The sequence below is a fragment of the Caretta caretta genome, chromosome 1 (assembly GCF_965140235.1).
Source record: "Caretta caretta isolate rCarCar2 chromosome 1, rCarCar1.hap1, whole genome shotgun sequence".
Lineage (NCBI taxonomy): Eukaryota > Metazoa > Chordata > Testudines > Cheloniidae > Caretta > Caretta caretta.
Genome location: NC_134206.1, coordinates 319,825,960 through 319,970,138, shown reverse-complemented (window position 1 = coordinate 319,970,138; position 144,179 = coordinate 319,825,960). Strand labels below are relative to the sequence as shown.

At 41.7% G+C, this 144,179-nt stretch overlaps 1 long non-coding RNA gene across 2 annotated transcripts; it reads left to right on the top strand.

Moving 5' to 3' along the window:
- The first annotated feature begins 82,877 nt into the window (after positions 1-82,877).
- LOC142070635 (uncharacterized) lies at positions 82,878-141,877 on the top strand. 2 transcript variants are annotated; one of them, XR_012666567.1, is made up of 7 exons: positions 82,878-83,608; positions 98,195-98,265; positions 104,672-104,837; positions 136,360-136,424; positions 137,588-137,744; positions 139,012-139,073; positions 141,070-141,877. It is a non-coding gene; the product is annotated as an uncharacterized LOC142070635 (long non-coding RNA). The 2 variants fall into 2 exon arrangements; XR_012666568.1 differs by lacking the exon at positions 98,195-98,265.
- Positions 141,878-144,179: the final 2,302 nt, after the last annotated feature.

Sequence of the window (144,179 nt, the reverse complement as noted above, 5' to 3'; positions counted from 1 at the left end):
AGATTTATTCACACATACATTTTCAAATGTGTCTTCTTTCTGTTGGGACAATTTAGGTCTTGGATTTTTGCTCCAATATTGAATTATGGGCAAAATGTTATCAAGTACTCAGATGTCAGCATAGTAATATTTGTCCTCACAATTTGTGATGGGAATGAATAAGACAGAGGAAATATTGTGCCCAAAAAAGATAAGCCAGGCTGAGGCTTGGCTGAAAATCTGGCCCCTGGAGTTCACAGTCAGCAACAATTTAACAAAAGCATCCACAGTTAAGCATCACCACATGACTCTCTGCTCTTGCTTTTTTTATAGTTTGAAAAATGGCTGACTGCTGGCTGTTAGTATAAATCCACAGTATTCTTGGTGGCTTGCAAGAGCATCTGTCTTCTATAGGGTGACAACTGGCAGTAGAGTCTCCTTTTTTCCTTTTCCTTTCCTTTATTCCCATTGCTCTGTTTTTCTCTTCTTTTATCCAGTACCTAAAGGACAAGGCCTCATTGAGATATCACTGTTGATACCACCACTTCTCTTTTTCATTATAGAGCATGTTCTTCAAAGTAATTTCCTTGCCAAAACACTGCCCCTAGAGTCCATCTAGAAAACTGCCCCAACATTGATCTACAGTAGAACCTCAGAGATATGAACACCAGAGTTATGAACTGACCAGTCAACCTCACACCTCATTTGAAACTGGAAGTACATAATCTGGCAGCAGCAGAGACCAAAAAATAAAAATAAAATAAAAGGCAAATAAAGTACACTACTGTGTTAAACATAAACTACTACAATAGAGGGACAGTTTAAAAGAACAGATTTGACAAGGTAAGGAAATGGTTTCTCTGTTTGTTTAATTGAAATTAAGATGCTTAAAAGTAGTATTTTTTCTTCTGCACAGTAGAGTTTCAAAGGTATATTAAGTCAATGTTCAGCTGTAAACTTTTGAAAGAACAACCATTACATTTTGTTCAGTTACGAACATTTCAAAGTTACGAACAACCTCCATTCCCGAGGTGTTCATAACTCTGAGGTTCGACTCTATTTGCTTTCCTTTCTCAGGGCTAGTCTACTCTACTGTGCTAGATTGGCACAGCTGCACCTCCACCAACTGCAGCTCTCTCCCGTCGGCATAATTACTCCACCACAATGAAAGGCGGAAACTATGTCAGCAGGAGACTGTCTCCTGCCAGCATAGCGCGGCGTGGACACTGCTTTCAGTCAATGTAACTTATGTCACTCGGGGGGGGTGGCTTTTTCACACCCCTGAGTGACATAACTTACATCAACTTAAGCGGTACTGTAGACAAGCCCTCAGTCCCTGCATGCTCATCCTATGAATTTCCCCTTCTTACGCCTACCCACAGATTATCTCTGAAGTCTACCTACTCACCCCGTGTCCCAGCACCCCAAGACCATTTCCATCATATTCACCTACAGATAATCTTTCCCCAGTCCTACCCAACCAAAAGCCGAAAGATGAAGACCTTTCTGGCCAAGCCATGATCATCTCAGGGCCCATGAGGGAAAAGAGGACATGAGTGACTTGATGCACCCATTTATGTTCCCTTGCAGTCCTTCGATTAGACCAGGTGTCGTTCAGCCTCCAGTACAAGTTAAATCAGCCTCAGGATGCCCGTAACTTGTTCGAGGTAATAATGGCTCCCATGGGGCCACTGCAACAGCTAGGGATCACCGGAGCTCAACAGCACTCTGGCCATTCTCTTTTCCCCAGTACCCCTGGACCAGCAGTGAGGTAGGGACTGAGGATGGTGTTCAACTGGCTAATCAGCTTACCATGCAGTACCATGCAGTAATTCATGCACAAGGGGATCTTCCACTGATAGTTTGGGAGAACTTTACAACCCCTTTGTGCTTGTGTCAGGACCAAGGATATGGCCCCTAGTTTCCAGACTTGCCTGACATCCAGGGAATAATTCTGACCTCAGTTAGATCAATGATCAATAACTTCTGTACCCGGAAAGATAATGGAGCAAATATTCAAGCAAAGATAATAATGTCATAAGTAACAATCAGCATGGATTTGTCAACAACAAATCATGTCAAACCAACCTAAGAGCTTTCTTTGACAGGATAACAAGTCTTGTGGATACAGGGGAAGTGTTAAACATGGTACATCTTGACTTTAGTAAAGCTTGTGATATTGGCTCACATGACCTTTTCATAAACAGGGAAATGCAACCTAGATGGAGCTACGATAAGGTGGGTGCAAAACTGGTTGGAAAATCATTCCCAGAGAGTAGGTATCAGTGGTTCATACTCATGCTGGAAGGGCATAACGAGTGGCATCCTGCAGGGATCAGTTCTGGGTCCAGTTCTGTTCAGTATCTTCATCAATGATTTAGATAATGGCATAAAGAGTATACTTATAAAGTTTGTGGACAATACCAAGCTAGGAGGGGTTGCAAGTGATTTGGAGGATAGGATTAAAATTCAAAATGATCTGGACAAAGTGGAGAAATGGTCAGAAGTAAATAGGATGAATTTCAATAAGGACAAATGCAAAGTACTCCACTGAGGAAGGAACAATCAGTTGCACACATACAAAATGGGCAATGACTGTCTAGGAAAGAGAACTGCGGAAAGGGATCTGGGGGTCATAGTGGACCACAAGCTATATATGAGTCAATAGTGTAACACTGTTGCAAAGAAAGCGAACATCATTCTGGGATATATTAGCAGGAGTGTTGTAAACAAGACACAAGAACTAATTCTTCCGCTCTACTCTGTGCTGATTAGGCCTCAACTGGAGTATTATGTCCAGTTCTGGGTGCCACATTTCAGGAAAGATATGAGCAAATTGGAGAAAGTCCAGAGAAGAGCAACAAAAAAATGATTAAAGGTCCAGAAAACATGACCTCTGAGGGAAGATTGAAAAAATTGGGTTTGTTTAGTCTGGAGAAGACAAGACTGAGAGGGGACATGATAACAGTTTTCAAGTACATAAAAGGTTGTTACAAGGAGGAGGGAGAAAAATTGTTCTTCTTAACCTCTAAGGAGAGGACAAGAAGCAATGGATTTAAATTGCAGCAAGGGAGATTTAGGTTGGACATTAAGAAAAAATTCCTGTCAGGGTGGTTAAACACTGGAATAAATTGCCTAGGGAGACTGTGGAATCTCCACCATTGGTGATTTTTAAGAGCAGGTTAGACAAACACCTGTCAGGGATGCTCTAGATAATATTTAGTCCCACCATGAGTGCAGGGGACTGGACTAGATGACCTCTCGAGATCCCTTCCAGTCCTGTGATTCTGTGTTTCTATGATTCTATAATGTAAATTCAGAGTAACTCTACAAAAGCCAACAGAAACTATTTCATGTTTGCAACTGTGGAATTAAGATAAAAATTTTGTCCCAGATGTCTTCCACTTCTACTTAGTTACTGCTTCTCACCCAGATCCTGAGTCTGGGCCTACTCCATCCTGGTACTAAATCCGTCCCGCACCTAGACAGTGGTTTATTCCCCACTCACATACAGATATCGAAGGCCAACTTCAGAGCTGGAATAAATGATAGTATAAGTTATGTCAGTAAATTTGCATGAGTATAAATCATTGTAACTTAAGTGCTAAGTGAGACTAGAGTAGAATTGCAGCAGAAGACACTAGGAGGTGCTGTTTCACAGTTACTACTCAAGTTCATCTTGTGAGTAGCAAAAGCTAACACACAAGGAGCCCAGTTCTGTCAGGTGCTAAGTGATGAAGTTAATGGGAATCGAGGACATTCAGTGATTTCCAAAGGACTGGGCTCTTGGTGAATATATGTAGCAGCCCTCCAGGAGGTCTCAGGAAACATCCCACCTTGTAACTACTGAGCAACGTAGGCCATCCCTGCCAACACTACACATTTGTAATAAATTCTTTTGAAAATCGTGATTAATAGAAATTATTGCATCTGAAGAATAACATAATATATAGATTTATCTTGTATAATTTTATTAAACTGAATCATCTGTCAAATTGTGTCAAATGTGGGCGTCTAGGGGCAATGTTAATTGCATCAGACATTCAGGTGACTTGTTATGATCACCAAAAACTAATGAGAATGTTTTAAAAAATACATATACTTTTTGATACAACCAGGCAAAATTAACTACTGCACAGTTTGGATGCAGTCCTGCAGCCACTCTATGCACAGAATTCCAAGTTATTTTATACTGAAGTTGATGGGATTTCTGCACTCAGAATGGCAACAGAATCAGGCCCTGTAACGGGCCCGGAAAGCTTCATTTTACAAATTAAAAACCAAACAAACAAAAATTGGCTTGATTATATTTCCATCAGCAAGTTAGTTAAGACTTTTATTATAAGTTATTGTTAATCGGTTTGTCCAATATAATTTGCTATTATGTTAAATCAGCAAAATGTGCTTTCATACAGTTCTTGTCTTTATCACGTCTTCTCATGGCTGCCCAGCCATCACCTTAACCCACCATGGTCAAAACTGAGCTATTCTTCTTTTCCTATTATATTATCCTCTACTAATCACCACTGTCCTGGCAACTGGCTAGCATGGTGGCCAACTGTAACTACTTAGACCACTGAGACTACTTAGTTAAGCAAACATGCCAGTCTTCATTATGACTTTGTCTCCCACTCAACTTCCATTTGTCAGTTTATCCACCATTTGGGCACATCTATATTTTAGGCTTACCCTGTGCTCAGTCCCATTTTTTAGCCCAATTCCCCAACTACCTGGCTTTCCTCACATAGAACCCTTATGCCCTTGCTTTTATGTGCTTTGAACACATACTGACTTTCTCACTGAGGGTATAGATTAGAGCACAGGTTTCTCTTTAAGGGAAGATCTAGCCCATCCACTTTGCAGCAAGGATTTAGCGTAAGCCCAGATACCAGAGCTTGTGTTTTGAGAGTCCTCCTGCATTTTCCAGTCCTTCTGCCTATTCCCCTTGCTGCCTAGACACTGGAGGCTACTTTCCTATTTATAAACACACAGTCAGCATTTAACACTTCATTCCACGTGGCTTGCTCCACTTCTGCAGTACGCAGCTCATCTCAGCTCAGCAGTCCTAGAAGATGCATTGATACAATCTGAGGGCTTGTCTACATTACAAAATTCGGTCAACTTATGTTAGGTTGACCTATTGCCACTGCAGTAATTAAATCGGCCATTGGTGTCAACACAACCCTCCTTCTGCTGGTGGTGTGCATCCTCACCAGGAGCACTTGCACTCGACTGAAGTGGGGCATTGTGGGGCATTTACAGCTGAGCTTGGCTCACAGCTGGAGACCCCCACCCTGGCCCGGGCTGACAGCCCCAACTGTGAGCCAGATGCCAGGCTCAATTTCATAGGAGGGAACCTACCAGCCGTGAAATTGACTTTCTTGTCAGTTTCACAGCTGTTATTATTTCATATTTCTTCTCCAGTTCAGCTATCAGCCCCATGCAGGGCTCAAAGATGGAGCCCCCCAGTTCTGAGGCTGACAGCTTGAGACAGAGACCAAATGTGAAATAATAACTGCTGTGAAACTGACAAGAAGGTCAATTTCACTGCTGGTAGGCTCCCTGCTGTGAAATTGAGCCCAGTGCAGGGCTCACAGCTCAGGCTGTCATCCCCAGGAGGAAGGGGGGCAGGCTCCTGCCAGTGGCATTGGAACAATTTGCATAGTGGGGGTGCTGAAATCCATTGAACAAAACTGTGAACCCTGTATCTAATGGAAACTGCTTCAAGCCTCAGCACCCTTAGTTCCAGCACCCCTGGCTTCAGCTGTGAGCCCCACTGCCCAGTCTGATGGACGGAAATCCCACTGCCAGGACTGACAGCCCAGAGTGCCTGGGCACTGGCCAGGCTCAGGCTCTCCTCCTGCCCCTCCTGAAATCCCTCACTGAGAGACGGCAGCAGTCCCAGTGGTGAGGCTCCAGGCTGTCAACCCTGGCAGTGGGATTTCCATCCATCAATCCCGGTGGCAGAGCTCCGGGCTGTCATACCTGAAGGCAGGGCTCCAGCTGTCAACCCTGATGTCGCTCTGGGCTGTCAGCTCCAGCAGCAGAGCTCCAGGCCGTCAGCCTAGCTGGGCTCTGGGATGTAAGTCCCGGTGGCGGGGCTCCAGCTGTGAGCCCCTGCAGGGCTGACAGCCAACAGGCAATGTAAGTTATGCAGTGTCTACACAGACACTGTGCTACCCTAATTATACTGACCTAAGCACTATGTCTCTTCAGAGATGGAGATCTTAGGTTGATGTAGTGCGTGACTTACATCACCATTCTAGCATAGACACTTACATAGTTAGGGTGACGTAAGCTACCTTGTATCAACCTAACTCTATAGTGTAGACCAGGCCTCAGACTGAGAACTCTGAGACTGAGGCTGTTCTTTTGTTTACTAGTGCCTAGCACAGTGGAAATTTGGGCTTTGATTGGTTCCTCTAGGAAAACCACCACAATATGAAGAACAGTTACAAAGAGGAAGTTCCATTTTTAACCACAAACACACACTCCCTGTTTTTCCCTTTATTCTAACTCAAACTTTTGTAATATATTAGAGGAGAGAAAGGTCAGTGTGTGAATTCTGACTGATGCATGATGTGAATTTCATCCTCAGGCTTTATATTGCATGCTGTATTTCTTATGCAAGCTATATTTCTCAGCTTTCCATACTCTACCATTTTTCCCCAAATGTAAACTAATACATTAATTAAATTTAACAAAAAATCAAAACTCTTGAAATTGCAATGAACTGGCTAGCGTGAATGTATTCAACTGCTCTCTGTTATATAGAATCAGAATTACTAATGGATATGCACATTTACTTCTAAATGCAGGGAGGAGCCTGTATTTTTTGGATAAGGAAGTTCTAAATTATAATACTGCTATGCCAAGGAAATTCCATCTGCCCATGGTTTGCAGAACAATTCATGGGGGAACATCCTGACTTTACTGAAATGACAATGACAAATCTTCCATTGACTTCAATGGGTTCTGAATTTCATCCTTGAAGGACATATGCTAAATTTATTAAAATAATTTCTAATAATTTTTGAATATTTGTATCATTTAACAAAATGATAATCTTTGGCAAAGCGCTGGTATTGTTTTCCAAACATTTCTCACTTTTCAGAACTTCCCCATTTTGAAAGAAATATTTCTTAAAAGAAAATTGGAAGTCATTCTATGAGTCTTCTTCTGTACCCATCACTGTGGTCTCTAGGCACCTCACAAATTTATTTAACTGAAGTTAAGTTCTTTGTATCTCTCTTTCCAGCTTTCAATTTGTAGAAAGGTGTTTGTGTTAAGTGGGTTTTTTTTAGATTTTGGTAGGTTACTAAAGACACAGAGTCCTACTTTGACAACTGTTAAAGTCAGGGGCGGTGTGTAATGGAATCTGGGGAAGACTAAGCCTCCCCAAACTTTGTGCTGCCAGTGGAGGGGCAGTGGCAGATTTGGGGGCCCCCCACCATGGCACCAGGGCTGGAGGAGCTCTTGCTGCCCACTACAGCCCCGGGGTCAGGGCGGGAGGGCCAGATCTTTTCCGGTCTCAGAGCCACAGTGGAAGAAGGGGGTAGGAAGGAGTAAGCAGGGGGCAGGGCCTCAGTGGAAGAGGCAGAGTGGGGGCAGAATGGGGACAGGGCTGTGGGCAGAAGGAGCACAATGGAGTGGGGCCATGGGTGGGGCCACACATGGAAAGGGGCAGAATGGGGGAGGGACTCTGGGCTCAGAGCTCCAGCCGGGGCTGAAAGCTCTGTTTCAGTCATGGCCAAGGCCGAGAGCTTGAATCCCTTGGCCCGAACCGAGCTCTCAGCTCCCACCCCCCACCCCAACCGGGGCTACAGGAGCGGTGGGGGGAGGTCTGAGAGCAGTGAGCAGTAGCATGTCCTGGGCCAGAAGAGGCGGGGCCTCAGCCAGAAAGTTCAGGGCAGGTGGCTAGCCTCCCTAAAGGGAAGCTTCACCCTCTGACAATGGTTACAGTTTTATTATGAACTCTGTTATGGAAATGCAGGTGATGAAGGTGAACACAGCTATCACCAAATTAGTTTCATAAAATCCAAATTCCCTCTTTGAGCAAGTGAATTAAGATTTTATTGATATCTGTTCTGACGTTATTTCTTTATATCTCTTTACAAAAGAAAATCAGAGCATTTGCAGAATTTTATTCTTCTTGTTTCTATCACTCTGCCTTATTACTGATTCAATGAACTGGAAAATGAGAAAACAGAATCCAAGAAAGGCACTACAGGGAAAATTCAGATATGCACTGTATTGTGTGTTGTTCATCTAATACACATACCTGGGAGGTTCTAAATAAGAAATTTCTGCCAGGAGTATGCATAAATGTAGTTTACATGTTTATAGCACCTTCATTCCCTATTACCACCATATCAGAGCAATGTAATCCACCAAACCCTGCCAGATTAAATCAATTATCTAATTGCTACAGTCAGTTAAAAGTGAAATTAAATGGATTCTGAACATTAATAACAGGCTTTAATAAGACAAACTATCTCTTAATGATGCACAGAACCCTGATGAAAATAAATTTCCTTTTTTTCAGTGGTGATCACATAAGGGAATTTTTGTCTAGTGATTTTAAAATTATTAATTGCTTGAACAGCTGATAACTAATTATAACAATTTTAATTAAATGAGTTAAATTAGTGAACAATTTAAGTGTAAAATATAATGTTAAAATAGGTTTCAGAGTAGCAGCCATGTTAGTCTGTATTCGCAAAAAGAAAAGGAGTACTTGTGGCACCTTAGAGACTAACCAATTTATTTGAGCATAAGCTTTCGTGAGCTACAGCTCACTTCATCGGATGCCTTCAGTGGAAAATACAGTGAGGAGATTTATATACACACAGAACATGAAAAAATGGGTGTTATCATACACACGGTAAGGAGAGTGATCAGTTAAGATGAGCTATTACCAGCAGGAGAGCTGGGGTGGCGGGGGGAGAGGGGGGAGAACCTTTTGTAGTGATAATCAAGGTGGGCCATTTCCAGCAGTTAACAAGAACTTCTGAGGAACAGTGAGGGGTGGTGGGGGGGAATAAACATGGGGAAAAAGTTTTACTTTGTGTAAATTCCAATGTGATATACGCCATCATGTGCCAGCAATGCCCCTCTGCCATGTACATTGGTCAAACTGGACAGTCTCTACGTAAAAGAATAAATGGACACAAATCAGATGTCAAGAATTATAACATTCATTAACCAGTCGGAGAACACTTCAATCTCTCTGGTCACTCGATTACAGACCTAAAAGTCGCAATATTACAACAAAAAGACTTCAAAAACAGACTCCAACGAGAGACTGCTGAATTGGAATTAATTTGCAAACTGTATACAGTTAACTTAAGCTTGAATAGAGACTGGGAGTGGATGGGTCATTACACAAAGTAAAACTATTTCCCCATGTTTATTCCCCCCCCCCCCACCCCTCACTGTTCCTCAGACGTTCTTGTTAACTGCTGGAAATGGCCCACCTTGATTATCACTACAAAAGGTTCCCCCCCCCTGCCACCCCAGCTCTCCTGCTGGTAATAGCTCACCTTATCTGATCACTCTCCTTACAATGTGGATGGTAACACCCATTGTTTCATGTTCTCTGTGTATATAAATCTCTCCACTGTATTTTCCACTGAATACATCCGATGAAGTGAGCTGTAGTTCACGAAAGCTTATGCTCAAATAAATTGGTTAGTCTTTAAGGTGCCACAAATAATGTTAAAATAGACTACCAATGTTAAAATAGACTACCAAATAAAATATTGTTTACATTATTATAAACATTTGTAATGAATATTTGTAGAAGTCATGAATGCAGTCATCTTCAGACCAAAAATGAGCATTTTAATGTTCTTAATAGAATGAAAGAATTTTGGTGAAAGAGCTGAAATTCAGTCTACAATCTTTCTTTCTTTCTTTCTTTCTTTCTTTCTTTCTTTCTTTCTTTCTTTCTTTCTTTCTTTCTAATATAAACACTAACTAATGAATTTACAAACATTTCCAACATGATAAAGCCAGAAAATAACTTGTTCATATAAACAGTATATACACAACAAAATCTTGGGACACACTTCCTTTGGGCCTATTATCATAACTGCACACCTTCCTTGTAAATGTATCAATAATTAGCAAAAAGAAGCCTACTCTAGTAGCATTACCTGGTGCAAAATAGCCTGTGAGTTATCCTAGTCCAGTACTGGACAAGGAACCCAGCACACATGCTTCTGTGTAAAAAACTGCTCTCCGGTTGTTGGGGTTCCAGAGCAAGAGAAAACAGTGATGGATGAAAATCTCTTGCTTCTGCTGATGAATGGGAGGGGAAATTCCATCTACCTCATTCTCTCCCATTAGTGGAACTTTTGCTGCTTTTCTGTTTCTTTCTAAACACTTTACTTTAAAGTTAAACTATAAAACCAATAGCCCTTTCAAGCCTAACTGAACTTTTCTACTACAGGCCCAGTAATGATGTTATAATGAACTGAAAGGGACATACTGTACCTATTTGAAAAATGTCATTCCCTTTGTGTATATCATTAGGCATGTAAGTCATTCAAATAGAAAAAGCTTACTTACTGACAGACTGCTTAACACCACATTTGCACTGTGTCTGACACCCAAATACTAATCCACTCAACAACCTTGAGGTTGCCAAGCATCCATATGTATAAAATTCTTCTAACATGAGAGTTCTTGAACTCTTTACACTGACAGATGGCAATGTCCTCAGGTAGCCTTATGCTATCTAGATTTATTGGCAAGGCTCAATATATTCTCCTTCAGCAGGAGCAGTACTCACCCAGCAAGATCTAAATTATTACATTCACTCACGGACCATCAGCCAGCCCTAGGTCTTTTCTTTTCATTGGGGCAAGTGCCACATTTTAAAACTGAAGGGCAACTTTCTGGAAAGGATGTATGGAATGAGAAAGAAGTGACTGCAAATGGGTTGTGGTGGTGGTATTAGTACTCGCTGTAAAAGAAGTTAGATGGCAAAACATAACTCCCTGGGAAGAATAGGCAGTGAGAGTAAGGAAATATATAACTAACATGAAACTCTAAGTACAAATGTAATATCAGCTAAATGTCTGATACAGGTAAAGATTACATCCGACACTTACAGGAAACAAACTGATGGTCTAGTCACTCACTTTCATCTCTGGCTTCTATGATCAAGAGGTATCAAACATCAGCGGAAACCCCAAATTAAAAGAAAAAAATCAGTTTGGAAGAACTGTAAACTAGAGAATTTTGTGCTTTAATTAAAGCCTGTAAACCTATCAACAGTGCCTGAGTGTCACAGAGGTGTACTCCCTTCGGCACGGCCCAGACTCCATTTGTGCGGGAATGTAATCCTGCTGGCTCTGCTGACACTTAACTCCATTGATACTTCTTCAGTCACTGCAAATGATTTCATAATCTAAAGGGTTCCCCATGGACACCAGCTTTTCAATGAAAGTAACAGAACCCCCCCTGATATTAAAGCAGGCTAACATTACTTCCTGCAGAGTTTTTTTTTAAAAAAAAAGCACCGCTGGAGTGTGACTGTGGACCTTCTGGGTGTAATTGTGTCTGAGACAAATAATGGAAAAAATGACAGTATTGCCAACCCCAACTGTTCAAAAATCATGAATCAGGCTCACCCAAAATCATGAGATTGGTTTTGCAATCATGAGATTATGTACAAATAATAAATTTGGTGTTCTTTTTATTTTCCTTCTGCTTTTTGAGCCTTTAGGGTGCACTTGGGTCACATTTTGAAGCTTTCTTCACAGCCCAGAAGGCTAGAAACTTAGTTTTTCTTTAAGAATGAAGGCTGAAATCATCACATATCCACTTGACTCCAGGAGTAGGGACTTTAAGGAAAACAATAATTATCATGAAAGTCAAGACAAAATCATAAGAGTTGACAACACTGGCTGGGGAATGTCTATACTGAAACTAAAAACCTGTGCTTGTCCCATGTCAGCTGGCTCAGGCATGCAGGGCTCAGGCTAATGGTCCATTTAATTGTGGTGTAGACATTTGGGCTCTGGCTTCAGCCCAATCTCTGGGACCATCCCACCTTGCAGGGTCTTAGCACCACAGCTTTAGTCCAAGCCAGAATGTCTAGACCGCAATTAAACACCCCCTTAGACATAGCTCCATGAGCTCGAGTCAGCTGGCCCAGGCCAGATGTGGGTTTTTAATTGCAGCATAGACAAACCCTATAATATCTTGGTGGAGATAGAAGATACTAAAACAGACTTCAGTAAGAGAAGAGCTGAAAAAGAAAGGTACCTTTCATTGTTTGTTTAGATATCTTTTTTTTTTTTCAGGAAGAATAAATCGTTTGAGGCAGATTTTGATCTCAGATACACTGGTGTAAATACAGGGCAGCTAATCTGGATCTACAATGATATAATTGAATAATAATAGAATAGCTGAATCTGGTGTCATATCACTTTATTGCTGCCATGGAGTGAGCTAGTACTTTGATAGCATTAGCATGTTATTTTAAAAGCTCTGAAACTTGCTAAAGAAACCAAAGTCAAGTTGGTTTCTGTGTTAAAGTTCCAAGAGTTGGAGAAAGTAGGTTTGTTTTGGTGAATTATTTTTCTCTTGTGAACTGTTAGAAACTGTTGAGTTAAACTGGGCTGCGGTTGGTGCTGCCTGCGTTTGTTGCTTTCTCGCTCAAGAGATAGAAGTGAGTGGGAGTTTATTCACTGGTCACCTGTCACTACCGTACACGGTGCTCCATTTTCCTTTGTGAAATCTCAAAATCATGAGAGATCTTGATGGGTATGAAATTAATTAGTGTCAGTGCTTTACAAAATGACAGAAAACATTTGTAGCCCATCCTGGGTAATAGTAAAATGGATAGCATAAGGCTCACCATTTTTCTGGACTAGGGCCCCCATCCTTCAATGGTACCCATTGTGGCAAATTGCTGGCACAATTCTGATAGGTCCCACACTTCCTCTTCTTGCGGGGGGGAGGGGTTTCAGGGCCCTGAACTAGGGTATCTACTGCCCCACTAGTAACCCAGAGAAGGGTAGTGGAGAGGGAGGGACCCGGGCCCACCCCGTACTCTGGGTCCCAGCCCAGGGGCCCTAGGGATAGTGGCAAACCACTTGAACTAGTGCTGGCTACTTCCCTCTCCTGCTCTTCAGCTTGTGGGGCTTCCTGTCCTCTCTCTGCACAAGCCAGGTGTCTCTTTACTCAGTGTCTTAGTCTTCTAGCCAGCCACGGCACATCTCCAAACTTTTCTCTACTTCAACTCCTTCAAACTGCACTCTGCTCCAACTCCTTCCCTGGCTGATTTAAGCAGGGGGTTTTTATTAGGTGACTGGCTTCAGGTGCTTTTAATTAATATATAGAAACCTTTCTTCCCCCTCCAGGAAATAAGGCTTCTCCTCATCCTGGAACTTACATATCTCTCCTAGATCACTCTCCTGCTGCCTTCTGACCATGCTGTATCACACCATGCAGAGTTCATTTATTTAGGTTAATCTCTGAATAAGTGTATGGTTCTGCCTATGTGGATTTGATTGCAGAAATGGGGCCTTGACCAATAAATCTCAAATCAAGATTTAAGAAACTCCAGTAAGCTTGTTGTGTAGGTATAAAAAATTTCCCTCTTCTCCATTGAAAAAATCCTTAGAATTTTGGCTTCTCAATAAATATATATACATATGTGGTCTGGGAGTTATTTTGCTTTTAGTTTCAACTGTTTAGAGGCAGAGGCCCCTCTCCAGCAAAGTACTTGAGCATGAGTATAACTTTAAGCAAGTTGTTCACATGCTTTCATGGGTACATTGGTATTTCTGCTATTGTACACAGTAAACCAATGGCTATTATATAGTGTAAATATATTTTTATTTGTAGGTGGGTTTGGTCTCCACTGGAAGCCTGACCCAGCACAGTACTAAAAACATGCTTAACTTTAAACGTGATTCCAATGGGACTACTCATTGCTTAATGTTAGGCACACACTTAACTATGGAGCTAGTCAGAATATTTTCAGTGGAATATGTCATTTCCTCTAAATGGAAATGTTTCGTAGAGACATCTTAGTTTCCTTTAAACTTTCATCTGAAAGGGGTTTTCTGGCTCTGGGGCAGAGACAGAATCCATAGCAGTAAGTAGGAAACTGGGATGGGATGTGGGCGACCTAATCCCTGCTCTACCTTGGGGCATGGGAGATCCATTCAAGTCCTTGCTCTGCCTGATTCAAAACAAGAACTTGGATCTGGGTCCTCTACCTTCCAAGCCAGTCCCCTAACCACCCAGCTATAAAGCATGTGACACACTCACACATTTTCTTTTTGTTCCACTGCAGAACAAACACCCATTTTGAACCTCAAAAGTTGCCACAAAATGGAATTGTCATCTTCTGGTCAGGTCTACTTAAGTGCTTACCTACACTGGGGCCAGAGGGAGGATCTGGACAGTACAAGTAAATTACAGGTTCTTTAGACACCTTGCTTTTCTGCTCTGCTTCTAGAATCTCTATGCTGCCAAAACGTCTGGTTTAATTCAGGGTAAAAATTATAGGAAAAGTTAAAATGTTATGAGATATTTATGCCATTATATCAAAAATTGATTTTGTATATTTAACCAATTACATAAATGATAGATGGGATATTAAAACAGTGTCCATCTTCTTACTAACCTGATGTTCATAAGTTCAAAGGGGAACTCAAGTCTTGTGTTATAGCACTCAATCTCTAATTATTGGCCAGTAATGGAGTAGGATTCCTTAAGTATATTTCCAGCAGAGACATAGGAATTCAAATTGTTTTTTACAACCAAGGAAGATGTCTCTGCTGGTTTTGGCAGCCCTAGAGGCTGATCAAGGCTGCTCTACTTGATTCTCTCTGGTATTTTTCTTTAAATGTGTCTTACCTATTAATTAAAACTAATTGCTTGCTCTAATATGAAGAATAATATTAATGTACACTCATTTGATATTAGGAAATCTGGAATGTTAAAAGGCATATTTTGACCTGATCTAATCATTCAGGATACCATTGAAATTATCAAAGTCTGTTTTTGAAATGATCATCCAATGTAATCAGACTGTGACACTAACAGAGTTAAACAGTTAGTACAACTGAAAGTTTTATAGCTGAGCTATTCAGGATGCAGCTGTAAGGAGCATTAATGTAGCCCTCTAGGAATATAACATCAATATCTTTTCAGGCATATTGAAACTTTACAGGTTTAATTTTTGTTCATTTTTGCATTGGAGTATGCCCGTACACCTGTTCAGGATGCTACCACCATCACTGCTGCTATAATATACTTTGTCCAAACTGACCTTCACACTGTCAAAAACTGAGCCATTCCATTTACTGTAGGTATCTTATCAGCAAATTCATCATATGAGGTGAGTTTATCTGCTGACTATACATGAGGAGTTCAGAAGAAAAAATAAAGCATTTGTCTCAGAGTTTTCGTCAGTGAAAATATGTCAGGCTTTTAAAAAAAGAAGGAAAAACCAGCAAACTGACCTGTCTTTTCTATGATTGTGTGTTGATGGTTAGCTACCTGAAAAATATGTGGGATATTGGGTGGAGTGGTACATGTTTTGGATATTTGAAAGCAGATCATTCTAATTACTTTATATACCTGCAAGACTTCACATTTTCAGATAAATTTAGGTCAGAACTTTCAAACATCAGTGTCTAAAGTTAGGTACCTAAACAAGTGGTTTCAGAAAACTTGCTATTGTGCATTATCCATTCCGCCTTTGTTGCGTCTCTTCCGGCAAATGCTTGCAAGGGGAAAAAAGAAAAACAGGAATGATGAGATTATAATGAAAGATGGTGCATCTATAAAGAGTATGTTTTGATCATGATAATGATTTAATAATAATACTTAGCACTTATTCATCTCCAAAGCACTTTACAAGCATGAACTTATTAATTTGGCTTCTTCACTAAGCATGATTTCTAAAATTACAAAAGACTGAAGGATTCCTGGATTCTGATCAGGGTCTCATTAAGTTCAGTGGGAACATGACTGGGCCTTTGCATTATAAAACATCCTATTCATTTTGCAATGCATTAGTAACAGTGAACAGGTGGGCCATTTGGACAAGGTTAAACATTTGGGTTATGTTTGTGGGCTCAGGAGAGAGTGCAGACCTGCCTACTGTGTGGGTTTTCAAATCCCACTGTGGTTTGTGAGAAAGTACTTTCTAATTGGTTGCCCTTTACTGTTCCTCCAACTCCTGAGAAAGGGCAGCCAATCAGAGTTACTGGACATGGCAGGCAATGTTTTCCCCTTCTCCTCAGGAATCAATAGAAGTGTTTGGGTAGGAGAGGTAGGAGCAGATATCCTGTTCACAACAGGGAAGTAGGGGACCATTAGAAATGGTCCCACCACTCAAAGTGTCTCTAATTCCTCCTCCCTGTCCCTTTCTAGGCCTGGGAATGTGCAGGAGGCATGAAGAAGTCCCTTCTTGAGCTGCCATCTCCCATCCCAGGCTTGGTAGGAGTACCCCTAGCACTTAACGGGAAGGAGGTGAAGAACCACAAGAACAGCCCCCTTCTTCCCCCAGGACTAAGAAGGTGGGTGAAGTACTCACCCCATGGCTAACCCCTCCCATCAGTGGGGTATGCATGTGTGTGTGTAAAAACTCTCCAGAAGTGCAAGAGGATCAGAGGTAAGTTTGAGGAGTAAAACACAGCTGTGGGTCTGGAGGACTATGGGCAGATGTAGGGCTGTGATATACAAAATTAACAGGGATGTGGAGATGACAGATGCATAATTAGGGCCCTATCAAATTCACGACCATGAAATATGTGTCCTGGACCATGAAATCTGGTCTTCCCCCTCCCCACGAAATTCAGTGTTTTGTGTGCTTTTACCCTAAACTATACAGATTTCATAGGGGAGACCAGTGTTTCTCAGATTGGAAGTTCTGACCTAAAAGGGAGTTGCAGGGGGATCAAAAGGTTATTTTAGGGAGGTCATGGTATTATCACCCTTACTTCTGTGCTGCCTTCAGAGCTGGGCTCCTGGCCAACAGCTGCCGCTCTCCAGCTGTCCAGCTCTGAAGGTGAGTGCTGCCGCCAGCAGGAGTGCAGAAGTAAGGGTAGTAGTACCGCAGTCCCCCCTAGAATAACCTTGAGCCTCCCTCCCCCCCCCCCCCCCCACACACAACCCCTTTTTGGGTCTAGACCCCTACAATTACAACACCGTGAAATTTCAGATTTAAACAGCTGAAATCATGAAATTTATGATTTTTAAAATCCTATCTCCATGAAATTGACCAAAATGGATCATGAATTTGGTAGGGCCCCGTGCATAATTAATTGATGTGAGGCTGGGATGCACATAATTAATTATTTGCAGGGTGGGGAGGGTTGTGTCTTTTGGAAGGCGCTAGCAGCTCCTGTGAAGTCAGGGGTCACTTTGTGCAAATGTGTGTGCTTGTATGCAAATTTAAAATCTACTCTTCTTTTGTCATGCAATATTGGTAAATTTGTACTAGCAGGCCCTTGGTGAAGCGGCTGACAGGAGCTTCACAAGAACGGCAGCAGCTGAATCAGAAATCCCAATGTTCAGGGAGTTTGCCAAAAAAAACCCAAAAAACGGTTAAGGTTCTTCTCCCCTTAAACATGCTATGAAAATAAAAAGGCAATTTCTGCATGCATAACTTCACCATTATTTCGGTAAACATCTATGCTGGCAGAAATGTTAAACATCCAAACCACTTCACATTCAACTGTCTTCCAGTATAGTGTATGTGTTTCACTGGATTCTCAGAATTAGCCTGGATCAGGGTTTCTCAAACTGGGGGCCAGGACCCTCAGGGGGTCGCGAGGTTATTACATGGGGGGTCGCGAGTTGTCGACCTCCACCCCAAACCCCGCTTTGCCTCCAGCATTTATAATGGTGTTAAATATATTAAAAAGCATTTTTAATTTATAAGGGGGGGGTCACACTCAGAGACTTGCTATGTGAAAGGGGTCACCAGTAAAAAAGTTTGAGAGCCACTGGCCTAGATTCTGCATCCCTCCTCTGCATTGTGTAGTCATTTACATATACGCAAAGTGAATGCTTTTCTGACCTAGAAAGCATTTGCACTCACCTTGTGCTCCCTTTGCATAAATGTAAACGACTACACAAGGTGAAGGGCAGTGAAGAATCAGACCTATCCTGGTTACTCACATTTCTCATGAATTAGTCTTGGTTATTTCTGAGATGTCTGGGTATAAAATTATTCCAGCCTATCAAGTGTATTATTCCATCACCATTAAAATTATTCCCCTAAGTAATTCCTCTAGAGAATGATACCACAGGGAATGCTGTTTTACAAAGAGTGAATCAGTGTTTCTGGCACTCAGATGGCATTGAATCTTCTGCCAGTTTTACTGACTATTGAAGGAGTGTGGTGACAGTCAATGCAGTAGGCAGCAGAGACGAGCCCAGTAACGTAAATGCATATCCAGCTGCTAATTTCTTCCCATTTTTCTAATTGTTTTTTCACCAGACCAGAGGAGAGACAATATTTTTAATTACTTTGACCTTGATGATTGGGTCCATTTGAGCTGCACTCATTGCTTTTCACCCATCGGAGCAGCTGAAAGCCAGTGCATCCTGCAGTGTCAATGACTGCTCTAAATTATGCTAGCTGGGAATAATGCCTAGGGGGCTGCTACGCCAGCCAAAGATGTGTGAAGAGCACCAGCTATCCTCACCAGCAAGACTCCTGACATGTGTCCTGTAGTGAAAGGGTTGGGAGCGAGTTTCCCTTATGCTGGAGGGTTAGGGTGGCTTTTCAGCCCCTTTGTGTCTGGTCAATGGGATATGATGGTTAATGTTTATAAAGCACGTGGAAAAAGAAACACATTATATAAAGGAAGTATGACATGTAACAATGACAGTAGTTATTGTACTGAAGTAGGGGGAATGTTACAGAATCACACTACCATGGATAGTTATGGTAGCACAGGTAGCAGGATAATTATTCAGGTTGGCTTACCACCGTCAGAAATACTTGAAACTTCAAAAGGATTAGATTGAAGGGGTCATCCTAAACACATCAAGTATTCCTCCTATTATAGTTCTTCCTTTCCCCGGTATCACTCTTGCAGCACTTTTAAAAATAATTAACTGTCATATTGCATAGGTTTTGGATTTGAAGGCCAGTATAATCATCTAGTCCAGTGGTTCTCAAACTGTGGGTTGGAACCCCAAAGTGGGTTGCAACACCCTTTGAATGGGGTCACCATGTACGGGGAGATGTCAGCAAACCAGTAAAGTGCCTGAAACCACTGTGGCGTATTGCTAAAAGCAGCCAAGTCAGCAGGCCATAAAGTGTCAATGTAGCAAACTCAGCTTGACCAAGGAAGTAGGAGAGGGGGTTTTGGGTACCACAGAAAGGGCAGCTTGACATCGCGTCCTTCCTGATAAGAATTGCATTGAAGTTGCTGATACATGCATTTAAGAAGAGCACGATGTGCCCCAGGAATATCTATTGGGGCCTCAACTCAATTGAAAACTCGTGGCGAACCGGGGAAGTCCCGGATGACTGGAGAAGGGCTAGTGTAGTGCCAATCTTTAAAAAAGGGAAGAAGGAGGATCCTGGGAACTACAGGCAAGTCAGCCTCACCTCAGTCCCTGGAAAAATCATGGAGCAGGTCCTCAAAGAATCAATCCTGATGCACTTGCATGAGAGGAAAGTGATCAGGAACAGCCAGCATGGATTCACCAGGGGAAGGTCATGCCTGACTAATCTAATCGCCTTTTATGATGAGATTACTGGTTCTGTAGATGAAGGGAAAGCAGTGGATGTATTGTTTCTTGACTTTAGCAAAGCTTTTGACACGGTCTCCCACAGTATTCTTGTCAGCAAGTTAAGGAAGTATGGGCTGGATGAATGAACTATAAGGTGGGTAGAAAGCTGGCTAGATTGTCGGGCTCAACGGGTAGTGATCAATGGCTCCATGTCTAGTTGGCAGCCGGTATCAAGTGGAGTGCCCCAAGGGTCGGTCCTGGGGCCGGTTTTGTTCAATATCTTCATAAATGATCTGGAGGATGGTGTGGATTGCACTCTCAGCAAATTTGCGGATGATACTAAACTGGGAGGAGTGGTAGATACGCTGGAGGGGAGGGATAGGATACAGAAGGACCTAGACAAATTGGAGGATTGGGCCAAAAGAAATCTGATGACGTTCAATAAGGATAAGTGCAGGGTCCTGCACTTAGGATGGAAGAATCCAATGCACCGCTACAGACTAGGGACCGAATGGCTAGGCAGCAGTTCTGCGGAAAAGGACCTAGGGGTGACAGTGGACGAGAAGCTGGATGTGAGTCAGCAGTGTGCCCTTGTTGCCAAGAAGGCCAATGGCATTTTGGGATGTATAAGTAGGGGCATAGCGAGCAGATCGAGGGACGTGATCGTTCCCCTCTAATCGACATTGGTGAGGCCTCATCTGGAGTACTGTGTCCAGTTTTGGTCCCCACACTACAAGAAGGATGTGGATAAACTGGAGAGAGTCCAGCGAAGGGCAACAAAAATGATTAGGGGTCTAGAACACATGACTTATGAGGAGAGGCTGAGGGAACTGGGATTGTTTAGCCTGCAGAAGAGAAAATGAGGGGGGATTTGATAGCTGCTTTCAACTACCTGAAAGGGGGTTCCAAAGAGGATGGCTCTAGTCTGTTCTCAATGGTAGCAGATGACAGAACGAGGAGTAATGGTCTCAAGTTGCAGTGGGGGAGGTTTAGATTGGATATTAGGAAAAACTTTTTCACTAAGAGGGTGGTGAAACACTGGACTGCGTTACCTAGGGAGGTGGTAGAATCTCCTTCCTTAGAGGTTTTTAAGGTCAGGCTTGACAAAGCCCTGGCTGGGATGATTTAACTGGGAATTGGTCCTGCTTCGAGCAGGGGGTTGGACTAGATGACCTTCAGGGGTCCCTTCCAACCCTGATATTCTATGATTCTATGATTCTATGATTCAAGGCTGCAAACTCTGGAAAAACCCACACTTGGTTAATCAAATAATAAGAAGGAGCCTCTTGCTTGACCATTGGAACTGCTTGCTTAACAAGTTTTCTTTAAGGGACATGTCATTCTATTACTAATTAGGGGGAAAAGTTTGAGGTAGTGGGACTCTTCAGGACTGGACTCTCCCTCTGGATGCATCTTGTGTTCCCCACCGGCAGATGGGCTGCTGCTGTGCCACTCGAGAGCCACACTCAGCTTTGGTAATTATCAAGGGTTGGGAGTGTTTTACTAACCTGTTGTAGATATGTGTAAGTGCTTGAGACTAAGTAAAGTTTAGCTTTAAGTGAAAGCATTCTTTTGTTGTCCTGTTTGTGCAGCCATCTATCGGTCGGACAGCCGTGTCTCCCCTGATTTATTTCCTGATACCACCTCGCACAGAGTAAAAGTTACCAAGAGCTTTGGGTTGAAAGAACCCCGGGTAACAACCAGGGGTGGCTTAGACTTGCTGGGGCCCCAGGGCTGAAGCTTGAACCCCGCTACTCAGGGCTGAAGCCAAAGCCCGAGAGCTTCAGGACTGGGTGGCAGGCCCCAGGTTGCAGGCCCCCGGCCTGGGGCTGAAGCCCTTGAGCTTCAGCTTTGGCCCCCCTGCCCGGAGCGGTGGGGATCAGGCTTTGCCCCCTCTCCCCAGGGCAGTGGGGCTTGGGTGGGTTCAGGCTTCATCCCCACCTCCTGGAGTCATGAAGTATTTTTTGTTGTCAGAAGAGGGTCACTGTGTAATGAAGTTTGAGAACCCCTGATCTAGTCTGACCTCCTGCATATAACATAGGCCACAGAATTTAACCAAGCTATTTCTGTATCAAACCCATACACTTTGGTTCTGCTAGCGCGTATCTGTTAGAAAGACATACAGTTCTGGTTTAAGGATTTCAAACAGAGAATCTACCACATACCTAGTTAAGCTGTTCCAGCGGTTAATTGCCCAGATGTAAAAAAAATACATTTTATTTCCTAATCTGAAGAAAACTCGGAAGAAAATCCAGCCATTGGATTTTCTTAATTTTTTGTGAAATGTACTAAATCTTCACTCTATTTAGGTGCTTATAAATTATGATCAAGTCACCTCTTAACCTTGGATAAACTAAATAAATTGAGTTTCTGTAGTCTCTCCTTTTAAGGTAGATTTGACACTCTTTAGACCTGAACTGAAATATGCTAATATATTACAATCAGTCTGTTTTTGGTATAGCTACCATAACCAATGTATGCACATACTGTACACGTCAATGTATAATTATGTTCTGTAGGGCACAATCCTGATGTTTTCATTTAGGCAAAGTTTCTGTTGAAGTCAATGGAAATTTTAGATGAGTAAATGGGAGATTTAACTGTAGGATTGGCCCCTAAACTTGTATCCCTTTGATTCAGAAACATTTCTGGAAACTTAAGTTCAGAATGAAATCATGCTATAAAATATAAAATGGGTATTGGTATTACCTAATATTAGCTTGAAAAGTGAATGCAAATAATGGAATAAAAGAAAGTCATTTGTGGCTCCTATACCTCCCTCCATCAAGTCTCATAATTTTATCCTTTTAAAAACAGAATCTACTATGACAACTGAAAACCTTCCACTTGAATCCAGATAAACTCAAATAGACCCTCCTTACTCTTAGAAACTGAGTGATGGGTAAATTCTTGTTAAAATTATAAGCCTCGAAGCTAGAAGTAAAGTGTTTCTGTCAGCAGGTTTCCAATATAAATTGGTTGCAATCTACTCTCCATCCAAGTACAGAAAAACAACATTCAAGAATTTCACTAGAGGGAACAGATCAATAAATAGAGAATTTTAATTCTGGATTAAATGCATTAGCCCCTTGAGTAACATCTTAACTCTCTGTCTTTTAAGGTGGTTCCTTTCAAAATGTGCCTGGGATGGCTATAGCTACATTATGTTGGACTTGCTTCACTATTATCTTGCAGCACATGTCATTTACACATGGATGTAGAGTGAGTGTAAATTGCTCCAAAAAAATCAGAATGGCAGGGGTTTTTTTACAGATGTAAATTACTACACAATGTAGAGATTCCAGGTAATAGATTCTGGACCAAAAAGAAAAGGAGTACTTGTGGCACTTTAGAGACTAACCAATTTATTTGAGCATAAGCTTTCGTGAACTACAGCTCACTTCATCAGATGCATGAATATCTGGACCAGATCCTCAGTCAGTGTTAATTGGCACAGCTCTATTGAAGTCACTGGCTGATGTACACCCGGTGAGGATCTGGTACTCTGTTTTATATGTACACTGCTATATATATGTAAAGATTCATGCTTTTGTTAGATGTGGCAAAAGGCACACTGGCATTGGAAGCAACTGCAAACTTTGATATGGGAAGTAACTCAAACATCCCTGCTTCTCCACAATGGTCCCACAAGGTATAGCCAGGAGAGATTTTCATACAAAGTCTAAATCCAAATGTAAAAAATTACGTGCAACCAGACTACTGGTCTCAAAGAAACTAAGTCTAATATTCAGTATCTGCAACCATGATTAAACTTCTGTGGATGACAACAGAATTTCACATCTATCCTAAAATTTCCTTTCAAATGATCCCATTTGAAACGTGTGCATGTCACCCCTTTTGACCCAAGTGGCTCACCAAAATTCAGAGTCTCATAGGTTTTCCAAGCCGGGAGGAGAAATTGCTAATAGAGTCAGATACCTTTGATGCAGTCTATTTATAAAGGATGTAGAGCCCTGCTTCCCTGAATATAGCAAAGTCCAGAATAACAGGGGATAGAATTTTGTGCTGTGAGCAAGGAAACTTTTAGCCAGGACCTTCCTTCCCCCAAAATTAACTGTCTCAATTTTTTTCAGGATTGCTTGTTCAGGCTGTTTCTCACTTTCTGCTACTTCTGTGTCTCTCTCCCCAAAACTCTCTCTCTCTCTCTCACTCACACACACACACATACACACACACTTGCCCAGACAAAACCCTTTGCTCAAACCATATGAATTCGAGAGTGGCTTTGGGCGTCTTTGTCTTGGAGACCTCTGTTGTTTCTTACATTTAACCTGTATGAAGGGCAGTTGGTGTCAGTTTAAGGGGGTTTAATTTAATGTGTAACAGTGCACATGCTTGGGCAACTATAGAAATGCACAATTAAAAATTCCAGTTCTAGTCCAAAATGTTAGTACCTGAAAGAAGTTTTATGTATGGCAAATGAACAACCATTGACTGATTTCAATCCAGTTAGCTGTTGATAGGTGTCCACAAATCAACTGGCACACTAGGAGTCTCAGCAGTTGATCTAACCTCTCATTCCTAAGAGCTGTGTCTTCAGGTCACAGGCAAGTCTTGTTCAATCTTGCATCATACTGCAGAGTTCATGTGAAAGGCTCAGGCTCCCTCAGCCTTCAGTAAATTCAACAAAAGTCGAGGCTGTTTAGCACCTGGGCCCATAGAAGTTGGAGTTGCAAAAGACCTTCTAGGCCACCTAATCTACCCCCCTGCCAGTAGAGAATTGATCCACAAAGCACATATTCTACTGATTTCCACTTTAATTTTAGGTTTCAGAGTAGCAGCCGTGTTAGTCTGTATTCGCAAAAAGAAAAGGAGTACTTGTGGCACCTTAGAGACTAACCAATTTATTTGAGCATAAGCTTTCGTGAGCTACAGCTCACTTCATCAGATGCATAAAGTGGAAAATGCAATGAGGATGTTTTATACACAGACAGCCCCCCAACCTGAAGCAAATACTCACCAGCAACCACATACCACACAACAGAACCACTAACCCAGGAACCCATCCTTGCAACAAAGCCCGTTGCCAACTGTGCCCACATATCTATTCAGGGGACACCATCAGAGGGCCTAATAACATCAGCCACACTATCAGAAGCTCGTTCACCTGCACATCTGCCAAAGTGATATATGCCATCATGTGCAAGCAATGCCCCTCTGCCATGTACATTGGTTAAACTGGACAGTCTCTACGTAAAAGAATAAATGGACACAAATCAGACGTCAAGAATTATAAAATTCATAAACCAGTCGGAGAACACTTCAATCTCTCTGGTCACGCGATTACAGACATGAAAGTTGCGATATTACAACAGAAAAACTTCAAAACCAGAGTCCAGCGAGAGACTGCTGAATTGGAATTCATTTGCAAATTGGATACAATTAACTTAGGCTTGAATAGAGACTGGGAATGGTTAAGTCATTATGCACGGTAACCTATTTCCTCTTGTTTTTTCCTACCCCCCCCCCCACCCCCACTGTTCCTCAGACATTCTTGTTAAACCCTGGATTTGTGCTGGAAATGGCCCACCTTGATTATCATACACATTGTAAGGAGAGTGATCACTTTAGATAAGCTATTACCAGCAGGAGAGTGGGGTGGGGGGAGAGAAAACCTTTTGAAGTGATAACCACCCATTTTTTCATGGTCTGTGTGTATAAAACATCCTCACTGCATTTTCCACTTTATGCATCCGATGAAGTGAGCTGTAGCTCATGAAAGCTTATGCTCAAATAAACTGGTTAGTCTCTAAGGTGCCACAAGTACTCCTTTTCACTTTAATTTTAAATGTATCAAAATGATGTGGCATCCTCTGTTTCCTTTGGATGAGCCTCTTTTCCAGTGTTGACTCTTTAAAACCTCAAAACAAACCAAGATAATAGGACAAAATGGTTTCCCTGGGTCCAAACTGCAACATGCAGACCTGAATCAAACCAACCATATCCCAGACTCCTTAGTGCCCACCTGAAATGTGGCATCTTAGCCCTTTGACCATGGTGAACTGTGGGAAAACCTGATTGTCCATCCTGCACATTACAGGAAGTTTGAACAGTCTGCCAGTACAATCTGCAAAGAAGTCATTTTAGTCAGTGTGCTCCCAGCTACCAGAGGGAGTAGGCACTTTTGAAGAACTTCTCTTGCTTGTGCTTTCAGTCCTTTGTTAGGAAATGGGCAGAACTTCATAAGGTACTGATGGGCATTTTAGTGACATTTTCTGACCCTCCCCCGCAACCTCCTAAAAGGTACCTGGCACAGCTTATGATGGAGCAGGAGGAGGAGGCAGTAGTGGAGAAATATCCAGCCATGGCAGACTCAAACAGACTGATGCTTCTCAGTTCATTCAGTACAGCCTCTGATGCCCCTGATGTAGGCTAGTGCTTCTGGAACAGGACCACAAGCACAGACTGGTGGGATCACATTGTTATACATACCTGGGATGACCAGAAGTGGGTCCTAACTTTAGCATGAAGAAATCTACCTTTCTGGAGCTATGTGAGCATCATAAAGACACACACATGAGGCCACCCCTCCCAGTCTAGAAACAGGTTGCTATAGCCATCATGAAGTTGGCTACTCCAGACTACTACAGATCCACTGCAGACCAGTCTGGTGTAGAGAAGTTGATGGTGGGTGAATTGGTGGTGGAGATTTGCTGAGACTATCAGGCATGTGGTTTACCCCAGTATGGCAGACATACAATATATTCCTGAAGTAATTGCTGTCTGCATTATTGTGGCTTGCTCTGCTCTTCACAATCTTTGTGAAGCCAGAGGGGAGCCATTTCCCCCTGAACGGACCCATGACAGCAAAGGGACACTGAATCGGTACCCTCAGCCAGAAAGTGCAGCTACCACAGCTGGAGGTGGATACACCCAGGCAACAGAGGTTAGGGATGCTTTGTGCACCTACATTATGGATTTGCCTGGCTCAATGGAAAAGACAGAATGGGACCTTTACGAATGTGCTTGTGGGAGGGGTAGTGATATGGGAGCCCATTGATTACGGGGAGTGATGGGGTGTTCGCATGGCATTAAAATTCCACACCCCTCCCCAATGTCCTTATGAATGACATGACCCCATGAAATGGGGGGAAGGAGGTTTATTCACAGCATGGATTGGTGTAAGAAAGTGACTGAAATATGAATTGCTATAGATAACTATATTGAGGGACAGTTTTTACATACTAATTCCTAATTGTCCCAGATCATATGTTTACCTTTGTTATTTTGAATACACAGAGATAATAGAAATACACTTTCTTGATGAAATAAGAAACTTTAGTTATAAACATGTATTAGAAAAGTACATTCACCCATTACCATGCAGGCCAGCTGCCATTACCACACAAAAACACCAGTAATAACAGAAACTTTGAGGAAAAAATAATAAAAACCAAAGTGCATTAAGAAGGGCAAACAGTGAAAATCCTGTGGGAGGAAAATGAAGGCACCCACAAGGGATGGGGTCAATATGGAGGACTGCACAGGGCAAGGTTGTCCTGCCCAGCCACTCCTGGGGCCTGGTTACATGGGCCACCGAGCCATGGAGTCTTCCAAGCTGCTTCTGGACTACAGCACAGGGTAATGTGCAGGGGACTCAGGCCACAGTGTGGGTGATTGAGCAGGAGCTGCTACCCTTGCAGTCATTAGTGATATGAGCCACTCAAAGAGCTCTTTATGCTGAGCTCTGTCCTCCTCCCTTAGCCGCCATTCCTGTTCCATGAACTGCAAAGCAAGAGCCTGCCTCCCATACTCAAATCCTGCCCCGATGCTGTGCAGCCAGCCTGAGCCTTTCCTCTTCCCTCTCGCCATGCCTTTCCTCTAGCTGCAAGTCCCTCAGTCTTTAGCACTGGGCCTGCTTGTTGGCCCTGTCCAGAACTTCAACCACAAGTTCATCACAGAAATGCTTCCTCTTGGAACAGTCTGTGAAGGTCAGTGACACAGATATTGCAGCCACTAGAGGTCAAGGGGCCTGGGACATGACAAAACACAGAGGGTTACTGTCTCAAATAGCTCAGTGCAGGAACATAGAAAAAAAATCCTCATGGAATTTCAAAGACATAAAATGATACTTTCAGAAACTGAAAGTGAGAAGGATGCTTCAGACCACAGAAGCCACCTGAACACAGCCTGGTTAATCACAGCGGAAAGAATTGCAGGCGTGATAGAAAGTTAAAAATGCAAAGCTGCTTTTTTGTTTTTAGAAAATTGCAAAACTACTTATTTTTTTGCAGGGGGTAGGAGGCTGTCATCAATAGCTGTGCTACGAAAGCTTCTTCTATCATTTGAGGCCTTCCATCTTTTGGAGGACATAACTGTTCTTGCAGTGCTCAACTGGCAAAGGGAGATGTTATTCCAAGCGGCTGATGGGAAACCTGCAGTTTATGCAACCAAAGTATTCACACATATCATGACTGAACAGCATTTCTGTGAGTGGTGTGTGCTGGGTCAGCTCTCGAGATGACCTTGGTAAATGTGCCCTTCCCTGAAATGTGGGAAGTTTATTTGGAGTTCCTGCTTCAGGAAAAGTTTGCAGCTATCAGCACGCAGGATTAGGTCAGACTTTATGAGGACTCAAACAGCTTTCACACGGTTTAGGCTGTTATGACAGTATGCAAACACACAGAAATCCAGAGCTTTCCTCCTCCCCATCCTCCCTCCCTGGCACATTTCTGGACAAAATTTCAAACCACAATCATATTTGGGACAAATGATTTTGTCACCTATGGACTGTATGCATTACCTCAAACTGAAATGGATTAGATTTGTGAATGGAACACATTTCCCAAAAATACACACAGAGTTTACTGTTTCCAGGCTACTTGTGGGACTGTAGAATGGTTACATAGAGACATACTTACAGACATGGCAATGAAAGGTTATTATTTTGAAGAAACAGGAATGGCCCTAGCAAAAATCTGTGTGTTTCCAGTAAAAATACACTTTAAAGGTATCCTTTACTGTTTGCAACTCTGAATCACTTTTTTGAATTTCATGTAGTGGGAAGGTGGGGAGATGTGCCACTGGCCACATGCTGCTTGCTGGGACTTCTCATAACTTTTGCATAGGTTCATAAAGTAGAAATCTCTCCCACTGCTGTATTAATAAACATGAAAATGGAGCCAGAAATGTACTTGGTTTAGGGGCAGTTTCTGTCCCATGTGTGTCTACTGCAGGATCTCCAGGGGGCTGTTCCGCAAGGAGCGCATCAGCTCCTCCAGGTATGGACCCAGAATGTTCAGCTGCTGCCCCTGCTCCAAAACCTGCTTTGGAACCAGTTTGAGTAAGAGGATAACTTAACTGTCCACACTCAGTGCCTGCTGCTGTCTTTCATCAGTCCCCATGCTAGATTCTAGGGATAGCAGGGCACCATCCCGGCTAACAGGTCATCACGCACCATGTTTAGCTCCATGCTGGGTGCAGAGACCTGCACCCAGTCAATGTCCTCATAAAACAGGCCTGATTTTGGTGAAGTGCCTGAGGTATTTTTCTGGTCCCTGGTTTTCTGGTACTCACTCTTTATCCACTTAATCCGCTCCCTGCAGTCCAGTAAATGTGCAAAACTTCCAGCTTCATCGCTATTTGCTAGTATGCATGTGGTCATTCCTGGTATTCTTACTAAAGTCTACAGATTTTCCAAAATCAGGCAGTGCTCCTGTGACCATGAAGCAGCACACTTTGCAAGTCTTGTTCTGTTCAGTCTCCATTGTAAATACGGAAGGTTCACTGGTGGTGTGTTTGCAGCTCAGTAGTCAGCAGGGTTAATGCTGATTCACTGAGCTGCTGCAATAAACAGGGGTGGTTGCTTCTGTTTTCAACAGAGCAGATTCAAGATTCTTGGGCTAGAGAGGAAAAAGGAAGTTGGCCCATGTGATAGTGGGATACTTTTTGAAGGACTCACAGGACCTGAGTTAAATGAGGCTGGGTCTATGCTGCAAAGCAATAGGTTCGAACCGTGGGTCAAGTCTTGGCCCTGATTCAGACACTGGAGCCGTGGAGGGTCATGGGACCTTGGGTTTGAGCCCTGGGTCAGCACTGTTTGTCTGTGGACAGAATGGGGATTAGGCCTATTGTGTATTTGGTTGTCGTGGTAATAGTACCTTGTTGCTATGGCAACTGAGTTAGATTATTAGGGGATAGCCCAACCAGTTTTGGCTGGTTTGGTTAGTTCACTGTGTGGAAAATAAATGCCTGGTTTCATGGCTCACAGCTCTCTGTGTCTCAAGTGATTTCTTCCTAAAACTGCTGCCCAAGAAGGCCTGAGACTGAGTTTGAGCCCAGGTTTACACTGCACGGCTCCAGCAGGAGTGACAATTGTTTTGCAAAATATCCCTCCTCTTATCAGCAGGGTAGTTGATTTGAGTGGACCAGCAGTGAGATGGGCAGCTTCTGAGAGGGAGATCGCAGAGCTCATGCACAGACATGATGGAGCCTAGCCCTGCCATGTGTCTCAGTGCGTATGGGAAGGTGCACGGAAGAAAAGCTTCTCTGGCTCTTATTCGCTAGCCAAGGAGATTAAGGCAGCCAGCTGATTCCCACAGCACCCCTTCTCAATTTAAAGTCTCTCTGGGCATCTGAGGACCATCTTCCTGTGATTGCTGCCCCATCTTCCCTCTCAATAGCTGAAATATATTGAGCTGTTTTTCTGGGATGCTATAGGTTGCCAGCTTTGGAGAACAGGAAATATTTTTTTTTCCATTGGGCCAAATTGGTAGGGGTCATAGAATCATCGAGAGGTCATCTTGTTCAGTCCCCTGCACTCAAGGCAGGACTAACTATTATATATTTAGTTGGGGATTGGTCCTGGTTTGACCAGGAAGTTGGACTAGATGACCTCCTGAGGTCCCTTCCAACCCTGATAGTCTATGATTCTATGATTAAACCATCTCTGACAGGTGTTTGTCCAACCTGCTCTTAAAAATCACCAAAGATGGAGATTCCACCACCTCCCCAGGCAATTTATTCCGGTGCTTAACCACTCTGACAGTTACGAAGTTTTTCCTAATATCCAACCTAAACCTCCCTTTCTGCAAATTAAGCCCATTGCTTCTTGTCCTATTATCAGAGGTTAAGAAGAACAATTTTTCTCCCTCCTCCTTCCAACAAACTTTTTATGTATGTGAAAACTGTTATCATGTCCCCTCTCACTCTTCTCTTCTTCAGACTAAACAAACCCATTTTTTTCAATCTTCCCTCATAGGTCATGTTTTCTAGACCTTTAATCATTTTTGTTGCTCTTCTCTGGACTTTCTCCAATTTGTCCACATCTTTCCTGAAATGTGGTGCCCAGAACTGGACACAATACTCCAGTTGAGGCCTAATCAGCACAGAGCAGAGCAGAAGAATTACTTATTGTGTCTTGCTTACAATACTCCTGCTAATACATCCCAGAATGATGTTTGCTTTTTTTGCAACAGCATTAAACCATTGAGTCATATTTAGCTTATGATCCACTATGACCCCCAGATCCCTTTCTACAGTACTTCCTAGGCAGTCATTTCCCATTTTGTGTGTGTGCAAGACAGTCAGGAGGGTTTTTCACCTTCTTTGCTGAATCATGAAGAGCCAGTTTAGATTAAAAAGAGTAAGGATAGGAATTTTGATTTTAGGAGGTAATAAAAATGTTTAGTTCATCACAACTTGTGGCTGATGTCTATTGCAGATAAAGGCTAAAAAGGCCAACTCCCCAAGGCAAATGGGATCCAGGATTTGTGATGGGGGACATTTTGCTTATAAGAAGGTGAGACCTGATGGCTTCACAGACTGAGGTCCCTATTAGTACCCTCTGTGCCTTTGCAGTGGGAATGGTGAGAGGATTCAGATGTGAGCTGGGTCCTAGAAATACACTGAATAGGGTATCCCAAGTTATTGGTGATATTGTGGAAGCCCTGTGTCCCCCTGCTGGACCCAAATAAATGCCTGATATGTGGCAGAGTGTAGGGAGATAGCACTTATCTCCATTGTTAATAAAGTTGTGGTCTGACACTTATATCCATTCCCGTGTCTTTCATTCATCTGCGTATGTTGATCAGAGTCAGTTTCTGGTAGCTTTCAATTACTATCATAGAATCATAGAATATCAGAGTTGGAAGGTATCTCAGGAGGTCATTTAGTCCAATCCCCTGCTCAAAGCAGGACCAATCCACAACTAAATCATCTCAGCCAGGGCTTTGTCAATCCTGACCTTAAAAACATCTAAGGAAGGAGATTCAACCACCTTCCTAGGTAACCCATTCCAGTGCTTCACCACCCTCCTAGTGAAAAAGTTTTTCCTATGCTATGATATATACAATTTCTGCTCACTCAATGCATGCCACACTTCCTACCAAACTGAGAATCTGCTCCTCCTTTGGTCAGGTTTTGCTCAGTTGTGGTCAATGGGATCTTTGCTATTGACTTCAATGAGAGCAGACTTAGGTCCTTTTTTATCTGACAGCTATTTGTATGTTGCAAACTATTCCATTTAATAGCCCCTCAGCCATCTTCTCTCCTGCCACCAGTCTTAAAGCTACTTTCATAAAGCTACTTGGTTATTCTCCAGTACAAGCAAAAGCAAATCGAAAATCTACAGCTGCAAACTAGTAAATAGGAGAAAGACACAGTTTTATTTCCCCGACTCTAGTCAAAGTTGATTGTGATTATTTTCCCCAAAGACATTTTCAACAGAGCTGCTCTCCTATGGACCATGTTTTGACTGTGATCAATGGCTGATTTTGAAGGTAATACTTTGATCCAAACCCAGCAATGCAACCAACTAAGCTTGATATTTTACCACCTAACCCTCCTCCATACTATGGTTTATTGTTATTATTTTTAATAATTGAAACCTTTTGCTTGTTTTTTAAATCCTCAGCTACAATAAAAGTTACTTGTACAAGGGTGCAAGAGAAAGGCTGATTAATTTCTATGCCTACCAACCTTGACAGTGCCCTCTAAGTAGCAAATAGAGTAGTAAACTAACTGAAAACCATCCAGCCAAGTTGGGTGAACACTGATTATCTTTTATTCATTGGCAGCAGGAATACAAAGTGAAACTGTTTGGGTATTTTGTGGACATGGGGCCTCAAATCTCCAAGTTATTGTGCTGGGAGTGAAGACAAGGGACAATTCTGAAGAGGGACACCACACCCCAGAGAGCTGACATGTTTCCTAAAGCTGTGTCTCAAAGCATTTCTCCTGAAATTCATGGATATTTCAGCAACATCATGGCAAAGTCTGGAGTCCCATTCTAATATAACTTTACCACTGAAATTCAGGTGCCATATGCCACACAACACACAACCCTGGTAAGAGGGGACATTTTACGTAAAGATATTGGGTGAAATGTATGATCTCTGGAAAAGAGCATTTATGCATAGTAGAGGGGAGTATGGTATTTATGTTGTTATCTTGATGATTAATGGATAGTCAGCTGCATGAACCTCAGTTTATCTATTTCAGAAATATGAAAGTGAGGGTGACATAACCGTAATCAGAACAAACTGTCAAGGGAAGGTCTGGTTTCTCCATCTCTTGATATTTTCATGTCAAGACTGGAAGATATGCTGTAGTCAAACACAAGTTATTTGGCTCAGTATGGCAGTAGCTGGGTGAAATTCTCTGGCCCGCGTTACACAGGAGGTCAGACTACAATATCTAATGGTCCCTGCTGGCCTTAGAAACTACGGTAAGGAGCTTACTGAAACTTAGTGGTGTTTTTTGGTTGGCTCTCCCCACACCAGGAGAAAGGGCTGAAGAGGAGTCAGGATCCTGAGCTCAGCACTATAAGTCAACCAGATCAACAGGGTTCTCAAGCCAAGAGGGACTCAAATGCCCAAGTCTGTGAGAGCTGGGGCTGCCAGGCAGAGCCAGGGAGAAAGCAGCAGGCCAGAGCAGAGCCAGGGAGGATGCAACAGCCTGAGCAGCCAAAGCAGCAGCCCAGAGCCAGAGAAGCATCAGCGCCATAGTGATGGGGTGAATCTCCCACTCTCACAGCAGGATTGTGTGTGCTGGCTGAGGGAGCAACAGGCCCCTTCCCACAGTCTATCAAGAGGGCATTAAGTGCCAGCCAACAAGGAGGACATGGCCTGGAAAGAGGCCAGAACTGCAGGTGGAGAAGGGGCTCTGTCACATAGAATCCAAACCCATTCTGGGGCCATGCCACACCAACAGCATCACAGCAAGCCCAGGAAGACAACACTGGACTTGTAAATTTGTTGTTCCTGTAATGTTTACTGCACTTTAGAGACTGCGGCATTGAACCGTACCAAAGCATTTCCTCACTGTTCTTCTGCTAAAAGAAACAGGCTTGGTGTAAATAACTTCTATATGTTTAAGAGAAATTAATGTGTAATCACTGCAAAGGGTAACAAGTGAGTTAGGAATATTCTGCAATAGAGGCACCTTCATCCCTGCCCAGAGAAAGATAGAGGTAAATACCCAGGAACCCTTGGGCTCAGGTCTCCCTGTGTTGTGCAAGTGATTTTATAGGTATTATGATTTTTCCAGAAGTGGCATGTAGGGGTATTCTTTATTGTATGTTGTGTGCATGTGTAACACTGACAGACCCCAGTCGTCAGGGAGAGGGATCGAACCAGGAATCTTTGGAGCGTCATGCATGAGCCTCTATAGCATGAGCTAAAAGCCAACTGCCTATTAGCTAAGGCTGTAGAGCAGACTCTTTTAACTCTCTCTCTCTCTCTCTAAGTGGTCTCAGTGCCACTAGAGGGGACAGAACACCACACCCAGGTGTGTGGGTTACATATGCTTTTGTAAGAAATCTAGGATGCTGCTGTTAAGTTGAAAATTAGTGTTTGTGTGCATCACAAATGCACATGTTCTATGAGACTTTTAAAATGTTTTTTGTTGCAAAAATTGTCAGCAACAACAAAATTAAACCTTTTAGAATATTTCAAACTTAGCTCAAAGTGATTAAAAATACATTAAACTGGTTTAAAGTTACATGGTGCAACACTTATATGCAGTGCAGTATAAGAGACAGTAGACTCATGGACTTTAAGGTCAGAAAGGACCATCACAATCATCTAGCCTGACCTCCTGCAAATTGTAGGCCATCTCACTTCACCCACCCACTCCTGTAATAGATCCCTAACCTCTGACTGAGATACTGAAGTCCTAAAATCATGGTTTAAAGAAGTTAAGTTACAGAGAATCCACCATTTACACAGCACACACTCTGCTTCATAGGGTGTTTAGGTCCTTGCTTCTGCTGCTACTGATTCTGCTTTCTGATGTTGAGTATAAGGGCTGAAAATTGCCAGGTTCATTGGAGGACTCAAATGTGCTTGGCTTCTGCGTATTGCTGTGCTCACTGACCTGTGCTGGGGTCAGGGAGGGGGAATAGCCTTGAGAGTCCAGTTGTGGGGCTACAGCAGGGAGCATCTGACTGACTACAAGGCCACCCATTAGCAACAAAACCATCCCTACCAGGATTTTAGAACTCTTAATCGAGGCATTTGAAATTTGAGTTTAAGTCACTAAACCATCACCTCCTCTTCCACATCACTAACCTAGCTCTCAGAAGGATTCTTTCCTCTAACACAGTAGGCCTGAGTCTCCCCTTAAATACTCCAGTGAAAATCTGGAGACAAAGAACTAGAAACAGTGAAGTTAAAGCCAGTTTAAAATTGGTGTAAGTGAAAGAAGCATCAAGCCCACTATTCTCACTACCCTAATAGAAAACCCAGCAGACTTAATTAGAATCCTTCTCCGGGTCTTTATTAGTTTCTGCTGCTCTCTGTTCATTTCAATGAGTAGTATCCTCAGGAACCAGTAGCTAGAGGTCTAACGGTAAAATGTAGGTGCTGGCTTGAGTAGGTGTTTGGACCAGGGCACAGGTGGCCTGTCCTAGCAGTCACATCTGGGCTGAGGTCTGCCCACTAAGGACTGGTAATTAGCAGGCCGGAGCTGGAGGAATCACAAGAGCCATAAGCATAAGTCAGGGTCAGAGTCAGTCAAGGATCCAAGACTGGCAACCGGAGGCAGGAATCAGGATCAGAGTCAAGCTAGGGTCAGAGGCCAGTGATCAGGTGATCATCCAGAGTCTAACATTGCAACAGGCCAAAATCTGTGTGGTTGCCCAGACAACTTCCTGGGGCAACCCCTGGGGTTAAATAGGGGACTTGGCCTATCAGAGGGCAGCAGGGTACTGTCACTCTGGGTCTCTCAGGTGTCACATCCTATGGCACCTTCTCTCCATAATGCTCCCTGGCTGGGCTTCTACATGGCCTCCTGGTGGCACTGTGGGAATATTAGGTGTTCCAGGCTCTGCAGACCTGTGTCCTGGGCCCTGACAATAGGGGACAGTACTAAACCACCGCACGATATGGGGAGCTCAACAAAGACTTGAGCCTCAAGGAAAAAGCAGCCTGCTTCCCCCCTTGTATATGGGGCATTGCCTAAAAGTAAAGCCTCCAACTTCCCTGCCCTGGGGCACCATACATTCTTTGTGCTCATATGAGCACAAAGAATTCAGTTGCAACAGACCTTTGTGTGGGCTGTGCAAGTTGCTGGCACACTCCTTTATTTACTTTTACTCCATGCACCCACATAAAGGCCGGTCACAATTTGGAGCTTAGTGTGTTGCCAGTCACTAGTTAATTTAGCGATGTATTATGAGAAGAATCCAAATCTTCCAGGGATCTATAAACCACAGAGTGTGGGGTCAAAATTAATCTTGACATTATATGAGCAAAATCCTTTGAGTCTTTTTGTCTCCAAGTGAAGAGGAACTTCTGTGCTTTATTTGCCAGTTGATACCACTTAACCTTGATCAGCATGAAGAAGAACTTTGTAGTAAAATGTATTTATATGGCAGATTACTGCTTTATTTCTCCTTTTGTTTTTTTTTAAAAACATTCAGCAATTCAATCAGCCTTCACCAAGAATAAAACAGAAAAGAAAAAGAAAGGCAGATAATTAGTAACATATAAAAGAAATGATAATGAGTGTGCATAAGGTGAAAATGCAAATCTTCCACGTGTCTTTGTAGATGAAGGTGTTGGGAATCAGAAGCTAATCCATGGAGATTTCATTAATGAGCCAACAGGACTATAACAATTCAGCAGATATTTAATAAATACCTAAAATATGTTTATACATCTGCTGCTTTCTCTTTTGTGATTTCTAATTAAAACAGCTATTGTATCTCTCTTGGGTAGAATTGTTTTGAAGGCAGCACATGCATTTGGAAAGATAGCACAGACTGAACTGATTGATTTAGAAGCTTTGCTTTCAGGATGGGTCTCATGCAGGGATGGTGAGCTCTGCTGTGTTTGGGGGGTTTCCAGTCTTCACCAATTGCTTTTGCATCATGATGTTAAGCAACCTGGTGTCACTAATTATTTTTCACAAACGTAGGTTTTTCAAACAATGTTCACATAAACTTTCCTGAAGAAAAAAATTCCACTGTGATTTTAATAATCATGAAAGGGTTGAATCCATTAATGTTATGTAATTCAAGTAAGGAAGGATTACATGTAGGGTAGTGGAAATCCCACAAGGTTCAACTCATGGAATGTCCCTGGGATTCTTTGGGACCGGGCCGTGGTTTACTCCTAAATTTGTGGCTTCTCAGAGGCTAGGTACTTCCACAGAAAGGCACTGTTGGTACCCTATACAAGCCTTCCTACCAGAGGACTTCTTCAGATACAGTTCTCTCTTCACCAGGAGAAGGTTTCCGTGATTCAGGGTTCTGTGCTGTATTAATTCTCCATTGTTTTATTTTGTTTTGCAGGACTTTTCAGGGTGGGATGATGCCCATCCGTTTGATCCCAACAACAGCCACCTGGCTTCTTCCTCCTGCCATCCCCATCCCATCTTAGAACCATCAGTACAATAGAGAGGTGCTTGGGGCAGAAGTGGAAGGTTCTGTGGAGTTGGCTGAATCCCCCCACCCCTCCCCCTTGCACAGTTAGTATTCAGCTTCAGTTTGTAACAAAGCGGGTGAAACTCCAGGCCAAATTTGTGCAAAAGTTATAAACAACTGAAAATTGAATATTGCACAACTGATCTCAAATCCATAATGATGGGAAACCTCAATCTCGGCACAGTACTCCTCTCTGCGTGTAGTCTGGAACCTAAGGAAATTTTTATTGAGAATATTAAGGTTTAGGTTTTCAAGCGTTCATAACTTTGGGGAGGATCAACCCTCTCCCAGAAAAAACTCTTCTTTAATGACACAGTGCTCTGGCTCCAGAACCCATTGATGTTGGGAATCTGCTGGAGGCATGGGCTGTTTTTACAGAAGTCCTGTGCTTCCATATTGGCCACTTCTTTTCTCTTTATCTTGCTAGCAGCCTGGCTAGCATTAATGCAGTCAATGAATGCCTCCAGACACCACGGACTTCCTGTGGAATCTACAGTCCATTGGTGGTCTTCCAGAAAACACCATCCTGGCCACTATGGATGTAGAAGCCCACTACACCAACATTACACACAAAGATGGACTACAAGCCGTCAGGAACTGTATCCTCGATAATGTTACGGCAAACCTGGTGGCTGAACTTTGTGACTTTGTCCTCACCCACAACTATTTCACATTTGGGGACAATGTATACCTTAAGTCAGCGGTACTGCTATGGGTACCCGCATGGCCCCACACTATGCCAACATTTTTATGACTGACTTAGAACAACGCTTCCTCAGCTCTCATCCCCAAACACACCTACTCTACTTTCGCTACATTGATGACATCTTCATCATCTGGACCCATGGAAAAGAAGCCCTTGAGGAATTCCACCATGATTTCAACAATTTCCATCCCACCTCAGCCTGGACCAGTCCACACAAGAGATCCACTTCCTGGACACTACAGTGCTAATAAACGATGGCCATGTAAACACCACCAATCTATTGACTGCTATACTTACCTACATGCCTCCAGCTTTCATCCAGACCACATCACACGATCCATTGACTACAGCTAAGCTCTAAGATACAATTGCATTTGTTCCAATCCCTCAGACAGAGACAAACACCTACAGGATCTCTATCAAGCATTCTTAAAACTAAAATACCCACCTGCTGAAGTGAAGAAACAGATTGATAGAGCCAGAAGAATACCCAGAATTCACGTACTCCAGGACAGACCCAAGAAAGAAAGTAACAGAATGCCACTAGCCGTCACCTTCAGCCCCCAACTAAAACCTCTCCAGTGGATCATCAAGAGATCAACAACCTATCCTGAAGGATGATCCCTCATTCTCACAGATCTTTGGAGACAGGCAAGTCCTTGCTTACAGACAGTTCCACAACCTGAAGCAAATACTCACCAGCAACCACACACCACACAACAGAAACATTAACCCAGGAACCTACCCTTGCAACAAAGCTCATTGCCAACTCTGTCCACATATCTATTCAAGGAACACCATCATAGGACCTAATCATATCAGCCACACCATAAGAGGCTCGTTCACCTGCACAGCTACCAATGTGATATATGCCATCATGTGCCAGCAATGCCCCTCTGCCATATACATTGGCCAAACCAGACAGTCTCTATGCAAAAGAATAAATGTTTTTTTTACCTCCTGCTGATAATAGCTCACCTTAATTGATTGGTCTTGTTACAGTTGGTATGGCAACATCCATTTTTTCATGTTCTGTGTGTATATATATATCTTCCTACTGTATTTTCCACTGCATTCATCTGATGAAGTGGGTTTTAGCCCACAAAAGCTTATGTCCAGATAAATTTGTTAGTCTCTAAGGTGCCACAAGTACTCCTTGTGTTTTTTTTTTTTGCTGATACAGACTAACTTGGTATCACTCTGAATCCAGAATCTTCCTACATCAAAAGTTCTCTCAGCATGAAAACATACCATGCAGCTTTCCCTGTTCCTGATACAATTCTCACTTCACTCTTTTCCTTACACATAGATTACCCCAGCATAGAGTTTTCTCCTCAGAGTGTGATTTGGAGATAGGAATAATGTTTCAGAACACAGAGATCCTAAGGGAATGATCCCTGCTTTACTATGCTCTAAGCAGGGTTTTTTGTTTTTGTTTTTTTTAAGACGTAGCAAACTATGTAAACCTAGTGATAGACTATGCACATGCTAAGTTTGAAGTTTCAAAGTTCAGTTGTTTTGTACTGATCCATGCCCAAAAGAAACATAGTGGTCAGAAGATAGATAGATAGATAGATAGATAGATAGATAGATAGATAGATAGATAGATAATATTTTTTCATGGTCTCATCACTTCAAAAATGGCTGAAGGGATTTCCCTCAACTGTTCCAAAAAATATTCACTTTAGGAAAGAGACTAAGCATGAAAAGTTTCAAACCAATATGTTTTACAATGTGCCAAGCAGGTAAAATAAAAAAGGTTCTATAATATGGCAAGGTTAAATTTAGCTCTTGCTGACAGTGAAAGCTATCATTTTACAAAGAAATTTAAATTTCTCTTTGAGAAAAGAACTTTCTTATTTATTTTTTACTTTTAATGAATACCACTCCCCCTAAATAGAAACAATTATATCTTTCAAAACAAAACAAAAACAAAAAACAAAATAAAACCCACCCCTTCCTTCTTGATTCTAAATGCATCAGCAAGTTTAGTGCAGATGTCATATGTGTGAATTTTATTTTTCCCCTTCTTCACACTAAATTTTCTCACTTGCAATAAAACTGAAGTTGAAGTTAAAATACAACGCTAGCCTAAAATACTGCTCATCAGATTGATAGATATATTGAGAAATGATAGGATGCGCTGAGAGGGAAACTAACAAATCTACATGAGAGGGGCAAAATCAGGATTGTGCAATGAAGGAAGGGGACAGAAAATAAAGAATGAGAGAGAGAGAGAGCAAGCATATAATTTACTTTTCTGTGCATTTCTTTGACATCTGTGGATTTAGAGCTTAATCCTAAAGTGAAATCTGGACTCCATTGAAATCAGTGAGGTCAGGACTTCATTCCCAATGTTTAATTTAATTGTTTTGGATTGAATTATTCCAGTTTCAAAATCTTTTTAACATAGGGGGGAAAACCCTCCTGTAGGTTGAGTAAAAGGGCACCTCTATTGTGATTTATTACCAGGGCCTATCTACCCCTGAAACTTCCCTCATTTTAGGGTTCTTCCCACACATTCTTAAAAATAGATCATGAATCAGTTGTCCCTAAAACTGCTGCTTTCTTTGATTTGGAAAGTCCGCTGATGTGATTACATTCACTTTTATGAATTACCTCTGCTTATTTTTTTCTGAATTCTGTGTGAAGATATTTGGATCTATGAATCCCAGGCGAGGAAGGCAGAGATCACACTACATGGGAAGAAGTCCAACGGGAGATGTCCTGTATGCTCTGATGTGCATTTTAGGCATCTGAATCATTCTTGTGGTATATAAGGGTTTGGGGTTTGTTTGTTTTTAATCTGTTCATGCCTGTGCAGTTTGCCTGGGGGGAAAAAATCCAGTGAATTGGATATTAATGTGTACCTGTCTTTCTGGTGCTCAAGCAAAGTGTTAACATATTTTCTTCTATAATGAAAACTCTTCAATAGGGAGAGAGAAGGAGCTTTGAGAGCTTTCATGTGATTCCCACTGGAACCACCTGTTCTCTCTCCACATGTTCAAAACAGCTGCCTAATTTGAAATCTGTCTTTCAAACAGTTCAAACCAGGTACACTAATAAAGTGAGGAAAGAAAGGGGGAAAATACCAACTTCTGTTATGCCATGTGAACTTTTTAATGAATAATTTCTGATGCTTCTTGACTTTTTGGGCAATTTTTTTTTCCTCCAGTTGTTCCTGCTCTTTCACATTGTACCTGGTTCTGATCTCACTTACAATGGTTTATATTGATTTCAACAGAGTTAATCCTTATTTACACCAGCATATGTGAGAGCAAAATCAAGCCCACTATTCTTCATTCTCTTTTCAGTCTCTCAAGCCAACTTTGCCGTGATCGATGATCGTACAGCAAAAGTTTTTGTCCTCTTCACACACTTCCCTGTAGGATCACTTCACATGACTCTGCTCTTGGTCCCTCCCTCTTTTCTACATCCTTCTGTAGATTGAGGAAATCCCCCACTTCACCATGCTCTTATCATCTGTGACAAAGCTCCAAGCCTGTATTGGTGGGTCCCGTGCTTCCAGGCAGATTCCGTAGTCTCAGAAGATCACTAAGGCCCTCAATATGCCCTCCCTATCTCAGTATAGCAGCAAAGGTCACAGCTTATTGAGCTACTTTCATCACAGGCCAGTATGGGAGGTGGGAAGGTGGAATACCCACAGTCGCTGTTTCTCCTTAGAGCTCAGTAGATGCAGTTTGACCTCCTGTTTGGACCAAAGTCTGCTTCTCCTCATAAGAGGATCTCTGTAAAGCATGGGGAGAAGGGGGGAACCCAGGCCTACCCTCTACTCCGGGTTTCAGCCCAGGAACCCTAATGGTAGCAGCTGTTGGCAGTTTTCCCTTCACCACTGACGCTGCTTTGATTTTTTGGGCCACTTCCCTGTGGTCCCCTTTTCCTAGTGTCACCCTTACCTCAGGATTCAGCAATGCTTCCTCTCCTCCAACTCATTTCACCCAAGGGAACTGGAAAGGAGAGCTTTTAAGCAGTATGAGCGAGACCTTGATTGGTTCCAGCTGTCTCTATTAGCCTAATGGCCTTAACTGACCCTTTGCCAGTTAATTGGAATCAGGTGCCGGCATTAGCCTAATGACCGTAACTGGTTAATTGGCATCAGGTGTCTTGATTAGCCTGGAGTAGCCTTTGTTTGGCTATCCAGGAAACAGGGACCTGCTCATTCTGAAGCTGTTATACCTGCCTTCTACTACTCTCTTATATCCTTCTGGTCTGAATCTGTCACACAGCACACTTTGTTTTCTACAAAAACAGACTCAGTAATGGTGTGTGGGGTTTTGTTTGTTTGTTTTCCTTTTCCTTAAACTACCTAATCAGAAATCATCTCCATTCATTTTCACCAGTCTCAGCGTGGACATTTTTTTAGGACTCAGACATTGTTTATTGAATTATCCTGTTTCATAAGACTGAGTTGGCTTTGTTAATGCATTCAGTGCCTGCCATTCACAGCAGTAGAAGACTCAAATTTCAATGTGAGTTGGATTGAGCCCAGCGGAGGCAAATTTTATACAGTTGGCTTTAGGGGTAAGAAAATGAATTTGAATAAACAAGAACTGATCTGAACTTTTCACCCAAATAGGAGTTGTTTCTGTTTGGCTTCTGGGGTTTTACTGAGGTGTAAAATTGCTGACTCGGGAAAACTGCCTGTAGACTAGGATCACAGTCATAAGTGCAGTGAAGGATAAAGGGGCACAAAGTCAGGAGTCTATTAAAATATAGAAAGAAGACTTTTTAGTTTGTGATCCCCTAGGAAGTGTTAATTTAACTCACAAAATTTTCACTAGCAGCATCATAATGAATAGACACACCTAAAGAAATCCCCTTTAAGGACAGGGAGACTTCTAACTAAAACCCTTTACTGCAGGGGTTGGCAACCTTCAGCACGCAGCCCATCAGGGTAATCCATTGGCAGGCCACGAGGCATTTTGTTTACATTGACCGTCCACAGGCATCCCCCCCCCCCACAGCTCCCAGTGTCTCGTGGCCCGCCAGCGGATTACCCTGATGGGCCGTGTGTGGAAGGTTGCTGACTCCTGCTTTACTGAAATGATCTTCAGGTGGGAGAACTCCTAATCCCCACTAAGCTTCTAGAACTGGAACTGGACCTCAGGACTGAAGTGAGTTCTTAAAGCTAATACACATTTTTGAGCTCAACTAAACTCCTGGCCTGGAATAAACTTCTAAGCTATGTCAGTCCCCACAAACTGAAATGAGTATCTCAGGGCTACAGCAAGCTTCTGACCAGAGCACTTCAGGATTAGAGACCAGCTTAGAAAACTGTTATCCCGACCTCTAGGTTGTGGCCAATCAGCTCCCTCCAGCTGACCCAAAATGGAGTCACACAGTCAGCTGCAAACTCTGCAGCTTCTCACACCTCCAAAGAACTATCCATCAAACATTAATACAAAGTAAAAACTGCTTACATCTTTTAGTCCTTCAAGATAGTTAAAAGGAGAAAGCAAACCTATAGCATATACCATGCAGTTGGATTCTGTCTTCTTACCTCTGCTTAGAGCTTAATAAAGAACTTCTGTACAAATAATATATGTTACCCTTTCATACACTTAGCCCATGACTACCATGCTGTCTGGGCTGGTTTGCTCTTCCAAAGGTTAGCAGGTACCCAATACCTCTCAGGATATGTATGTACACGTTTTTATTTTCTTCACATTAATGTCCTGGAGTGGTTGTCCGACATTTTGTACATGCATTTAAAAAAACACCAACACTGCTGATGAAATTAGCATGTCCTTCCAACTTTCATATAATACAACATATTTCTGTGCCACATATCCAACTCCTTTTTATCCTTACAATTGCAATGAATATTTGGCCTAACATATCTGTTTGTGACAGCACATACAGTACCAGCCTTTCAAAATATGTTCAGCCCCACAAATAACTGAGCTCTTGAAACAAAAATAGTATTTTACCCAACTAAATACAGTCATATGACAACAAATTCAGAGGACCTTTGCGCTTCTAGGTCCAGCTCGAGTGCCAGATAGGAAGATCAGCCCAATTGTTAGGATAATGGAATCAATCAAGAATCAATTCTCTGCTCCACTAACAGGCTACCAGTGTGACCCTGAGCAAGTTGTTCAGTCGGTCTGTGCCACAGTTCCCTGCCCATAAAATGGGGGGTGATCACACGTCCCTACCTCACAGGGATGTTGTGAGAATATATATAAAGACTGAGGCCAGGTCTACACTACAGACCTATATTGATATAACTATGTTGCTCAGGGATGTGAAAAATCCACATCCCTGAGTGACATAGTTATACTGACCTAACTCCCGCATGTAGATAGCAGGAGAAGCTCCCCTGTCAATATAGCTATTGCCTCTCGGGGAGGTGGATTAACTACACCAATAGGAGAAACTCTCCCCTCTACCTAGTAGTGTCCTCACTAAAGCACTACAGAAGCATACCTCCCCTGGTGCAGCTATGCCACTATAGCACTGGATGTGAAGACAAGCCCTGGAAGGTGCTCAGATGCTGTAGTAGTGGGGGCCATATAAGGATGTAAGCTAGGGAGATGCTGCATGCTCTCCGCTACTATTTAAGTGAACAGGAACTGAGGGTGCAGAGCATCTCACAGGGTCAGGGTGTCAGTTAGTGCTGGATCAGCATGAACTTATTGGAAAACCCAGCGGCTAGAAGTCAGTCTGTTCCTGGGTCTGGGGTGCTAGCCTAGGAGTCAGGAGACCTGAGTTCATGTTCCTGACTTTGCTGCTCACCCAAGTTACTTCACCTGTATCATCTCTCACACTTTGTTTGTCTTGTCTTTAAGGGCAGGGAAAATCTCTTATTGTACATATTTATAGTACCTAATACAATGGAATCGCAACATCAATATGGGATCTGTAATACAAATTCTTGCAGTTAACAGTAATAATATTGCATAAAGGAACACCACCATGAACAGCAGCCATCTCACAGGCTCCACTCTTTCCTGAAAAGCTCAGTCTCACACAGGACTTTTAATATGACCGTAGAGGAAGGGCAGCATATGCCACAAACATAGCATTCCTTCCATGTCTTCTCCACCGCACCCCAATACAATGTTTACAGATCCTTCCACTTCCAGAAGAGAGCATTTGGCCCTCCCTTTGGCTTCCAGATCTCTCGTATACCATATCCATTAGTTGTGCACTCTGCACTTTGACCATGCTGCCCTGCCATCTGTCTCTGTTCTCCCATCCATTTATCTCCTTATTCTGCTACATGGAGATAAACTCTTTTTTCACTGTATTTAATGATTCTGAGTCCCAGCCCCCTCAAGGAAGCTAATTTCATGCAAGGAGATGAGCCTCTTTTGTTCTGGGCATTTGCCAAAGACTTTATGTGAGGAGCTGTTATATCAGACTTCTCAGTGAGAAAGAAACAAGGGAATTAGTGTGTGGCTGAATCTGAGACTAAAATTAGCTATTTTGAAAGGCAAATCTCTGATAAATACAACTAAGATTTATGGCTAAACTTACAGGCAGCACAGATGGTATTTGATGACATTTTATTTCAAGGAGAAAAATATTCTTTTTACATTAAAACATCAACTTTATAGGTTCAGGATTATCTGGCAGAATATAACACTTTTCTGTGTATGCAATCAGTGCACTTCCAAACTCACTGCTAACTCCTGTCATCAATCTGGAAGATATTTCAAGCATGTATTGCATTTTCAGATTAATTTCATTTGCTTTCCTTAAGAACCAAGGCTAAAGGAATATTAAAGCCATGTTTAAACATTGAAGAACTACAGTTTCTGATCTCAAGTTGAAAAGTCATTAAGTCCCCGCAACGTCAAAGCTTTGTGAAGCTGGGGTTTAGATGGGAGATAAGTTTCTGGGCACCCAGTGGGAGGCAGCAGTGCACATGCCTACCGGCAGGACGCCTAGGATACTTTTACCCTGAAAACTGAGGTACCGAGTGAGTTTAGGTACCACAGGGTTTGGCAGGAATTTTGGCAGTAAAGCCAAAACTGGGACTTAGCCCTAAAGTGCCTACTGGATTTAAGTGCCTAAGTACCTTTGTGGAACTGAGGCCCACTTCTTCCATGGAGGGGGAACCTCTTGAGAATGAAACATATACATCCCTGAAAAGAAAAAAGGAACCATTCACAGTTTCCCATCCCCTTGATGGGTTTTCCTCAATCAGGGAACAATTATGGCTTTATAATTTAGCTAGCACTGTGTCCTATGAAACACCATTCCTCTTTTAGTACAATCCCTTTGAACTCAATGGCAAAGCATACAGAGGGCTCAGAATAAAAATGGCAGAACAGGGCCCATAATAGCAGCTGTTTTGCTAATAAAATACTTCCATCCCTTGTTACAAAGGCAGAGTTCTCAAAGTTTGAAAGAGTTTGAATTTTCAAATCGAATTGTAAACCAACATTCCAGTTTGTGTGAGTGAGAGAGATGCTTTAAAACTCCATATTCATGACTCCTTCATATCTGATACCTACAGATATACAGCCCCACACAGGAATAACAGATATTATTTCCAATTGAAGTTCAGAAAATGTTGTGAGTAAAACACATTATCCATGTAGTACGATGTACAGAGCTGTTTCAAACTTCCCTTAATTCCTATATGCATACTCTTGTTAAACTCACAATTTATAAACTACAGATTATTTTCACATACTACCGAAATATTGAACATCAGGCATGGCCTATGTTTTCTTTGTCATCAGTGTGAGCGGAGGGGATGTTGATAAGAAGATGATATAATGTAGCTGGCAGGTAGCAAGATAAGACAATACAGCTAACCTGCTAATTTGTCTGCATTAGCAAAGCAATGCTCAATACTAAAATACTGTGTTCACGAGTGGTCAAGCTTTAAGTATTGTTACCCCATTCTCTCCCCTCTCTTATTTGTTTGTTTCATACTGCTGTTCGAATAATATGATATAATTCCATTAGTATTGTAATATTAAGCTCATTTGAACTGGGGACTATCTTACCATCTGTCTGTGCAGCACCTAACAATCAACTTGGGGCCTATAGGTACTATTATAGTACAAATAAATAAATGAATACATGATTAATAATATTTCTACTATCTGACATATGTCATTGTTGTTTGCCTTCCTCATGAGACTGGTTCTTTTCATATGGGTGGAAACGCTACTTTTAAAAATCTACATTTTGGGGGAAATCAACATTTGAAGGCTAAGACTATAACAGGGCCTTCAATTCTATACCAAAAAAGAATTGGATAAATTCATGGAGGATAGGTCCATAAACGGCAAGGAGGGATGGTGTCCCTAGCCTCTGTTTTCCAGAAGCTGGGAAGAGGTGACAGAGGATGGATCATTTGATGATTAACCTGTTCTGTTCATTCTCTCTGAAGATCTAGCATTGGCCACTCTTGGAAAACAGTATACTGGGCTAGATGGACATTTGGTCTGAACCAGTATGGCCGTTCGTATGAACTTGAAGAGATTAAAAAAATTACAAAGGGATTCTTTCTCTAAATATTAAAAAAAAAAACTGTTTACAGACTATTTAAAGTTTAAACTTGAATGTTTAAATCTATTTAAATAGATTGGGCAGAGGCAGTGTTTGAAAGGAGTTAAAGGGGGAAAAGGTCACTTGCAAAGAATGTAATTAATTGGCTGCTCTGGGATTACAACTAATTGGGAAAGAATGGGAAGTGGAGGAAGAATTTAAAAAAAAAGCTTCATTTAATCTTTGGTCTGATAGTGATAGACTTTGTATATTTTTGGGGGTGTGAACTATGCAGCAAATAGCACATCACTTGGTTTGTTTTCTCTGTGCTTCGGAAGCTCCATTTCAAACCAGTCTTTTTTCATTGAGCCTATCAGGCAAAGCATCACAAGGTGCTTTATATAATAAAACTAATCAAAGCAATGAAATACAACTGAAGCTAACATCTGACATAAAATTCAATAAGCAGTAAAAGCTACTGCTTATCAAAAGGCTGTGCTTTCAACCTGGATTTGAAAGCTAAATTAGACTGAAGTGTCTGCACAACAGACATTAAGGAGTTCCAAGGAGGTAAAACACAACCCGGTATATCTCTCATTCCTACAGATTGCAAACAATCTTTGGAATAGAGAAGAATGCATCATTCATATTTTGATCCTGGAATCAATACATATATTTAACCCAAAATGAAGAAGAAAAATATTTCACTGACAAAGTCATAGAGTAAACAGCCTTATAATTGGAAGTGCAGGGTTTTGGTCTGAATCTTAACCTCTCTAATATACAGGGGATTTGACTCCAGGGTTTTGCTTTATTTTCATCTCTGCTTATAATTTCCTATCATTTTAGCTGGTGGCTTGTTCCCATTGTTATTTTGCTTTCTTTTTTTATACAAGCATAATTATAGATTTGTTATCACTTTTATAAAGCAGAAAATAGAACTAATTTCATTTGTGTCTTTTGTAGCTATTCTTTCTTTAATAAATAAATAGTTATGAGTTTGCTTTTTGGAACTATTGGATCCCAATCTGATTGTGCCTTTTTGAACACTAAACAAAAGTCATCAAACTTAAAAATAATGAACAGTTAGCACAAATTTGGCCTCCTTTCTAATTCCACAGATTTATTTTATAGCATTAATCAACCCTAATATGTGTTGTTCAAATTGATATTTAAAAGGATATTTTAAACTGTGGCTGTTTTTATAGATGTAACATTTATATATGGCTGAATTGATCTCTTCCTAACTTGGAATTTTGGGGGGGAATTTGCAATGTTTTGATCAGATCTATATTACATGAGTTTCCTGGTTATGGTACTTTTAACACTGTGGCCTGTATTTTTATGATAAGAAAGAATCCCTTAACCATTTTTCTTCTTCTTTAATACATCTTTGGATTTAAAATACTAAAGTATTCATACGGAATTTGTCTCTAAACTGTAGATGCTAAAATACACCATTATATAAAATATGCTGAAAGTGTAAGAGCCCTATTCATAAAAATAGATTTAGCCCATTTCCGTCCCTGTTTCCTGAATGTCTTAGGAACAAATACATTGTTTCGGGTGTATTTTTCATATAAAGTACATTTTCATGTGACATTATGGACTCAGTCCTATAAAGTGCTGAGAACTCTGGCCCTGATCCAGCAAAGAGATTTACTTTAATGGGACTACTCATGTAAGAAGTTCAGTACATGCTTAAGTGGTTTGTTGGATAAGGATCAGAAGGCTCAGCATCTTGCAGGATCTAGCCCTAAAACCCATTTTTATCCTTAATATATTCTAGAGGGATCCTTCTCACTCACTTTCTTTTAGCCATAACATGAATAAAAAACTCAGATAGGAACAAGAACAGAGGTAAAATGTGTATTTATTTGAAATAATGATAACAAAAGGTCCTATAAGGCTGGTCGCCATGTGAGTAATATGGTTGTATACAAACAAACTTTACTGTAAATATTAAAATTTAATATTTTAATATCCAAACTGATCAAAGTAGCCACCGAGTGCACGCAAAATTGTTAGTGATGGGTGCAGGGTTGATATGGATAAACACTCAGACCATCTGGATATTGACGTGAATTATTTGAATTTCTTAAACCTCTAGCAAAACTGGGCTAGAAATCTCATGAGATGGGGGTTTATAAGGATATATCTGGTACTTCTTGCCTTTTGTTAGGTGAGAGATTCTGCAAGAACAGGCCCCCAGAATTTGGGCACTTCCATTTGGTTTCCTGAGGGAAGCAGGAAATCAAAGAAAGAAAAATGAGTATGATCTTTTTTAAAAGTTAGCCAAACCCTTTTTAACGTCCACAAAAATTATGAAAAAGCTCAATAATCTGTGGTATCTTATTTTAACCCCTTTGTTCTGCCTCCCTTCTCCAAAGCTGTTGGAAGCCTATCAACTATCCCTTCTCACAACCCCCCGGTGATTTTTTATGACTCTTCTATCTGCACATTGGAACTGCCACGCAAATTGCATCTGGTCTTTACAACATCTCAAAATTCCAAACCTTACACATCCGTACATCCAAAAATGCTTGTTCATGACTTGGTTTATCTTTCACAACAACTACAACCACTCCTCTCTGGCCTTCCTCCTTCCTGTCTTGCTTCTTTCGAAACCTTTCAGAACACAGCAACAGAAACTCTCTCATCCTCTCCTTCAATATCCTACACAATTCTTTCCCTAGCCATATTTTCTTCCCATTCCCACTACATTACATGAATGAAGCTCAGCTCCGTACTCCCCTCCTATTTTCCTCACACTCCTTTTGCCCTTTTATACTTTCATGCTGACCCACTGTTGGAACACATGCTTGGTGCACAGCATACTCCTTCCTTTTTTTCAAATCATTCTTCAAAACACCAACCTTCAGACTGTGTCTTTTACTCTTTACACATCAAATTCAATAAGTAGGAACCATGTGGACACAAAGAAGGTCCAATAATTGTATTTACTAACTATACCCAACATGTAGTGCTACCTATGTATACACACTGCTGCTCTGGCAGGGTTCTGTGGCTTCTGCAACATGAAAAACAGTGAAGGCCATAAGAGGGCTCACAAACAAGTTAAAAGGACACTACCCAATTTCTATACACTACCTTCCACAAAACCCATACATGCTAAAGCAATGCACATCAATGGAAATGCCACTCCTGAACTTACCACCCTCTGAGAGTTGAAACATTCAATCCCTCATCGGACTCACTAAGCCTTTGAACTGCCTTTAGGGCAGGCTCATAAGTTGCCACACTAATTTGCAGAGTCCACATAGAGAGCACTAAAATATACCTATATGAAGGATGTTCAGATACTGTAGCGATGGGTGTTGTAGAAAACCCTAACATAAATAGACAAAACAATCCACAATCCTTTTTGACATGAAAAACATGTCCTAAAGTTATGGAACAGAATTCTGAGCTGGCAACAGTGCCTTGATGTGCCTCCAAAAGTGCCTCCAAAATGAATATTGAAGGACACTGTAATACTGAGATGGGCAGATTCCTACAACCTTATTCACATTAAATACTACCATACTATACAAATGGTGATTGAAATCAGTGGAACCACTTGTTGCACAAGGTGCTTCTCTTAGTTAGAAGAGACAAGGGGGTCTCAAAATCTGAAGGTAGAAGGTGTGTCCCCTTGCCAAGTGGTAGTAGATTTGAGGGCCTTGAAGCAGATCAGTTTCCTGTCAGCTAATCAGTGATACAGAGTCAGGGTACTTGTTTAGTGTAATGTATTTATTCACAAGATACATGTAAGACCAGTTTACCTGGAACAGAGTTAGTCACAAACAATTCTCCATTGCATAAAACTCAGCTAAGGCACTTTTCCAGCTTGGCATAGAGGTCATGTTGGCATAGCCTTCAAGGATGGTACAAACATGCATGGTGTGCTGCTCTGCATTAGAGAAAATTAGTATGTCATCCAGATAAACCACTAAGTACTGGTTCAGCACATCCCAAAACCACATCACTGATGAAGTGGAATGTGGCAGGAGTTTGTGTCAACCAGATAGCATTCTGAGATATTCAAAGTGGTCATACCTGGTTTGAAAAGCAGTTTTCCACTCATCTGCTTCTGTAGTGTGTACCAGGTTTTAAACCCCTCAGACATCCAGTTTGGTGTGTACCCGGGCAGCACCCACATGGCTGAACATCTTGGGGATGAGTAGAAGTGGATAGCGATCCCTCATTGTGATTTGGTTCAAAGCCCTGTAATGCACACACTCAGAGGCTTTCATCCTTCTTTTAATAATAGTAAGTAATAAGTACTAGAGTCCTGGTGGATGAGGTGGATTGTGAATAAATCCCTTGGTCAGGTTTCTTGATGGTAAGCCCTGAGGGAGGCTAGTGTGGATTCTGACATGGCATAAATGTACCCAAATGGAATCTTTTCCCCTGTTGAAATTCTATGGGGCAGTAGTACTTCAGGTATGGTGGCAGGGAGTCTGCATTATTTTTTTCAAATAGATCAGCATAATCATTGTATTGGGAGGGGGGTTGGGGTTTGGTATCCGCTGGCGATCTGGCCAGGCCAAGTATCATAGCGCTCGGTTCCTAGGAAACGGTTCATACTCTCCACCCACTGTGGTCCAGCAGTGCTGTTGGCAGAACTCTCAGGGGAAGCTGACCTTCAGTATCTCCCCACTGGATGTGTGGATTATGGCAGACCAGACCAACCAGGAGACAGCCAGACTCAGAAGAAAGCCTGGGGAGAAGACGGCATTGAATTGCAGCCTCTCCCTATGCCTTTGGCTGTAGCTTCCAAAGACACAGCTTCCATGATCACAGGTTCAAAGGACAAGAGGGATCAGTCAATTGACTACCATATCTGGGCATATTTTGCCTCTAATGGAATCTGAAGGTTTAGGGTTACTTCAGTGTTAAGGAAGTTATCTGCGGTATCTGAGTCAATAAATGGTCACTGCAGAAGAATCTGTTGGAGGTGCCCAGGTACACAAAACTTGACTAGAACTTTGTGGTGCAGTATCGCTTGCTAGGAGTTGCATTCCTGTCAGGGCAATGGTTTAGGACTCAGAGGTACACTTTGTGGGGACACCCAGGCTGGTCCCCCTTAACCTGCCTGGGTTGGCTCATTTCACAGTTCCCTTTGGGCTGCACTTTGCTTGGGACAACCAGAGATGGCATGGCCTGGCTCCCCAAAGTAAAAACACGGGTTGAGATGTTGATGTTGCTCTTTTTCCTCATGAGTGAATTGCCAGCAAGCCAGGTCTACCTGCATAGGCTTAACCTGTGCAGCTGGTCTTGATAACTGAGGGCATGGTTGTATCATTTTGCTTCTCTCCTCTCTCCATTCCTGCAATCAATTATTGATCTGGATGGTGAGATCAGTAAAACTGTCCAGGTATAATGGGCTCTCTATCCAGGCCAACTCATCCTCGAGTTCCTCTCACAGGTCCCCCCAGAACTGCTATTCTTGGGCTACCTCATTCCAGGCTATATCTGATGTGAGCCAATGAATATATGCTGCACAGAGGTGGCTTTACCTTGCCCCTGCTGGAGCTTCTGCAGGGCTGTTTCCACGGAATGAGCACAGTCGGGGTCATTGAAGATGGTTGATGTCCCTCGCTGGAAGGCACCCCAGTTAGACAAAACTGGACTGTCAGTATCAATAATGCTTCTCAAGTCAGGAGGCTGACTACCAGGCCTACCGTGGCCACTTCAGAGGACTACATCTGCAGGTGAAGCAGGAACTGAAGGCTAAACTGATTCATGACATGTTTAGATCTTGGGGGATCACCGTTAAAGCACTCCAGCAGGGTCACGAGGAGTGCAGGCTTGGGGGTGTGTACAAGAGGTCAAGTCTGAAGCGCAGCATTCCTGGTGCAAAGTTGGAGCATTTGCTTCTGCAATGTCTGGTTTCCAGCAGCCAACTGCACAGCTGCCTGTATCGCTTGGTTGTCTGCCTGAAGGTGTGATGCCGGCACCCCTTGAGATAGTAGGAGCTCCGCTGGATCTGTGCTTGGCAGAACCGATCCCTGCAAGGGGTTAAGGATGTGAGCAAGCTGTCAGGACTGGGACCTGGGTGGAACAAGGTTTGCAGGCTTAGTGGTCTGAGAGAGTCCAAGCCAGGGGTCTGAGCCAGCATCAGGAACTAGGGTTCAAGCAAGAGTGAAGGGATCAACCAGGGATCAAGCAGGGTCCTATGCAGCAGCCAGTCAGGAAGTCTTTTAGTTGCTAAGACAACTTTCTACGCCTCCTTCTGGCTTAAGTAGTCCAGTCGGGCTAAATGGTGGGGCTGATCATTATCCCCAGTCAGGATCTTTGTGGGTGATGCCCCTTGGAGGAGTCAGATTTCTGCTACCCCCTTACCTCCGGTAGTTCTGAGTAGGTGGCCAGGATGTGAGGGCTATCTGGGAACCGATGGGCCCAGCTTTGAGACTCATAGACCCTTACATTTAGGGTCCTAAATGCCTAAGTCACTTAGGTGCTTTTAAAAAAAATCAACCCAGTGTTTGAAAGAATTTCTCAGTCACATGTGGTCAAGGAGCACAATATTTTCAGAGATATTGCTTGTAGACCACCATCTGGCAAAGCATTTAAGCATGTGCTTAAGTACACTGCTGGGCGAGGGCTTTGGAAATTACCTTGGGTGAAATGCAGAAATAGGAATTGGACTGGTTAAGAAAACCTGCTCTTTTGTGCTTTAGATGTTCACCTTCCGGAGCATTTTATTAAATGCAGTAAGGGTTATTTCCAAGTAAACTGATTAGATAATTGCCTAACAAATGTCAAGGCAAGTACTTGGTACCTGCCACACAGTGCACAGACCAAAAATGCTGGTAAGAAAAGGCTTTGTGAAAGCAGATACAAATATTTAAATAGCTTTAAGGGTGTCTGACCAAACAGTGAAATGTGTCTGTTGCCTCAAGATGAAGGAGGAAACAGAAGTATCTAATCCCTGCTTGGGAGAGCAGGCTGACCTCATGCATGCCATGGCAATTCTCTACAGTCCTTTCATTTTGTTTCGTCTTAGTGAGTATATTACAATGGTGGCCCTTTATGTCTCCTTACATAAAGCACTTTATAAATTCAAGCTGTTGCTAATGTGATTACTGCATATATGGGCACACAAGGAGTGGTTTCTTATCCCCACATTTAAATTCTGTGTACCATTTCCTCCATTTCATTTACATGCTGGTAAGTGTCTTTGTAATTCTTCAGTTCTTTTATCAGGCACATGAAAGACATATAGCAAAAATCATATGCAACTTATATAAAACCTGTTTAGTGAGTTAAATCTGAAGGCAGAAGCATCAATGATGACTAAGGAACAGAAAGGAAAGAGCACATTTCCTTTTTTTCTACTAGAATAATACAAGTATCGTACCAATTGAAAAGAAAATTTGGAGAGTTGTAGTGTGTTGCATGATCTTTTTCTGCACTTCAACAAACAAAGAGGAAAGGTATTTTCCTAATCACTGGAAAGTAAAACTGGTTGTCTATTGGTTGATCTGTGATGCCAGTGTATTTCTGTGATACAATATAATGTTTTTTCATATTATGTGAAGCCCATCTTGATGTCTGGTTCCTCAAAAGAATTTCTATGCTATGATATTGCTCAGCTTCCAGCTGAATTACTGATCAGGATCCCAAATCTCTTTATAACTTCATTTTATGTGATGGCTTTGATTAGCCACTGCAAAACTGATCACTTTTTTTGAAATGTATAAAGCAGAGAATTTATTTTGGGGCATTATATACTGGCAGCAGTGCTATCAGCTAGAGTTGGTGTCTCTCAGCAATGTTATTTTCAAACAGTCTAAAAGCTGCTAAGCATTTGCTCCACACAATTCAAAGTGCAACTTCATAAATAATAATAATCAGATCTTTCAGTACTGGAAACTTTTCTGGCTTGTGACAGAAATCTTCTGCTTTCATACTGAAATTGGTAAAATGGATCAAGCACATGAATGCCGAGCATAGATCAAAGTAAAAAGTAAGAGATTATCTTTTTTTAACCAGTTAAATGGACACTCATCATTTTTGCTCTGTAGGTTTTGACAGCTATGCACCTGCTTCTCCATCTTTTCACATTTTTTGAAAAATTAACCAAGATGTCCAGAAAGTACCTTAGTCAAATAATAACGAAGTCATATGAAAGATTCCCACGTGCTAGCATGTGATCCCAGACAAGTTATCCTAGATTTTCCTTACTCAAAGTAAGGAAAAAAGGGAGAAGTGGGGGTCAAAGGGATGTTGTTATTGGTTAAAGTATATACAGTACTTTCAAACATAAAGCACTCCACACTGTAAGTTATTTGATTGTTTTACATTAAGAAGTCTTTCATTGTCAAAAGAGCCAACATGTAGTATCCCCTCAAATACTTCAGGCCTGATCCACATCTGATGTAGATTAGTGTAGCTCAATTGACTCTAATGGAGTGCTGATTTACACCAACTGAGGATCTTGCCCTTTGTCTGTAGCCACCACAATATAAACACATTTCTTATAGGACAGAGGAGGCTTAGGCTGTTATAAGTAACATTGCATTGTTATGTTGCTGTAAGTTAAGTAAGTTAATTGTGTTATAATTTTATGTTTTTTATATTTTCTTTAAAGACCACAGCAAAGAAAGACAATATTTTAATGGTACTGTATGAGAACATTATAGGCCTGTTATTCAATGAGCGGGGAAAGACAATAATAGAAAATGTGGAAATGGGAGAGGTGCTTAATGACTTCTTTGTTTCGGTTTTCACCAAGAAGGTTGGTGGTGATTGGACATCTAAAATAGTGAATGCCAGTGAAAATGAGGTAGGATGATAGTCTAAAATAGGGAAAGAACAAGTCAAAAATTACTTAGATAAGTTAGATGTCTTCAAATCACCAGGGCCTGATAAAATGCATCCTAGAATACTCAAGGAGCTGACTGAGGAGATATCTGAGCCATTAGCAATTATCTTTGAAAAGTCATGGAAGACATTCCAGAAGACTGGAAAAAAGGGCAAATATAGTGACCATCTATAAAAAGGGAATTAAGGACAACCCGGGGAATTACAGACCAGTCAGCTTAACTTCTGTACCCAGAAAGATAATGGAGCAAATAATTAAGCAATCAGTTTGCAAACACCTAGAAGATAATAAGGTGATAAGTAACAGTCAACATGGATTTGTCAAGAACAAATTGTGTCAAACCAACCTCTTAGCTTTCTTTGACAGGGTAACAAGCCTTGTGGATGGGGGGAAGCGGTAGATATGGTATATCTTGACTTTAAGTAAAGCTTTTGATATTGTCTTGCATAACCTTCTCATAAACAATCTAGGGAAATACAACCTAGATGGAGCTACTACAAGGTGGGTGCATAACTGGTTGGATAATCATTCCTGGAGAGGAGTTATCAGTGGTTCACAGTCATGCTGGAAAGGCATAATGAATGGGGTCCTGCAGGGATCGATTCTGGGTCCAGTTCTGTTCAATATCTTCATGAATGATTTAGATAATGACATAGAGAGTACACTTATAAAGTTTGCGGATGATATCAAGCTGAGAGGGGTTGCAAGTGCTTTGGAGGATAGGATTAAAATTCAAAATGATCTGGACAAAGTGGAGAAATGGTCAGAAGTAAATTGGATGAAATTCAAAAAGGAAAAATGCAAAGTACTCCCCTGAAGAAGGAACAATCAGTTGCACGTATACAAAATTGCAAATGACTGCCTAAGAAGGAGTACTGTGGAAAGGGATCTGGGGGTCATAGTGGATCACAAGCTAAATATGAGTCAACAGTGTAACACTGTTGCAAAAAAAGCAAAGATCATTCTGGGATGTATTAGCAGGAGTATTGTAAGCAAGACACAAGAAGTAATTCTTCTGCTCTACTCCGCGCTAATTGGGCCTCAACTGGAGTATTGTGTCCAATTCTTGGTGCCGCATTTCAGGAACGATGTGGATAAATTGGAGAAAGTCCAGAGAAGAGCAACAAAAATTATTAAAGGTCTAGAAAACATGACCTATGAAGGAAGATTTAAAAAAAATGGATTTGTTTAGTCTGGAGAAGAGAAGACTTGAGAGGGGACATGATAACAGTTTTCAAGTACATAAAAGGTTGTTAGAAGGAGGAGGGAGAAAAATTGTTCTTCTTAATCTCTAAGGTTAGGACAAGAAGCAATGGGCTTAAATTGCAGCAAGGGAGGTTTAGGCTGGACATTAGGAAAAACTTCCTAACTGTCAGAGTGGTTAAGCACTGGAATAAATTGCTTTGGGAGGTGGTGGAATCTCCATCATTGGGGATTTTTAAGAGCAGGTTGGACAAACACCTGTCAGGGGTGGTCTAGATAATACTTAGTCCTGCCTTGAGTGCAGGGGACTGGACTAGATGACCTCTCTTGGTCACTTCCAGTTCTATGGTTCTATGATTTCTATAGTGGTATGCCAGCTCTGCGTTAGTTAAGGTTGAGAACCCCTTTATGTTTAAAGGATGACATTTCTAAGTATACTAAAATCTGCATGCTTAGTTGGATTGTCTTGACATTTGCTATACTTCATAGAGGTGTGTGGGTTAGGGTTTGTGATCCAAATTTGGGGTCATTTGACCAAATTGTTCCTGAAATACAGCCCCCTGGAAAAAAAAAATTCATAAAGTCCACAGATTCTACCAATTTTTAGTGTGCACCTAGGGCTCAAACCAACCTTAAATCTGCCCTCTTTGATCAATACCCCAATATTCCCATAATGTGCATACTCACACTTGCCTTTGCAGATGTTGTAGAGTGCTCTGGGAACAGAGCATATGGCTACAGTAGATCAGAATCTAATACCTTTGCTTTGCTAAGGCAAAACTTTTCTTTAGGTGGAGTATACTGAACAGGAGCTACCTACAACTGCCCTACACTCACACATTTAGCCTACTTCACAGAAACACCATAAAACATGTTAGATTTTACCATCTCTTCACCTCCTTTTGCAACCTTTTCAGTGTAAGGCACAGGATGCCAATTAACAGATACTTTCACTTATCCATCATTAAATTCCCAGACCTCATCTGGAATACTGTGTGCAGTTCTGGTCTCCCATGTTTTTAATAAAGATCAATTCAAACTGGAATAGGTGCAGAGAAGGGCTACTAGGATGATCTGAGGAATGAAAAACCTACCTTATCACAGGAGACTCAAAGAGCTTGGCTTGTTTAGCCTAACCAAAAGAAATCTGAAGGGAGATATGAATACTCTCTGTAAATACAGCAGAGAGATAAATACCAGGGAGGGAGAGGAGTTTATGTAAAGAACCACTGTGGACACAAGAACAAATGGCTATAAAATGGCCATCAACAAGTTTAGGCTTGAAATTAGACAAAGGTTTCTAACCATAAGAGGAGAGAAGTTCTGGAACAGGCTTCTAAGACTGAACTTGATGAGTTTATGGAGGGGATGGTATGATGAGACTGCCTACATTGGCATGTAGCTGATCTGTGACTGCTATCAGCAAATAAACCCAACTGCCTGTGATGGGACTCTAGACATGGTGGGCTCTGAGCTACCACAGAGAATTCCTTCCCATGTATCTGGCTGGTGGGTCTTGCCCACATGTTCAGGGTCTAACTGATTACCATATTTGGGGTCAGAAAGCATTTCCCCCTGGGTCATATTGACAGAGACCCTGGGGGGGTTCACCTTCCTCGGCAGCATGGGGCATGGGTCACTTGCAGGTTTAAACTAGTGTAAGTGGTGGATTCTTTGTAACTTGAAGTCTTTAAATCATAATTCGAGGACTTCAGTAACTCAGCCGAAGGCCTATTACAGAAGTGGGTGGGAGATCTGTGGCCTGCGATGTGCAGGAGGTCAGACTAGATGATCATGACAGTCCCTTCTGTTCTTAACGTCTAGACCATTCTCACATTCCACCTCGCTGCTGAAAAGCTCTGTGGCAAGAAGACTCCTGTGCACTACTACTGACCCAGCCCACACAACTCAGTGCTGAAATGAGGCATACTGGATCTCTCAAGGTACACGTGCTCCTCTTTCCTCTGGTCACATATCAGGGAAGGGGCAGGGAGAGGGGCTCAGCTCCTCTCCACTCTGCAGAGAACCAGGACATTTCAGATCACTTCACATCACAATCTGCTCCAACTAATCTCTTCACCATTCAATACCTTTCCACCTAACACAGTAAACACAGCTAGAGTGCATACAAATGGTTTCCAGTGGCTATTTTCAGTGCTAGGCAGCAGAGTTCAGAGTTAAGGTGTTTGAAATACCTTAACTCTTCATTTCCTGGTTTTCAGAGGTTTGATTTTGTGAACTCAATGTTCTGGAAGAGCAGAAGATACCACTGGCAGGGCTGGCCCTAGATCAAATGGCACCCCAGGCAAGGAGCATCTTCACTGCCCCCATCCATTTGTTAAACTTTTGAATACCTTACTGCACCCTTAGCCCAGTGTCCCCTCAAGCCAAGCACCCTAGACAGTTGCTTGGGTCACCACCCCCAACATTGAGCCCTGACCACTAGGCAATGTTAACTGTCCATTAACAAAGTTTTTTGCATGTGAATTACAAGCTATGTTTATTCAGTACTTTATGATTATCTTTCTATACCTGTTCATTGTATGAAGGTTTTCTTCTAATGAACATACTATGTACATATCTGCTTTTTAGTAGTAGTATAAACACTGTCCCTGTAGCTTTACAACCTATCTCATTTCACTGAAAATAAGGCACTATGTCAATTTATCCGGAATGTCATTCTTACTTGAGGTGTTGAAGTAGGGTGACCAGACGTCCCATTTTTAAAGGTGACAGTCCCATATTTAAGCCCTCCTGCAGGTGTCCTGACCTTTTCTTTAAAAATGGGCAAATTGACTCATATTTTCTGTCTCCCGGCTATCAGTACTGGCAGGTCCTGCTGCTGGCCAGATCCCTGCTCGCCAGCTGCCCGCCTACCAGCGGTAAGTGTGTGTGGGGGGAGTCCAGTGGCCGACAACTGGGTGTCCAAGGCTGGTGGTAGGGCAAAGCTGCAGCTCACGGGGTCGGCTGATGCTCCTGCTGGTCCATCAGCGCAGCCCACATTGCGTACCAGCTGTCAGCCAGCAGCCCCCCCCCCCCGCCAACATCCTGGTTCTGTCTGGCACTGGCTGTGCACTACGAGCTGTGGTGACTGGTGAGTGTGGGTAGGTGCCAGGCGGTGGCCAGTTACGTGTCACCTCTGCTGCCCACCCATCAGCCTTTTATGTGCTCCTCCTCTCCCTGCTTTGCCCCTTCACCCCCCAACCCCGCTGCTCCTCCATATCCACCTCCTGGCGGGCCATGTCCCACTCCCAGCGCTGTGCGGAGAACCAGCCCCTGGTTGGAGCGCTGACCTCACAAACAGCCTGGCCGGCAGCCTCCTTCCTTCTCCCCCTGCCTCTCGCTGGGCCGGCGCCCTGGGAAAGCCAAAGATCCTCTGGCCTGGTGTGTTGGACAGGAGGAGCTGAGCCCTGTGCGTGCCAGAGCCCCACACAGCGCTGGCACAGGGAAGACTCTCCGCCCCTCAGCTAAGTTCTGGAGTGGTGGTGGGGAAGTGATTTCCAGCCCCTTTGCGCCCTAACACTGTAGGCTCCAAAGCAGGCCCCCGGGCAAGGGATTAGCACCCTCTTCACCCTTCCCCCATCGCCCTGGGTCCTGCTCCCAAGGAGTGCAGGGCTGCTCCATCCCCTAGGCACCCTCCCCTGCTGAGCCACCTCTCTGGCCAGGTTTGCTGAAGCCCCTGCAGTCAGGTTCCCTGGGCCCTGGTGCACAATGCATCCTTAGGGCTTAACCCCTTCCTGCCCGTGCTGTAGCCAGGGGTGGACAGGAGAGGAGGGAAGGGGGAACAGGAGTCATCTGGGTTACGTAAATTGCCAGCACTAGCCTGGAGGTGTTAGCTGCCTTTCTACACTGTGCGGGCAGGAAAGGACAAGCTGCTTCCAGCCACACAGGGTGGAGGAGTGGGGGAGAGAAGAGTTCTGCAAAGACATGGGCCAGGTCATCCCTCCTCCACCTCCCCTGTGGCTGGAAGCAGCTCCTGTTCCTTCCCTCCCATAGTGCTGAAAGGCTACTGCTGGCTACATTCTGGTGTGAACCCTGGCAGAAATCTGGGGAGGGGAGCATGTGACCCTGTGTGCCCTGCCCACCCAGGTTGCTTCCAGGTACCAGGCAGGAGAGGTGGGTCCATCCTGGGGGCCCAGACAGTCATGGAGGGTGGAGAGTGCCGGGCAGGGAGGGGAGAGTTGGTCACTCCCCGTGTGAGAGAGATGTACAGGAGTGTGTCACCTCTTCCCGTGTGGGTGTTGGGGTGTGTATGTCACCCCTCCCCATGTGAACCCTAAAGCCTTAAAGATAAGGTAAATAAAAAGAAACCAACTATGCAGGATTTCTTCTTAACAGGGGCTCAGACAACTTGATGTTAATTTGAACATTTGTACTGCATAGTTCTGATTGATTGTCATTGAACTTGCTTGAATATGAGTAATTTTACCAGGTGTCCTGTATTCAGCATAGGGAAATATAGTCATCCTCTGTTGAAGTCACACTCCTTATTTTCTCTGTATTGGTGGTTTTCAACCTTTTGTCATTTAATCGAGGTGTGGACCCTTTTGGAAATCTTACACATAGTGTGCGGACCCCCACGGGTCCATGGACCACAGGTTGAAAACCACTGTTCTACATTGAACATAATATAATTGACTCATTTCATATTGCAAACATTGTAAATTTAGGACTAAATCAACCTACAACTGTTTGTTTTTCCTTTCAGTATTTCATTTAGGCCCTAATCCAAAGCCCACTGAAGTCACTGGAGGCCAGATTTTTTATGCTATTTCAGGGGTCAGCAACCTTTGGCAGGTGGCCCATCATGGTAATCTGCTGGCGGGCCATGAAGCATTTTGTTTACATCGATCTTCTGCAGGCACTGCCCCACACAGCTCCAAGTGGCTGCAGTTCGCCGATCCCAGCCAATGGGAGCTGCAGGAAGCGGTGCGGGCCGCAGGGGACATGCTGGCCGCTGCTTCCAGCAACTCCCATTGGCTGGGAACAGCGAACTGCAGCCACTGGGCGCTGTGGGGGGCAGTGCCTGTAGACAGTCAGCATAAACAAAATGTCTCACCAGCGGATTACCCTGATGGGCAGTGTGCCGAAGGTTGCCGACCCCTGAGCTATTTTGTTGTCTAAATAAGCAGTTAGGAATGTAGTGGGATTTTAAAAGCACCCAGGTGCTTAGATCCCATTAAAATCAATGAGACTTAGGAGCCTAGGCACTCAGGAAATTTTGAAAATCCCTCTAGGTGCCTATCTGCACCTTTAGGTGCCAAAATACCTTTAAAAATTGGGCTCTGGGAGACTTCCATTGGATGGGCCCTTTGGAAAAAAAGTATCAAATGAGGGCCTCATCTTACAAGAGGCTGATTACTTTATTCAAGGGACCGGTGACAGATTTTTAAAGGTCCCTAGCCACATGTAAATACCTTTGAAAATTTGGGCCAGGGTGTCCACGAATCCCTTGAATCAAAGACTCAGTACTTCATGGAATTGTACTGTTATATATCAGATAAATTGCTGAGTCCAAGAACAAGGAACTAATTTTACCACTGATTTTAATATTTAAGGGCCAGATGCTAGGATGGGGACCCGGTTCTATATCTTCATTTTAAAACTTTTGAAAGCAGCTTTCAATGGCTGATGTCCAAGAATAGGTTGGTGCTCTGCATAAAAATCAAACTGATACATAAACAGTTACACAGCATCATCTGGTTAGATGCTGTATTGAACATGTTGCATGTAATTTTAATCTCACATTTTGCTTTATATTTGATGAGAGTTTCATGGCTAAAACCTGACTGAAACATTTTGAAAATGTCCCTATAAGTCTCTAAACAGAAACAAGCAGCATTCACAAGAGACTCCACCAATGTAAAGGCTGGCCCATTTCCAGTTGGATACTGAAACTATTCACAATATAATTCTTATTTATTATAATAAATGTTTTGTAGGGGGAATGTCAATAGTTAATAAGTCCTGACTATTACCATAAAAGGATTGGCTTAGTGATCTCATAAGTGATTTGGGTTGGAGCTTAATCGCATAAAAATTGGAGACATTATTCAGAAACAAATTGAATCACTATAAAATGATGTAGCAAGGACAAGGGTAGCTATATGACAGACCCAGAGGCTACTCTAAAGCTGCCAACATAATTGTCTGAGGAATCTGCCAAGGAGACAGATGCTGCTGATGGAAAATAATGTTCCATTCTTTGGCATCTGGGTCTAGTGATGGCCTACCAAAGACAAGCACAACTGAGACTGTATTCCTTTGCCTTGCAGAATGCTATTTCATAAATACCACATGATTGGTACTGCAGTCCCTTCTCAGTCCTCACTCAGGTGAACTCCCAACAGATTTCTGCAGTCGGCAGAAATGGCTGCAGAGTTTGACCCTATATTTGCATTATAAATCAATCAATCTCTTATATGAATCCAGAAAATATAGAATACACATTGGAATGCCTACAGATCATGGAACCTACAGCTTTGAGTCTGAGAGGTAATGGTTTTAATGGAAAGCATGGCTACATAGCATGTCCCCCCAGTACAGAAGGGATGTGGACAAATTGGAGAAAGTCCAGCGGAGGGCAACAAAAATGATTAGGGGGCTGGGGCACATGACTTATGAGGAGAGGCTGAGGGAACTGGGGTTATTTAGTCTGCAAAAGAGAAGAGTGAGGGGGGATTTGATAGCAGCTTTCAACTACCTGAAGGGGGGTTCCAAAGAGGATGGAGCTAGACTGTTCTCAGTGGTGGCAGATGACAGAACAAGAAGCAATGATCTCAAGTTGCAGTGGGGGAGGTTTAGGTTGGATATTAGGAAACACTATTTCACTAGGAGGGTGGTGAAGCACTGGAATGGGTTACCTAGGGAGGTGGTGGAATCTCCATCCTTAGAGGTTTTTAAGGCCTGGCTTGACAAAGCCCTGGCTGGGATGATTTAGTTGGTGTTGGTCCTGCTTTGAGCAGGGAATTGGACTAGATAACCTCCTGAGGTCTCTTCCAACCTTAATATTCTATGATTCTACAACATCAGTGAGGTTCTCAACTCTGAAATGGAGGAGGTTTGGACTGGGGTACACTCACATCTTTGTGCTTGAGTTCGTATCTGAGCCTCTCCTTTTGGAAAACAAGGAAGAAATCTTCTTGAGAACCTGTTATAGAGCAGTGGTTCTCAAACTAGGGCCGCCGCTTGTTCAGGGATAGCCCCTGGCGGGCAGGGCCAGTTTGTTTACCTGCCATTTCTGCAGGTTCGGCCGATCGTGGCTCTCACTGGCTGCGGTTGGCCGCTCCAGGCCAATGGGGGCTGCAGGAAGCGGTGCAGGCTGAGGGATGTGCTGGCCGAGGGATGTGCTGGCCGCCCTGACTCCTTATTCACATACCTACTAGTCTTGTGAACCTGGGGGGCTTCACAGCTCCCCGCCACACCCTGCGGCATGTCCAACCACACACATTTTACTACTGAAAAAAGTTCCGGGATCTACCCCAAGTACCTTGTAGCTCTAAGGATTAAAGCAATCCCTTTACATGTTCCCAAATAATTTTCCCCAAGGTGCACCAAAGTTATATCTGGTGCCTGCTGACGGGTCCCCACAAGGTACATAAGTGGAATCCACTGGTCCCATAACATGCCCCTCCTTCCATGCCAGCTCAGGACTGCTTCATCATTAAGCCCAAGCTGTGAATCCTTAAGCAACCTGGACACCCTCCTATGTCCAAAGTGAGCAATACTGTGCCTGCAGATCCACACTGCCATCTTCCTGGCCCATTTGCCAGTGTCTGGAATGAAAACATAACAAAATTAACACTGACTCTCCACCTGGGGTCTCACGTACATACTGTGTGCTTCCAAATACCAATGCCCAATTGCCTAAATGCCCCAGACCCCATACCTACTTTTGCGGATGCTTTTGCCACCTCAATCCTGAATGAGTGAAAACCAAATTCCTGAACTGGGAACCCCAATCTTGTTAGTCCCCATCTCAACATCGTGACAAACTGGTATGTTGTGAGGGGACTCCCATCACTGTGCATAAAGAGGGGTGCATCCTTCCCCTGTCAAAGCATCCACAGTGCAGACTCAGGGCTCACCAGCCTCCCATAAGATAATGGGTTCACTACGATCTCCTTGATCCATCTTTGACTCTCACACATTTAATAAAGCTGCTTGTCCCCCGTCGTGTGTATCCTGCAGTTCCAAAGCCCTTCCAGACAAATTGATATGGGATCCAGGCACTAGCACGCTGATCATAAAAGCTCCAAGAAATGCTACCAGAAACGCTGCCCTGAACAAAGCCATCTCTTGTCCACTACAACATATGTTCCCAAGGATCCACACCAGATCTGCACCAGATCCACAAGCTTATTAGCTGTGATGGGACGTGTAGCCTACCTGGGGCCAGCGCTTCGCAACCACCCTACTAGAAACCTTCGACCTAAGAAACCACTCCAAGGATGTGGCTTCAACTTGCTGACAAACATAAGGGCTGATATGTGATTGGAGATAGTTGAGGACTCCAGTCAGAGTGCAAACAGCATCATGTACTGCAGTACCCGTTCCTCTGTAATGGGCCATATTGATGACTGGCCTTCCAAATCCTGAAATAGCACAAAAATCATTACAACTTCTCATAGTTCTGCCATTTTCATGGAGCCACCAACCTCTGCACTACACTGACAACCATCATACACCAAGAGTTCCATAAACCTAAGAGCACCCGCTCAGGTTCCTTGCTGGCTTCTGGTGCCAGCTCCCAAAATCTGTCCATCTCAAAAAAGAGGCAATGCATCTGCTATGCCATTAGCAATCCTGGGCACATGCTTGGGAGAGAAACAGATGTTAAGGCTTAAGAATTGTAGCACACATGCTCTTACCAACCTCATGGCCCTGTTTGATCAGGAAGTCTGGTGACTGATAACATGCACCACTGCCATGTTGTCACACCGGAAACACACCCTTTTATTAGCAAGCTCCATTCCCCAAATGGCCACTGCAACCAAAATGGGGAAAAGATTCCAGAAATGTCATGTTGTGCACTATCCCTTTTTGCGTGCAGGTGGAGGGCCATTGCTGTGTTCACTGCCTGCCTTGGTAAAACCCAGAGCTCCCAGAGCAGCTGAGTGGATTTTTAAATCAGCCTCCAGTAATCTTTCCTCTCGTCATAATACCACACCATTGAAGTGACTCAGAAACTGCTCCCACACCTCTAAATCCTCCTTCATCTCTCCAGTAACTCATATAAAATGGTGAAAACTTGCTATGTCTGCGGTGGCCACTGCCACCCGGGCACAGAATGCTTGTCCCTCAGCCAACACCCAACAGGCAATGTTAAGGTGCCCCATAATAGACTGCAGCTGTCAGAGTGTAACTTTCTTGGCCCATATACCTCTCCTAAGCAAGCCCAGTAGCATCTGAAGTTTATCCTGCAGTGTCGCGATATGCCAGTCCTTGTGTCTAGTTCTATTCCCGAGTAGGTCAATGTAGTGGAAGGTCCCTCTGCTTTTTACCCCAGCTTTTTAACAAGGGTCTGAAAGGTGTCCAACAGGTAAACACACTTATCCTACTTTACCCTGCCTGCAAACAATCATCTAAATAATGCACTATTTGCTGTAATCCAGCTTCCCACATCATTGCCCAGCGTAGCATTGTATGAAATGTTTCAAATTCTGAACAGTATACTGCACATCCTCTGGGCATAGCTTTACGAAACAAAATTGTCCCTCAAAAGAGTGAAGTCCAAAGAGGCACTGTCAGCAGTCCAAAAGCAGACTGGATATCACACTTAGCCATCGTTGCCCAGGACCACAAGACCTGAGCATGCACACAGCTCCATTAATGGAGGAGCAGCACACAGAACACAAAACTAGGTCTGTTCCATCACTAGTTGAGCTACCCCGTCCATGTGACGGGTGATAAATCAGTATTTACCTAGAGCCTTCTTAGGGACCAAGCCTAGGGAAGAAACCCACAAGTTCTGAATAGGTAATTGATTGAATGGCCCTGCTACCCTATTCTCAATTAATTCCAGTGTAATCTTTTTCTTTACAATATGTTCCATCCTCACCAAGGATTTCAAATTTGTAGACATCACATGACTTGTTTTCCCTGTAAGGGGGATCCTAAACCCTACAGTAAACCCTCCACAAATATGCCCTATTTTCTTTGTTTGGGTAATCCCAAAGGAGCAACCTTAACATCTCCAGTTTAACTGGGGATGGTCCAACCCACTGCTTTCAGCTCACTTCCCATCCCTGCTTGTGTTCTGTCCTCCACATCCTGCTCCTGCCCTGCAGGCAGCACTTGACCTACCCTCATCCTGTTCCCCCACGGCAACCTTCCCCTACAGCCCTGGCATGAATGAGCTGTATGGGCCCCAAAGCACATTTGGCAAGATTGCCTGAATTTACAGATGATGCAAAAATAACTGCTTTCATGCAATGCCCAGTAAATTCTGTTACGTGACTCAGGCCTCTGCCAGGCTTGCTGTGGAATGAACAGGCCACTGTTCACATGGGCTCGGACCCGCCACCGAGGCATCATCCATTCCAACCACAGTGTATGACGCGGTATGTACCACAGGATCTCAGTTTGTGTTGCCACCCTCAAACTCAACTGTCATAATTAAACCAAGCCATGCCTCCAAATGCATTATATTCCTTCCTGATTATATCCATATATTTAAACAGTGTTGGGCTTCTCTCTGGGTAAGCCTCGGCAATAACTCCAGCATAGATAAGGAAGGCAGCCTCCCAGTTTTCTCATGTTCTAGCTGCCCTTGTCCTCTTGGGCATTTCATTGCCCTGCTTGCTCTGTCCTGGCATACCATCTGTCAGCACCTCCCTGAGCAACAATGATAATATATCTACATAGTCACCTTTCAGATTTTTATCCCCAGTAATACTGTGAAGGTGAACATCCGTTGAGTCAGCCACCCCAGCATACCCATTCTCGAGACTGATCCTTGGGGCACCCTGAGTGCCCTGATGCCCCCCAGCTACCTCTGACCAATGGCTCTATCCAGTCAGTTTGTAGCAGATGTGTAATACCATTAGCAATCATACACAGTGTGTGTACCCCAGACATCTCTGATGCAGCTCCTAGGACTCCCAGTCCTTCCTCTGGCCTATTTATTACCCTGCTAGGCTCACCCTCCCTTCCCCACAAGTAAATCCTCAGAGGGAAAAAATGAGCCAGATCCCTGAACCATACCAAGGTCCCACCTACAAGACACCCATTGCCACATTAGTGGCAGGGCTAACGTGAACACCCTGCTCCCGTGACTTCCATCTGGTGCTGATCATATTCACCCTCGCCATCAGTGTTACCTCCCCTCCTGCAATCTGTTGAATCAAATGTTTTGGCTCTGGGGAGCCCATTACACCTTGCAGTTATTTGGGAACTACCTCAGAGGCAACCACCCTGACCACTTGAATCAATTCTTTGCGGACTGTCCCACCCACAAGTGTAGCCAGCTCCCGCACAAGATTGTTTGCTTCCCCTGGATCCACCTCACTCCTCAGCCAAGAGGACTCCTGCTGATAACTGGACCTGGTCCGGAGGAAAGGGAGGTTTTCCCACTGGGCTTGCCCTTTATCAATTCCCTTCTCATCCAGTCCCTGGAGGATGAATCAGCATCACCATGCTGGCCTGCTCTGCCTCTTCAGCAATGTAATTGCCTCTCTACCTCTCTCCCCCCCCCCCCCCCCCCCCCCCACATACACACACTTTAAATCAATATACCCCTTTCTCAGGCAAGCCAGACAATGCCCTCCCTCCCTCTGATTAAATACGTTGTGGTCATTGGGGCTTCACTCACAACCAGGTGCAGCTCCAGTTGTTCTATTGTCAAGGCAAGCGGAGTGATTCATAAGGACAACTGAGTTCCTATGAGGAGGTCTGAGCTGCAAGTCTTGACATTCTGTAGGCTTATAAGGACACTCGACAGTCATTTTACTCTGGATTTGAGCATCAAAGCAGGGAGACAGCTGGTGATTGTTCAGGGCAGCTGTTCTCTTCCCGCTTTCTCTGCTGCCTGGTGGTCTTTAGGAATTATATCGTTTGTTAATAAATATATAATAAATTTGCAGCCACTTGGCTAAATCTGGCAAAAAATCTACTACTTCTGCCCATCTTCATTAGGCCCCTGCCAGTTGAAATGTTGCATTAACATAGGCCAGGATTGGCAGGTGCATGGCTCAGCGACTCTGAAAAACCGGTCAAGTGTATTGGGGCACATCTTGAGCTCAGTACAGCATCTGCAGCTCCCATAGACTTCAAAGTCCCTCTCCTTTTCTGCTCCTTTCACAAACTCCATTGAAGTCCTGATTTCAAACCCACAGTATTCAGCTGAGTTCAGAATGAGGTAAAACAAGTGCACCTAGCCCTAGACAATAGTTAAATTCTATCAGTGCTTCATGAATGGGTTGTTAAAAAAAAAAAACAGTTACAAATTGCATCTACTCTCCATAAACATTTAATCAACTTATATTTAGATAATCAAATAAGGATCAGCATCAGCATTCCTTTTATGTTTTGAAAGTGGAAAACAGTGATGTACCCACTTTGGCTTTTCAGGATCCAAATGACTGTTAAATTGTTTAGCACAGTTCATCTAATAACCTCCCTCTGATGGCTCCCTTGTACATGCCTGTGGAAGTTAATTCTAATTAGAATTGCTGTGAAACTGTTTGGCATATGTCTCATAAAATTCTTTGCCCTCTGCCCTCCTCCATACTTAATATTTCCTAATTAACTCTGAAAAGAAAATGAAAAAGAAGAGACTTGCATATCAGTTTTTACACAGACAAACATAGTAGAGGTCACGGCAGAGCACCCTCAAGAACTGCATTCATATACAATAATCAGTTAGCCAAAAAGGGAAATACTATCTTTGATATGATCTGAAAACAGATCTTCAGCTTCAAAGTCAGTGTCCTGCTGCTTAAAAATAGCTCAACTCGAACCAGCCAACTAATACTCTACAGTTCCTAATTTTGCTTTGAATTGCAGAGCTTTATGACTAAAGAGATGAATTTGGTGCTACTGAATCACTGAGTCCATATATGCATTATCAACCTAAACAGAGTGTGGCATCTGCCCTGACACTTCTTAGATGAAGATATCCTTATGCATTTTAAGGACGAAACAGTGAATAAAGAAGTTACAGTGAAGGACCGACTAGGTGAATCACAATTAACCTTTCTGCACTGTGATAAGAGGAATTTTCTACATTTAGGTGTTAAAACAAAACTGAGTTTATTACTACTCACTATCACAAAATTCTGTCCACCCTTAGCAAGTTTCTCAGTCTGCTGTTAAAATTAATTTCCTCTTGTCCTATACTTACATTGCAAGATCTCCGGAGGCAGTGACTGTCTTTTTCTGTGTTTGTACAGCACCTAGCACAACTGGGTCCTGGTTACATGACTCAGGCTCTTTAGTGCTACTGCAATACAAATTAAAAAATAAAAATGATAATAAACTAATAATAATAATAATAATAATAATATGAGCAAAACTAGTCTAACTGTTTCTGGTCACAGCTGAAGTAGTTTTTGATTACATCGTATTGAAAGTTGCATTCAAACACCCCTGAGTTTGAACCTGATACAGTCATAAGATGGAAACAAGTGGATATCTTAAAATAATATATTTTGCAGGACTGATAGGATTTATTTGTGTTTTGTAGTGTTATGCGTAGGGTCTAGTTGTACTTTAAATACAGTGTTCTGCATTGATCAACAGAAACCACAGTTACCAGATTAACTTCCCGCTCTGAGTAGAGGGAAACCTGGTGTGGTGTATCAGAAACCACTGTTGGGTAACCGGGGTCAAATGTTGACATTTCAATAGTGATCACTATTTGTGTTTTTGTATGTACTTTTAGTTCTACTTTCCATGGAGTATTTAATGCCACAATAAGTTATGTATGGGGCTGAAATATTGCAGGATCTGGTTCTCATGATATTTCAATACTGGATAATTGAAACACTGTGAAAAGACCAGAACTCACCTTATTTAGACCATATGCAAGTTAATCTATTCTTTTCTGGTTACTATACTATAGCAATCACTGTGGAATTTGAGCATCAAAAACAAAATTACTTGAAAAGAAAAAAACAGGCACACATAAAGCCAGAGGTATTTGGGTTTATTCGGGTTCCTGAGGAATCTGAATTTATAGCCTAAATTTTTGCACATCTACAACATAAATGAAAAGAGGATGGAATTTCATTAGGTTTCAGGCAAATGGAATTAATGTAAATGAATCTAAATGTCAAAAATGAATTTCAACCTGGCCACCCTCCCTTTTGTCATACACTTCCTTGTTATTCAGAAGCTAACGTCCTACTCACACAGTAGGCATAACAATATTTTAAACTGATGGGCAACTGATGGGCAAGATCCCCTGGGAGAATAACATGAGGGGGAAAGGAGTCCAGGAGAGCTGGCTGTATTCTAAAGAATCCTTATTGAGGTTACAGGGACAAACCAGCACTCTCAGCAAATTTGCGGATGATACTAAACTGGAAGGAGTGGTAGATATGCTGGAGGGCAGGGATAGGATACAGAGGGACCTAGACAAATTGGAGGATTGGGCCAAAAGAAATCTGATGAGGTTCAATAAGGATAAGTGCAGGGTCCTGCACTTAGGACGGAAGAACCCAATGCACAGCTACAGACTAGGGACCGAATGGCTAGGCAGCAGTTCTGCGGAAAAGGACCTAGGGGTGACAGTGGACGAAAAGCTGGATATGAGCCAGCAGTGTGCCCTTGTTGCCAAGAAGGCCAGTGGCATTTTGGGATGTATAAGTAGGGGCATAGCGAGCAGATCGAGGGACGTGATCGTCCCCCTCTATTCGACATTGGTGAGGCCTCATCTGGAGTACTGTGTCCAGTTTTGGGCCCCACACTACGAGAAGGATGTGGATAACTTGGAGAGAGTCCAGCGAAGGGCAACAAAAATGATTAGGGGTCTGGAACACATGACTTATGAGGAGAGGCTGAGGGAACTGGGATTGTTTAGTCTGCAGAAGAAAAGAATGAGGGGGGATTTGATAGCTGCTTTCAACTACCTGAGAGGTAGTTCCAGAGAGGATGGTTCTAGACTATTCTCAGTGGTAGAAGAGGACAGGACAAGGAGTAATGGTCTCAAGTTGCAGTGGGGGAGGTTTAGGTTGGATATTAGGAAAAACTTTTTCACTAGGAGGGTGGTGAAACACTGGAATGCGTTGCCTAGGGAGGTGGTGGAATCTCCTTCCTTAGAAGTTTTTAAGGTCAGGCTTGACAAAGCCCTGGCTGGGATGATTTAATTGGGTATGGGTCCTGTTTTGAGCAGGGGGTTGGACTAGATGACCTCCTGAGGTCCCTTCCAACCCTGATATTCTATGATTCTATGATTAAACCATCCCGATGTGTAGAAAGAATAGTAAATATGGCAGGCGACCAGCTTGGCTTAACAGTGAAATCCTTGCTGCTCTTAAATACAAAAAAGAAGCTTACAAGAAGTGGAAGATTGGACAAATGACCAGGGATGAGTATAAAAATATTGCTGGGGCTTGCAGGAGTGAAATCAGGAAGGCCAAATCACACCTGGAGTTGCAGCTAGCCAGAGATGTTAAGAGTAACAAGAAGGGTTTCTTCAGGTCTGTTAGCAACAAGAAGAAAGTCAAGGAAAGTGTGGGCACCTTACTGAATGAGGGAGGCAACCTAGTGACAGAGGATGTGGAAAAAGCTAATGTACCCAATGCTTTTTTTGCCTCTGTCTTCACAAACAAGGTCAGCTCCCAGACTACTGCACTGGGCAGCACAGCATGGGGAGAACTTGACCAGCCCTCTGTGGAGAAAAAAGTGGTTCGGGACTATTTAGAAAAGCTGGACGAGCAAAAGTCCATGGGGCTGGATGCGTTGCATCCGAGAGTGCTAAAGGAGTTGGCAGATGTGATTGCAGAGCCATTGGCCATTATCTTTGAAAACTCATGGCGATCAGGGGAGGTCCCAGACGACTGGAAAAAGGCTAATGTAGTGCCAATCTTTAAAAAAGGGAAGAAGGAGGATCCTGGAAACTACAGGCCAGTCAGCCTCACCTCAGTCCCCGGAAAAATCATGGAGCAGGTCCTCAAGGAATCAATTCTGAAGCACTTTTAGGAGAGGAAAGTGATCAGGAACAGTCAGCATGGATTCACTAAGGGCAAGTCATGCCTGACTAATCTAATTGCCTTCTATGACGAGATAACTGGCTCTGTGAATGAAGGGAAAGCAGTGTACTTGTTGTTCCTTGAATTTAACAAAGCTTTTGACACAGTCTCCCACAGTATTCTTGCCAGTAAGTTAAAGAAGTATGGGCTGGATGAATGGACTATAAGGTGGATAGAAAGTTGGCTAGATTGTCGGGCTCAACGGGTAGTGATCAATGGCTCCATGTCTAGTTGGCAGCCGGTATCAAGTGGAGTGCCCCAGGGGTTGGTCCTCGGGCCGGTTTTGTTCAATATCTTCATAAATGATCTGGAGGATGGTGTGGATTGCACCCTCAGCAAGTTTGCAGATGACACTAAACTGGGAGGAGAGGTAGATACGCTGGAGGGTAGGGATAGGATATAGAGGGACCTAGACAAATTGGAGGATTGGGCCAAAAGAAATCTGATGAGGTTCAACAAGGACAAGTGCAGAGTCCTGCACTTAGGATGGAAGAATCCAATGCACCGCTACAGACTAGGGACCGAATGGCTCGGCAGCAGTTCTGCAGAAAAGGACCTAGGGGTGACAGTGGACGAGAAGCTGGATATGAGTCAACAGTGTGCCCTTGTTGCCAAGAAGGCCAATGGCATTTTGGGATGTATAAGTAGGGGCATTGCCAGCAGATCGAGGGACGTAATCGTTCCCCTCTATTCAACATTGGTGAGGCCTCATCTGGTGTATTGTGTCCAGTTTTGGGCCCTACACTACAAGAAGGATGTGAAAAAATTGGAAAGAGTCCAGCGGAGGGCAACAAAAATTATTAGGGGGCTGGAACACATGAGTTATGAGGAGAGGCTGAGGGAACTGGGGATGTTTAGTCTTCAGAAGAGAAGAATGAGGGGGGATTTGATAGCTGCTTTCAACTACCTGAAAGGGGGTTCCAAAGAGGATGGCCCTAGACTGTTCTTAGTGGTAGCAGATGACAGAACAAGGAGTAATGGTCTCAAGTTGCAGTGGGGGAGATTTAGGTTGGATATTAGGAAAAACTTTTTCACTAGGAGGGTGGTGAAACACTGGAATGCGTTACCTAGGGAGGTGGTAGAATCTCCTTCCCTAGAAGTTTTTAAGGTCAGGCTTGACAAAGCCCTGGCTGGGATGATTTAGTCAGAGATCGGTCCTGCTTTGAGCAGGGGGTTGGACTAGATGACCTCCTGAGGTCCCTTCCAACCCTGATATTCTATGATTCTATGAAACCATGTACAAACCAAGACTCCATTCCTACAATGAGACCCATGCAGGCAGAGCCCTCTGAATGCCTTTAAATACAGTTCTGTCACAGTGGGACTGGACCCTATAACAGGCAGTAGGGTCCAGTGCACCTGAGAGTCATCAGCTGCCTCCATTTGGGTTTAAGTGAAGGCCAGGTGAGCTGGAAGACAGGAAGAGGCTGATGAAAAGCTGCCTGAGAAGGGGAGGAGAAACAAAGCATACAGTAAAGGAGGAAAGAGCTGTAGGAGTGCAGTAATGAGTTGCTGCTGGTGATACACCTCTACCCCGATATAACACGGTCCTCTGGAGCCAAAAAATCTTACCGTGTTATATGTGAAACCAAGTTATATTGAAATTGCTATGGAGGGCCATATAGGGAAGGTTGTGCCTCCACAAACATCCTGGCCCCACCCCCAATCTGACCCCCACCTACTTCCCACCCCCTGACTGACCCCTCAGAACCTCCAAGCCATCCAACCACACCCCTGCTCCCTGTCCCCTGACCATCCCCCAAGACCCTCTGCTCCTTATCCAACCCCCCAGCCCTGGCCCGGCACCATTAACACGCCTCTCAGAGCACCGTGTCAGAGCCAGACACGCTGCCACCATAAGTGCCGACTCCGTGGTTGCTCCGGGGCTCAAGCACCCACTGGCAGCTCCCTGTCCTGCTCCCCTGCCCCAGCTCGCCTCCGCTCTGCCTCCTCCCCTGAGTGTGTCACTGCTCCACTTCTCCCGCCTCCCTCCCAGGCTTCTCCAAGCCTGGGAAGGAGAGGGGAGCAGGGAAAATGCTTTACCGCATTATATCCAAATTTGCGTTATATCGGATTGCCTTATATCAGGGTAGAGGTGTAGTTCCTGAGGAAAGCTCATAGGAGGACTGGCTATAGCTGAGGAACCCTGCCAAGTTGTGGGAAGTTTTGTGCAGAGGCCCCTAGGCATATGAGGAAGAAACAGCATGGTCAGTGGGCCCAGAAGCAAGGGGTTGACATTGAGGGAGGTCCCCAGGAGCAGGAGTAGGACTCACAGGTGAGAAGGCCTGGGGGAGTAATACACTGCAGAGAGCTCTCTTACTGGAGACCTGACTTGAAGCTACAGGAGAAGATTTTGGGGAAAGAAGTGGGTCTTGGAACTCTCAGGGAGGAAACATGGGTCTTGGAACTCTCAGGGGGCCCTGGAACAGGGATAAAGGAACTGGGACAGGGTAGTTAATGACTCTCGGGTGGGCAACCTGGGAACAGTTACCTGTGAATGGGATTGAAGGGCTGCTGCATTGTAACCTTCTCTTACTTTGTGGTTTTAAGAGGAACTGTTTTTACCAAGAGCAATCTGAGAATTGTGTCACTCTATATGAATACAAAGAGTTTGAGTCTGCTGCTATAAGAGAATGTTCCTTTGCATGGTCCATATTAAGGGGAAACTGAGGCAGGTACACTTATTCCATGGACTGCCACAGGAAGGGGCTTGAGGATGAGCCGCCCCAGAGTAAACTCTATATGTACATAGAGGTCTGGCCAAATAGAGCTCATGGTAAACTTATGGCCTAAATTTAAAAAAAAGTATTTAGAAAATGCACTAGTATTTGAGATTAGTCTGCAACATAGTTGTTTTTAATAAATCCCTATCCCTAGCAGAGCATTAAACTATATTAGCTTTAACTATGTCTGACAACAGCTCCCCTAATCAGTCCTACTTGAGACTAGCCTGTCTTGCTCTCTGCAGTGGGCAAGATCTCTATCTTTTTTTAATTAATTCAGACTCTTTGCTACCCATGTTTCCCCAATGTATTCACACGATTATTCCAATTTGCATTAAAAGAACACCAACATCATTGATTTTTAAAAAAAAAACTATTAAAAATACTATTTCTAACAAAGGACTCTTTAAATAATATGCTCTGAATTAATCTTTTAAAATTCAGCTAGTACATCCAGGTTTTTATGCTCTCCTGATGTTTATGAATCTCTTCAACAAGACAAAAAATGACTAGTTAGGTATGCCATTTTAAGCCAGCTGAGATTCTGCCAAAATGTTTTGTGTGCATGTATTATTTTATTTCTTTAGTAATGTAAAGGTTTGCTTTGAAATAGATAGAGACCTAGGCAGAGCTTACATCTAGTTTTCTAATTTTGTGATCATGTCCACTCTTGTTAGAAGTCACAATTAGCGTAAAAGATTAATCTGTATCAATTTGACCAAGCCTCTTCTCTTATAGCCTCTTTAGGAGAATTTATACCAACAGTGAATCTGATCCCAAAATCAGAACAAACAAAGAAATAAGAAAAATCAAATACTAGTGTAGAAGGATGAAGTCAGGCTCGATTTCTTTTTCAGATGCAGAGAGGTCTTTGGAGAAGTTGCTGCTACCTTAAGCAGCATTCGATCTTTATGTAGTTTTCTGCTCAACTATTCCCATGCTAAGAAGGGCAATTCTTTTTAGGATGCTTACACTTCTTTGTCTCTCCAACCCCTTTACAGCCCTTCCACCCTTGCAAAAACAAATTTGAAAAAATGTATGGATTTCCTTCTGTGTACATCGAACTGTAGAAGGGTTTCTAAAGAGTCCTAAGGAGAGGCGAGTTGATGCCTCAGTATCCCTCCTCATTTTTTGCACCCTCATCATGTTCTCTCCACATCAGGAATACAGAGTACAAAATGTTCCTTGCTCTGCAGAGCTTAAGTACTAGAATAGAGACACTGCACAGCTTCTAGATGACAAGTCACAATGATAGCCAGAAAAGAGGGAGTATACCCAGGCATTCATTTAATCAGACACACAGAAAATATGTGATGCACAATAAAGGTATATAGCCAATTCCTCCCTGCCCTATAATAAATGACCATAGTATATCATCTCAACCAATTTCTACCTCCCACCCAAATATTTGTAGGGGTTGGGGCCAGGAATAAATCCCTTATTTCTGCAGGATTGTTGTGTTAGGTGTGTGTGAAGGGGGAAATTCTATGTGATACAGGTCTGTAGCTCAAACAACTTAACAAGTGATGTTTGGTTTTCTTACCTAGGGGCGGGAAGGCGATTACTGGCCTTAGAATGGGAAATTAGCTTTAAACTTGATTACAGAATGTAAATGGCATAGATCCTCCACTAGTGTCAATCAGCATAGTTCCTTTGAAATCCAATGAACTACACTAATTCACCCAGTTGAAAATCTGTCTCATTTACACAAACACACGTGTATGTATGTGCATGAGTATTTATATGTGTATTTGCTGCAATTTGTTATAAACCTCTCCTTCAGTTCTGAACTCTCTATACAAGGATAAAACCTTTACTCTGTTTCTGAAAGATGCTGCCTGAAGTATCACTAATAAAGTCACTAGTCACTAATAACAAATCAATAAAGTCATACCGCAGAGTTGATGTATTGCACTAATACATCATCAAGGTAATGTCTTTCCAAAATATATTGGTACTATTAATCAAGTGCTAGTGCTTCTACACTGTGCTAGGTTTTTTCTGAAAGCAAAAACCAAAAAGAGAGGGATACATTTTACATTTTGGAGGTGTGTGGGAGGACAGATATGTGCAAAACCAACAATATAATAAATTATGACAATGACGATTGACTTGCATTTATGCAGCTCTTTGTTGTGCAAATAGAAACCAAATTGCTTTACAAACTTTAAATATTTTCTATATTAAGATTATTCTTATTTATCCAGCCAATACAAACTCTTTGGAAAAAAAAATACAGGTCCCAGCCACTCCTGACTTACTCTGAAGAAAATACACACAATAATTAAAATATATATGTAACATATTCCACTCTCTAAATATATGAGCATCTGGTCAGCATGGAATGCTTAGTCAGAGGATGTCTACACACAGGAAAAGTTGTCTGCAGAAAGGAGTTATTACTTTGTCTTCTTCTCCATGAACCCCCTTTTCCAATGCATATATTCCTCATGTTCCCTTCCCATTCCCTTGCCCCCCAGTCCCACTTCTCTCCCCAGACCTCCATATCTGTCCCACCTATACCTCAATCCTTCATTACTCACTAATTCCAACTCCTAGTAAAATATTTTTCCAGCTCCCCAATTCATCTGTTCTCACCTCCCCTGTGCATCTATGGCCAATATATTCCCTACCTTCTCTCACTCTGCTGATGGAGATTTGTCATTAGAGGCTTCCAAGCCTGCCCAAACTAGCAATACATTAATATATCAGCTCAAGATTGGAGGCCTTTCTGGAAGATATGCTTTAGTCAAACACAAGTTATTGGCCTTGATACAGGATAACTGGACGGAAGTTCTGTAGTGTGTGTTATACAGGAGTACAGACTACAGATGATCTAATGAACTGGTTCTCAACTGGGGCAGGTTTCAGGGGATCCGCCAAAATAAACTGGACTCTGGCACCAGAGCTTAGGAAGGGAGCACCACCTCCACCCCTGACTCACCTCAGCGGGCTACCCAGCCTGTCTGGATTGGAGGGGAACAACCAACAATTGTAGTGTCATTGCTGAAGAGAAATCTCCCCCTGCCACCAGAATGGGTTGCCTCACAGCCATTGACTCCACGAGCAGGCAGCAGCTAGCTAAGGAGACACAACACTGCTCTGCCCTATTACATCATGTCATAAATATAAAGGGAAGGGTAAACCCCTTTGAAATCCCTCCTGGCCAGGGGAAAGCTCCTCTCACCTGAAAAGGGTTAAGAAGCTAAAGGTAACCTCGCTGGCACCTGACCAAAATGACCAATGAGGAGACAAGATACTTTCAAAAGCTGGGAGGAGGGAGAGAAACAAAGGGTCTGTGTCTGTCTGTATGCTGGTCTTTGCCAGGGACAGAACAGGAATGGAGTCTTAGAACTTTTAGTAAGTAATCTAGCTAGGTATGTGTTAGATTATGATTTCTTTAAATGGCTGAGAAAAGAATTGTGCTGAACAGAATAACAATTTCTGTCTGTGCATCTTTTTTGTAACTTAAGGTTTTGCCTAGAGGGGTTCTCTATGTTTTTGAATCTAATTACCCTGTAAGATATCTACCATCCTGATTTTACAGGGGGGATTTCTTTATTTCTATTTACTTCTATTTTTTATTAAAAGTCTTCTTGTAAAAACTGAATGCTTTTTCATTGTTCTCAGATCCAAGGGTTTGGGTCTGTGGTCACCTATGCAAATTGGTGAGGCTTTTTATCCAACATTTCCCAGGAGAGGGGGGGTGCAAGTGTTGGGAGGATTGTTCATTGCCCTTAAGATCCAAGGGTCTGGGTCTGTAGTCACCTAGGCAAATTGGTGAGGCTTTTTACCAAACCTTGTCCAGGAAGTGGGGTGCAAGGTTTTGGGAAGTATTTTGGGGGGAAGGACGCGTCCAAACAGCTCTTCCCCAGTAACCAGTATTAGTTTGGTGGTGGTAGCGGCCATTCCAAGGATAACGGGTGTAATATTTTGTACCTTGGGGAAGTTTTGACCTAAGCTGGTAAAGATAAGCTTAGGAGGTTTTTCATGCAGGTCCCCACATCTGTACCCTAGAGTTCAGAGTGGGGGAGGAACCTTGACACATCAGCATTTCAGGGAGCAGGGCCAAATGGAAGACAGGAATTTGGGATGGCATGTGACCCCACGTGACCCCCCCCACACTGATGTCACCTCTGTTTGGGGGTCTGCAGGTTTGTCTGTTTAAGTTTAGGGGTGCCAGGGTATAAAAAGGTTGAGAACCACTGATCTAATGGTCTCTTCTGGCCTTAGAATCATAGAATATCAGGGTTGGAAGGGACCTCAGGAGGTCATCTAGTCCAACCCCCTGCTCAAAGCAGGACCAATCCCCAATTAAATCATCCCAGCCAGGGCTTTGTCAAGCCTGACCTTAAAAACTTCTAAGGAAGGAGATTCTACCACCTCCCTAGGTAACGCATTCCAGTGTTTCACCACCCTCCTAGTGAAAAAGTTTTTCCTAATATCCAACCTAAACCTCCCCCACTGCAACTTGAGACCATTACTCCTTGTCCTGTCCTCTTCTACCACAAAAAATAGTCTAGAACCATCCTCTCTGGAACCACCTCTCAGGTAGTTGAAAGCAGCTATCAAATCCCCCCTCATTCTTCTCTTCTGCAGACTAAACAATCCCAGTTCCCTCAGCCTCTCCTCATAAGTCATGTGTTCCAGACCCCTAATCATTTTTGTTGCCCTTCGCTGGACTCTTTCCAATTTATCCACATCCTTCTTGTAGTGTGGGGCCCAAAACTGGACACAGTACTCCAGATGAGGCATCACCAATGTCGAATAGAGGGGGACGATCACGTCCCTCGATCTGCTCGCTATGCCCCTACTTATACACCCCAAAATGCCATTGGCCTTCTTGGCTACAAGGGCACACTGCTGGCTCATATCCAGCTTCTCGTCCACTGTCACCCCTAGGTCCTTTTCTGCAGAACTGCTGCCTAGCCATTCGGTCCCTAGTCTGTAGCTGTGCATTGGGTTCTTCCGTCCTAAGTGCAGGACCCTGCACTTATCCTTATTGAACCTCATCAGATTTCTTTTGGCCCAATCCTCCAATTTGTCTAGGTCCCTCTGTATCCTATCCCTGCCCTCCAGCGTATCTACCACTCCTCCCAGTTTAGTATCATCCGCAAATTTGCTGAGAGTGCAATCCACACCATCCTCCAGATCATTTATGAAGATATTGAACAAAACCGGCCCCAGGACCGACCCCTGGGGCACTCCACTTGACACCGGCTGCCAACTAGACATGGAGCCATTGATCACTACCCGTTGAGCCCGACAATCTAGCCAACTTTCTATGCACCTTATAGTGCATTCATCCAGCCCATACTTCTTTAACTTGCTGACAAGAATACTGTGGGAGACCGTGTCAAAAGCTTTGCTAAAGTCAAGAAACAATACATCCACTGCTTTCCCTTCATCCACAGAACCAGTAATCTCATCATAGAAGGCGATTAGATTAGTCAGGCATGAACTTCCCTTGGTGAATCCATGCTGACTGTTCCTGATCACTTTCCTCTCATGTAAGTGCTTCGGGATTGATTCTTTGAGAACCTGCTCCATGATTTTTCCGGGGACTGAGGTGAGGCTGACTGGCCTGTAGTTCCCAGGATCCTCCTTCTTCCCTTTTTTAAAGATTGGCACTACGTTAGCTTTTTTCCAGTCATCCGGGACTTCCCCCGTTCGCCACGAGTTTTCAAAGATAATGGCCAATGGCTCTGCAATCACAGCCGCCAATTCCTTTAGCACTCTCGGATGCAACTCGTCCGGCCCCATGGACTTGTGCGCGTCCAGCTTTTCTAAATAGTCCCTAACCACCTCTTTCTCCACAGAGGGCTGGCCATCTATTCCCCATGTTGTGATGCCCAGCGCAGCAGTCTGGGAGCTGACCTTGTTAGTGAAGACAGAGGCAAAAAAAAAAAAAAACATGTCTGAATCTGTGGCTATACTACGAGCTAGGAATATTATTCCTAGCTTGTGTGTATGTAACCCATGTGCTTAATAGGGAGATATCTCTTTAGGAGACCCATTCCGGGGGGAGTAGGAGTGAGCTGTGTCTGGGTCATTGTTGCTAGGTAGATTAAGCACTCTATATGCAGAAGCTTCTGGAATTGAGTATGGTAGTTTTGGGAATGCTCCAATAAGTTCCCTGTTGCTAGTGTTGGGAACACTGGGGCATGGCCACTAGGTAACTCGAGGGGATGGAAGACCACGAGTGTCGATGAAGCCCCCTCGCACTAGGCCCCGGTGTCCTTGGCCCCCCTCCTCCTGCCTGGAGGCACTCGCAGCAGCTCTGCGTGCTAGGCCCAAGTGTCCTTGGCCCCCCCGCCTGGAGGCACACACAGCAGTTATGCTAAAAATCTGCAACAGTATGTTGCAGAGTCAGACTGCCTGAAATTAAGCAAGGCCAAACAAAAAAAATATAAAAAAAACAATGCTAAATAAAGCAGCTTTATGTATAGTTTAACAAATAATACAAAGAATCAGGGAACTAGCTGGGAACTAGATTGGCTGGCTATATGAATACTTGGGGCAGCTTGCTATTAAATAAGTATGCTAAAAAAAAAAATGTATAAAAGCCTGTGTAACTTCCTGCTCTGTTGTGCAGGATTTAAGATTTTATTCTCCCTGTACCTTTTTGCAGCTGCAAATAAACTTTTCTGCTTCTCCACCCCGTTGTAATTATTGGGTGTAGCACACCGGGTAACAAACCAACTCAAGCTGTTGTTCAGCCTCTCGGCACTGGGTGCCGGCAACACTAGGGTCAGACTCCATGAGGGGAACAGTCAGGGCAGCTGCTTTACAGAAGGCCCTGTGCTCTGTGTGAGTTGGGAGAAGCTGAGCCCAGGAGCAGAAACAAGCTGTTGTTCCTAACTCTGAATCATTTTGCAGCAGGTTAGTGATATTGTTTACCCTCTAACAGGAAAGCATGGGGCAATGCTAATTATAGCAAGGGGAAATTGGGAAGGAAAAATAATTTCTATTTTAATTGTACGCTTTGAATGTTGTTTTGATTTTAGCCAAATTGTTCTAGTTAAATTGTCTCAACTAGTGCGATTCACCAACTTTTCTTTAAATGAAAGTCATTTATATTTTGCTACTCTTAGTTTTGTATTTTCTTGTAACAGGGTTTTCTTTAACTAGTCTATACACTTTACTGACTGGTTAATCAGTTAGCTGACTGGCTTGGAATGATTTCAGCAGGGGAAGAGTCTGCCTGGATTCCAACTGAAGATTCCTACAAGCAAGTGGAGGGAAGATGTTGTTTTAGACTCAGCAAACTGTATAGATTTGGTGATCAAAGACTCTAACTGAGACTTAGCTGAACAGAACCTAAGCTTTTGGGAATACTCAGTTTCTTCTCGTCGTATTTCTGTGGGGACTGAACTGTTCACATTTTAATTTGTTTTCTTTTTTATGTTTATGTATAACTGTGAAGGTAATGTCTGTGGATTATAAAATAGCCATGTCATGCTGTAAAAATAGATTATTATTTGTTTCTTTATCATAAGATTTTATAAAGTTTTTAAATTAAATTCATTTCTTTAGTTCCTTTTGGGACTTGAATGTGGGGAGGTTGACTCTGTGCAATCCTCGCTGAAAATCCTTAGAGACTGAACTCTGGGTCTCCAGCTATTTTCTATGGGAGTAGTTTTTTATTTTGTTTTTATTTTTTTAAAGCACTGGAGACGGGAAATGAAGTGAACTCTAGCCCATCCAAAGGTAACATATGTATATAGATATATATACATACTTGATTTAGCTTGTTAAGAGCTAGCATGAAAAGACAGAAAAGATTCAAGGTAAGAGAGAAGAATTAAAATGACACTGAAATAAAATAATGAATGGTATAGAAAAATTGGCTCCTATTGCAAATGCCTACTATGGAGTATAATATTGTCATAATAACCTACATTCATACAGTGTGAAAAAGGCTATCCCAGGCCTACGCACCACTTAAGTTGCACTAAAGCCCTATTTTGAGGACCTAACCGGTAAGCACCACAGTGGCACTTTGCACAGGGGTGAGTTACGCCCACAGCTCTTTTGATGCATAAGGATACAGATATCATGGCAACCAGCTAAACTAATAGGACTTGATTCACCAGAGCCTGTGATGTCAGAAAGTTCATCTAGAGGCGAGTTGCAGTTGATTGGTACAGCCAATGAGTGAGATGGTGATGTTCACCAGAGAAGGGGCATGGCGAAATCTTCTGGGGAATGCACTGTCAGCTGGGCTTCTGTGGAGCCAGAGCTACAAATTAAAGTTCTGCTCCAATCATGGAATCCCCCAAGAGGAATCATGGGGCACAGCCTTCATTGCTGTTGCACAATGGTGCAGATTACAAGCGGGTGGGAATCAAGCCTTTTAACTATATCTTTTATGATGGTTTGTGGTGACAAAATATTCTTTTAATCTCTTTCCTATGTATTCATTATTCACTTCAGAATCAGCTCCAAGCTAAGATAAATTTCAACTAAACCTTGAAGTAGAATCCAATTTAGATGTTCCGCTAATTCAGTAAAGCTAATTAACTTGGTTCTGCTTTTTGAATCGGTTTGCTTGAATTTAATGCTTATGGTTGGTAAGCAGATAGATAAAGAGATAAATGGGTCACTGTATTTATGACTACTCATTATTTCCTTTAATATTCATGCTGAATAGTGTAAGTTCTGATTACAATTAAACTGCTTTTATTCCATTTTAGCAGTAATTGACTGAAACAGGCAATTTGTACTTTGATTCTGTCTTTTAAGTAATTGACGATCACAAACCATTTCTTGATAACACATTTAATCATTCAGCTCTTTTTGGATTGTTTAGAAATAGCTTCATGTAGTCTTGTTCAATTTAGTGAGAGTTCCTATAGGATATTCAACAATTTTTCCTCTCCTGGTTGTCCTCTTTCCTCTCTAATTTCTCCTCCAGTGTTTACTTCAGAGGAACTTCCTCATCTCTGTTCTAACTTTTGGGGGGGATTCCACAGGGCTCTGTCTTTAGTCCCCTTCTCTTCTCCATCCACACTTTGTCTCTGGGTAATCACATCCTCAAACACAAATTCAGCTGCCATCTCTATGCTGAGGAGTCTCAGATCTATGTCTCTGCTCCAGACAGGTCTCCTTCTTTCGGAACTAAAATCTCAGGCGGTCATTCTGACATCTTTTCATGGATGTCTAGCCATCAACTCAAGCTCAATATGGCTAAAACAGAGCTCATAATCCCACCTCTCCGCTACCTCCTTTCCTGATTGCTGTGTACAACACCACCATCCTTCCTGTCACTTAGGCGTGTAATCTGGGTGTCATCTTTGACTCAAACCTTTCTCTCTAGATCCTCTAGGATCTTTGGCTATGTCCAAATCTTGAAGATGCTTTCTGCATAGCATTTCTGAGATACTACCTTTTCTGTCCATCCTCACAGCTAAAGCGATCATCCAAGCTACTCACACCATTCCACTTCTCAGTTACTGCAACGTCCTTTTCTCTGGCCTTGACAGATGTAACTGTGTCCTATTCATGTCCATTTAGATGGCTGCTGCAAAGATAATTTCCCTAATCTGTCACGTTAACCAGGTCACCTTCACTTTGCCTCCCTCCACCGGCTCCCCCTTCTCTATTGCATCAAAAAGAAGGTGCTTGTGTTCACTTTAAAGGCCCTTAATGGTCAATCCCCACCCAACCTACCATCTCTCTTTCACTCTCAGGATGTGGACTCCTGCCTCCAATCAACCCATGAAACTAGCCTCCATTGCCCACTTGTTGAATTTTAAACAAGCAACATCATACATTTTGCCCCTCACACTTGAGAAAAGTCCTGTGTAAACATCTGTGAAGCTACCTCATTATTCTGCTTCAAAATGCTCCTCAGAACTCTTTTGTCATGATGCCTATAAAATAACGGTTAGGCCACAGGTGTGCTGAGACCACTGCCTTTTATGCTGACCAACACTGTGCCACTGTTTCCTTGTATGCCCCTTCTGTCTACAGTGTCATCCTTTGTGTTTTGTCTTATACTTAGTCTGTAATCTTTCTGGTGCAGCAACAGTCTTTGTGATCTGTGTTTGTACAGAACTTCGAACAAGGGGGTCCTGATCCATGAGTAGGGCCCATAGGCACTACAATAATACAAACAATTCTTAATAAAACAGTTATTAAAATAAACAAACAAGCAAACACAAAATAACTTAGGGTAAGTTCAGCAAAAGGTTCACTGACTTCTGAGCAAGACTATACTGACTTTACTTGGAGTTTTGAGCAAACCTGGGTTCAGTTGGTGGTGGAATGCTGGAGAAATTGGTAGCTTACTTTGAATGTAAGGTTTGAGTTCCTTTGAGCAACACAAAATAGTACCATGTATCCTTAGCAATATTATTTTATACCATTGACCTTATGAGATAATGGGGACAGATCCTCAGCTAGTTTACATCAGTACAACCTCTTTGAAGTAGGTGGAACTACTGTGATGCTACACCAGCTGAGAATCTGTTCCAGGTTTTTAGTCCTATTTATGGTTTGCTATTATCACCACAGGGTGTTAGATACAATGATAATAATTTAGAACAGTGGTTTTCAACCTGTGGTCCGCAACCAAAGGGGTCTGCATCTCCAGACAAAAATTTTCAGGGGGCTGCAAATGAAAAAAAGATTGAAAACCACTAACAGAACAAAGCTGAGGGTCAGTGGAAGTTCATGGGAGGCTACAAGAAATCTGCAGGTTTGCCCTGATATCACAGTTTCCAAAATCTGTTTTATCAGCCTCATTAATTAATTTCCTACTCTGTTGAGCTACTCCTTTTTTACTGTACTAGATGCACATGAAGCTGAGAGTTTAAAAACATGAAATCATGTAACCTATGGTTCTCATGGCAGCTGTGACCAAAGTTCAGCCTTAGGCAAATTGTCAAAAGGTTGGTCTCCTTTTTGCAGACAGTACGCATCTATAATGTTAGGATCTGCCATTTTTGCATCTGTCCTTGAATTGTGGGTACAATTGCACCATTATGGCAGAGTGAGTCACAAATTGCATTAATAGAAAAGGAGGTTGAGACTTTGGTCTGGCTTAGATATAGGCAAAGGTATCAAAATAAAAAATCTGGGTAAAGATAAAATTGGTTTACATTTTGTTCGTTAGCACATTTTTGTAATGAGCCTAACAAAAATTATATTTGGGGTTTGGGCTGTCACTGTTGATTGGATATACAATTATTTAGGAAGTAATTTCAACCCAGATGCTTAGAAGGGTTCCGATTGGCTGACTGGATGACAGAACTCCAAACCTCTGTCATTGGCGGGATATAGATTACATACAAATATTATAGCATAAAGACATAACAAAAAGACCATTACATATATATTTCTTTATTGAGGAGCTACTCTACTACAGAAAGAAAAGGAGTACTTGTAGCACCTTAGAGACTAACCAATTTATTTGAGCATGAGCTTTCGTGAGCTACACGAAAGCTCATGCTCAAATAAATTGGTTAGTCTCTAAGGTGCTACAAGTACTCCTTTTCTTTTTGCGAATATAGACTAACACGGCTGTTACTCTGAAATCTACTACAGAAAACTTCTTTTAAATCTCTTTGGTTGAGGACTGGGTAGGCTAGCTGCTACCTGTAAAACTTTTCCTATATGGAGGGGAAACCTCAATATTGATACAAAACTGATTATTAATAAAATTATTATAGCTTATTTTTATAATGCTAGGTTGTTATACATGTGTGTGTGTGTTAAATTTCAAGAAATACTTATAAGTATTTTATATACATGGCACTTGGAGAATAATGGTTTCTATATTTATTTTTAAACATCATGTTTTATTAAAAGAAATGTTGAAGCTAATTAAATAAACTTCTAGGAAATCTCTGCTTTCTCTCTATAAACAAGATGGTTGAAGGAGATGAGACAATTCAAGAATAATATCTCCCCCTTGCCCATAGATCTATACTTAACACCTCCAGGTCATATTGCTGAGTCTGGAATGTTTGCTGATTTTTGTCCTTGTATAATGTGTTTAATAGGAGTTTTAATTCTCAGTTATGGGTGAGGCTACTTGTGATTGTTATCTTGGGAACTGTTTGGTTAAAAGGCAGGAGCGTTTTCTCAACAATCCAGATTCGCCATTGTTAAGGAATGTGCAGATGTTCTGTTTAAAGGGACCTCAGAAAGAAGAAACACATAGCACTTGGTTTGACTAAATCTCAGATGCTCCACCTTTTCTCTTCATAAAGAAAAATCTTCATTTTAAACACACACAAAGAATTCTTGAAACATTCTTAAAAACTGGTTCCTTTTATAAACAGTATAAAGTTTTCAAGTAACTTTAAGGAAAGCATTTATAGATATAAATTGTTTTTTTAGAAAATCTTTGTTTAATCCTTAAATGCATAGAAATGGCATATGCTTCTTTGAGATATTCATTTGCAACTGAGTTGTTTTTAAATGCAAGCCCCATAATAACTGCATGATTATATAACTATTGCTATATCAACAGTAAGATGTTTTATAGTAATTACTATAGTAATAATACTATAACTGCTTACTTAATAAAGAAGCCATTGAGTGTAAAATATTGTTATTAATTGGAGAATTAATTTTCTATCTAGCAGTGCTATAGCAAGTTTCTTCCTAAGCTCAAAAAAAGACAAGAACCACCTCTCCAAGAACTGTTAAGGACAAGAGTCAATGCCTTCTTTGAGAACTATTTAAGCTAAAGACTCTCTTTAAGAATCTTGTAAATTTAAAAAGATTTTTTTAAAGCTAAAAGACAAAAAATTATATAAAAACTAAGGGTGTTTGGACTTATTTGAAAAATAATTTCAACTCCTAATAAGCCTTAATAAAACTAAAGGAATAATCAGAAAATAGTCTAAATACAAGAAAGAGTTAGCTTTAAACTTTAAAGATATTCTGAGAGTTCCCTCCACCCTGTTGCATATGCAAATAGTTTGCATATTCATGAGCTGAAAATGCTACCAAGATTTCCATGAAGTCTTAAGCCAAAGGAAAGAGGTCAGCAGACAATATTCCACCTCCAATTAAACTATGAAAGGAGAAGAGTATAAATCTCTGAATTAAGCAAGTAGCAAACTCTGCTCCTGCTCTTTCAAGCAAGCAAACAGCAACAAGAAGACAGAGAAAAAGGAAGCCAATATGCAGCATTCAGAAGAGGCAACCTTTCCAGTATAGCATTGCTTCTGCAACATAATGATATAGCCAAGACTTCAACATCAGGGGTGAAAGATTTCCAGCACACTATAAAACAATTAGTTTTAATTTCTTTCATTTATAATTTAAGATACCTACTGTTTCTTCTCTTAAACACCAACATGGTTTAGACTGAAAAGAAAAGGAGTACTTGTGGCACCTTAGAGACTAACCAATTTATTTGAGCATAAGCTTTCGTGAGCTACAGTTCACTTCATCGGATGCATACTGTGGAAAGTGTAAAAGATCTTTTTATACACACAAAGCATGAAAAAATACCTCCCCCCACCCCACTCTCCTGCTGGTAATAGCTTATCTAAAGTGATCACTCTCCTTACAATGTGTATGATAATCAAGTTGGGCCATTTCCAGCACAAATCCAGGGTTTAACAAGAACGTCTGGGGAGGGGGGGGTAGGAAAAAACAAGGGGAAATAGGTTACCTTGCATAATGACTTAGCCACTCCCAGTCTGTATTTAAGCCTAAATTAATTGTATCCAATTTGCAAATGAATTCCAATTCAGCAGTCTCTCGCTGGAGTCTGGATTTGAAGTTTTTTGTTGTTGTAATATTGCAACTTTCATGCCTGTAATCGCGTGACCAGAGAGATTGAAGTGTTCTCCGACTGGTTTGTGAATGTTATAATTCTTGACATCTGATTTGTGTCCATTTATTCTTTTACGTAGAGACTGCCCAGTTTGACCAGTGTACATGGCAGAGGGGCACTGCTGGCACATCATGGGGATTAGCTCTACCAGGTGCTGCACCCTCCTCTGACGGTGTCTTCACCTGTCCTGTCACACTCTGCATCCCCTCTCGCTCCAGAAACTTCAGCCTCCCCTTCATGTCTTGGCCCTCCAGCCGGGTCACCATACATGTTCCCCTTCCGAGGATGATGTAACAAAGTCTTTCCAGGACAAACTGTGCCAGGCAGTCAGCTGTCCTCTGCCTGACCTGTGCCATGTACCCAGTGCCTGGCAAGGGAACTCAGGCCCGCTCTCTGCTCCGAGTTCCAGGTCAGGGGCCTTCCTGTCAGCCGCCAAGGCCTGCACTGTCTTACCTTGCTGCATTCCCCTGAGCTTTCTCTTACCTTCCTGGCTTCACCAGCCTCCCAACTATTTCCTATCAGGGAGTGACTGCAGCCTACTTCCCTGCAGCTGCAGACACCCCCCTTCCTTCTCCCAATAAGTGACTGAAGACTCCTTCCCTCCAGCCCCTTCTGTTGCCAGCTTCCTGGCTTATATAGGCCCTATGTCTTCCTGCCCAGCTGAGCTTCTTCTAATTAAATCCCTGTTCCAGGTTCTCCTTCTCCAGGCACAGCTTGGGCAGATAATTGGCTATCTTATGCTTTCCCCCTCAAACCTATAACCCTCAGGGGTGTGGATGCCTCCTGTCCTGCACTTGCTGTAATTGGGCACACAGATGATCTCTCTCTTCCTTCACTTCACCCACCAGAAGATATGTTTCCTTGGTCCTCCATAGCGTACCTGAACCTTTTCCTCTGGAAATCCAGGTCTCCTTCTGCTAGTCACAGGGCCTGCTCAGCATCTTCCAGTTTCTCCTGTAGTTATTTTCCTTGTCCCCCCAAAACTCCCCAGCTCCCTTTTCCAAATGGGCTGAGTTCCCACCATTGTCTGATTCTCTTAAGTGTTCATACCTCTGTCTGCTCAGGCATTCTGTGTCCCAAATCATTTTACCGGCTAGTTCCTCCATAGCCACTACAATGTGTGTAGATTGACCAGCTGCCAGGTCCATGGTCATCACTGCCATTTCTACCCTGACAGTCTCCAGCATACTCCAGTATACTGATACATCCTTCTTTTTTATTCTCTCTCTGGGGTCCATATCTTCCCCTTCACTATCCCCTTACTTCTTAAGAGGACAGTGTTTTTCTTTATTTGTTTTTATATGGCCAGCCACATGGCACCTAAAACAAAGTCTTGTCCTTGTCTTTTCAGCAGGCCATGCTTTGCCCTTCTCTAGTCTAGCCACCCCTCCTGGTTAGCCTTCAGCTTGCAGCTCGTATATGGGCATCTCCTTCTTAGGTGCCCCTGCTGACCACAGGTGAAACACTCCCCTGCCTCTCCTGTTCTCCCCACAGGATGGACTCTTTTGGACTTTCTCCTCTTCCAAGTAAGGCTTCTCTCCCCCATCCCAGAGGGGCATTCTTTTTTCAGGTGTCCTCATCGCCCACAGGCTTACCACAGTTTTGGCTGGACCTCTGGCCTCCTGTCTCTGGTACCTCCCTTCCTATCTCACTCCCCACAGTCTCTACTAACTTCTTCCTGCAGAAACTTAAATAAATACAGTTGCTTTTCCACCAGATGTGCCAAATAGTTTTTCAGGTACACCTGGGCCTCTCACATTATCTGCTGGTTCTCCAGCACCGGCCTCAGCAAGGGCTAGATCTGTCCCTGCTGTTTGTCACCTCCCTTCTGCAGGGACAGCAACTCTGGAGTCCTGCCTGGGAGGGTATAAGTGCCCTCTGCAGAAAAGTCTTCCTCATACTGAGGCTCCATTGTCTCTTTCCCTTTTCCTCTTTTTCTATTATGGCTTTTTGCCTTGTATCGGATGACTACATTATGCAGTCCTTTATCATCCACCACTGTCTCTTAAGCTCCCCTTGTATCAGGGAAACTGTTTGCCCACATTCTCCACCAATTGTCATGCGTTTAACTCATTGCAGGTGGCACCCCCTTCTGGCCATTCTGGGGATTAGCTCTACCAGGTGTTGCACCCTCCTCTTGCAGTGTCTTCACCCACCCTGTCTCACCCTATGGCCCCTCTCTCTCCAGGAACTGCAGCCTCCTCTTTGTGACTCAGCCCTCCGGCCAGGTAACCATACATGTTCCCCTTCCGGTAGTGATGTAACAAAGTCTTTCCCAAATAAACTGTCTCAGGCAGTTTGCTGTTCTCTGCCACATCCCCAGTGGCTGGTAGGGGAACACAAGTCCACCCTCTGCTCTGAGTTTCAGGTCAGGGGCCTCAATTCAGAAGCCAAGGCCTGCACTGTCCTACCTTGCTGCTTTCCCCTGAGCCTTCTCCCACCTTCCGGGCTTCCCCTCTCTCTGAGTTCACCAGCCTCCCAACTCTCCTCTCTCAGGGAGTGACTACATCCTACTTCCCTATAACACCAGAAACCCCTTCTTTCTCTCAGGGCATGATTGAAGAGTCCTTCCCTCCAGCCCCTTCTGTTGCCAGCTTCCTGGCTGATATAGGCCCTGGCTCTTCCTGTCCAGCTGAGTCTCTTCTTATTGAATCCCTGCTCTCTGTCTCTTTCTCCAGATGCAGCCTGAGCATTTAATTGGCCATCTTAACTCTCCCACGCCTTGTGTGTGAAGGACACCTCACCACATCATCTATAAACTGATTTAGTGATCTATGATACAATAAAACGGATGTGTCTGGCTCAGCAAGACAGGGTGCTGGAGTCCCAAGCTGGCAGGGAAAGCAGGATCAGAAGTAGTCTTGGAACATCAGTTGGCAACCCCAAAGGAGTTTCTGTAAACCAACCCATCACACACATCATTATAATCTACTCAGAATCTATACATAACTCAATTGAAAATAATATTTCACCTCTTATTTGTATTCATTTTGTTTTTTAAATTAGAAAAACAGAACATAAAGACAAATCTAAAATGGACTCACCCATTCTGAGGTAAGGCAAAAATGGTCCATAAAGTTCCCACTAACCTAAATGGTAGGAACATTTGCTTAAGTCTTGATGAGTAGATAGTTAACTGAGTTCAGCAGCCGGGAAGATCACAGTTAATCAGCTCTGACTTCACTAGTAGTTACCCAGGAGTTAATATGAGTATCTTACATTTTAACCACTTGCGTTTCCCTGGGTATACAGTAAGATAGGTATGACAAATGTGAAGTTTTGCTCTTAGTCTATCACTATGCAATATTGAAAATGGCACACACGCTTTGCTGTATACAAATAATAATGTCCTGACTTAAATAACAAAATGTTAAGGAGATCACAGAATACTAAAAAGGAAATCTGTATCCAGGAAATATTTTATAAAATGGTATAAACTCTTAGCAACCGTGTCTGCTTTAAAAAAGTCCTGAGATTTGAGTCAGTGATTCCTTAAATAGTAAGTACTACTTGTAGACTTCCAGTGAAATTGATTTAAATCATCCACAACCATTACAAACATACACATTTTATCATGAAAGTACTGATTAGTGATTAGGGAGGTCACATACTAAACTTATGCTGATAAGGCTGAATCTGACACAAAAAAGAACAGTAATGTAAAATCCCCACAGATAATATACCTCATTTTCTGTTAAAAAACTCAGCTAAGCATATATTCCAATCTCAACAAAACTTTTTTCAAAGTCATATTAACTTTGAAAATTAGAAATCAGTTCAATCCCAAGGCAAGGTGTAGACACCAAATTAAACACAAGCCCATTTACACATCAGTTTTCCCTGTTTCCCTTTTTGTTGTTGTTGCTACATTCTGAAGATGCATATGTCGGAATCAGAATTTTCTTCCAGAGTCTAGCAGTGGGGAGCCTATGAGCGAATCAGCTTTGCCTCACCACTAGCTGTGACTATAGTCTGTGTGAATTAAATGGAGGCATTTAAAAGAATGTCGCTAGCTAAGGAGGCATACCACAAATTGTACAAAGGACAATTTAGAACTTGAGAATGGATGAAGACATGGAGATATCAGTGAAACATTCAGAAGCTAAATCTTCATTTTCCACTTGTTTGAACTTGAGGCTTATTAGCTTTTCCTCTCCTCCATCTGTTTGATAGGGCACATTATTAATTGACAATAGTTAGCTGGTTTATTTTTGTCCTAAATTACTTACAATTGTCAATAGTAATAACAGAGGTGTGATGACTCTATTTTTAAAACATTCAGACAGATATAGCATTGTCTTGCTTTCCTTCCCCACACAAGTCTCTCAGTGGCTTCACAATTGCAGAGTTTGGAGTATACAGGGAATGTCATGTCCATCGGGTAATAATTATGAAATAACATGTCACTTATGAGGGAGCTTGTCTTCACTTTCCCCCTCTTCTCTTTGTAAAATCCCAGTAGAGGTTGATATTTTAAAAACCTATTTAGCAGAGTTAGATATTCCTAGGATTTCTTTCTCCTAACTGACTCCTACTAATTAGTCTTACACAGCTCCCTCAAAGCAGGCTAGGACAGCAAAAGGAAGCTGCACAGCTGAATTAAACAGTTGTAGGACCCATACTGTTGAACATATTCATAAATGATCTGGAAAAAGGGTTAAACAGTGAGATGGGAAAATTTGCAGATGATACAAAATGACTCAGGATAGTTAAGTCCAAAGCAGACTGTGAAGAGTTACAAAGGGATATCACAAAACTGGGTGACTGGGCAATAAAATGGCAGATGAAATTCAATATTGATAAATACAGAATAATGCACATTGGAAAACATAATCCCAACTTTACCTATAAAATGATGGTGTCTAAATTAGCTGTTACCACTCAAGAATGAGATCTTGGAGTTACTGTGGATAGTTCTCTGAAAACATCGATTCAATGTGCAGCAACAGTCAAAAAAGCTAACAGAATGTTGGGAATCATTAGGAAAGGGATAGATAATGAGACAGAAAGTATAAAATTATCTATATAAATCCATTGTATGCCCACATCTTGAATACTGTGTATAGATCTGGTTACCCCATCTCAAAAAAAAGTATATTGGAATTGGAAAAGTACAGAAAAGGACAACAGAAATGACTGGGGTATGGGACAGTTTTTATGTGAGGAGAGATTAATAAGACTGGGACTTTTCAGCTTCGAAAAGAGGTGACTAAGGGAAATATGATAAAGGTCTAAAATCATGACTGGATTGAGAAAGTACATAAGGAAGTATTATTTACTCCTTCTCATAACACAAGGACTAGGGGATCACCAAATGAAATTAATAGGCATCAGGTTTAAAACAAAAGGAAGTATTTCTTCACACAGCACACAGTCAACCTGTGGAACTCTTTGCCAGAGGATGTTGTGAAGGCCAAGACTATAGCAGAGTTCAAAAAAGAACTAGATAAATTCAAGGAAGATATTAGCCAGGATAGACAGGGATGGTGTCCCTAGCCTCTGTTTGCCAGAAGCTGGGAATGGGTAACTGGGGATGGATGACTTTGAATGAAAAGGGAGAAAAAAAACAGTTAAAGATAAGAAATGTTGACATTAAAGAATCATCATGTTTTTATTATAGAATGATAATCAACCCCTTGAATTGCATCCGGAAATAATACCCCCTCCTCACCACATAATGATATTGTGAAAATAAATCAACATTTGTGAAGCACCCAGATACTAGAGTTATGAGAACCATATAAAAGCCCAGGAGGAAATTAATCATTCTGTCTTCTGAGCCCAATTTGAATAGTGTGCAGTAAATCAGGATAAAACAAAATATTGAATGGATTGTCATTAAGTGAGCACCAGCCATTCTGTACACTAAAAGAGGCAGGGTCCTGTGACAAAAATAGTGTATGATCATGTAATTAGAGCCTGTATAGAATCATAGAACTGGAAGGAACCTCGAGCGGTCATCTAGTCCACTCCCCTGCACTCAACTTCTCCTCCTCTTTGTAATATAGTAATACATGTAATAAATGACTTGTAATTATGCATTGTGAATGAGTACAGATGAGGTAACACTTAGACCAAGGCTTAGGTGGCATAAATGTGGTTTTGCCATTCTTCTTTAACATAGATTTTCCAAAATTCTTAAAGTGGTAGTGCTGACAGAATACAGGTAACGTGGTGTTGGCAGATGTAAGTAAAATATATACAAATATGTAACACCAGCCCCCTTTTTCTGGGATGACCCAGGGCAGGGTGACACAAAAACAACATGACCCAGAAACTGAAAACCCAGGAGGAAAAATACAGAAATTGGGTAACTGAAGCTTGCACATGCATAACGTATGGGTTGCCTGAAATCTAAAGGATTGATATGCTAAAAGCTGATTGGATAAAGATTAAGTAATCTGTAAGGTAGAAATGTATAACAGACCTAAGTGAATATGCGCCCAAATTGAAGAACCCCTGACCAGAAACTGAAGAATGGGACTGAAGGCTCAGAGAAGGTGATCCCTATAATAGAATGTGGAAGAACGTCCCAGTGCCCCAGAATGTGGTAAATTTGGGCCCATTTAGCAATACTGTCTTGTGTGTTATTATTTGTCTGGCATAAATAAATATTTGGAAAGTATAAGTGACAATACTTCTGACTCAATTTCCCAACTTTCTACTCTAACTGTAATTTCACTGAGTTTTAAGATAAGAAGAAACCACTAGATTGTCTATCAGATCTGCTGTATATCAAAAACCATGAAATTTCACCCAGTTACCTTTACCTGAAGCCCACTAACATGGGTTGAAGTAAAACATGTCAGTCCTCAGGAGACTAAATTGTTGTGTGCCACAGCCAGAGAACAGGAGAGACCAAAGTGCCACCAATGCCTGAAGCCCCTGCAATAGCAGGGAATTGATTAGGTGAGATATGCCCAGATGATCCTAGCAGGTAACCCACACTCCATGCTGCGGAGGAAAGTATCAAACTCTCAAGGTGCCTTGCAATCTGATCTGGGGAGAAATTCCTTCCTGACCCTAAATTTGGTGATCATCTTAATCCTATAGCATGTGAGCAAGATCCACTAGCCAAGCATATAGAAAGGATTTTCTGTACCACATCAGAGCATTGGGACACTCAGTCTGGTCTCCCCTCTCCAGCAGTGGCCAATTACTCATGTTTCAGAGGAAGGCAACCCTCCTCCCCAGCCCCTGCCCACCACCACCAGAATACCCCAGGCCAAATGTGCAATCAATTAAAAATATTTCTTTCCTTAGCTCTGTAACCAACTGGCTGAAACCCTGAAGTATGAGATCTGATTATTATTATCATTGTCTTAATGAAGAGCTACAACAGTTACAAGCATTCTGAGGGCAATGCACAGCTCACACTGTTCACTCCAGGGCCCAGGAACAGAGGTTATGAACAGGAGGATTCACAGATTCAGAGACTCCAAGCCCAGAAAGGAGCACTATGACCATTCAGCCCTACATCCAGCATATGCAGGCCATAGAATTTCTCCCAGAAACTGGATTAAAAGATCTCTAATTTCATTTTAAAGTCTCCAAGTGATAGTGAGTCCGTCACTTGCCCTGATAAATTGTCCTGATGTTTAATTACCCTCACAGCTTGGAACTCCCATCTTATCTTAAGGATGAATTTGTCTATTTTCATCTTCCAGGCACTGTATCTTGTTATGCCTTTGTCAACAAGGTTGAAAAGCAGCCCTGCTGTCAGATCTCTTTTCCATGTGTAAGTACCTACGCACAGTGATCGCAAGTCACCTCTGTCTTTTTTTCGATAAGTTGAATAGGTTGAGCGTCTACACTGCCCCACTCAGAGCCTCACCATAGGGAGTATACTGGGGGATGAGGCAGAGCCAGAATGCTGCTGCATTCTGGACATATTGACTCTTTGTGGGCCTTTACCAGTTCTTGCAAATTAAAGCCTGCCAGCTGGTTCCAGCCTATAAGGGTCGGGGGTTAAGATGTTATACATCCATCTTTGTGCCCACCTTCAGTTCTACATTTAGCATCCCAACAATTGGTTCATTTAGCCCAGATCCTCAAAGGTATTTAGGCACCTAATTCCAATGGAAGTTATGAACCCAAATATATTTGACTGTCTGGGCCTTTATGTTCATCTTGTTGCTTCCGGATGCCCCAAACTGAAAATTAATCTAGATATTGTCAAACTAAGATATTACATAGATGTTAAAGATGAGCTTTTAGGTCATCTGTTCTATTCCCAATGTAGGTATGTTCTCTCTTGTATATTTATATGGTTTCTTCAGCTTAGGTATTAGTGACCTAAACAATAGGCATTAAACTTTTTTCCACTATCCCTTTGACCCAGTGTTGCTGTCAAACAGATTATCAGGATATTCATCTTTTTATAAAAACTTAAATGATCCTTGCCTTAATTTCATCCCATTATTTCCTTGTGCATCTCGTTGTGCTATACTAAGATGTTTGAAAATGCTACAATTATAGCTTACATCTTGGTTTTGAAAGTATCGTGGCTTTGAGAGGTTCCTCCCTGTCCACTTCAGAGGGAGGCCACTACGCCTCACTACGCCACCTAGCTATCAGGAGTCAATTGGCAGGGGATTAACAAGGTATAGCATCAATTAAGGGTCTAGGGCCCTAGCCCCTTGGGGCAGGGGCAGGTAACCAGCCCTCTCTAACCCAAGCTCCCTCACTTGGGCCAACATCAACCTCCATCAGCCTCTAGCCCTCTGGCTGGGGCAGAGTAACTAGTAGTCTTTAGCCCAGCTTCCTGGCTCGGACAGAGCACAAGCAAACGTAACCTTTAGCTGGGCTAGAGTTCATTTCATTGACCTCTTCCAGTGCAAAAAACAAAAAATAAAAACCACTCCTATAGAAAAGTAGCTGGAGACCCAGAATTCAGTCTCTCTAAGGATTTTCAGCAAGGATTGCAAAGGGTCAACCTCTCCACATTCAAGTCCCAAAAGGAACAAAATAAATGAATTTAAGTAAGTAACTCTATAAAATCTTATGATAAAGAAACAAATAATAGTAATTTAATTTTTACAATCTAACTCGGCTATTTTATAATCCACATACATTATATTCACATAAACATAAATAAAGAGAACAAATTAAAATCTGAACAGTTCAGTCCCCACAGAAACACAGCTGGAAGAAACTGAGAGTTCCCAAAAGCTCAGGATGTGTTCACCTGAGTCTCAGTTACAGTCTTTGATGACCAAATCTTTGATCACCACTCAGTCTGCTGAGTCAAAAACAACATCTTCCCTCCATTTGTTTGTAGGACTCTTCAGCTGGAATCTTCAGCTGGACTCCTTGCAGATTCTTCTTCTTCCTCTGCTGAAATCACAGTTAGCCAGTCAGCTAACTGATTAACCAACTACTCAGTCAAGCATACAGAGTTTAAAAAAAAAAAAAAAAAAAACGGTTACAAGAAAATACAAAATAGCAAAATATAAATTACTCTTTCCCCATTATCACATTTAAAGAAAAGTTGGTGAATCATACTAATTGAGACAATTTAACTGAAACCGTTTGGCTAATGTCAAACAACATTCAAAGTATACAAGTAAAATAGAAGAAATTATTTTTTCCATCTCAGTTTCCCCCCATCTATAATTAACATTGCCCATGCTTCCCTGTTGGAGGTCTAACAATATCACTAACCTGCTGCAAGATGCTTCAGAGTTAGGGACAACAGCCTGCTTTGTGCTCCTGGACTGAGCTTCTCCCAATTCGCACGGGGCACATGGCCTTTTGTAAAGAAGCTGCCCTTACTGTTTGCCCTCATGGAGGCTGACTCCAGCAACAGGGAACCTATTGGAGCAGACCGAAGACTACCACATCCAATTCCAGAAGCTTCTGGATGTCAAGTGTTAAATCTACCTAACAAGCTGGCTCAAGAGAGAGCCTCTTCACCCCAAGGATACCTGAAAGAAACTGGAACAAAGGACAGTAACTGCAGGGGGTGTGAGTGATTGCTGGACCCAGACTAGAAGGAGACTAATCTGTAAAAGGAAGTTTACTGGAACTCCTCTGAGGCTGAGATTTTATCTGTATTCAGTTTTCTTACTGTCACTTTGGATGGGCTAGCACCAGCAGGAGAGTGAATTTGTGTGGGGGGGTGGAGGGTGAGAAAACCTGGATTTGTGCTGGAAATGGCCGACCTGTTGATCACTTTAGATAAGCTATTACCAGCAGGACAGTGGGGTGGGAGGAGGTATTGTTTCATATTCTCTGTGTGTATATAAAGTCTGCTGCAGTTTCCACGGTATACATCTGATGAAGTGAGCTGTGGCTCACGAAAGCTCATGCTCAAATAAATTGGTTAGTCTCTAAGGTGCCACAAGTACTCCTTTTCTTTTTACTGTATTAGGCATAGATTTGCTGGTTTTATTTTGTTTTACTTGGTAATTCACTTTGTTCTGTCTGCTATTACTTGGAACCACTTAAATCCTACTTTCTGTATTTAATAAAATCACTTTTTACTTATTAATTAAAAAAAATGACCCAGGCACAACTCACTCCTACCTCCCCCATTGGGTCTGTTAAAGAGATATCTCCCTATGAGGCATATGGGTTGCACAGAGACAGGCCTTTAGGCCTCAGGTGGGTAGGTTGCCCCCACGGGTGGGATTGGCAGAAGGGGGTAGGGAGATCTGGTTCAACCCTACTGCAGTGGGTCCCTTCGCAATGGCTAGTGATCCCGCCACTGGGTCAGCAGGGATTCCACTGCAACACACTCACTCAACTTTTGATCTGATACCATAACCAAACTAATGTCTGGTTTTCCTGGGCTACTTCCTACCACAGTCTCTTTGTAGGGCTCCATTGTTTCCAGTCCTCCATCTCCTCAAGGTACTTGGCAGACAGCAGTCTCAGCAGCTCCTCAGGGTATTCAGCAGATAGCAGACCCAGCAGCTCCTCTGAGTATTTGGCAGATGGCAGCAAGGCAGAGACATCTGTCTCCTTTGCTGGCTCTGGCCCACTTCAGCTGGAGGCCCTGCCTCTTATACTTCCTGTCCAGCCCCTCTACGTCCACTGCAGGGGCCAGTCCTGGCCTGTCTCTGCCCACCAGTGGGAGCAGAGTGGTTGCTCCCGGTCTGCCTGGGAGGGAGGCCACCCTGCTTCACTACAGAAAGGCAGGTTATAGGGTAGATATTTTTGTTTTTAAAAGATCTTTCATTCCAAGAAATAGACAAATTGGCCAGAGCCCATCTGCCAGTCAGAAGAGTGAGAGCACACTAACAGAAGTAGAAGATAGATAAAGCTACCATTCTTAATGGTAAATGGCAAGCTACACTATGTGAGTGGAAAACTAAGTCTAATCCTAGCAGACCAAATTCTGCCTTCATTCCTCCTGGTGAAACTCCATTAAAATCAGTGGGATTGCATAAATGGAATTGACAACAGAATTTGACTTCCAGACCTGTGTAATTAATATGAATAATAGCAACCTTTTTACATAAATTCATTTAGTGGTTATGAAAGCTACAGTATTAACAGTCTTGGAGACCTGAAACCTCTTTCATGCCATAGGTAAGATAGGTCACAAGCAACAATAGAGAAAGTTGCCCAACTTCTTCTCACCAACTGGGATTTCACCTCTGTAGTGGTGAAAGTGTGTACCATCATCACCATATCTATAAATGATTTTTTTTAGATTCTGTGTTGTTGTTGGTTGTTGTTATTATTGTTGTATTTACTGTTTTTATTAAAGTGTAGCTTAACAAAGATAAGTGAAGATGGACTTCTCATCATGATGTATTAGAGCTCTTTCCATTTTTAATTTGCTGACTTTTCCGCATCTGATCCAGGAGATTAGTGGTCATTCCTTTCTTTCAGAATCTGTTTTGCACATTAGTTTGAAGATATACATTGCCTTAAAATAGTCATAATGAAAATGTTTGGTTAGGTTGTTGTAAAAGAAATAATTATAGCTTACTGCAGTCAGCTATGGTTTTGCAGTTGACAGTCTTACAATGTATCTCAAATAAGCAATCAAAGCAAAGTAAGGTTTTATGCGTATGCTAAGCTTTTATACACGTTAAATATTAAAAATCATCATTAATTATTACTTGGTCAACAGTGAGCTACAGTATATGGCATGTATACAATATACCATTCTTTGTTTGGGATATCTGTGCATAAATGTAGGAATGGATTTTTGAAAGTATTCAGTTATTGACTTCCCCTTATCCATGATGAGGCCATCTCAACAAGGGCAAGATTTTTCAAAAACGACTAGTGATGTAGTGGGTGCCCAAGCTGATATACTTTAAAGGGGTCTGATTTTCAGAAGACACTGCCACACTCTGAAAATCTGGCTCATTTAAGGTGTCTCACATTGGGGCCCCCGAAACTGAGACACTGAAAATCACCAAAATCTTGGAAGTGTTGGCCTTGTTGAGATTGTTAGACTTAAGTAATGGTAGTAGACAGTATAAGGCCATCATCATGGATAATTAATATTTTTCCCCACAGCGATATATTTAGCTTCTACATTTCAGAATTATAGCCAGCACATGCCACTTGTGGCCAATATTACTTACTATTTTTGAAAATATTTTTCCTCCTCTCTCCTCCCCTGTGTGTCTGGTTGTAAAGAACCAAAATACATCACCTCATGCTTTTCAGGACAGAGTTAATGGCAATGTGTGAAATGCACTAATGTCTGGATAAAGTACAGTACTTTGCTGTCTTGAAACATCATGGGTGACCAAACATTTAAAAGGTTGTTGAAACTCAAATGATACACTGGAGAAATGCACATCACACCACAATTAAAGGAATGGGACACATACACATTAGATCAAATTGCCATCACAAAAAAAACTTGGAGATAACTTGCCTCATGTGGCCATAAAGGGGCATTGCAATATTTTGGCTTAGCTGGGACATCTGGTCAGTTTATGTAAGGTTCTTTATGATGCTGATTCAACACTGAACAGCTTTCTTTTAATTTCACCATTACTGATTTTCTAAAGTTCTGCTTCATTCCCCCTAATTAGTAATGATAATAGGTTAAGTTAAGATAAACCACACTAATTATTGTAACTCTGACTATTAGATGCCCCAGGAAGCACCCAAGAGTCTACTTTGTGCCATTATGGGCTGATTTCATAGCAGTCTTATTGGCACTGTACCAAACCTGCACATATGGACAAAAAGGAGTTTACAATCACTTTCAAAAATACAAATTAGTAGTGCACTAAATACTCTAAAATTAGTATTTAGAACCAGTTGTTTCAGTAAATAACAATTGCACTAGTGCCATAGCAAGCTTGAAAAGTGCATTTAAAAATTTATATACAGGTTTCTTGTGTGGTAATTGAAAAAGATTTTATATGTTTTTTTTCTTCAGAAGAAAATATAAACAGAAAGTATCATTAACTATATGAAAAGATGACCACTCTGGCCTTTTATCACAGGCAAAAAAACCTTGCAATTTAGTCTGAATGTCTGAACTAAGAATCCTCCAAAATGAACTTAATACCAGGTGAAACCAGTCTGAAATACTAAGACACACTATTAACTTAATAAGGTAAAACTTATAAATTTAACAGTACAGTATTTTTTAAAATATGATTTTGTTGACTCATTACACCATGGGTAAAATTCTGCACTCAAAAGCCATGTAACTCCATCAACCTAGGTAAAGTTACTCTGTATTACATCAATGTAGCTGAGAACAGAATTTGTCTCTTAAATTCCAGTTTCTCTACAATCCATGTCAGTCCCCTTTTTTCCTTTAAAATGTACATGGACTTAAGCCACAAAGTTCAGACCTGGTTTGCCAACACGCAAAAATTTGGGACTATTTAGATCTGAAATTTTATTATAGTGATAGGGAGGGTGTTGGCAAAATTTGGATTTGGATTCAGATGTGGACAAACACTTATAGGCTGAAATGGTCTGGGCCAGAGTTTTGTTTCAGGCCCCTTTATACTTTAAAAAATGTTTGTTAGAAATTTTTAGGGGTTGCCTCTGGGACTCTAGCCTCAACATGGTGGTTCAGGGAACTATGTTTTGCAGCACCTTCCTTTGCAGACAGACTTATATTTAATGCAAGAATCTGGCCAGGAATTAATAGAGTTCAGAGATGTATTAACTGTCTGTGGTTCTTTTCTTTGACTTCTACTCCACAGCCCTAGGAGGCTCCAGCCAATAGCAGCAGGACTTCACTGTAGGGAACAAAAAGATCCTTCTTCTAAATCCTTAATCACAGCTGTACATTACCATCTGGAAATGTCTGATCATTTTTAGAACAAGCTGCAAGACCCACCTTTTTGATAAAGCTTTTCCATCCTAACGGTAAGGTATTTTATATTTTAAAAATAATAACCACATACACCATAAGCAGAGGCTCCTAGAACTTAAGAAAGCTGGAAAGCAGAATACTTCATGAAAGATGGATACTGTAGAAAAAACAGATGGATACTTATAATACTTGGGTTGATTAGACAATCATATAGAGAAAAGAGAAATATTCAGGTGTCATCACTAAAGATGCTCGGGGGTAGGAATATATAGAGTTACAAAGAAGAAAAATGAACAGCAAATGAACAAATAGCATAGTTTTAGAAATTCTTTATATGTGGACATTACTACAAAATACATTAATGACACCAGGAATATAGAGATAGACGGACATTACCAACTAATGGAAAGGGGTGCTTCTAAGGCTGGGAAGAAATTAAAATGAAGACTGAGTCACTGGATATTGGGAATGGAAGTACCAGATTCATATAGCTAATGATACCAGCATTCAGTGATTGTGCTGTGCTAATAGACTAGGCAGTGTAGACAGTGGTGTGCTAACGTATTGTCCAGTTGTAATCTGCAGTGCAAATATCTGTGGCCTAAAAATCACCGTCTCCACTGGAAATTGACATTTCCAACTTCTTATCATGCTGCTCTTTTCTTGTTATTTTCATAAATCACAAGCTATTTAAAAAAAATCATATTGGCTAATTCTGCTCTCAGGAACACAGGGATAAATTTTAAGTCCATTTATTTCACTGGAAAACTTGGTGCATGGTATTTCCAAATATGAATCTATGTAAAAAATTCAAATAAATATTAATTGCAGCTTTCAAATCCAAATCTTAGCAGCAAAAGCCAGATATAGGATTTTTGGGAAGGGCAATGAGATTTATTGGCCCTCTCCTCAAAATGTTTGAGGTCCTCAAGCTAAAACTCATTTTAAATAAGAAGGGATTGGAAAGAGACGTATGGATTGACACCAGCTTCCTCTAAGGCTGCAGAAATACAAGCAAGATGCTTTGGGTGAAGGTGATCCACACGTAGAAACATTCCCCACTCCCACCAAGGGACAATTCTTCAAATAAGCCATTAGGCCCACATCCCCTGAAATGTTTTTTATACAAACTGTTGCATTTTAAATTATCTCTTTTTCCCCAATAATTTAGCTACAGACAGAGTAGCCAGAAATATGAATATAATATATATGCTCAAAACGGGCTTTCCATCCCACTCCTCTACACTGACAGTGATAACCATGGAAACACAACAAAATACAGCAGCATAAACAATTTATATAAAATTAACTATCATAAAGGATGGACGAGCAACTGGGCCAAACTTGAATGAGAGACATTATGACCAGTCACAGAGGGTCACAGCACCTCTCAGGTTTGGCATCCACAATCAATAGTGTGGGGACTGACTTGCCTGCCCCAACTAGGCCCTGATCCCACGGTCACCACCACTGAGGCATCATTATTCTGCACCTCAGGCAACCTGCCAGGCTGAAAGTCCAGATACAGGAGTGGGGGTTGCAAGTTGGGGAGACCGCTCCCACCAGGAGTGGGGCCAGAACTCAGGAATAGGTGAAACTGGGAATGGCCTCCTGCCCACACACAAGGCAGAAATACCCCCATCTCCTGGGGAGGGCAGTGACTCTACGGGCCTGGGTCCTCTTTGACTCCCCCCATCCACTTCCCTGTTCTTAAAGTAACAGCCGTGTTAGTCTGTATTCAGAGTAACAGCCGTGTTAGTCTGTATTCGCAAAAAGAAAAGGAGTACTTGTGGCACCTTAGAGACTAACCAATTTATTTGAGAATAAGCTTTCGTGAGCTACAGCTCACTTCATCGGATGCGTACTGTGGAAAGTATAGAAGATCTTTTTATACACACAAAGCATAAAAAAAAAAATGTGGTACGATCCACTGTCTACAGCCAAGCTCTACGATACAACCGCATTTGCTCCAACCCTCAGACAGAGACAAACACCTACAAGATCTCTATCAAGCATTCTTACAACTACAATACCCACCTGTGAAAGTGAAGAAACAGATTGATAGAGCCAGAAGAGTTCCCAGAAGTCACCTACTACAGGACAGGCCTAACAAAGAAAATAACAGAACGCCACTAGCTGTCACCTTCAGCCCCCAACTAAAACCCCTCCAACGCATTATTAAGGATCTACAACCTATCCTGAAGGATGACCCAACACTCTCACAAATCTTGAGAGACAGGCCAGTCCTTGCCTACAGACAGCCCCTCAACCTGAATACTCACCAGCAACCACATACCACACAACAGAACCACTAACCCAGGAACCTATCCTTGCAACAAAGACCGTTGCCAACTGTGCCCACATATCTATTCAGGGGACACCATCACAGGGCCTAATAACATCAGCCACACTATCAGAGGCTCGTTCACCTGCACATCTGCCAATGTGATATATGCCATCATGTGCCAGCAATGCCCCTCTGCCATGTACATTGGTCAAACTGGACAGTCTCTACGTAAAAGAATAAATGGACACAAATCAGATGTCAAGAACATTCATAAACCAGTCGGAGAACACTTCAATCTCTCTGGTCACGCGATTACAGACATGAAAGTTGCGATATTACAACAAAAAAACTTCAAAACCAGACTCCAGCGAGAGACTGTTGAATTGGAATTCATTTGCAAATTGGATACAATTAACTTAGGCTTGAATAGAGACTGGGAGTGGCTAAGTCATTATACAAGGTAAGCTATTTCCCCTTGTTTTTTCCTACACCCCCTCCCCCCAACGTTCTTGTTAAACACTGGATTTGTGCTGGAAATGGCCCACCTTGATTATCAGACACATTGTAAGGAGAGTGATCACTTTAGATAAGCTATTACCAGCAGGAGAGTGGGGTGGGGGAAGGTATTTTTTCATGTTTTGTGTGTATAAAAAGATCTTCTATACTTTCCACAGTATGTATCCGATGAAGTGAGCTGTAGCTCACAAAAGCTTATGCTCAAATAAATTGGTTAGTCTCTAAGGTGCCACAAGTACTCCTTTTCTTTTTCCTCTTCTTAAACTCTTCCATCGCCATGGTATTTATTTTGAAAGCATGGGTACTCCTCAGTTTCAGATTTTGCCCCACTCCACCAAAAACCTCACTGTGGCCCTCTGAGTTAACCTGAATGTTTTCCCCCACCTTCCCATATGGCTTAATGAATCAGTGATGGGGCCTCAGACAGAAATCTGGGTACCCTTGCCATTGGCTTTGTAGGATCCAATGGGCAGATGTGGCTGGCTATATGGAGGAACCTTAAAAAAATGATTTTATGGAAAACCCTGTGACACGCTTTCACCCCGTAGCTCCTGGCTGATAGCTTTCAAATCGTCTTTATAATAAAAGAGACTGGAAAATTATTTTTAAAGAATATGACAACTAAGGCTACCATAAACAATTAAAAGTACCACAAAATCTGGGGATTGGCAGACACAGGGGTTTTTTTGAGCCTCAAGACCTCTACTCATCCCCTATTTGAGTACTTTAGCAGCCTGATCCAATGTCCACTGGTGTCAAAGGGAATTTTTCCACCAATTTGAATGGGCTTTGAATTAAGCCTTAGAGGAAGTGAAGATATAGGACACAAGTGTGGGGGAACAGAGTTTCTTTCACATGGGTTCCTTTCTCCCCCTTTCAACTGGGTGCCTACGTTTACACATTCATTGTGTAGTAAACCTCTGAATTTTCAAAGAGTTGTGTGGAGTTTAGCCATAGAAATCCCTGTGATTTTAAAGGGAACCACTTATGCCAGATTCTGAAGACCTTACTTAAACCAGTGAGTCCTTTCTCAGGCAGGTAGCCCTACTGAAATCAGTACAACTAAATGAGAAAGTTAGTCCCTGCTACAGTGAGTAGGATTTCCACAATCAGTCTTTCAATGTCTCTCTTAAAATGTAGGAGCAAATTTCTGTTCCGTGTCTAAACAGCTGCTTTCTTCACCTTAACATGAACTTCAGAGCTAACTTGATGGGTGTGTTTGATCAGATGGAGAAGTGCCCTAAAATATAATCTACTTCCAATTTCTCTTTTTTCCCCCTCTCTAACCTTGTTATTCTTCTATCTATAGTGGAACCAAAGCACTAATAATCATTTCCCATAAGAATTAATGGCTGTGTGTCATGCTTTGATCTGATATAATGCATTTTATTTGACTGGGAAGGAAGGTAAAGTGATATCTCTTTAATAAAAAAATTAGCTATCAGCACCACATGGACATGGTGGTGTCAGCTGTGGTGTATAGCTCCTCCAAAACAAATTTGAAAAAAAAATTACTATAAATATAATAAAAATCAGTAAACCCAAATTTCTATCACATTATGTTATGTTCTGGCCCCGATCAGGTGTGACCCCATGTGGATGAGCGTCTGGAGAGAGAACACAACAAGCCTTTACCTCTTGCACTTCTGCACAGGGGCTAGCATTAGCTTTCCTGAAAGGGCAGGGTGAGGCCTAGACCATGATCCTGCTCCTGCTGCTCAGCTGACTCTGGTGGCTGAAACTGGCAAACAGCTGCAGGGGGGAGTTGCACTGGGAGGGGAGCGGGAAAGATGGGCCCAGCCAGAAACTTTGAACTGAGACCTGAACAGGTAAACTCCCGTCTGAAGACATTAGGACCCATGAAGCCTTTGGAAAAGAAACTACAGGGAGGAGGAGCCAGTCAGCAGAGAGCAGCTTCAGAAGCAGTTTAACCAGGGACTGCTGTTCTCAGACTGCCTTCGCAGTTTTCACTCTTGAATTTTCCCTCCCCTGTGCTGATTGGTTCTTTTCTCCTACCCCTTCCTCCCTCAGAGTCTCCAAATAACCCCCTCTCTCTCTGTCCCCCTTTGTCTTAAACTAATCCCCTCCCAGCTAATCCCCAGCCAAAGGATTTCAGTAACAAAACAAAACAGTCAAACAAAAAAACAGATGACACTAATAGGAAGTTTTCAAACCATCACATTGTTCCCTCCACATGTATATTCTAGCCCTTTCCCTTAACTTTCATCTGTCTCATCTATTTAGAATATAAACTCGCTGGGACAGAGGCAGTCTCTCATTCTATGTTTGTACACTGCCTGCCATAATGAATCCCTGTTCTCAGCTTGCCCCTCAGCACTCCCATAATAAACATAATAAATAATAACAACAAATACTCCACACTATACTGGAAAATGAACATGGCCCAGTGCTAACAGAGGCACATTCTTTATAGAGTGTTGAAGTGACTAGCTGTGCTCGTCCACATCCCCATGAGGATTATTGGCTGAGTCATCCAGAAGTGTTTTCATCTTCTCTGGATTGATCTTGAAGAGCTGTGCTCTCTGGGCTAAGGCCAGTTTTCAGTATTTAAAGATATTCAAAACAATTTTTTTAATAAAAATATGCTGATGCCTTGTGGAAAACTCATCAGATCTGCTGACCTATGTGTTTTCTGAACATCCCCTCCCTTTGCATAACAAGAGGATCTTTGAAAGACAAGGTGGGTGGGGTAATATCTTTTATTGGACCGATTTCTGTTTATGAGAGAAACAAGCTTTAGATCATACGTAGAGCAGGTCTGTGTAAACTTGAAAGCTTGTCTCTCTCTCACCATCAGAAGTTGGTCCAAAAAAAGTATTACCTCACTCACTTTGTCTCTCTAATATGCTAGGACCGACACAGTTACAACAACAGTGCAAACAAGAGGAGCTTTGTTCTTTCAGAGATCACCTGCTCCTGCTTCTAATTCTCCATCTGAAGATCATACTCCTGTGTTTGTGACATCACAGTTTGTTGGGGAGATGATTATGAAAGGTATTCTGACCAGATGGGGAATAAGGAGTCGATACATTCGTAAGGAGCATAGCAATGCTCTTTTCTGAAAATGTTCTGACTAATAAAACCCAGGGAAGGAAGGAGGGAAGAAATCACTGTGTGGTAAACACAGAACTGTTTCTAATTAGGATTTTTTTAAAAAAGTTTTCTGTGAGGCATTCTGCAGCTCTGCCCCTGGAGCAACTCAGGATCCTGAGGGTTCAAAAGTGATTTAAAGTTGATTTATCCCCTCCTCCCCAGGCTGTGAGTTCTAGGCTGCACCTCTTAGAGGCACAGCACAGAATCTCACCAATAAATGTTGGGATCTTTTTTACTTGTCTTCTGGTTTTGGAGTCTAGGGGTCACATTTTCAAGCTTTCCTCCATAACCATGAGGTCTAGAAGCTTACATTTTTTAAAAAAGTGAAAGTTGATTTTCTGATGTAAAAGTCTGGCTGGGCTTTTAAGGAAACCATCAAATACCACAAGACTCATGATAAAATTAGAAGAGGCAGCCACACTCAGTCTGCAGCTACACACATCTACTGGCCAGCCCCCAGTAGAGGGGAGAGAAACAGTCACAGATGCTCCTACTACACTGAAGCTCAGTTATCTGGGAAAAACATTGTACTCCCCCAGACCTAATGGCAAATCCATATAACTGGGTCCATTCACTCATAATTTGTGCAGGAGTTTAAGCCCTATGAAGATATGGAATAAGGGGATGTTATACATCAGACTAACTGATGACAGGAAGAGCACATCACTTGATTTTTGTAAATCAAAATAATATATTTTGAGTGTTAACTGCCTGTTTCGGTTGAGTCCCTTAGTTTAGACTTGGGCTGGCAAGAGAGATCTTTTTTTGTTAACATTGTTAACGTGTTTTAAAATGGAGTTTGATAAGTTTATGAAAAGGATTAAAATGTGGGGTTGCCTGCAATAGCACAGAAGTAGATTCAATGACCCAGGAGTCCCTTTCCAGTCCTATATTCCCATTTTCCATTTTAAATAGGAAAAAAAGATAATGAGGGATAATGATTGACAAATCATAAGATCTTTGGGACTGGAATGGACTGTTAGTGGTGTCACCTAATCCAAACAATTGAATTATGGCAAAATGGATTTAATTATTCCCAAACTATCTCCAATCTAATTGTATCTGTTAGCTATCCACACGGGAGTTGTACCTGTGTAATTGAGAAGAGAATTTTTCCTTCTGTGTATATACGGCACTCTCTTCATGGAATTAGAGCACATAATAACTATTAGAAAGGATCTATCAAAGATCAGTGTCCTCAACTAAGAGGTTAAGCACTGCATATTTGTATCATGGGATATGCTATCTGGAATCATGGTTTTGGATACTTCTGTTGCTATCTTCCCCTTGGCTATTTTATGTTTGTTTTCTGCTTGCTGACCTAAATTGTGTTTCTCCCTCCATAGGAAGTGTCTCATTACCCCCAGCATGTGAGCCATTATTTCCTTCAATCTTTGAAAGTGAGTGCTAACAAAATACAGAAAATGGAGACTTGGGATATCTCCTACCCTTCTGCCATCTCATCATTCACATCTATAATTAATGTCTAGACCCATAGACCCTACACATTCAGTGGGTCCACTATGTTCATGTTATTTTTCTGCCCTTATTTTCTCACTTCAAAACTCTTTGTCTTTCCTTAAACCCATCTGAGCTTTTGAATAATATGAACTGGGAGCTCTTAAGAAAATAATAAGTTCTCTGAGCAAATGGATTTTTATGTGTTCTCTATGCTACATCAGGTGACATACATCACATAAATAAAGATACACTTTCCTTAGAGCTTCTTAAAGATCCTTGCTGTACAGATAATGGGAATCAATTTTATGGTCACACATGCTTTTTATTATTGCTCCTGACGATATGATGTCTCTCCTTTTATCTCTGTTTCAAGATGAAGAAATTATAAAGTGGTCAATCACATAAAAAAGCTTTCCTTAAAATTGAAGTCAGGAGCTAGTGCTGACTAATGGCTGAGTGCTGAAACAGAGCCAGATCCCTTCTTTGTTAATCACAGTGAATAGTACCTTACTCCATATGTGGGCCCACTGAAATGAACAGGCCTAACCAAAGAATAAGGTGCTACTCACTATAGGGAATCTGGGGTTTAATGAATACATTCAATCTGGGTAGTCTATGCAAGAGAAGGAACATTGTGTAGTGGTTGGAACAAAGGGATGCAATGTATAACTACAGGATTTCAATCCTGACTCTGCCCCAGGCTTGCTTTGCTAGATTGAAAAAGCTAATCACCCTCTCTCTGTGCCTAAGTGTACTCATCTGTAAAATAGGTTTAATAATACTTATCAGCCTCAAAGGGGTATTTTGAGTCTTATTTAACAAATTGTTTTATTGCATGTTTAGATGCTTAGAAGAAAAGCACTTGATATTTGCAAGTTAATTGGAGGTGGATTTGTTTTTCCGAATTTCAAACCCACTTTAACAAAGGAGGTACAAAATCTGGAATTTAATTAATTTGTTGTCAAGTTCATATCATGGACAGAAAAAAAATACTGTTTTAAATTATGAGTGAGAAAAATACAGCAAACTTGAGCAAGTATTATCAGCCCCAAAATAATCTGAGTGATTGCCGAAACCCAGAACTCCACCTGCTTTCTCCATCCCTAGAGCAAAGTGTTTTCTCATTCAGTAGTATGCAGCTACACACTTGCAGGTGGTGCTACCATGAGCATATTCTGTATGTTGGGATGTAAAGGACTAAATCTGAAAATTAGGGGAGATATTCATTTAAATCCTGGTTGGCATGTGTGAGCCTAGCTGCTTGCACATGATTTTGAAAGATTAATCGGTTTAAGCAAATCACTCATATTCAGTTATGGGGTGGGGTGGGCTATGTTTATAGGCCTCTTTATTTGAAAAAGTTATGAAAGTGGGTATGTTTGTGCAATCCAATAAATACGTTTATTGTAATATATAACAGAAATGAGAAATCACTTGGATGAGTCAGGCCCTAACAGGATAAAGTAATGAAACATCTTGCAATTATGTAGCAGTGAAAAATATTATATACTATTACTTCTCAAAGTAGGAGTGCACTTTGTTAGCTAAGTAAATTGCCTGTGGAGCCTTCTGCTTCAGAAGCAGACCAACTCTCTGCATGTACGTGTAAGGGTTGGGTTCAGGGGAGTGGAAGAGTAAATGGGGACAGACTGGGCTTAGTAACTGGGTCAAAATGTCAGCTCCTGTTTTGGGAGAGAGTAGGGTGGCAACAGAAGCAACAACACTGAGCAAGAGAATGTAGAATCACTGGGGATGCTATCAGCATCAGTATGTCAGCTATGTCCACAGATCTTTGCCTGTTTTTTCACAGGGTAGTTTTGGTTTCCTGATTTCTGGAAACATCATGTTCACATGAGGCATGCTCAGAGACATGGTGATTTATTCAGGTTATTGTATCATCACTGTGACATCTTAGTTCCCAGCTGCATTGCAGACGACTAGCCTGTCTCTCTGTATGTTTACAACCCTCAGTACCATAGCACCTCATAAACATTAACAGATTTGTCCTCTTTGTGCGAAGGAGGAAAGTAGTATTCATCTCCCTCTAATGTTTAGAGCACAAACAGGGATCTGAAGCACAGAGAGATTAAGCAATTTGCCTAAAGTTACACAGGAATTATAGGGCGTCAGGAATTGAACCCAGGCCTCCAAAGACTATCTCCAATGCTTTAATCAAAAGACTATCCTTCTTCTCATACCTTACAATACTTAATCCCACCCTTATAACAAACATGAGAACTGGATTTGTAAAACACACAATTTTCCTCCTTTGGTTAGTGTTCCAAATTCAGTATATAATAATTGTGGCACATGTATCCCAAAATTCCAATCTATGTGCCTTTTGTGAATCCGGGCCAACATTTCTTGCATAAACATTGGGACATTGACTTATACTTTCCCTCCCTACCACTCCCTATGATGATACAGGTTCAAAGTTATGAATTCTCTGACCAGCAATCATAGTATATAGGGGGAAATATTGCTTTATTTTATGTAATATTCCAGTATTACCCAGTTCTACATTTTAAGCACATATCTTATACATGAACTACAGCATCATTAATCTAATTGATAGTTGTAGAAGTGGGCTGTGTAAGAAGACTCATTATTATTCCAAAATTGTAATAGGAGTAATTCCCTTGTTGCATGCCAGGATTTGCATATAAGTGGTGCATTATGAGTCTGTAGAGCTAAGAAAGTTATCCTGTTTTTTTCCTCTTCAGAATTACTACACCTGTGCACAAATCATTATGAATATTTTAATAAATACCCCCAGGATATTGCTTTTAGCAAAGCAGACAGTGAGCTGATTAAATTAATGTGTTTAAAAAGGAAGGGAGATTTTTAAAGTTATAACAGATCATATCAACATTGGGAAACGTGTGGGTAGGACGCAGGAATTATCCTGCTTCATACAGGCAGGAGGAAGATTCATGTGCTGAAAGACTATACTGACATTTGTTTATCCAACAGGTAAATTAACAAGCACCAAGGTTAAATATACATAATTGGGAAATATATACAATTAACCAGGAAAAAAACTATAAAATTAGACCTGGAAACAGTTTTCCTGACCTGTGAAAATTTTAGAGATTTCAAAAATGGTTCCTGTTCTTCCTCAGAACAAAATTGAGACCATTTGAAATTTTTCATGAAAACAAGAGAGAGAGACTTGACCATCGCCAATAGCTCAGTAGTTAGGGCACTTACCTATGCAAGACCTACGTTCAAGACTGCGCTGTATGGACTTGACTCTCTGAGTTGGTGAGTAAGTACCCTAGTCACCAGGCTATTGACTATAACAGATGCGATGTCTCTGGTTTTGACCAGAAATTCCATTCTGGATCTGACGAAAGGTTTATTGAAATTTATATGTTCCTGCAAAGAGTTTCATTTTTGACAAACTGAGATTTTCTAATTGAAAAATATAAACAAATAATAATAATAATCCCAACCAAGCTCTACTTGGGACTGGCTGAAACATGGGATTTCTGGTTCATGAGAAACTTTGCTTTATCAAAATTCAGTTTTGTTCTGAATTAGAAAAAAATATTCAATAAAGCAAAAACTTTCCCCCAAACCAGAAATTCTTTTTAAAAAATGTTTTGGGAACGCCAACACATTATGTTTCCAAAATGAAATCTGCTCCCTGGGACCCTGGCAGCTGGGTAATAATTGCCTCTTCTGGCCCCTGCTGCACCTGCTACTGAACACACCTCCTCCTGCAGCCAAAGAAGCAGCAGAAGGAGGTGGCATTAGCTCACAAAAGAGTCCAAAGAGCAAGCACATAAAGCCCCAGAGCAGCTAGAACATGCAGGGACAATGAAGCTGGGCTGCTAATCAGTGGAGGGCTCTTCGAATGCCCCTACCAGGGATTAAGAAAGGGCTGTTATGTGGCTGTTTATCCTGTGTCTTTTAAATATGTAGCATGAAACTAGGCTAGGCAGGGCAAGATCTTGGCAGAAACTTTACAGTGAAACAGAGGGAGACTGAATAGTTTTAGGGATAATGCTGTTGGAATTCCCTCCAAGACCTCTTTCCACTTGGTTTCCCAAGAACTCCATTTGACTCCATACCTCGTCACTCACGCATCTTTATTTAGCATATAGCAATGCTACGCTCAGTTGATCAGACTCAACCATAGCACTTGGGGGTGGATTCAGGGTACATCACAGCTCCACAGTTACCCAGAAACTGTCTCCCTTTATATACATCTGAAGAAGTGGTGTTTTACCCATGGAAGCTTATGCTCAAATAAATCTGTTAGTCTATAAGGTGCCACCAGACTCCTTGTTGTTTTTATATACATTGAACATTTCAGTACATTTTGGATACATTGCATCACATCTTTTGGATTGGTTTGGGTACTTTGCAGCAACCAATCTGTGTGCAGCATGCTGTGTCTATGTATTGTCCATGTTTGACCTACTCTTTACCTCATCTCAACATTCCTAACTTATCCTGTTCATTGTTATCTTGTTTGTAGGGAATGGTTCCCTGGGTATTCTCCCTCGTATCTTAGCTGGGTCTTTTTAGCCTTATGATCTGTGTTCCTCCCTAACTTTGTCTTTCAAGAAACAAGAGGTCTCTCTCCATGTGTTAATCACTCAAGTCAGTCCCGGCCTCAGCAACATTTCCCTGCTTCAGTCCTTCTATTTTATATTAGTATTTGTTTCATCTGCATCATCTGCCTGTCTTTCTGTCTTTTTAAGTTTTTTACCCAGCAACACATGCCAAAGACCACAGTAGTCGTAATTATTTGAACCACCATCAACATTAGGCTTAAAGTACAAACCAAGGGGTTCAAGCTCACTTTCTCTGGTACAGGCCACAATGGTGTTTCCACTGCCTGAACAGTATTGCCCCAATTGCTTGTTCCACTGCTATTAGCTGGGCAATGGGAACCAATTGTTCTATTTTCTTTTGTACCAAATCATTGGTGTTAATGGTGACAAGAGATTGGTAAGCAGTGACTCCCATTTGGTGTTGTCTGTCATGGCTTCTGCCACATTGTCCTTTATCTGCACATTTGACCATAGGGCATGAGTCCCAATTTGAGTGTGAGAGGTGAGGTTCAGACAAAATCCATCCAGGCTCCCCTGGCAAGTGTTGTCCCCACTGAAAAACTGTGGTATCCCAGAGGACACACTGTGTCCCCAAGCTATACTACCTCTGTCTCTCTCTCTTTGATGACTAATTGGGCCCAACCTCCCTCGTTTGTGGTCAGGTTAATTTGTGCTGAGCGCTCACAGAATCATCTCTGCTTGATTTGTTTGCAGCAGGCTTTGTATATTTCATTTCCTCCTATTGTTTCCACTTTACACTGGGATAATGCTGCTTTGCTTATAGGTCCCATTCTCTATTGTACCCATACTGTTAACATATACCAATTCTTTAGAATTCCCTATCCATCTAGGAACAGGAATCATAATTGGCATCATCAAATTGGCATCATCAAATTGAATAACATAGCTGAAGTCAACGTACTTAGATCTACCGACCCTGGGGTCCACACTACGCGATGTCAACTGGAGATGCTCTCCCATCAATTCCCCTTGCACTTCTCATTCAGGTGGAGTACAGGAGTTGACAGGAGCGTGATCTGCAGTCGATTTAGCAGGTCTTCACTAGACCTGCTAAATCGACCGCTGATGCATTGATTGGCGCACATTGAACCCCCGGTAAGTGTAGACGAGGCCTCTGTTCCCGGTACCACAACTGGATTAATGTCTGGTTCCCCTGGGCTACTTCCTACCCTGTCTTCCTACTCCATAGTCTGCAGGTCCTCTAGTTCTCTGGGATACTCTGCAGGAGTGGTGCCCAGCAACTCCTTTCCCTTGTCAGCTTCTGTGGACAGCTGGGTATTCACCCGGCCTAGCCTCTGCGGTCTGGAGCTCTGGCAGCTTCCTGGTAGGATACTGCAACACACATCTCTGCACGGGGCTTCTCCCTCTTATACTGTGGTTCCAGTTGGAGCATGCCCAGCAGGGGACAGGGGGCATGGCTTCCTCAGTCCATAGTATGGGATTAACCTCTTCTGCCCCACTGCGTGGCAGGTATATCCCATTACACCCCCTAACATTCTTAATTCCCTTTCCTACTAGTGTGGTTCAGATAAATGTTCTGTTTAACAACCTGGGCCATTCCCCCAGCTTTATTTCTTCTATTCCTTGCATTAGATGTATAACAAGTTTGATATAACTTCTCCTTTTCTAATCGTTTGACCAAATCAAATCAAAATCCATCTATTAGTGTGTTAACCTTAAAGTTGAATCCCTCAATATCTGCAGAATTCCATAAGGAGCCCCCTACTCAGTGCCACCCAGTACAGTTGCCATTATGTCCCTTTTGGCTCTGTGGTTTTTGTATCCTTTCTGGAATATGCTTCCCACCGGAGCCAGCCATAATCAAATGTCTGTCCCGATATTATTAGTAAAATATTTCTTATATGGGGCTAGGGAGGTTCCAGGCGACCTATATTTTGTAATGTTTAAAATGAGTGGGAGTTGTATCCATACTACATCTTCTACCATTGCTTTATGTGTGGTTATTTGACAAAATAGAGGAGAGACTGTTGACCCCTGTGGTGAGAGGACAGTGGGGACATGTGGACTCACAGTGCCGAACCACCCTCCACCAAACCAGCAAATAAGAATTGATGATAATACAATTATCCATGTGAGTCCAGTGTCAGTACCATCATTGTATACAAGGCATACCCATAGCACTGAAATAGCAGTGCATGCCATAGTTCCTTAAGTTCACATCAACCTGGGCCTCAGTAGCCACCTTGACATTCCAGACTCACAGCAACTGGACTCCTGGAAGCTGCAGCTCGTTGCCTGTCACAGAACAGTTCAGATCACATTCGTAGGTCTTGCAGGTAGCCAAATAGGATGCTTCCGCTTTGCAGAATCACCTCGTGCTTCTATGACCTGAAGCGTGGTGTCATGAGGTTTTTTCACAAGACCGTGTGAACAGTAATCATTGGCAGTGTGCCAGCATCTCTAGCCTTCTCAATGGATAGGAGTGACCCAAATAGCTGTAAAAATTTGCCAGTAGTCTAGTACTGCTCCAAACCACAAGAGTGCCCGCAATGTTAGAAACCACCAGCACTGTGTGGATGCAGATCTGCAAGACAAAAAGGGAAAAAAAAAATTCTCACTTCTCTCTTTTGCTTACCTTTGTGAGCTTTGAGCTGGCATGTGCAAACCCAACTTTATTTATTTCCTTTGTTTCCCAGGTCTACCAAGTAGACAGAGGGGCCAAGTCAATTCAATATCATGCATGGACCATACCACTTTACTTTTGGGACAGAGTGATAGGGAACCTGATCCTGGATCATGACTCTAGATCCCACTTGGTGCTCAATTAGATGTCCTTTGGCATCAAACTACACTTTGGTCTTCTGTTCTTCTGCCTTGTCAGTTGCCACCACTCTCTTTTGGACCTGTACATGTACAAGTTCTATACCATGGCTTCTGACAGCACTACTGCACCCAGATAGGCTGGAACTGGGTACCTCTCAATCTGCACTCCCTAGCCCTGACACACATTAGTACCAGAAGTAACACTTCATCCCAATCACTGCTATAGCATTAACGCCTTTTCTGAGTTCGGATTTATGGTTCTGTTCATTCACTCAACTGGTCCTGCTGCTGCTGGATGATAAGGAACATAGAACTTCTGATCGATGTCCAGCAGAATACATATTTCTTTGAAAATGGACCCCATGAATCCACTCCCATTGTCTGAGTCAATCGCCTTTGGCTCCCCCTATCTTCAGAACAAATTGTACACCAATTGTTTTACTGTGGTTAGGACAGTCATATTTTTCGGGAGGGGAAGGCCTCCACCCAGTGTGAAAAAGCATCCACAACCACAAGCACATATTTATTACCCCTTAGGATTAAGGGTATAGTATAGTCTATTTGAGTTCTTTCCCATGACAGTCTGGGTGCCAGTCTCATAAGCATTCCCTTACATTTTCTGGTAGTTGGCTCGTATATGGCACAGATTAGGCAAGCATCAAGATACTCCTTCTGGTCTCTTTCCTATCTGGGCCACAACTCCATTTTTGCTAAGTTGTCTTTGGCCTCTGCTTGTTTCATGTGGCCACCCACAATGGACCCATGCACCCATAGTAGCAGATCTTTTCACATATGCTGTGGTAACACCCACACCAACCCTTTTTTCTGCTTTTGCACATAAGAGTCCCTGCTCTGTTACTAAATCCTGACCTGCTACTTTCACTCCCTTGCTCCCAAACCTGTCCTAACTCCAGTGCTTCAGCTTGTTGTGATTGTTGCTGACCTCGATTGAAAACTGCAACCGGGCTAGCTTCCAAAGCAGTCTCCCATGACCATGGCAGTCCAGTGACTGCTTGTCTGCTAGGTCAGCTGCCTGGTTCCCTTTCACCAGTGGCCCTTTTTTCCTGTGTACCCAAATTTTAGCCATGTCCACTTTGTCAAACTGCTTAGCAATATCATCCAGCATTTGCCACATGTTACTGAATTTGATCTCTCCTCCATCAGTAGCCCAGTACTCATTCTGAGCCCACCAGGCCAACATTAACACAGCTCCCCTGAACACCCAATCTGAGCATAGAACTATGGTAAACTTAGAATGAGATCCCTTTTTGTCCATCAGCACCTTGATAACTGCTGCCAATTCTGCATACTGAGCCAATTTACTGGCACAGTTATATGTAAAGTATTTATAATCATCCATCCCTTAGTTTTACTGCTGTCAGACCTCCTTTCCTCTGTCTTTGTTCATAGTGGCTACCACTACCTTCTTTAACCTTGCCATCATGCAGTTCTTTAAAGATTAGATGTTGGGGTGTTAGAGAGGCTGACATCACATTCATGTGGCATCCTTTCTACACAAATTTCTGCAGTCCACACCTTTGGTTCCTTAAGCTGGACAGTCTCCATATTTTCTCCTTGCAAAGACAAAGTCTATTTCTGAACCCTTTCATTGTTCACTTGCCAGCTGATACTTTCCCCTTTAGCAATACCTTAAGAGGGGTGTGTTGAATAACAATAAACACTTTTTGGCCTCCCACTGAGTATTTGTGCTTGATAATAGCCCAATATGCTGCCAACATAATTTTCTCATACCAGTTATACTTTAGTTCCAAACTCTGCAGCAGTCAGATGGCCAATGCCACCAGCCAATCCTGATCTCTGTATTTCTTCATGAACACCACCCTTATATCGTTTGGAGTTATCACAAGTTACATAAAAATGGTTTACTCTGACCCAGACTAGCCAGTACTAGAGCACTTCCTAAAAGCCCTTTCAGCTCTGCCACTGCTTCATGCCAGTCATACAATGGGCTTGCTGTTTCAGTATTTGGGGGAGAAAACTCCCTGAAAAACCTGTTATTCCCAGAAAAGATTGTAGTGCCCATTTGTCTATGGGATGGGCAGTTTTGAAATTAATTATGCCCTTTGGTGGTCTATACTTCACTCTTCTTGAACTATTGACACGCTCAGCAAGGTCACCTCTCTTCCAGCCAACACTGTGCTTTTCTACTATTTACTTTTAATCCTGACTGCTGCAAACAATGCAGAGTCTCAGAAAACAAAAATCCTGTTTATGTTCCTCTTCCATAGGGCATGTATCAGTATGTCATCAAAGTATTGGATGAGTCTGCCCAGGTAAGGAAAGTCCAGGAGACACTGCTTCATGTGGGCATGGAAAATGGTAGGGAAATCTTTGTAGCCTGGGGCAGTATGGTGCATGCATATTGTACTTTCCCACACATCTGAAAGCCATGCCGTACTGACACTCTGGGGCTACGAGGAGGGACCAGAACCAATTACTTATATCTAGCACTGAAAGCCACTTTATTTTAGGAGAGATTTTTGCAATCATCTCAGGCTAAGCGATCACTATAGGAGCCATAGATTTTGCTCTATTGTTCATGCTCCTATAGTCTGTGGTCAACCTTCATCTCCCTCCTAGCTTCTGCATTGGCCAGGCTGATGAATTACATGCCAAGGGAGTGGGGGGGGGGGTGAGAAAACCTGGATTTGTGCTGGAAATGGCCCACCTTGATTATCATGCACATTGTAGGGAGAGTGGTCACTTTGGATGAGCTATTATCAGCAGGAGAGTGAGTTTTTGTGTGTGGTTTTTGGAGAGGGGTGAGGGGGTGAGAGAACCTGGATTTGTGAAGGAAATGGCCCACCTTGATTATCATGCACATTGTGAAGAGAGTTGTCACTTTGGATGGGCTATTACCAGCAGGAGAGTGAGTTTGTGTGTGGGGGGGTGGAGGGTCAGAAAACCTGGATTTGTGCTGGAAATGGCCCAACTTGATGATCACTTTAGATAAGCTATTACCAGCAGGACAGTGGGGTGGGAAGAGGTATTGTTTCATGATCTCTGTGTGTATATAATGTCTGCTGCAGTTTCCACGGTATGCATCCGATGAAGTGAGCTGTAGCTCACGGAAGCTCATGCTCAAATAAATTGGTTAGTCTCTAAGGTGCCACAAGTACTCCTTTTCTTTTTGCGAATACAGACTAACACGGCTGTTACTCTGAAACATGCCAAGGACAGTGGCTTTATCACATATTGCTTTAACAATGTCCCCAATACCTCCTGAATTGCACTTACAGTTTTCTTAGGTATCGGATACTGCCTCTAGAGTTGTGGGTCCTCTACTTCAAGTGAAATCTGGATATCCATCTGACCACATTACAGTTTGGACTTGGCCCCTACCTCCAATAAAGTGGGGGTACCCATGTTCTCTTCTTATCGTAGAGCAACTTCTTGTGCATTTTTAATTAATCCCACCGCTGTGGCCATTGGCAAAACACCTCCTTCCTCATTCCCCCAAAGCATCATATTAGCCAAATCCACCACTAATTTTATTTTGTAGCCCATGAAATGAGTATATAGCTATGTAGTAATAATAGTTATATGGTAAGTAGAGGATTAAGGAGTAAGGAACTGATTGCAGAAATGCAAGGGACCTATAGGATTAGATGTATACAGATATCTTAAGCATTTAGCATAAGCATAATGCCTTATAGTCTGAGTAGGAGTAGTTGTTCAATAAGTTAGCATAAGTAAGTAAACTAACAGTGACCTTATGTCACAAGATGGCACAAGGCTTTGTTGTTTTGTAATAATCAGAAAAGTTAAAAACTTCTGATAATAATCATAAGATGCTTGTTTATACCAGTTTAACATATATTTAGTTAGGGAACTCAGCTGATGTCTGATCATAAGAATGCCATGGTGACTAATTTGCATATATGCTAATAACCTTACGGTAAAAGGAGAATATAGGAGAAGGGCACCTCAATATAAGTAAGATGAGGAATTAAAAAAAAAGGGATAGGTGCTGAAATCCCTACTGAATATGCATTAAGTATAATGGTATCAGCATAACACATCATAAAAGTTGAATCCCAGCCTATGTGCTTTGGGAGGGAAAGATATAGTCCTTGTGAGATGCCAGGATGATAACCACTGGTGATGGTGATGATGGTGACGGGGAAGATGAGGAAGATAACTAACACTTCGGGTTGTTTGCAAGGCATGGTGTACGTATATTGATGCTTAGCTCATTCTGTATTACTTCTAATACCTATATATATAACATTCAAAGTGGGATTTCCTCCAATAATATAAACAGTCTACTCCTTTAACACGATCTCAACAACTTCCTGCTGATTAATAAAATACTTCACACTTCATTATTTTGATTTTCTTCCACTTTGTGATATTAAATAAATTGTGGTGACTTCAGAATTCAAGTGCATGATACTGTGACATATTAAACCTGTTTTTGACATTTCTAAAAAGAGTAATGAAAACTTGTCAGTAGGCAATATTGCATCTTCCATGCTTATTTAGGGTGCCACAGCATGAGTCACTAGTTGTTTTACTACATTCACCTTTCATTTAATGTGCTACAAATATTACAGGAGAGAGATATTTTCACAAATTAATTAGCAATTAAAAACTTTATTTATAAAGTCAGTTCATAAAGACATGTCTTATTAAAATGCAAACTATTATTCCAGATGACTTTTAAATAAGAAATGAGCAGAAATGCTAAAGATTGACTACTAACCATTCAAGAACATCTTCAAAAACAATTTGTTGAATATTAATGAACTGAAAATGTCATTTCTGGCCCAATTACTACAAGTAATTAGTTTTTGTCTTTTTTTAATTGTGGAGGAAGTGGAATTTTAATAAGGTCAATGTTACAATTACAGTTTTGAAAAAAATCCTAATTGTATTGTCATCGTATCTTATATAATACATGGAATTAACTTGCTAACAGCTTTGATTTTAATGTAAATAAAGCAAAAATAATTTTGTTAATTTGATAGGAAGTAGAATTTTAATGAGTTCATGTTTAAAGCTGGGAAAATATTTTAGTTACTCAGCCAGGAGCTCTGACAACAAAAGCGGAGGCATCGTTATATACAAAGAATAAAACATTTTTATATACAAAAGAACTGTAGGCAGTAACATACAGTCATTCTTTCTATTAACATATCTGGCTGTGCATCTATTAAGAATACTGATATAATAACTACTTCCTAAACTGACCACAGATAGTATTCTTTACTAATGCCTAGTCTAAGTCCACAACAAGAACAAGTCTTCTCTATCAACAAAATTCAATCAAAATCCCAACATCTGCTGCAGTAATATTTGGAGGTGCTAAGATTTAAGTGTCATTGTCTGCGGTTTACATTGCTATTCAGCATGTATGTGTCAAAAAAGAATGTTCTTGCTAAGAGTTCCTTGATGTATGATTAAACTTGGTTAAAATTCAAGTCAGTTTTAACCTCCATTTTTATTCAGTCTTTAGCAACAGTGCATGCATTTTATGAAAAAGACTACTACTTTAATGTTTCAGATACCCTATCCAAGATGCATGTATACATCTAGCACAGAGTCTCAGTTAGGAGACATTTTTTTATACGAGAGTGCAATCCTTTTGCTAACAAATTAGTTATGTGCACATGTCAATCAGTTTATTGCACTTACATTTTCACTTTTATGTACAATTATTCATTGTTTGCATGCAAATTATAATATTGGGGAAGGAGTGTAGTCCTGAGCAATTTGTGTATGAAAATATTGACTTCACCTTTGAAAATTTAACAGAAGATATTTTGTATTATAGTATCACATGGTGAATTCCATATGGTTTCATTTGTAAGGTTATTGAAATGATCAACCTTAAGAAAGTGTGAAGCTTACATAGGCTAAAAATAGATTTTTGGTAGAGTGGTGAGGATGGTTTGAAAGTTCTTTCTGCCTTCATATGTTCAGATTGGATTTTTTTCACTCTTATCTTATTACAGAAATGGAGAACCTGAGAAAAATCTAAATTGTCCCAAACTGGAAATCACAGATTTCTGTGCTTTCTTTTATATGTTCTTGGCAATTCTTTCGAGAAAATAGTACTTTGAAAAATCAAGATGAACCCCATAATTGATAACAACATAGGATACATCTCTTTTGGAGGGGGCTGGGGAAACTAAAAGTGCAAGGCAGCAGCAAATAGTTAAGAGAGAAAAGCTGAAGGGCTTCGAAACCATGTTCCACTTTAGAAGAATAAAACACATTGTGATATTTTGATCATGCTAATATTTTATTTTAAAAAAAGTAACAGGAAGAAAATATTTCCAACTGTTAAATGTGTGTATCATATAATTTATAATCCATTTAATTCTTCATGTCAGGGAATAGTATGAAAAGACATTGGTGGCTGGACTTTTATTATTTTACCTGTTGCAGAATAGTGGAACTATTCTGTTGAAACACACCATTGCTGCATCAGAAAGGGCTAGATCAGTGGGTTTAAAAAAAATAGATGAAGCTGATGGATTAAAAAACAGCTCTAAGAGAATCAGTAGCACATAATCCTAGGACTAGGCTGAACATTTGCCGTACTGAGTTGGCATGCCCAGCTGACAAGGGAGTTCAGATAAGGACTCTAGGTCCTATCTATAGATAGGGGTTGATCCACAGCCCACTGAAGTAATGCCCTGAGGACTAGATCCTACCCCCATTGAGGTCAATGGCAAAGCTTCCATTAACTCAATAGTGCAGGATCAGGCCCATAATGACATGTTCAAGGCTATACAAGGCTAGAAAGTGAACCCAGATCTGAATTCAAGTCATGTGCCTGACTCACAAGACCATACTTCCATGATGCAGCTCCAGTGACTGTCAAAGGGGTTGTATGTGTGTAGAGCAGAATCTGGCAAAACATGCACAGCAGGAGACTCAGCTGGATGCACCCCTGAACTTCGAATGCTCATAATTAGGGCCTGCCCCTCACTGGCTAAAAAAGGGTTGAAAGCAGCTCTAGGGAGGCTGCATCAGAGGCATCCAATCAGAGAAGGGCTGAAGGGAGCAGCCAACCAGGGCCAAGCAGGCTCATATAAAAAGGGAGCTGCTGGGAGCCCAGGGAGGAAGGACTGTGTCTCTGGAGGGCTGAGAGAACTGCCAGCACCCTGGACAGAGCAGTGCTGCTTGCAGGAACCAGGGAAGCGGGAGACAGCACCTGGCTGGCTGCTGGGATTTGCAGGCTGAGGCCCTGAGGCAAGGGCAAAGAAGATGCTGGGGCCACGAGGAAGTGGCCAGACAAATCACTGCAGTAGCCATTAAGGAAAGTGGCTAAACAGCAGACTGGTCAGGTTTGGTATTAAGAAGGGACAAAAATGGATTTTTAGGAAACTTTCATAAAAATGAAAGATAGGCAAAGGTAGAGTGCCTGGACTAAAATTCAGAAAGAGCCATTTCAGCCCAAATGGTGAGATGAAAACAGAAGGGGAAAACAAATCAGATAAGTGATTATCAAGACTGGGCTGCCTCAGACTACATTATATAATTATTAATAGTAACTCTATCATATGTGTGCTGTCATTATCTTGTTGATAAAAGTGACAGGAATCTTACAAAGAGGATGAAAGCAATGTGATGTGAGATTTATACTTAATGTTGTGATCATAAGGAGCTAACATTTCCAGAAGTATCAGTAGTTTTGTTTGAGAAGCTATTTGGTTTTCCTCTGTGTTTTTCCAGTCTAGTTCCTTTTCATTTGTAGTCATGCTTTCAATAAATAAATAATATAAAGAATAACTAACAGGGCATAATTTTATCACAAAAAACCCCTGAAGGGAATGGGATTATGATGGTTTCAACCTAAACAAGAGCTCTATGTAGCTCGAAAGCTTCTCTTTCACCAGCAGAAGTTGGTCCAATAAAACATATTACTTCACTCATGTTGTACCTGACAATCACAGTCCTAGAGCTGGCTGTCTTTAAATGCTGTTTTCTCAGTGTTAGTCACTGTTCTCCTCTTTCAATATGAAAGGCCTGGTTGCCACATGAAGCAGAAATATTATTAGATAGTCACAATTCATGGTGATGCAGGAACCTGACTGTGATCAGTATGCTGCACGTCATGGCCACTTAGAATTTCTTCGTGATAGAACAGCGATCATCCTCCTCCAAAAGCACAAGTCTCTCCCACTCAAGCCTAAAGAATAGATAAATGTAAGCAGCAAAGGAGTCTATCCAGCAGAAGGCAGTGGTATTCATATACACTAACCGATTCACTGCAGTTTGCATCATCTAGCTAAGGTCCTTATATGAGCTAATGTAATATAGCCTCACAATACACTTATGAGAGAGGGAAGTGCTGTTATCTCCATTTATTTACAGATAGGACATTGAGGCACAGAGAAAGTAAGGCCCAGATCCTCAAAAGTATTTAGGCACCTAAACGCTGGATCACAGTTCTTCTGGTCCTTCCTTAGCATGAACCTGAAAATGTCATATAAATAGATAGTCCTGTTTCCCCAATTTATTCTAAAAAGTCTTCATTTTAATTATTTGGCATTAACAGATTTTAACAGTCTTTATATTCTTCAAGCTTTCTTTTCCATTGTGCTTGAAAATAAAAGTACAGCCTCATTGTGAGTAGTGACTTTTTCTAAGTAGTCTTTAATTAATTACATGTTGAATGTTTTACATCAGATGTGCTTTATACTCCCATTTCCCACAGTGAACCAAATCCAAGAGTTAAATGTGATATTTTCAACTACAAAAAATATAATGATAATGAATAACATTAATCAAAATTGGCTAGCAAAATTCATCATCTGAGCGGTTTTTCCTGAAAAAAAATTCAAATGCATGTTTAGTTATTCAAAAAAACATGTTATTAGTTTTATCAAAAATTATTTAAAGGGCAACATTTGTAAAATATTGTATTTTTACATTACAAGAACATAATCTGAAAGTGCAAACATAGGGTTTCACATTGTGGGTTCTGTACCCAGTTGGTGTGAGTATTATTTTCCTCACAATATCAGTGAACCACCCCAATTTTGCTTATCATATATATTTTTTGTGATGCAAGAACAATTGGAGATAAAAATCTTAAGGTTGTTCATTTAAGAAAATAGCTTTGTTATTGTTATGAAAAGTTTCACTTGCGAGGAATTGCTTTATAATACAAGCGCTATTAGATAGCTTAATATTTTAAAATAAAAAAGAGAGATTTTTTAATCTAGGTGCATATATTAAATAAATAATATATTAAAGAAAAAATGTTAAAAAATGTTAAATTATATAAATAATATATTAAAGAAAAAATATATTAACCAAATGCAGAAACACTATTTTAAAATGGGGACTATATTAAAAAATTAAATAAGTTGTCAGAACATTCTGGCATTGTATATTAAAGTATTGTTTTAGCTGTGTTTATCCCAGGATATGAGAGAAATAAGGTGGGGAAGGTAATATCTTTTATTGGACCATCTTCTGGTGGTGGAAAGAGACAAGCGTTTCAACTTTACAGAGCTTTGAGCTTCACAGAGGGACCTGAACAAGAGCCCTGTGAATCTTGAAAGCTTGTCTCTTCCATCAACAGAAGTTTGTCCAATTAATGATATTATCTTTCCCATCTTGTCTGTCTCATTGTATATTAAACATTTTAAAATAAACTTCTCACAATCATTTGCACAATTATCTCCCGACAGCCAGGCATTTCATGCCAATTGTCTATATGTTGCCAAATCATAGTAGTTAATAATCCACCATCATATTTTCCAAGCGTTCAGTTTCCAAAACATAACAAATTGCAGTTATATATACAAATTAGTGGTATCAATTCTGCAGAAGTGATAACTCTAGATAGCTATAGTTATTCGTTACAGTGGTTTGCAATTCCTTGGTCCCTCACAAGGTAATACATTGGCTGTAACACGAATCTGTGTCATCATTGCATGGATCTAATATATATAATATTTCCTAGAATATATATATTCTAAGAAATTTTACCTTAGCCAGAATGCCTATAAAGAAATTTAAACTAGATCTCTTCTCATCACTGTACAGAAAAATCAAGGTTTTGAACTTCAGTGATGGCTTGACCACATTGATTTAGTAATTTAGTAAGTGCAACTTGAAATTACAAGGAAAATTTAAAGCACACATTTTAAAAAGTCAATGTTCTTTAGGATGTATAGGGTTGACTTCAGATTTTGGTCTCCCAGTCCCTAAATTGATATATGGTCAAAATTTTCAAAATGGATTTGAAGTTCTTAGCCAGATTACATGATCATTTTATGACTCTGGAGATGATAGAAAGGGCTAAACGGCCAATCCCTAAAGAAGATAATATCATAGGTTGGGAGAATGTGGGCTGTTAGAGGCTTTGATGTGGGACTTGTTATGCAGACTGAGGTTCAAATAATCATCACACATTTTAAGATGCTTTTCTGAACCTGAACTCTCAGATTTCTGAGGTTCTGGGTTTTTATCACCATCACTGCTTTTTTTTAATTTGTTTATTTTTTTTGCATGTTATGGGTATTTTCCCATTGTTAAGGTTGCTTAAGGGTGGCTTGTTTTTTAAGACTGTAGCCTCAAGATTTATTCAAAATCTCAGACCATATAAAACATTTATAGTAAAAGATATATGGAGTGGTGAAATGTAATATTTAATGGGTTATATTGTATTCAGTATGATTTATACAATTGAAATGTATTTCAAAGTTACATAAAATATTTCCATCTGTTTAAGGATTGCAGAGAATAAATCCAAATAGGAAAGATGCATCAGCTATTTTAATAGAAAACTGAAAAATGTATAACTTGACAAAATAAATTATTGATAATCTTATAAATGTGTTAAACAGTCCCCTACATAAATATGTATGTAAACAGGATGAATTTTGTTATGGAGTAATCGAGAGGCCGGTATTTGGCAAATGTAATATGGAGCACATATATATATTCAGGATGATGAAAGCAGAATATTGTTTTTTGTCAAATATTATCAAATTCATTATATTACTAAAGTATTGTAATATATGTACATTTAATATGTAAAATGATTAGCCTATTTGGCAAACTGACTAAAGCATATTATATAATATAGTAATAACAATGGTTTTCAGAAACACATTAGTCCAGATTACCTGTTGCAGTGTGGCTGCTTTATACTGCATTATTAGCATCTGATCATGAAACTGGTTATGGCCTCATCTGAAGACCACTGAGGTCAATCAGGAACTTTTAACAGCCCACGGAATATCTCCCCAGTGTAATGGTGGTCTTCAATAACCAAGAGATAATGTAACTCTATGCCACAAACCATCTTCACTTCACTTTTATGGACTGTGGCCAGTGGAGAGGGGGGGTATGGTCAGAATGCCCATGCGCTATGTCATTTCCTGGTTGTGGATTTGTTTCACTGTGATTGTTGCAGCTTGACATAAGTTAGAGCAGTGGTTTTCAAACTTTTTTTCTGGCGACCCAGTTGAAGAAAATTGTTGATGTCCATGATACAACGGAGCTGGGGATGAGGGCTTTGGTGTGTGAGAGGGGCTCAGGGCTGGGGCAGAGGGTTGGGGTGCGGGGGTGAGGACTGCAGGGTGGGGCTGGGAATGAGGGGTTCAGGGTGTGGGAGGGGGCTCTGGGCTGGGGCAGGGGTTTGGGGTGCAGGAGGGGGTCAGGGTTGGGATAGGGGTCTGGGGTGCTGGAGGGGTGTACCGGCTCTGGGGTGGGGCTGGGGATGAGGGGTATGGGGTGCAGGAAGGGGCTCTGGGTTTGGGGGGAGCTCAGGGCTGGGACGGGGATTGGGGCACAGGGTTGGGGCACAGGCTTACCTGGGGTGGCTCCTGGTCAATGGTGCAGAGGGGGTGCTACGGCAGGCTTCCTCCTTGTCCTCGCACTGCACCCCAGAAGCAGCCAGCAACAGGTCCGGCGCCTAGGCGGAGGCGCACAAGCAGCTCTGCGTGGCTCTTATCCATAGGCACTGCCCCCCCCAGCTCCCATTGGCCAGGAACTGGCCAATGGGAGGGCAGAGCTGGTGCAGGGGCAGTATGCTGAGACCCGTTTCCCCCCCCAGGAGTCGGACCTGCTGCTGGCCACTGCCGGGGCACAGAGCGATGTCAGAACAGGTAGGAACTAGCCTGTCTTATCCGGGCAGCACTGCCGACCGGTGGTGCTGACCAGAGCCGCCGCGACCCAGTGCATTACATTCCACAACCCAGTACTGGGACGCAACCCACAGTTTGAAAACCACTGAGTTAGAGCAGCCCTCTGGGGTAATACTTTTTTAATGGGACTATCCATTGTAGTAAATAGAGCTTTGTTTTGTGAAGGATTATGAAATTTGGCTTTTTTCCCTAAATCACAGCAAAATCCCCAAATTTAGAAGTTCTCCCTGAAGGAAAAAAGTCAATTTGTGTCATGAACATATTTTGCTTCTACAAAATCAAAAAAGATTTTATTTTGTATTTTTATAATATATAACATATTATATAAAATATAAAATATAAAAAATCAAAATGAAAAGTAATTTGAAAATCAAAAATGGAAACTTTTTTCAGAAAGTGTGGAAATGTCACTTTCACACTTTTAGAATTTTTTTCCTGCTTTCATGTTTTTTCTAGAGTTGATCAGAACATACTGGAGAATGAAACACAGACTGAGGGATATATTTTAAAGCAGAAGGTCATGCCCTAACTTAATTAACTGTAATTCCTTGGTATGGGGTAATGGCAAAATACCAGGCATTTATTTGGGGCCAGTGTGGTGCAAAATGGCCCCTATAACAAATAACCAGTATTCAAGGTTGTCCTCCTTTAGTCTAACCCCCCCCCCCCAATTCATCCCATCTCACTTCCCCCTGCAAGATGGAGTATTGGTGGGTGAAATGAGGGTATATAGAAAGGGTACCAAAGTGTGCAAAGTCTTAAGGTTTCCCCTTCTTCCTCCAGGCTAATAGGATCCATCAGTTATCTCCCAGTCTCTGGTCCATATTTACCTCTGGGAGCTGGCCCCTTTGAGACACTCACCTATACCAGACACCCACTTCAAGGGGTGACAGTTATGAATTCTATTTATAAATTTACAACTTTTAAATGCTGCCCTTACTCCTTCTGAACCTAAAACCTGACCTCCAGGATGCTACCAGGCTGGCACAAAGCAAGCTCATCAGACACCACCTCAGTCTTGACCTGAGTGAAAAAATTCTTTCTGATTCCAAAATCTGTGATGGGTTAGACCCACAGCATCTTGGAGACACAGTTTAGACAATGCCTCCATTGTGGGACATGGAGGTAAGGGCAGGGTGTGACTGTATGTGAAGAAATGCAGTAGCCACAGTGCACAATGCATGGAGGGATTCATATGAAGGAAGTGGGGGTGGGTGCATGAGAGAAAAGGAACCGTCTCCTCCACCACTCCCCAGCCTGGACAATGGGAGCAGGGAGAGGCAGAAAAATCTCACCTCATCCCCAGCTCTCCTCCCAGCCCACAGTATCCTCATGTATTCTGGGCAGCAGGAAGGCCCCAGACAAGCTTGATCCTCCCCTAACTCCTCCAGGGGTTATCTTTCCAGTTGGATGGGCAGGGAGGAGGGGCATGTGCAGGATCATGACTGATGATTAGCAATGGCAGGAAAGTAAATGCAAAAAAGCAATTATATATGAATGCTTAGTTCATTTGGAGTGAAACATATATTTTGTCTACAGCTTGTCCAAGTGTGCCTAAGAGGCATTTTGAGTCTTATATTCTTGTCTAGCCCCACAAATGTACCTTGCTGAATTTAGCCTTTTAGCTAGTGTTTGAGCACAACACATTTTGTCAAATTCCTTAGATGTGATGCATCATGCCAGAAATGATGTGGCTTTTGTATGACTCAAGATGGCAGCAGGCAGATAGGCTCCAAACTTTTACTTTTGGTGCTTTGCTGAAGAATACTGTGCCTATACAGTGAATTCACTGTATTTTATTGTGGGGTCAGAATCTGCAATATTTCAAGTAAATGAAAGTGCTAACAAGTGTAGAAACAACTATCTCATGTTCTTAGTATACACAGGCAGAGAGACCTTGCATTGTTTGTAAATGTCAAACTGTCTTTGTTATAATCAACCAAATAATTTATAAATGCCAAAAGCATTGAAGTTTATATCTGAACCTTCCTAGAGGACTGTTCTGATGTGGGATTTCCTTGTCTTTGGGGATTTGTTGTTTTTCCTTAAGCTATACAGTGTAAACTAATTAATAGTAATTAGTACTGTTAAATTCTAGTGATAACTTTCCATTATTACTTAGGGTCAAGATATGCAAAGCAAACAGTAATTGTGTTAATTACATTGTTTCAGGCTACACTTGTAATTAAACTTAAAGCAGTCTAAGAATGTTTACAATGTATAAATAATATTTGACCTAGAATTTCAGTTTATGTAGACTTTCAAATAAAATCCTGTTTCCTTGAGTATGTTATGCATATTCATATCTGTCTCAATATATCATGCAAAATAATCCACTGAGATGTACAGTAGTATCTCCTTTATCAGGGCACCTTTTCACAGCACAAACACCAGCTTGCAGGGAGTACAAATTCAGAAGAGATATAATGTTACACAGTTACAAGCTTATCTCTCTCTCACACACACAAACAATGCATAGAAAACATAATGCTAAAATTAATTTTAAAATGTTACATTACGCTTTACATTTTTAAGTGTGAATCTTAAAAAAAAAATCTAGTGTTTGACCTTGAGAAGGTATTTTTGGTTCACTGGTCTATTCTTTGTTCCCAACTGAAATCCCTGTTTTATGAATGGAATGGGCAGACTCTACCAAGTCATTACCTAGAGATGGCTGAAACAGAACTGGCTACATTAACTTTGTACATTTTTTTGTCAGTTAAAACTGCAGGGTCATACTGATAAGCTCTTTGATTATTTTGTAACAATAGAATGGTCCTTACTTCTGATTTTCAGCTCTTCTTTAGACCTCTTCATCATTCCCAGTCTCTGGTATGGTGGACCACGGTTGCAAAAAAGCGAACATCATTCTGGAATGTATGAGCAGGAAAAGACGAAAGAAGTAATTCTGCTTTACTCCATGTTGATTAGGCCTTAACTGGGCACCACACTTCAGGAAAGATTTGGACAAATTAGGAAAGTCCAGAGAAGAGCAACAAAAATGATTAAAGGTCTAGAAAATATGACCTCTGAGGGAAGATTGAAAAAATTGGGGTTCTTTAGTCTGGAGAAGAGAAGACTGAAGAGGGACATGATAAGTTTTCAAGTACATAGAAGATTGTTACAGGTAGGAGGGAGAAAAATTGTTCTCTTTAACCTCTGAGGATAGGACAAGAAGTAATGGGCTTAAATTGCAGCAAGGGTAGTTTAAATTGGACATTAGGAAAAACTTTCTAACTGTCAGGGTGGTTAAGCACTGGAATAAATTGCCTAGGGAGGTTGTGGAATCTTCTTCATTGGAGATTTTTAAGAGCAGGTTAGACAAACACCTGTCAGGGATGGTCTAAATCAACAGTTCTCAAACAGTGGGACAAGACCCCAAAGTGGGTTGTGATCCCATTTTAATGGGGTTGACAGGGCTAGTTTAGACTGCTGGGGCCCAGGGCAAGAGCCCAAGCCTGAGGGCTTCAGCCCAGAGCAGCAGGGCTCAGGTTACAGGCCCCCTGCCTGTGGCTGAAGCCCTTGGGTTTTGGCTTTGGCCCCCCGGCCTGGGGAGGTGGGGTTTTGGCTTTGCCCCACTCTAACCCTCTGGGGTGGCAGGCCTTGGGGGTGCTCGGGCTTCAGTCCTCCATCCTGAAATCCTGTAGTAATTTTTGTTGTCAGAAGGGATTGCGGTGCAATGAAGTTTGAGAACCCCCTGGTCTAGATAATACTTAGTCCTGCCTTGAGTGCAGGGGACTGGACTAGAAGACCACTTGAGGTCCCTTCCAGACCTACAATTCTATGATTCTATGGAAACAGTGTGTAAATGATACCGAGCTAATCTTTCATAGAATGCTAGAATATTTTCCCTTGTTTAAGCTGCTTTCTATTTGCATATATCTTCCCCTGATGTAAATCCCCCTCTATACTTCTTACTTTAACCCCTAGATTAGCATGTTCATGGAGAAGGACATAAAGTAACTAGGATCAATGAAGGCTGAAATTCTCATTATTCATCTTACTTGCCTTCACCAAAAGCATCTACACTGGAGGTTAAGCACAACAGAGAAAGCAAACAGCAGTAGAAAACATGACAAAACTCAAAAGCGAACACATAGGCTGGGTGACTGTAGAGCCAGAATTAGACTTGAGAAATATCAGAGGACTGATCAATATTTTTGAAAGCACATTTTTTCCGTCTGTGTGCCTTCCAGGATATAGTTGCTCATCTTCCCCTGCTTTTGACTTCAACAGTTTGAACCCTTTAATATTTAGCCTCAATTAGTATTTCTGGTCCCATTATATAGCCTTTGTTGTAGCTAGACTATATGGATTTCCAAACAGTCTTGTTTCTAGCAATTTTCCTGTATTTACTGTAGAATGCACTTGGTTGGATGTAGACCTAGGTTGAATATGCCAGCAATGAATACAGTTTCCATCTATGGGTGTTCCTGCCTTCCGACTGGTAGAGTTTGTTTTATTTTTATCCACTTACTTTCCAATAGGTTACTGCCATGTTTTTTGTTGTTGTTATCACACCTGAAAACAATTGTACAGCCTTATGGAGGTAATATTTCAAAAGAATTAACCTCCATGTTTTAGCACAAATAAGACAAAGACATTCAGGTACATGTGAAAATCATGGTTTTTAAGCATACATCCTGTTTCAATGTATAATATTTGTTATTCATTATTTGTATTGTAGTAGCCCTAGGACCTGGATCCCATTGTGATGTCAAAAAGAGATCAAGGCAAAGGTAGATTATTTAGGTATGGTATCTCCACATCTCTGCAGAAAGATCCATTATTCATAAAGTATAGCTGATAAGGAGTTTCTCAGGCTATGAATTTTAAAAAGCAGCCAATATCTTTTTTCTCTGTTTTCCCAACATTGAGCTACTTCATATTATACAAAGTTGCAATGATGAGAATTAAAGGAATAATTAAACACAATTGTCTCTGTTAAAGAAAAAAATCTATTTTGTCTAACAATATTTGCTGTATGATAAATCTCATCAATGTAAACTGGGGGGGGAGGGGAGGCATGGATCAACATTCATGTTGCGTTCTCCATCAGTACCCAGGCTGGGGAAGCTAATGATTCAACCAGCAGATTAAATTAAATGATGAATCCTGGTCATGTGCTACCTGAGACATCTACCAGTAGATCTGTAAGCTGTACTACATCTATGGCCATATTAAGGTTTTGCTAAGTGCATACAGTAAATGATGAGCAGATTTTTAAAATATTTCATTTAAAACCAATTCACTTATCAGCTGAGCCATCCAGAGCTTTGACTAACAAAAGGATTTTGTTCAATTAGCAAGTCAATGCAAGTAGATTGCCAATGAGTGGATCATATTCTCCCAAGAAGTTTTAGACTGTCAATACCCCTGGCAACCTAGCTACCATCCAGATGACTCCAGTGGCCTGAATCACATCAACAGAAATAGCCTGGCATTGCTCAATAGGTGTACTTTTCTCCAAAAGGTCCTTCCAGCTCATTATTGATCACTCAGACAAGAAAAAACTTGTTCAACCATCTGCTGCTCACTAAGGTGCATTATAAATTGCTCTGCTACCTTGGAAGGCTCAGCAAATTTACAGGTTCTGATGCTCCTCTCTCTTGTACCAGGATAAATAAGAAATAATTCCAATGAAGTCAAAGCAATGACTGATCAGTGTAAGGGACTGCAGAATTAAACCCACAGAATTCTCCCCTTTTTTAGAACTGAAGATATTGGACCAGATTCTCTGCTGCTCTCTACCTTGTGCAGTCATCTACACCAATGTAATGTGATTATAGTAATATTAGTAATTGTAGTAACATTAGTCAGTAATAAGCTTCCAGATGGATGAACTATTGTATTTGTAAAATATCAACACATTTTCTATTTTTCCAAAAGTCTCTTTCACCCCACTTTGTTAATAGAGCAGTTAGACAGGTCTACTGACAGTCGTGTCAAATGTCATCAATGAAGTCGACTGTTAATGTGATTCATGTCACACAGCTCAGAGTACACGTGACTTCTGATCCTCAGCACCACCCACATCTTCAAAGAGACATGGTGACAACAATTAACACCCAGGTGAGAGAGACGGAGGATTCTGAAACAAGATGGCTTAAAAAAAATCAAAACAAAAAAAAAACCCAAGAAAACAAGTTTAATAATATAATGGGGTCAATTCTGCTATCTATTCATGTAGGATAGCAATTATTAATTGAATAGTCCCCTGGGTTCTGACTAAATACATTAGTTCTGTGTCAGGGAATGGTGATTAAGATTATCTTTAGAATATCAGGGTTGGAAAGGACCTCAGGAGATCATCTAGTCCAGCCCCCTGCTCAAAGCAGGACCAATCCCCAATTTTTGCCCCAGAGCCCTAAATGGCCCCCTCAAGGATTGAACTCACAACCCTGGGTTTAGCAGGCCAATGCTCAAACCACTGAGCTATCCCTCCCCCTTTAAATTAAATCCTTTTGCCATTTACATTAGATATACATACTAAGACTACTGCTAAACAAGAAAAGCCTAAAATCCTGGCAATCAATTTTATCTTCCATTGTTTCATATTCTAAGGGGATCTATTACTGGCTCTGAAACTGATCTGTTGTGTGACCTTGAGTAGGTCATTTGACCTCCCTATGCCTTTGTTTCCCTTCCCACCCTTGTCTTTTCTATTGGAACGTGAGCTCTTCAGGACTGGGACTGTACCCTACTGTGTTGGCCCTATGCAAACACCACAGATCTTTGTCTTGGTTGGGGCCTTTAGTTGCTAGTGTAATACAAATAATAAATAGTAATAATTTTCTCCAAAGTCACTTTTTAAAAAGTAGTACTGTGAGACGCTTACTTGAAAGTGTTCAGCTTTTAGTGACATTCATATCTCTGCTCAGGAGCACTTCTAGCCATGGGAGATTAAAGTGAAACTTTGAATACACTAGGTTGACCTTGTCCCCAGCAGGGACAGGGGCTTGTACTTTCTCAATGAAGGGTTCACAAAGGTAGAACCAATTGTCATCAGATTTGAGGCTGAGCCAGAGTCTTATCACCTTCCTTGTATGTTACAAAACATTCCTCTGTATGCAGGCATTCTTCTAACAACTGAGCAGGGCATCTAAAACCTCTTGGATTCTGATCCTTCAGCAAAGAGGCTACAAAGGAGAAGGGGTTGGAGAGCTGTGGTCCCACTGAGGAGCACCCTTTGTGCAAGGATCATTCTTGTACAAGGCACCAGAAACTTTAAGACTGACTCTGAATAAATTTGCAATGTTTTAAGAGAGAGTTTTATGTCTAATAGAAAGAATACTAGCCATAAGAGTTTTAGCACAGAACTATGCCATTTCTCTTTCAGTATTCAGAGCGCAATGACTGTTCTCATTTCTGAAAGAAAATGGAATCTAAGACATTTCAAGGGTGAGTTCATTTTGGATTTAAATCACTAAAGTCAAGGAGATGGGGGAGGCTTATACTTCAGTGCTGAGATAATGCTGCCTTTCTTGTAGCTATTCATTTTCATAACAATATATTTTGGCTGCAAAGCCCCAAACATTCTGATAAAATAAAACAAAAAATGGTCATTTTTAAAAGGAAATTTAATAAAATAATTACCACATCACAGGAAAATATACATTTTCTATGAACAAATCAGTGTTTCCCATTACTCACATAGGATGAGGTTGATTAATTTCCCACAAGCACAAAATATTTTTTATAATCATGGCATTGCTATGAACAGTACCATATTGTGTACTAATATTAATAAATATATTACGCATGCTAGCTAAACATGGAGGAAAACTGTATTTATTGAATAAGAGGGTAAGCAAACCCAAAGCAAGCTGGACTGTAAGTTTAAAGTTAGTTGTTAAATATTCTATTTTTATGGAATTCAAAAGTGTCTATCATTTACCGATATTTATTTATGGTTAGGGCAAACACTTCCTGTTCTCATAATCAAAGTGCACAGTTTTGTTCTGCCATTTAGAAATTCAGTATACACAATTCAATAATGTAAATCTACTAATATTTGATTACCAATCTTAGATTCCACCTTCTAGTCATACATAGGAGAGATGTATAAATGGATAATGTGTGCATTTGTTACTAATAAAACCATTAATACACTGCATAACTATCAATATCCAGGCAATTATATTTTAAAAAGCCATTAAAATGACTAATTTTTATATAATGGATTGATATAAATAAAAATAATGAACTGAAATTTCCTCATGTCTTGCACATGTACAGCATGAGAGGAATATTCTTCCTCATAATCTGTAATGGGTTGTCACAGAAAGGCTGAGTTAACAAGGAATATTGATGATACTTTACAAAACATTAATAATTTGTACTTCAGCACTTGGATACCAAGGTGAAAGATGCCTTCAAGACAGAGGCACTTCAACTGGTGTAACTCTTGAGGAAAAAATATTAAAAATTGCTTGTCTAGTTATTTAGATTCAGTTAAAATGTACCTTGGAATTGAAAAAAGGGTATGTCCCAGTTTGACAATATAATAATTACTCTTGAAAGGTTATTTTTAGTGTTTTGAAATAATTTTATTTTTGAACACATTAGAAATTTTCATGCAGGGTCTCACTTTCTTTTCCTGGAAGACTGCATAAGCTATAAAGACCAACAAATAAAGAATGAACAGAATGACCTCAGAGACACTATGCAAATAAAACTTGACTGGGGCCTCAATCCATCTCCTATTGAAGTCACCAATCTCTGTATTTAATGGAAGTTGGATCAGACCCTAAATGAAAAGGGAAGGGTTGTTTGTTTAACTGTTGACAATGGACCTATGTCAATTTACACCAATTGAAGATTTGGCCCTTTAAAAAGATTGGATGCTAAAGTAATAAAATCAGTAGTAAAAACTGCAGTAAAAATGACAGAATTTGTCATTTGCTGGCTTTTAGGCTAGCTCACAGGACTGCTGGTATCTTAGTGACACTCTGTCTTACAGAGAAACATTAGTATTTATTTTTTTTAACGGAGTCAATACAAGTTTCACAAAAGAAGATTCAGTATTATGTTGATGTGACCTGCATTCATTTTGCAGAATGGTGTCTCACAAGAAATTCTGCAGAGCCCTTATCTATTCTAGGATTAGGTGGCCCTTGACTGTCCCACAGTCCTTTTTTATCTGCAATGCCGAATGTTTTATCTTCAGTGCCCGCTGTTTAAAGATAGGCTCTATGTATCTAAAAAGTGTCAAAACAATTTCATTGGAAAACTAATAATTCACTGATCATTAATATTACTTTGTGATGTATGTACAGCATATATACAAAAAGTTATGGATAGATGTTAGAATTATGTTCTTAAACTGTATTTAGCAAGCAATGCATAAGCACAGTCTTCCCTAGAAAAAGGAATGTATATTTGTTTGTCTTTCAAGGTGGTTTGTCAGGCAGAGGCAATGAAGGTCTATTTACATATAAAGTAAACAAAGCTATCAAGCTAACAAGTGCAGCAGAAGACAGCATGGCAGCTACATCCCAGCAGAAGAGAGAAACTTTATCTGAGGTATAAAGACACAGAATCTGAACCTCAAATGATGAGCAATTGGATAAACTGATTGTACACCATATTATTATAGTTTAAAGGTATATCAAATAAGGTCTTATGAAAGCTAATGGCACAGTAGATGTTAATGTCATTGTAAAATGTATGTAGTACCATGATGAGTAATTATGAATATTCACAATTATTACACTTTAAAGTCTGTGACTATAAGGTGTTTAAATCAGGCAGGTCTGTTGGAGATTATAAACGGACAGGAAGGGAAGAACAGCATGAAGTACTTTTGAGTCTGGAGACAAAACTGTTTTTTGGGAATATAATGTAAGAAGAGAAAAGAAGCCACCTTGGCATCCATCACTAGACAGACACATGGGGCCAGAGCTCTTGCAAGCTGAGAAAGATGGGTTTTGCAATCAAAGGGAACTGAATAGAGATACAACAAAGGAAACCAGCACTTCATACTTCTGTTGAAGGTCCTGACTGAGAGATAGTCAGCCATGATGGGCAAAGACTAACTGGTGAGAGAACCGACTGAAAAAAAGACTGTACCTTCCTAAAATAAGATTTAGACTTTTACTTATATGTTTTCACTTTTGTTTGTAACCATCTCTACCTATATTTTTCCTTGACATCGCTTAACCTATGTTCTTTTGTTAATAAACTTGTTTTACTTTTAATCTAAACCAACCCATGAATGGAAGTAATTGTTAACTCCAGTTAATGTAGCTAGCTCTTTACATGAACTTCATTATTCCTGATAGGTCCAGGAAAGGGCTGGACACTTCAGAGCATGGTTTTGGGGAAATTCAGGCCTGGGAGTGTGTTGGAATCACTTGGCTAGTAGTAACCTAGGCAGGTGGAGACCTGCATGTGACTGTGGAATAACAAGCTGGCTGCTAAAGTCAGAGTTGCTGAATCAGCAATGCTTAACATAGACACTTAATGCATGCTTGTATGCTGGTTGTGAGCATCCAGACAAGAAGCAACAGCAGAAGAGCATTTTAAAGCATTCAGGATACCAGGACAAACAGTGACATAATGTCATACTGGTCTGAATTGCACACCAAAATGTGGTAACCTCCAAGTTGCATATAAAGTGATTCACAACAAGACTCTGAGTTCTCCAAACACTGGAGCTGGATAATCATTTCTAGCTCTCTTTCAATAACACATATTTAGTGGTGTTCAATATCTTATTATTGTGGCCGTATGATGCAATTTAATTATAATAAATCATGGTTCAGAGCATGTTTCATACCTTTTTTCTGTGACTAATTGAGTTCCAGTGTGACTCTTTTAAAAAAAAAACAGAAGTATTTTGATGCTACCTGATATGCTCACTAAAGTCTAGAAATAAGCAAGTTTATTATTAATTAAAAATACACATAGCGGAAGAGGGTGCTGAGCAGAGAGTACTACTACTACTACAATTTTGAGGAACTGACAATAGTTTTGAGATGCAGGACATAGTTAACCTGATTGCAGATGACCTGTTCCTGGAATCCTGGGAAGTCCTAAGCACCTCACTATAGCACAGGTTACTGTTCTGATTCAACAAGGTACTAAAGCCTGATTGTAGCTTCAGACATTTGAGTAGTTCCACTGACTAAAAACCTTGTTGAATATGGGTCTAGTAAAGCAGCAGAATTAATAGCTAAGGTGATTATTTAGCAAAACAATTAAGCACATGCTCACCTTTAATCATGTGCTTAAGTCCCATAGGCATATACTTACTGAATCAGGACCTAAAAGCAGTACATTAGACAGTAAAATGAATATGGACTCTACATCCCAATATCAGCACTCCTATAGTTAATTCATCCCTTTTGTCAATAACAGTGTTATAGTGATGATACTGAAGATTCAAGACACAAGTGGGACCAACATGGTTACAACAACATTGCAAACAACAATGGAAGATATTGAAGAATATCCGGGGACTAACACAGGTATAATAAAACCACAAAGAAAATACTGAAGATGTAAACTGTCCTTGCAATCATAAGTCCTTTCCCTACTTTGGGCTGTGTCTTTAATTGTACTGAGAGCAACTTCGCTGCCTGTCATGGACACCTTTGACCCGGTCATCAAAAAGTCATCCTTAGAAAAGACTTCTTGATGATTCTCTAAGTTAGCCACCTGTGCAGGAATCAGCCCTTTGGCCAGCGCTTGAACTGGAACTGGCAGCCTCCCACCACATCTTTCTTGAGGAAAGGAAACTTGTCCTCCCTTCCTCCTCCTTGTCATCCACAGCTCATTCCATTCTCTTCAAATGTTACCTTCATCTGAGGAACTACTTCCTCAGGCTGGTGTGCCTCTGCAGTTCTGTTTCAAGGATGCAACTCCAAAGCCTTCACACTTGAGTTTAGAAAACTTACTGGTACTCTTCCTTTGAGGGCATTAATCAGTACATTGGCTGGCTATAGCCCATTAGGTAGGATTGCCGCAGATGTAGGCTCTCCAAGCACTCCATATCCATTGGTATTTCCTGGTACCCGGCAGCATTCGTAAAGGATCTTCCCTCTCCAAGGAGGAATAACTGTTTTCTATCTTCTGCCCACTTTAACATTTCCAATCTGCCCCATGGGCCCCGAGAATGACTGCCTCTCTGCTCGAGCCAGTATTCTACTCAGCACAGCATTCTTCTTAGAATGCCCATGACTGTTCATCCTCCTGAGTCTTTCTCCTGGCAACAATATCTTCTTAAGCTAACTAATGATGACAGGTTTCAGAGGAACAGCCGTGTTAGTCTGTATTCGCAAAAAGAAAAGGAGTACTTGTGGCACCTTAGAGACTGCCACAAGTACTCCTTTTCTTTTTAACTAATGATGTTAATTCCTAGAATCCCTGGGACTCCTTCTGCCATATGGCTTCTTTCAGAGGCTTTGTCTTTCAGGAGGAAGATGAATTTTCTAGGCAGTGTCTGGCCCATGTACTCTGTCTGTTTCGAGGCATCTCACCACTAGCATTGCCAGTCCATTAACT